Source organism: Mustela erminea, chromosome 9, assembly GCF_009829155.1.
Source record: "Mustela erminea isolate mMusErm1 chromosome 9, mMusErm1.Pri, whole genome shotgun sequence".
Taxonomy (NCBI): Eukaryota; Metazoa; Chordata; class Mammalia; order Carnivora; family Mustelidae; genus Mustela; species Mustela erminea.
This window is the reverse complement of record NC_045622.1, coordinates 70,089,454-70,233,632: the sequence shown is the minus strand read 5'-3', so window position 1 is coordinate 70,233,632 and position 144,179 is coordinate 70,089,454. Positions and strand designations below refer to the sequence as shown.

The 144,179-nt window shown below is 44.7% G+C and overlaps 1 long non-coding RNA gene across 2 annotated transcripts; it reads left to right on the top strand.

Annotated features, from left to right (window-relative positions):
- The first annotated feature begins 68,463 nt into the window (after positions 1 to 68,463).
- LOC116600165 lies at positions 68,464 to 132,138 on the top strand. 2 transcript variants are annotated; one of them, XR_004289527.1, is made up of 4 exons: positions 68,464 to 68,731; positions 77,274 to 77,362; positions 118,796 to 118,913; positions 131,849 to 132,138. It is a non-coding gene; the product is annotated as an uncharacterized LOC116600165 (long non-coding RNA). The 2 variants fall into 2 exon arrangements; XR_004289528.1 differs by lacking the exon at positions 68,464 to 68,731 and adding an exon at positions 73,377 to 73,450.
- The last annotated feature ends 12,041 nt before the right edge of the window (positions 132,139 to 144,179 follow it).

Here is a 144,179-nt window from a genome sequence, read left to right as displayed (position 1 = left end):
GGGAAACCCGGAAAAGTTGATAAATCTGTGTTTCGAAGGTATGTGCTTTAAATATTGTTTAAATGTTATACTCATTGAGCAGGAGCAGGGATGGGGGTAGTTTAGTAGAGGACACTGAGATTTCCCTTAGCCAGGAGTCTGTGGGCCTTGGTGGGTGCTCTGCAGGGCCTGGCCTCAAGATATTACTTGAGGAGGTTTGAGAGTTGGCGGCACCTGTATGATAGAAGAATAAGTTTACACTTCTCTCTGAGTGGGGACCTCAACTGACTTTACTTGTCTAATGTATTCTAATAATTTTTAGTGCCCCTTTAAGATCGTACTAAAGATGGGCCTGGATGAGCTTCACTGAGAGGATGAGATAAGAAGATGCATGGGAAAAGCAGAGCAGTGCTGGGCACATAGTAGATGATTCATTAAAAAAAAAAAACGGGACAGGGGGCGGGTGGTTGAGGCTAGAGTGTAATTTCCCAGCCCAGAGCAGAGGAGTTCAGTGCTTGCCCCAGGCTCTGTATTCACAAGCCTTTCTGGGCCAGACTGGCCTTGCCTCCCACTGCGGGGAGACCGCTCTGATATTCCAAACGAGAGACTCTCTGAGCCCCCAGGGCCAACAGAGATCCTGCTTCCCGCCCGAAGGTGGATGGTTTGGCTGCTGAGTTCCCCGAAAATTGGTTCTGCATGTTGCCGACATCAGGCCGAACGTTTGCTCAGCATACAGCCGAGAGGGCCCTCCGGGGAGGCTGAAACCCCACACCAGCCCCACCATCCGCCCCCAGCCGTAGGCTGCCAAGCCGCTGCCCGCAGCCAACTCCCAGGGCCAAGTGGTGGGAGAGCAGGGCACCACGACTGGCAGGGACATCCTGGAGCCCTTCCCTGCTCCCTCTCCCCACCCTCGCCCACCAGGTGGCTGTCCTGACGCCACCTGGTGGCTCTAAGGGGAACTGCACCAGCATGGCAGCCCCTCTCATTCACTGGCCTGGGGACTCCGACCTACCCTGTTGCTGGAAGGCTAAACCCACAAAAGATGGTCTTTCTCCCATTCCAGGAACTCCCTAGGGCTGGAAATGTGGTTCCCAAGGCCAGGCTATTTTTAAACGTCAGCATTCACCATGCAGATGCTCTGTTTATGGCTGATGTTTCAAGCCTGTGAGAGGAGCTGTGCATTTAACCAAAGGCAGATGCCAGGATGGGAGTAATTAGGGTGGGCTGGGCCTGTCTATTCCCAGGCCTGGGCAGCTGGGCAGGGAGAAGGCCAACGGGCCACCCTGAGGCTGAGGTTTCTAGTCAGCTAGGAGACTCTGGGCCCTAGCTAGTGTCTAAGAGGCTATGGCCCTCAGGCTCCTCTTGATGATTTGGGGACGTTGAGGGGCGAGGGAAGAGGCCACTTACTACTCCCTTTTTAATTATTGTCATCATGACTGTCAACCTCTGCCTAGCAGTAGTACCTTATAAAAGGTAAGCATGATCTTCCCCATTTTGCTGGTGATGAAGCTGATAGAACCATTAAGATATTCACCCAAGGTTACCTAGGCACTGAGGTCTTTGGTATTTTGAGATTTTTCCAACGGGGGGATCTGACTAGATATCCTGCCTTCTATGACTTCTGGTCACTTTCAGGACCAAAGCCCCTCAGGAGCTGTTCAATTTGTCCTTTGAGACCGTGAGCCTGCCTTACAGCCTGACCTTCCTCCCCCCCGCCCCTGCCTTGTTTCTTAGACATCCCAGACTTGTGCCAGCCCCATGTCACTGCCTTTAAAAACATTCCCATGAGTTCTTTCTTGAGTCCTCCTCACTCTTGCCACCACCTCAATGGGTCCTGATCTCAAAATACTCATACTCTGATTCTGGGTCTGATGACCCATTGACTAAGGTCATCTTGGTCCCTCTTAGCATATGCCTGGATCATAAAAGGCTCTGCTGTTGTTCGGGGAGTATGTGAACACTTCCCAGCTGCTCAGCTCTTGCTGAAAAGGAGAAGGTGTTGTGTGAATTCTTGAAGACTCTAAGGTCTCCTTTGAGAAAAGACTATGCAAAATAAGGCAGGGCAGTGTGAGTGACCTGCTAACTCGGCCTGCTGATGAAGATGTGGGGCTGCCTGAAGGAGGAGGAAGGGCAGAAAGGTGGTGATAGGGAGAACAGATTGAGTCTTAAAAGATGAGTGCCATTGGGGGGCGGGGGGTCAGGAGGAGCTACTGCAACTGGGGGCAGGGAACACAGTAGGAATCTCCAGCACGGAGACTCCAGTCTGTTCCCACAGGCCCCTACATGGGCTCTGGCAGGCTACACTTCAGAGACCTCAGACCCCAATGCATTCTGGGAGGAGGGAGTCCTGAATAGGACTAATGGGAAGTTTTCCACCACCCTCCACCCCCCACCCCCCATTTTGGCAACTCATAAGTGCCTTGGTTTCCCTGATTAGCCCTTTGGTTCCCTCAGGAGCCAGGCCAGCAGCTGGCTTATTCCCAAGACTGAGCCAAACTCCCATCTCTACTGCTTCTCCAGTTGTGCCTGAACCTGGCTTTGAATGCCTGACAAACTGCCCATCACCCTTATGCCAAGAGCTCCCCATACCCGGATCTTCAACCGAGCTCGGCTGGGGCCCTGGCCCAGGTCAGCCTCCATTTCCTTGCCTGCCCTGGATCTAGCTTCTGTCCTCTTCCTTTAGTTCTCTGGATCTGGCGCCCGGCACGTTTTGTGCCAGTAAGCAGGGGCCAGACTTTGAGAGGTCTTGAACACCAAGCCAAAGAATGTGGACATGGTGTGGTGGCCAGATACACAGCCCTTGAGGGCTCCTACGGCTGCAATGTGCCTGTGCCCTCTGCAGACTGGGAGGCAGCCGGAGGCCAGGACAGCAACCTTGGGCCTCACAAGGAAGCCTGAGTGGAGTGAGGCTCACCCCGGTCAGCTGCAAGAGACCGGGAGTCCTGAGGGATCATCAGATCTACCAGCACGAATGATGACACTGGATCAGAGAGGGGAGGACAATAGCCCGGTGTTACACAGCACATGCATTGCCAAATCAGCAAGAGTGTTTGGGCTTCCTAAGGAGCTCTTTTGAGGTCCACTTCCCCCAGGAAGCATCAGGAAGCAAAAGCATGAGCTTGGATTGAGGCTGTTCCGAGTTTCTGTCCTGGCATACCCATGACCCTGGTCAGTCATTTAACCTCTCCGAACTCAAGTGTTTTTGCCTTCCAGGTGGAGACAATGCTACCTTCTCACAGGGCTGCTAGCAGGATTTAATGAGCTCGTTGCCATGAAGGCGCCCAGCACAGCGGCCAGAACCAGCAGAGCTTCGGCAATCTCTCTCTTAGAGATACTTAGCTTTTGGGGAATCCAGGGATCACTAGAAAGAGGTAACAGCTAGGATGCGCCAGAGGGGAGAGGCCCAGAAAGGGGACCGGAGGCAGCCAGATGCTGGCACTGGCCCTGGCCCTGGAGGCATCTCCCTAGTCCTGAGGCTGGAAGAACCCAGGCAGCGAGAGCAGCGGACCAGGCTCGGCCTAGAAGTCACTCTCCAGCGTCTCCGACGGCCTCCAGAAGCCCCCATGGCTCTGCCAGGAAAAGCTACAAGGCCTTTGAACTGCACGGGCCCCGGGCTCCTTGCTGGGCTAGGGCTGGGGAGGCAAATATTTGGGCAGCTCCTGGACGGTGTGTGCAGCTTTCTGTCCGCACTGGATCGGCCTGTGCCAGGGGTGCCCAGCTGCGAGGTGAGGGCCTGCGACCGTGGGCGGTGGGTGGACACGCCCTCTGCGGCTCCCAGGCGCCTCCAGCGGAAGCCCCTGGTGGAGGACGGAAAATGCCACTGGGCCGCACAATCCATCCTGTTGTGATCCCTGGGGCTGGCGTCACTGGGGCCTGTCCCAAAAGTGTGTCGTGCAGGGTCTGAACTCATACTTGTGTGTCTGCCACGGGAGCAGGGGGAGCGGGGCGCGGGGGCCGCCGGGGCCCATAAAAACAACTCCGAACATTTCATTTGCTTTTTTACTTTTTGGTTACAGACCACTTGGCCGGCCGTGCCAGCTGGGAGCCGGGGCCCAGCAAGAGCGCAGAGTTATGGGGCAGCGCTAAGTGCTCTGTTTGTACGAAACTGCCAAAATGTTAGTACAAAGTGGTAGGTGTTTGTGCTGCAGATAATAACTGATGGGCTCCCGGGCGGGGAGGCGGACGCCTTGTTATTATGGCCGCGGCTCTTCTGAGGAACGCACAGCCGCCTGAGAGCAGCAGCAATATTTTTCTGAGCACACAGGGCCGGCCTGCCAGTTAATGGGCACGCCTGGGCCTCATGAATCAGCCCCGAGAGGGGTGGAGGCTTGGCCGCTGGTGTTTATCTGATTCTTGGGGTTTGCCCTCACTGGCCAAAATAGCCCATTCCTCCGAACGTTCCAGAACCCACTGTACTGTGGAAGGAGTAGTGAGACCTATTCAGAATGCCAAGAGCCTGGGTGTCCTGTTCTGGGGAACCCGAGGAAGCTGTCATCTAGAGGGGGTTCACCCCCTGGCAGCCCGGGAGCAGGGGTGTTGGGCCCGGGAAGCATGGCTGAGACGTTGCTGGAAGACAATGCTTTCCTGAGTGTGAGGCTCTTCTGGAAGGGAGTGAGAAGGTGAACCGGAATTTTGGGATCTGGCAGGGTCCCGCTTTCGCTTGAGCTACGTCCCTCTGACCATGTCACTTCTCAGATTCTCAAGGGGGTTATAAGCCCACAAGGGTCTGAAAGTTTGAGGATGCTAAGCAGTCTCACCCTCACAGGGGATGTGTTTGTGTGCACATAGACACAGGCTTTGTTCAGCTTATCCCTAGAGGTGGAGAGAAAATGAAGGCATTTGTACAATCGGCTAGACATTGATGCATTCATAAGTTACACTTACTGGGTGCCCACTCTTTGCCAAGGTTCTTCTCTGAGCATTGAGGACAAAGCAATGAATAAAACCAGGAAAAAAAAAAATCCCTGTCTTCACTGAGCCTACATTCTAGTGCACTGTGACAAAGTACAAATGCATGCACGGATATGTAATACATCAGCCGATGAGAAGGGCTAAGATGGACCAGAAAGCTGGGTGAACAGCAGACAATGGAGTAGGCAGAGCTGGGGAGGCAGGAGACACCAGGATTAGAGCAGTGATCAAAACAGCCGAGGTTCCTGTGGTATGTGGAGCTCCACAGTCCAGATGGCAGAGAAGTAAAGGGACGTCCCCTATGTCCAGTGCATGTTATTCCTGGAAAGCTAGTGAAGACTCTGGGCACCTTACGTGGTACCTCAAGATCACCATAGGATCGCCAAGCAAACGTGGTCGTTATCAGGCCCTTGAGACAAATCAAGGCTCAGAGAGGCTGCTGGAGGGAGTGCAGTGCTGAGATTTTCACCGAGGCCTGTCGACTCTAAAGCCTGTGGCCTCCCACCAGTCTGAGTTTGCTTCTGGCTGTGGTGGTGGCGAAGCTCACTAGCTTTGGAGTCAGACAGAGCCGGCTTTGAGTCCTGCCCCCCACCTCATGCTGGCTGTGTGGTTTGCGGTACGTTATTAGCTCCTGTTTCCTCATTCCTCATACGGTTTTTGTGAACAATAAAGAAAATATTTCTCCCTACAAAATATATGCATAAATCCCTTAACGTGATGCCTGGCAGAAGAGACCCCCCTATCAATGGCTAAACTAATATTAGCCTTCTAATTTTCTCCGATGCATGAGAGCCCTGCACGGAGGAGAGTTTGCCCAGCTCCCCTGGTGCCAGAGGCTGCACTTGGCCCTTGGCATTGAGCAGTCTTCCACAGTGCTCTGTAGCTTCTCAAGGGACTCCTGAGCCCCTGGCTGCATCCACCTGGACACACAGTCTGCCAGCTCTGGTGTCCCAGAGGCCCCGTATCTGCCAATGACTCTGATGGCACAGCCTCTCAGAAGGCGAGAAACTCCTTGAGCGCAGCTCGGAGCTTTGTGCCCCATTCCCAGCCAGCTCTCAGTCATTCCCTTTTTCAGAAAGAAGAGCATCTGGTGGCAAAGACTAGTGAGGTGTCCTGAGACAAGACTCATTTCTGCTTCCACTTGGTGAAAGGTCGGGGGGGGCTGGGGGGCAGGACATCCTGGGGCTGGGGAGTCCTGCTGGATGGATCCGCCTCCATCCAGGAGAAAGCTGCCTGCCACTGATGCTCTGTGGTGAGCCCTGCCTCTGTCCTTTAGCAGCTTTCTCATCTGAGAGCAGGGAGGAGGCTGTTCCCAATTTTACTCTGGAGCTGATCTGTGGGAGACTGTGTTTATTTGCTGAATTCTCTTACTGCCTCTAGATAGAGCCTCTAAAGGTCAATACAAATTCAAAATGTGTGCCAATCTAGAACTTTGCTAGAGAGCCCATTTTTAGTCCGAGAAGTTGTTAAATCCCTCTAAGTGTGGAGAAGAGGATAGTGTGGAACAGACTGAAAATCGTCTCCCAATGTCTGTCCCTCTTTTTCAATATTAGTATACTTTTTATCAGGATATGTGGCTGCTCACCCAATGCCAGCATGCCCCAGTCTGCACTGAAATGAGGTGTGGTCATCTGACCACATTTTGTTCAGTGGGGTTGAGTGGAAGTGCTGTGAACAATTTCTGAATTATGTTGTTAAGGGAAAGGGGAAGATCTTGATACTTCAGCCTGCTTCCTGGAACAGGGCAGGACGACACCCAGGGGACGGCAGAACAACAAATCAAGGGTTCTGGGGCCACTGGCATTATGAACCCATGACATCAAGCCTGGATTGTTTATTGCATGAGAGAGAAATAGACTTCTAGCTTATTTAAGCTTCTTACCTTGACATAAACATGTCCCTCTACATCTAGCACTTTCTAGTAGCCCAGGGGCATGCATCATGGGTAAGACTCACAAGGTTGGGGTGATTTGCCCAAGATCACAGGCAAGTGGGTGACAGCCAAAATCAGAACTCAGGGTGTCTGATTCCTAATCCAGTCCTTTCTCCCCTACAGCAGAGCTTCCTGTCCATCTATAAATCTATAAACAATGTGTGAAGTGTGCATGGTGTAGGGAAGGGAAGAAAGGAGGGCTATAAACCTGTTCCATTCTTTATGTGAGAACACTAAAGTAGCACACTAGGGGCACCTTCCAGGGACAGCTGGAGGAGTTGCACTTGCTGATCCCAGCCTGCTGCCCTTCACCCTCTAGCCTGCAGCCTGTGCCCTTTGCAGATTCTAGAACAAAACTGTTCACTGGTCCCAGTGACATCTTCAGAAGCATGAAGTTCTCCAAAGGGGAACTAGGGGTATGATTCTACGGGGAACATATGTAGGGATGCAACAGTGGCCGTGATCTCTAGCGATGAGTAGATGGCCAAAGAAATCCAAGGGGCCCATTCGGGCCTCATCTGCGCATGACAATCTTGCCACCTACCTCACTGGGCCTCTGTGAGAATTACAGGAATAATGCATGTCAGGGTGCTACGTAAAGTAAGAGCTGTTCTGATTGAGCACTCATGAAGTTAGTAAGACTAGAAAATCAAGGGTTTGTCTGGTTTTTACTCAACTCAGAGAAATGGAAATAATTGATGTGTAACTGTAAAGGGCGTGGCCCCTCCAAGCGTCCCAGGCACTTTACGTGTCTGGGCAGTGTCCAAGGTGGTAGGGTGGAGGTGGGAACGTGGAGCCTTCGGCTTGCTATGTGACCTTGAATGAGTCATTTAGCTTCTGTCTTCGTTTTCTCATCTGCAAGAATCCATTGGCTGTAGCTCCACTCTGAGTCGATCATTAAAGAAAATCTGCCAGAATCTTTAATCCAGTTAATATATTTTCTAAATCACTGGAGTAAGATTTTTTCCTATTTCTGTTTCAGATTTTTATCTTCCTTTTCATGAGTGAGACTGGCCACCAATTTTCTTTTCTTTTTCTTTTTCCTACTTTTCTTTTGTGGTTTGGGTAACAATATGATATTTCACAGAATGAGTCCAGGCGTGCGGCAAACTGCTGGTTTGTCCTTCAGCTTTCATCAATAAATTTTCCTGGACACAATTGCAGAGTCAGAGACTACATTTTTCAGCCTCCATTGAGCCGAGTGTGGCCCATCCTTGTGATTAAATTAGCACCAAAGCAATATGAGTTTAAAATAAAATTGCTTGCCCCGGACTCTTTCATTCTCTTTCTGCAAGCTGGCAGGCAAATGTGTCCATGACTAAGCTTCAACCACGCAGATGAAGACAATATCCTAAGGAATGATTGGGAATCAAAATGAAAGATAGCAGTCCCTAAACAAGTTGGTAAAGCAGATCTGCCTAGCCAGCCTAGTGATGGTGGTAGTTTTGGTTGGTTGGTTGTCTTTTTGTTATTGACTTAACACCTTAACCCAATAGGAATATGTTGGAAATGGGCTGAAAACTACTTTATGGTTTAGTATGTGGTTGATTTGTATAAATGGCTTTTATGCACTTGAAAAGATGTGCTCCAACTAATTGCTGGGTATAGAGTTTTAACCAAGCTAGTTGATTAGGTTGTTCAAATCTCTGCATCTTTCCTAAATTTTTGTCTGCTCCATCTGTCAATAATTAGAAAGATGTGTTAGAGTTTTCCACTATGAAGGTAATTTTTCATTTTCTCTCTATATTTCTAGCAAGTTTATTTTGTTAGAGAATCATAAGTTAATAATAGCCTTTATAACTTTCTGGAGATTGAACATGTTCTAATGGGATGACTCCAGTGCTTTTTGTCTTCAGCTAAATTTTTATGTCAGTATCGCTACCCCAGATTTATTTAAACTTGTTCTAATGTATTTTTCCATCCTTTCACTTTCAACCTTTTTGTGTTCTTGTTTTAGATCTATCTCTTTTAAATAGCATATAGTCATATTTTTTGTTCAATCTTGTAAGTTCTATATGCTAAGTGATGACTTTAGCCCTTTTATATTTGTGGTGGCTATTGATATATTTGTATGCATTTCTTAGTTTACACTGTACATGCTCTTTGCCTCTTTTTTCTGTATTTCTGTTTTTTTAAATTGATTTTTATGGTTATTGCTGCTTCAACTTTTTAAGTGTTTTTTTTAACTTCTGTTTTTTCCAAGTTACATATTTAATTTCTATTCTAAGTTACTGCATTTGCCTTTTACCTTACATACTTAATATTGGTAAGCAATATCTAAATGTTTCTCCTCAACAGGGTAAGACACAACACAAATGTTCAAATACTTTAATATAGTCACCCTTCTCCTGACTTACACGGCATTGTCATTGAGTATTTTAAGTCTGTTTTTTAAATCTCATATATTACATATTCTTATCCTCTTATTGTTTTTATTATCCTGTTATCTTATCTTTAACAAGAATTCTGTTATTGTTGTGATTATTATTATATTTTCCATAGAGGCAATGTCTGGTTTTATTTACTACATGTTTACCAATTTCTTTGTACTTTGTCATACTTCTTTGGAGGTTATCTTCCTTTTCCCTGGAGTTCATTATTTAGAAGTTCTTTTAGTGATGGTCAGTTGATTGTAAACTCAGTTTTTGTTTATCTGAAATGACTTTTTTTGGCCTTCATCCTTGAAAGTAGGGTTTTTTGTTGTTGTTTTGTCTCGTTTTGGGGTTGGGTGTTTTTTGTACTTTGTTTTGTTTTTTTTCCTCCCCTCCAGCTACTTATTTTTTCCCAGCTCTTTGATGATCTTCGTCTGCTATTTTCTGGCTTCCATTACTGTTGAGAATTTTGCTGTCAATCTAACTGTCATCTTGGAGGGATGACCTGCCTTTGTTCTTTTGCTACTTCTAAGATCTCTTTTTCGGTAGTTTTCTGCATTCTCACTACAATATTAAAGGTGTGGATTTATTTATTTAGTCTTATTTAATATATTTATGTTTCTGCATCTAGACTTAGAACTTTTCATCCGTTTTGGAAAATTTCTCAGCCATTACCTCTTTGAATATTGGCTCTTTTTAATTCCTTATTACTCCTTCTTGTTTTGTCATTTATATTACTTACATTCTCATATCTCCCTTCTCCCCAACTGAACTACATTTTCATAAATTTCTTCAGCTTTATCTTCCAGATCACTAATTCTCTATTCAGTTGTGTCTGATTTTCTGTTTAACCTAGCCACTGAATTTTTAATTTCAACAATTTTATTCATCACTTTGGCAAGTTTTAAGTTACTCATTTTCATAGCTGCCTTGCTGTCTTTGATAGTTGCTTGGCCCTTGCACATTTTAGCTCCCTATTTTAGTTCTTTTTTAAATTTAATATAGGCTATTTTACTGTCTGTGTATTACAATTCCAATATATAAAGGTTTTGAAGGTATAAATCTGTTTGTTACTTTGCTGATTCTCATCCTTTCATATCTGTCTGGTAATTTCTATTGTGAGCTCATTTTGAGTTGAACTTATCTGAGAATCTTGTCAGATCTAAGTCGGTAGGATATTATTTCAGGGAAAATTGATATATACTTCTGTTGAGACCAAAAGAGCTCTAGAGATCTGGATCCACTTTAGTACCTGTCAAAGGCCCCCTGATTAAAGATGGAAGTCTTGAGCTCAGATCTCTGACCCTGCCTTCTACACAGGGTTTAGTCTCCTTATCAATGTTGACATTTGCCTTTAAGGAAACCCTGCTTTAACATGCGAGTTTCAGTTTGCTTATCTTGTTCTCTCTTTTTTTGGCCATGTCTGGCTATGGAAATTTCCTTTTTTTTTTTTTCTTCCTGGGAAGCCTGGCAATGTATTAAGAATTCTGTTTGTTATAATTAGTGCAGGATCCAATGGGAGGGCTTTTCAGAGTTTATTAGGGCCTTGCTGTCAGGCAGAAGAGCAGCACACATATTCTATACTCTAACCAAGTCCCTTTGGTGGGGAAAAGACAGACGGGTAGGCCGGGCATTAGGAGCCACATGGGTCAGAGACAGGGCAGGGTTCTGGATGCTGGGTGGCCCAGGCATAGGTCATACTGACATGGACAGGGGTACTTCCTGGGTAATGTTGGCAGTGAGGAAAGGATCAGATGGCAGGCCTGTAGGGAGAAGGAGGGGTTAAAAGCAGAACATGCCACAGGGGTTGGTATCCCTGCAACTGGGCCAAGACAGAAAAGCTCTGAGGTTGTAGCAATTGTCCCTCTTGGGCATCAGCTTTGATGCATAGTGCGGGGCTGGAATACTTGGTTTAAAGGGGCAGGGGTCAGCCACACAAATCTCCCTTTGTAGATACAGAGGACGCCAAGCACAGTACCTGTCCACTGGGCATTTGATTAGCCTGTGGGCATTCCCAGCCTGTGCAATAGGATTTCAGAAAAGAATGAGGTCAGGGTGGGCTGGAAAAGGTACACTAAGCTTTTGTCCTTGCATACCTTTGCATCTGTTCCCTCTGTCTATGATGATTTCTCTTTCATTTCTATGCTGATGAACCCCTACATGCCCTTTAAGGTCCAGCTCAATAGCAACTCTTCAGTGAAGACTTCTCTGACTGTCCCAGGGAGTTGGTAGCTCTTATGTGTGTGACCCACAGCACTTGCTACATCTCCCTTCCCTGCTTATCTCAATGGTTGCAAACTGCCTCCTGCCCTGCCAGCGCATCCCTGGGCTCTGGGGCAGAAACCAGGCTTACTGACTTCTGTGTCCCAGACCAACAGTGTGGCCTGGAGGTATGAGTGTGCACTCTGCAGTCAGAGGCTAACTCTTCTACTTAATGCTGGGCCACCTTGGCACAATGGCTTAACATCCCTGCATTTATTTCAAGCTCCTCATCTGAAAACTGGACATAGAATAGTGCTTCCTCAAGGCATTGCTACAGAAGATTAAAGAATTAACACTTAGAGCTGGCTTGGCACATAGGAATTGCTCAGTACCTGTTGCCAGTCATCATCCTGCCTCAGCGCTGAGCACGCAGAGGTAGGCATGGGCTCAATGATGAACAACCGCAGTTAGTCCTTTTAGACAGAGTCATGTTTAGCCAGGAGGGCAAGCACATTCCTGGAAGGGATTTCCAAGCTGCATGAAACTGAAGCCCACACAATCTAGTTCAATACAAGGACAGTTTCTCCAGAGGGACGGTGGGGCTTGCAGGATGGAAAGGGTGCAGGATCCCACAGCCCCTCCCCAGTCACTTTCTCTCATTTCAGTTGCATGCTTGGGTCTCATTCTCCTCTCTGCAGGTCCACTCATTTCTACTTTCCATCATCTGGGGTTTGGAGCTGGCTCTGGTGTGAGTTCTATTGCCAATGGATGTTAAGGTCCTATAGCCTGGCCCCACAGCCTATAGACTCGGTGTCCCAAATCAAATCCTCAAGGGACACATTCTGACTGTCCTAGCTCACCTCAGGAGCTGCAGCTCTGAGTGGGCTGAGGCCAGGGAGAAGAGGAGGTGTTAACCTGGTACTCAAATGGCACAGGGAGGTGCGGGGTACTCAAATGGTCGGGGAGGACCCCTAACTGACAGCAGGAAAGCAGGAACCCAGGCTTGGAGCCAGGACCGCACCCTCAAACAGCCAGTGGAGCACAAAGCACCATGTAAGCTCTACCCCTCGGCCTCCCGGAGTAGCCCAAGGGAGCTGAGTGCCGAGAGGCAGACCTGATGGACCTGGGTCAGGGAAGAAGGCCTCAATGTCCTTCATGCTGGGGCAGGGTTCCTCCAGGGCCTTTCTGGAGCCCACCTGCCTCCACCTTCCAGCTTCAGGGCTGAGAAACCTCTACTTCCCTCAGAGAGACAACCACACAGTGTTTGAGCAGCTGTGGAGGCAACTCCGTGACTTGTCACGGAAGCGTCACCCCTGACACGACCACAGCCAGCAACTGCCCCAATGCCAGATGCGTCATTGGTGTCCCACTGAGCCTCTGGCCTCCGAGCTGCTGAAGATGCTAACGCAGCCAGCCCGGCTCCGGGACCCCACTCCTTCAGCATTCCAGCCTCTTCAGCTCCAACTCCTGTTTACTGGAGACTGCACAGGGCAGGCCATGCACTCCCTGAGGTTCAGATATTAGCCTGTGGTGTTTATGACAGTGATGATTATTTCTATCATTCAGAGAAGCAAACTGAGAAGCAGAAAGTGAAGAGGTTGCCTGAGGTCACAGAGCTCACAAGTGGCAGAACTGCAACTTGGACACAGTCTCATAAACATGAATTCTGTCCCTCATTCCCACACCGCCTCTCATGGGTAAGAGCCGGAGGCCACCTGCCCTTAGTAATTGCCTTTTCAGTTCATTCACGAAACAGAACATGTTTGCTGAGCACATACTATGTGTTAGACATGAGCATTGTGCGAAGGTAAATCAAATGTGAATCTTGCCGTTAAGTAGCTCACAATTTATTTGCCAAAACTGCAGAGGAAAGACAAGCGCCTATAAGAAAAGTTCGACTGAGCACTCACCCGCACAGAACAGACTGGTTCCTTCTCCGGTGGCTTCGTGTTGCCCATAGGATCGAGTCTAGGTTTCTTGTAAAGCTCTCAAGCCTTGTCAAGGTCTGGTTTCACGGTTCTCTCCAGCCTCATTTCCCCTCACTCTCCCTTCCATGCCCCAGCCACGCCGAACTGCTGTTAGTTCTCTGAAGGTGATGGCTCATTCTCTTGGCTTTGCCTCATCACCTGCTGCTTCCCGGAATGTCCTTTCTCTGCTTGGTTCCCTTACAAACTCCTGTTATCCTCTTGGAAAGCTCAGCCATGCCCTCTTCTGTGAGGACACTACTGCCATCACCTTCTAAAGACAGAAAACCACTCCCTTCTCTGAGGTCTCTCTTACCCTGCAGAGTAACTCTTTTGAGTGGAATGGCAAGCCCCAAAAGATATGTCCAACTGAAACCCGTGAATTGGCCTTATTTAGAAAAAGAGTCTTTGCAGATGAAATCGAGTTAAGGATCTTGAGGTGATAACATCCTGGGTTAGGGTGGACTCTAAATCCAATGACAGCTGTCCTTATAAGAGAAAAGGCAGAGGGATATTTGACAAGGAAACAGAGGGAATTGACCATGTGAAGATGGAGATAGACTGGATGTGTCTGCAAGCCAAGGAGTGTCAAGGATTGCCAGAAGCCACCAGACTCTAGGAGAGAGACATGGAATGGATTCTTCCTCAGAGCTTCCAGAAGGAATCAACCCTGCCAACATCTGGATTTCAGACATCTGGCCTCCACAACTGTGAGAGAATACATTTATGTTGTTTGAAGCCCCCCAGTTTGTGCTAATTGGCTATGGCAGTCCTAGGAAACCAATACAGTATTTTCTGCAGGACACTGAAGACATTCGCTCACATCCACCCACTGGGCTATGAGCAGGATCTGGGTCACCTCCCATCTCTGCATTCCCAGCCCAGCCGCCTGTGACACATAGTTGGTGCTTAATAAATGCTTGTTGACTTGAATTGCCAGAGGAAATTCCTCTCTTAGAAGTTAACTGAAAAGGGATCAGCTTCATGGAGTCAGACTTTGAGGAGTAATGAATGAAATGGCCTGTTAGCACTGGCCCATAGAGACGAGCTAGATTTGGTGGGTCAATGAATAAATCATCAAATGCCTCTGGCCCTGAGTTCACATCCAGATCTATGTGTGATGCCTGTTTGCTCCTCATTAAAGGATTTCAAGAAGAACGAAATCCATTTGGGAAAGGAATAAGTGGGTCCTACAGAAGCCATTTTTCCACAGGAGGCGTATTTGCCAGTTGTGGGGCGCCTACGTGTCGGGTGTTTACACAGAGAAGTGTTTCCCACGGTGGCCAAGGCTGAGGGAGTGGAGGTTCCCGGAGGGCATTGAGAACATGGGGGACGCTGCGGTTGTACTACGGATATCCTCGTACCTTTCTTCTGTGAAACGATCCTCACAATTTCCTCTGAGGAATCTCATTTCCTCCACTCAGCTTCTTCAGGGGACACACCAACACCTGTAGCACTCTTGAGGTCACGGTGATTGGTTCAGGCGTGGGCACGTGACCGCCCAGAACCAATGGGAGAAAAGACACTTTCGCGGAGAATTCTGGGATAAAGATCTCGGTTTTAATCTCTCCGTGTGTGAAACCCGGCGCTTGTGGGCCAGAGCGGTGGGCGGATTGCAACTACGGGAAGTCGGAGAAGAAGAGGGCCGAACGACTGAGCAAAACGGGACCTGCTGATAAGAGTTTGAGCTCCCGTTAAGCTGCAGCTGAAAGGGCGTTCAGACTTCTCAGTTTCGCGAGCCAGTTTCCCCTTTCTTACTTTGCGTCGGGAGTCTTCCATTTATAACCAATAGTTAGAGTCCTGACTATTATACGGATGGTGTCGTAGGTCCAGTTACTCCCAAATCCAGGTAGCCGAAGTAGCTTCATATAGTAAAATAATGTAAACTTTGCGGCCGGGGAGACTTGGATTCGAAGTATGGTCGTGTCAATGAACAGGGTGACTTGGGGGGAAAAATTGAATTTTTCTGAGCCTCAGTTTTCTCATCTGTGACATGGAGATGACACGTGCCTTTGGGGTTCGTGAGGACTAGAGATCGAATATGCAAGATATTTTACATGGTGACTGACCAAAGACGCCTTGCACGCATGTCACCTTAAAAGGGGCATCTTTCCCTTTCTCTCTCTTCTGGCAATCCCAGTTATTTTCTGGACTTTTGAATTGTCCTCAGGGACATTTTTACATTTTTTTATTTGGGCCGTACCGGATTATTTTTCTATTAGATTGTTGATTTTTTGTTATTAAGAGTAATAAACGCTCATTGAAGGAAACAACATATAGAAAAGGGAGGAAATAAAAATTGCCCAATCTCCCCTGAGTAAGACTTAATTATTACAGCCATATTCAAAACTTAGGTTGTTTATAACACACATTTTTGGCTTGACGAAGGTTATACCTTGTACATTACTTTGGTCTTCAAAGGTTATGAAGGTAATTGTGGAGCAATATGCATAAAGACCATGGCACCTATTGGGAGAGGAGGAGAAGATAGAGAATCTGACCATATTCCATTTGAGGGCTGCTGGAGATGGTGCCAGTTGAGATTAGTGGGCAGGCAGTGGACCCTGTATTGGGTTCTGCTACAAGTGACAGGGATCCAAACAAATGGTAGTTTAAAAATAGGAGGAGGAAGAGGAAGAGAAATTGTTATTTCTCTCTCATGTACAAACTTTAGAGGTAAGTAGGGCATTGACTGATACATTTTTCTGCTCCTTTCTGCTCCATCCCTAGAATGTGGTTTTCATTTAAATGATCCAAGATGACAGCTAGAGCTCTGGACAGAATATCTGCATTTCAGGAAGAGGACAGAGGAAGTGGTGAATAAAGAAGGGAAAGGGTAACATCCCAGCTACCGTTTTAAAAAGGCTTAAGGAACTTGTTACCCTTCAGGTTACATCCTACTGGCCAGAGCTTAGTTTTAGAGCATAATGCCTTTTTTCAGGACTATCTGCATCTTAGGAAGAAGGATGAAGAGAGAGAAGGAAAGGAGGAAATTTCATAATGGAACTTAATATTATACATTTAAAAAAGAGAGAGCGATTCAAAGTAACCTAATGACAGTCTTATACCCTGGGTTCACCAAAAGCATTTCATTTTTATTTTGAGGGGAACAAGATAACATACAAGTAACTTAGAGAATTAGCATTGAATGTTTTCCCACATCTATAACTATGTGCTTGTTCTACTGCTATGGTTCAAGAAGAAATGGGAAAAGCTGCAGCCCTCATGTGATCTGCCTGTTGAAGGGCAGGGGGTGCACATCCAATTAGTCTCTGTTTCTAGAAAACAAACTCACTGGGGAAATTCTTGTGCTGGGTGTGGGGTAACCTTGTCATCTATTGGCCTTGGCTTTGGACCTGTGAACTGGTTTGGTGTGTGGAGGATCCCAGAATGTCTGCCTTGGAGCAATGTGTAGTTGGCCAAATATCCAGGGAACAGAGCTTTCATTCTATTGCTTAATAATCTCTCTTCCTAGCCCTATGATGCACTTTGGTCATCAGGTCTCATCTGATTGACCTTATGGCCACAATTCATTGTCTGTTCTGCCTGGAGACAAGCACAAGCAGTGCAGAGTTCAACTGGACAGGACCCCAGAAGTTCTTGCAAAGCTATGTTGGACTTATTAGAGCTCACTTGTGGGTGAGAGTTGGCGCTCAAAATGTCTCACTTTGAGGGAACTCCAGGCCCATGACCACTTGCAAGTATTTGAACCTATGCTGACCCTTTGGCTTTTCCCCAGTCCCCACTCACCCTCCACATTCACTTATTAATCAACTGCAGGGTGCCAGGCAGTGTGTGAGACTGAATGGGAATAGTTTGGCTCTGACCATCATTTGATAATTGATCAAGCATCACTAAATCCTTACCTGGAGCTGGGTGCTGGGGGAATAAAGGGGAAAACAGAACCTCTACCTTCAAAATCTAGTGAACTGCTGGAGAAGCCAGACATAAGAGGAGAAAAGAACACTCAAGTATTATTGGGCCTCTGATGAGAGGGAAGACCAGGAGGACTCAAAGGAAGGGGTGCTTTTTGAGTCTTGGGACTGGAGAAGGAGAGGAACTAAAAAGGCTCCACTAAGAAAATGATACTCAAGTTGAGACATGAAAGAGGTGTTGGCATTTGGTGGGTGGCTGGGGAGGATGAAGAGGAGGGAAGTGAATGGCATTGTTGCAGAAGGAACAGCCTGGGTGACATCTGTGGCATTTGGGTGTGGCTAGAGCACGGGAGGGATGCAGGCAGGGGACAATGAGAGGCAGGACAGGAAGGGGAAGCTGGGAGGACTGAGGGGGACCTTGTGGACCTGGGCAGGAGTTAGGAGAGCAGGGAGCTCTGACAAAAAGAAGGATTGGGATGGGTGGGGCTTCTCGGGGCCAGCGGTGCCAGGTTGGGGCAAACAGGAGGCCCGGTCCCTGGGCCTGGGCGTGAGGGCTGCAGGAGGGCAGTGTTGCAGGGCCCAGGTGGAGGGCCAGTTCTTGTGGTCTGGGGGTGTGGTGGGGTGTCTCAGAGCTGCAGTTGGGTCTGTGGATGGAGGTCTGTGAAGACCTTGCACTTTAGGAAGCCAAAATGAGCCCATGAAAGGAGTGGCTCCCCGATCAGCCTCACCCCCACCTGGCCAGTCCCTCTGGCCAGAAGGGATCCCTGTAGATCCCTGACTGGGCTCCTTTACTATCAGATTCCTGCAGTAGGGACAGCATTACATGGGCAGGCACTTAGGACCTGGGGCTGAATTAGAATTCTACAGCCTAACTTCACTGAGCCTCGGTCTCCTCCATCTATAAAATAGGAATAGAACAAAATCACCTTCAAGGTACTGTGCTGGTTAAATGATTATTTGGTAGGAGTCGGCAAGGAGACTCTACCTGGCAGACTGTGAGGTGCTAACAGAATCCAGGTCTTAGAAAGGCAGCCAGGAGAGTGAGGACCATGCCGACTTCCTGAGGGTCAGCAACAGCCACAGCGCTCTGCCTGCCCCATCCACTCAGGAAGGCCAGCCCATGAGGAGCTGGCAGTGCCAGGGCCCTGCGTGCGGGCTGAAGGCTGTGCTGATTGAGCTGCCTCCTTCACTAATCAGGCTGCTGCTGTGGAGCAGAGTAGCTGGGCCTGGGACGCACTCAGCTAATCAGCGTGCATTCTTAGCGTTGCAGTTGAATATTTTAACTAAAAGCTTTCCTCCCTTGGGCTGTTGGAGGCACATCCATGCATCAGCATGGTACAGGGGTTGCCAGGGCAGAGGGCCAGGAAGCACAAGAGACAGGCTTGTTTTTGAGGACTTTAGGCAGCCAAGTGAGTTCCAGATGGGCAATACATTCATCTGTTTCCTTTATAACCGACATCTAAGTGGCCAGTCACTCTGTTTGGGCTTACCTACCTTTAGGTGGAAGGAGTTATCTGTCCATCTATCCACCCATCCACCACCTCATCCATCTCTTCTCCTATCCATGCATCGCCCCGATCCACCCATCTACCTATGCACATATCCATCCACCTGCCCAAACACTTATCCATCCCCCCACCCATCTACCTCGCATCCATCTGCCCACCCACCCATGCATCCATCTATCTTCTCATCCACTCGCCCAGCACCGCCCCCCCCCCCCCCCATTCACTCATCCATCCATCCATTAATAATCTGTTCTTCTCAGGGCTCCTTCAGTCATTCTTTCCTTTACTATTCTAGTAAGATACCTTGGCCTTCACCCTGACTGCTCAGAGAAAATCTCTGCCCCACATGAATTTCCCTGAGGCTTTCTGGGGAGTGTTTACTTGTGGTGTCTTGCTTGTCGCCTCGTTGTGTGAGCTGCAGCTGTAAGCTTCTTCCCTCATGCTCCCTAGCTGTCCTTGCTTCTCTGGATCCCTCTCCTCCTCCCACAGCAGTTTGCCCCAGGCACGGACACAGTGGCCTTCTTTCCTCCCCAAGGCCCCACTGACATCAAATTGTCATGAGGGAACAGATTACATTGAGGATATTCTAAGGAAATTGTGGCATCCAGAGAAAACTTAAAATTAGTCCTCCCATTTCAAAATCACCATGGGCTGCTCCTTGGCACATTATAAGAAGCCCCTTCCCTGCCTCTTTCTCCCTCCTGCTGGTGGCCGTCTGTCCATCCATGGGTAGGCTGAGGAGGGGTGCTGCTGCTGCTTACCTCAGGGGCTTCTCTCAGTCCTTTCTCTGGGCCTGAGGCCATGAAACCTCTATCTCCCACTCATCAGGAATAATGAAACAACCAAGGCAAAAACTGTCACTTTTAACATTAAAGAAAAAAGTACAGATGTATGTCCTTATCCCTGGGGCGGAATCTTAATAATTATTTTGTAAAGAATTTTTTGGTAAAAATGTTGAATTTCCTTAACCTACACCATTAGGTGTACCCTGGGGCCTTGTCTTTGTAAAACCAAATGCCAAAGTTTTGGGGCTTTTCTCCTCCAAGAAAAGAGTAGTCTTCTCCCAAGAATTAGCCTGGTCTCACTAGATTACAGAACTGACTGCATCCTTCTTTCTTTCTTTCTTTCTTTTTTTTTTTTTTTAAAGATTTTATTTATTTATTTGACAGAGATCACAAGTAGGAAGAGAGGCAAACAGAGGGAGGAAGGGAAGCAGGAATAGGAAAGGAAGCTCCCTGCGGAGCAGAGAGCCCAATGTGAGGCTCGGGCCCAGGACCCTGGGATCATGACCTGAGCCGATGGCAGACGCCTTAAACCACTGAGCCACTCAGGTGCCCCTGACAGCATCCTTCTTGCTTTTATCCTGCTACCCACTCACACATCCATTTGTCCTCCCAGCCAGTATTTGCCCATTTTTTTCATTCCTACAACAGATGTTTACTGTGCACCTTCTAAGGTCCAGGCTTTGGGTACTGAGGACATAGCTTCGAATAAAACTGACACAGCTGAGTCTTGGTGGAGCTTACAGGAGAGTGGAAGAGGAGATAAAAAATGAATACATACTGCGTATTTGAATAGAAAGAAGTGCTGGAAGGGGAAAGTGCATCCAAGCAGGCTTCCATCAAACTGGCTATTTATTTCTTCACTTGTCTCTTTTTGCTCATTCATTCCTCCAGTCATCAGCAAATACTGACTCACCACGTCTCATTTGTTTAGCACCAGGCCAGGTGTTGGAGACCAAAATACAAAAAGACCTTGGCCATTCCTTCAAAGCAGGTGCAGAGCGATGGATGGGAGGAAGTAGATATCTAACAGTGATGCAGAGGGCCTGGAAGTGGAGCAGGGCTGCTCAGGTTCACTGGATGCCAGAGAAGGAAACAGCCACTATGTGAGGGAGCCAGGGTTGCAGGCTTCCTGGAGCAGGTGTCGTCTAACCAGGACCTAGAGGATGGGAAGGAGGTTGCCAGGCAGAAAAGAAGGTGAGAGCTTTGAAGGCAGAGAGGAGAGCAGGCTGTGTGGTCTGAGGCTTTTCTGGCATTGGGTGGAGTTGCTAGTGGCCAGATGGTGTGTGTAGGGAGAAGTGGTAGATGAGGCTGGGGTAGTGTCCTGGCTCTCAGGAAGCCCTCCTAGAGAAGAGCCTGACAACTGTGCCTGCAAAGGGGCACAAAAATGGGGCTAGGGATGCAGCAGACAGAGGCAAGAGATGGTACTGCAGATTGGAAGAAGGAATCTATCCAGAGGCTGCTGGAGGTTTGACCTCTGTACTTGATACCTGCTGGGGTGTATTTGGCTTCTGTGTGAGAAGCCTGTTGCTGAGGGTAAATTTTCCCTGGTTGCCTGCACTTACCTCTCAGCAGGCTAATGACTGTAGAGCCTCAGGAGATGCCAGAGCCTGTTATTCAGCATTTGTTGAGAGGAGCAAGGCTAGGTGGAGGCCCTGCCAGTTAGAGGCAAGGATGCCAGAGCCAGGGACCTGGCTCTGCAAGACCAGCCACAGGCCTCGGGAAGGAGGAACTCGGGGCAGAACCAGAGCCAGGAGTTCTGTGTAAGAGGAAGGTGAACATACTGGACTGGAGACCAGGGAAGACTGTTCTGAATATGACAAGTCAGTTCCCAGAATTCTTGGAAACACCCAGTAGTGTAGCTCATGTGGCAGGGTGGTAATGTGAAGTATTTACTTCTGCATTTTGACCCCGGGACCTTCCCTCTTCTGGGATGCTAGACATGAAAGAATGCTTGTTGGATACCGTGTTGTTTTTCTTTTTCTTTTTCTCTTTCTTTCTTTCTTGCTTCCTTTCTTTCTTTTTTTTTAACACCTGAGAAGAGATTAAGGCAAAGCAAAACAAAAACAAACCCAAATTTCCTTATGCTGGAAAGGGAAATGCTGGAGCATATGTTAAGGTAAAGTCTAGGTTGGGGGAACAAGGAGGGTTAAAAATGCAGTCATAAAAAAGATGGAGGTGATTTCATTCTCACATAAGTCCTCAGACGAGAGTATGCGGACAGTTCTGTTCCATGAGGACTCTCAGGGACCCAGGTCCCCTGTCCTGCTGCTCCACCAGCCACAGAACAGTCACCTCCCTGCACATTCAGGTGTGGGCACAGACACACCACACCCTAGCTTGTGGGAAGGGCAGGAGCACCCTGGGAGATTGGATTGTTCAGCAAAATTTCCCTTCTTTTTGATCCACCTCCATAGAAGGGAGTAGATGTCCTCTCCCTAGTTCCAAGTTTAAACCTGAAGAAGCATCCTGATTGATTTTCTGTGACCTGTGATCTCAGGCACAAGCAGAACCTGTCCCCAGTAGCTGGTTTCTCTGGAACTTGGGTGCTGGAATGAAACATGTGAAACAGACCTGGACTTGTCCCCCAGCTGGGAACACAGCAGCTGTGCAAAGCCTATGAGCAAGATATAAATAATATTCATGTTTGTTAGCCTCTGAGTTTTGGGGTGGTTTTATGCAGTATTATTGTAGCAAAAGCAGATTGATATAATGAATGGAGGGAAGGCAAGCAATTTACTTTCAAACAAGCATGAATAAAGTTCAAAAAATCAATTTCTCTCACATTTCATTTATCATGTGACCACACCTAGCTGCAAGGGAGGCAGGAAGATAGAAGTTAATCAATCCTGTGCCCAGTTTAAAAGGATACACAGATGGCAATAAGTACATAAAATAGCTTACTAATCAGTAGAGAAATGCAGATTAAAACTATAATGACATGCAACTAAAGTCCCAGTAGAATGGCTAAAATAAAAAGGGCTGATCAGACTGTGTGTTGATGGAGAATTCTCATATACCACTTGTGGGAACATAAAACATTCAGCCACTTCAAAAAATAGCTTGGCAGTTTATTAGACGGTTAAACATACATCTGCCATATGATCCAAGTAATCCACTTCTACACGTTAAGAATGAAAACGTATATCTACACAAAACCTGGTATGTGAATGTAGCAACTTCATTTGTAATATTTGTAATGGCTCCAGACTGGAAACAGTTAAAGTGACCCATCAAACAGTGAATAGATAAACACTCTGCTACATCCATACAGTGGAGTACTACTTAGCAAGAAAAAGGATGAACTGTTCCCTCATGCAGCAACAGCAATGGATCTCCAAGCAGTTATACTGAGTGAAAGAAGCCAATAAAAAGACTGTATTCTGTAGGACTCTATTTAAATAAACTTTCAGGAAACAAAATCTAATCTGTGGTGACAGAAAGATCTTTTGTTGCCTCGGGATGAGGGACACGGGAAGGGAGGAGCAAGGAAGGGTCTACGAAAGGGCATAAAATAGCTTTTGGAGTGATATGATCACTATCTTGACTGTAGACATGGTTCCATGCAATATGCATGTGTCAAACTCATCAAATTGTGCACCTTAAATATATAGTTTGTTGTATATCAAGAAATCTCAATAAAGATGCAAAGCAAAAATAAAAGCTCTCACTAGGTGAGGAGCAGAGAGTGGATCTTGGCAAACAACTGGCAGTCTCCCCCACGGAGGGGAGAAGAGGTATTTAGATCTACTGGGAGGCTCTGAAAAATAGTCTTGAGTCCTCTCTGGGACTAACTGCCCTTTTGGATAGGTTTGGAGGTTGAGAGTAGGAAGGTCCTATGTTCCATCCCACATAGAGCCCCGTTGGGAGTTCCAGGTTTCAGGGAAGGAAGTGTGGGAAAAATGTGGCCACAGAGGGAAGAGGGTAGTGGTCAGAGCCATACACGACTTGAGAGAGCCGCTCTCAATCTTCCCTCACCACAGTGGGACTAGAAGGGCAGGAAGAGTTTTACAAACCCTGAAAAGGGTATCTTGATTCAGACCCTCTAAGAAATAGGTGTCAAGATAAGAGATGGGAGCAAACGGCACCCTCAGCCCTCACTTCCCAGGGCTCTAAGGCTCACATTTGGCTTTGGAGTTTGGGGATTGTGCTCCTGTTAGGGGAATTGGAGGAGGAGGAGGATCGTTTTTGTTTTGCACTTGCATCAAGCCTCTCAACGTTTAACTGGACACCTCTTCCTCTGAAGTAGACGGAGAAGGCTCACCTCTCCCAATTCTTCACTCCTCCCATGTGGGCCAGCCTTTCTGCCAAATACTTGACTCACTGGAGCCTGGCCTCAGAACTGTCTAGCCAACCCACAGATGCCTAGGAAATACCAAAAGGGTGTTGTTCGAGGCTACTACATTTGGAGGTATTGTGTTGCACGCAACAGCTAAGGAATAACGGTGATCAAAGCTCTGCCCTGCACCCCTATCTTGACCACTCAGCTGGGACACTTATTTCAACCAGCACTGTCCCCCTGTCTTGGCCCTTTCCTAAGTTCTGGGGACCTTCCAGATGGTAGAGGCCAGAGAGGGCCTGGCCTCACACGCACCCCTCTCACTCCCCTCGGGGAAAGTCGGGGGCCAGCTGGCTCAACATAAGCCTCTGCAGAGGAAGCAGAGTCACGAAGGATGGGGAAGCAGCAAGGACGTGAATTCCACTCAGGGAAACGCACGACTTGATTACCACTCAACATTTGCGGTACCCAGTCATTCCAATTAAGAGAAAAGGTCAATAGGTTAAATAAGTAACTTAATCAGAAAATTATGCAAAGTGCCACAAGTCAAACATATTACACAGCCCTTGAGATCGATACAGTATGCAAATCGATCGCCCTCGATCAGGGCAATTCAACAGCTAGAAGGTGAGAGTCAGTAGAGGCGGCTCAGGAAATCCAGCCTGAGCCCGGGGAAATGTGGGTACCTCGCACTTAGACTGGAGGTGGGGCCGCACCCGGTAAGAAAGTGTGACCAGTGAGGGAAGCTCAGTCTCTGTGGACAATGGTAAGGGGCACAGGGCACAGAGTATGGGTTTGGAGACCCACAGACTTGGGCCAGAGTCCTAGCTGTGCTGTGTGGCTTTGAGCAAACCACTGGCCCCCTACACCCACCCCCGAGGTTCATACTAATAGGGGCCTCTCAAGTTCTGGGAAGGATAGATTATCAGCTCTGACCCGTTGTGTATGAGTAAGTGAGAGCCAGAGCGAGAGTGAGAGTGAGTGAAGGGGTTTGTGGTCCTGTGTCCAGTGAGATTTCCTTCTTGTCTGCCACCTGCCTTCCTCTTGCCAAAGCCCTTCAGCCAGGACACTGGGTCAGAGACCAGCCAAACACCTTTAAATGCTTTGGGGACAGGTTTCTCAGCAGGGGATGAGAGTTGGCCTGTCTGGAGACATTTTTGGTAGTTATATGGAGCAGGGGTGTGGGTGTGCTACTGACATCTAGTGGGTGGAAGCCAGGGATGTTTCCTAAACGTTCTCTGATACACAGGACAGTCAGTCCCCAACAACCGAGAAGTATCGTGCTGAGGTTGAAAACCCTGATTTAGGAGGATTGAATAGCGTGTGAGAGAAAGCATGGGATGGCTGAATGAGCCAGGGTGTAAAACGTGGCAAGAGTCCTCTGTGGTGATCCGAGAACCTACTGACAATAGCCTGTCAGGGCTTTGGAACCTCTGAGGGACCTCAGTTGGTCGTGGCCACTTGGCAGGGACCCCCTCAGAGCCTCTGTCCTAGGCCCATGAGAGAAAAAACAGACTCAGGACAGATTTTGCACAGAGCAGTCCTGCCAGCTCTGCCGCAGAGGGGTCGGCCACTAGACAGCTTTTCCAGGCCTGGGTTGGCCCTGGGGGTAGTGGGAGGGGGAGGGCAGCTGTGGGGAGGCTGCCCTGGTCTGGCATTCCCTTGCAGCCTGAGGAATGTTGTAGAAATGGACCCTTATTTGGGCTTGTTTTTAATCCCCCAGGAGCTTTGGAGATGCTTGGTTTTTCCCAGGCTTTCCTGCTGCTCCAGGGAGAGAAGTAGGACCTTGGGGACCGTCCCAGGCCTGGTGTGGAGAGAAGGGCACCCATCCCCCACCTGGGGTACAAAGCCAGAGGTCCAGGCATTCCTGTTGCTTTGTAGGAGGCCTATGCTGCTGCTGGAGTCTCTGGGAGAAGAAGGGAGTGGATGTTTGCCCCTGAAGCTTCCTTGTGGTACCTGGGCTCCCTGAGGGGTACTCACTCTCCTTGGGGTGGCTGAGTTGGTGGTTCCAGCTGGGTCCTTGAGGGGACAGGGGTTGGAGGAGATCAGTTAAGGTCTAGAGACAATTGCACAGAGGGTAGTGCACGGCAGTGAAGCATCTTCTCTTCGCCTCCTTCCCCTTCTGACATCCAGTCACCTCAGGCTGCCTACTTCCCATTCCTGGTTCTTGACTCACAGGCAGTTAGAGCTGCCATGGAGTCCACTCCAGTGGTACAGTTACAGCTGGGGAAACTAAGGCCCACAAATGGTTAGGGTCTAACCATTTGTCCAAGACCATGGAGTGAGTCAATAGCTGGGCCAAAAATGGGGCCTAGGACTCTTGACATGAGTCCAATGTAAGAGTGTGATAGTTTCACAGCTGCCTGTGCTTACCCTCCTCATGACGAGAAGCCTTCCAGAAGGGACTTTGTGTTAGCTATCTACAGCACTCTAAAAAATTATTCCAAAAACTCAGCAGCTTAAAACAATGAACATTTCTTAATCATGCAATTTTTTGGGTCAGAAAACCAGGTAGGCAGAGCTTAGCTGGGTCCTCATAGGAAACAGGGTCTCTCACAATGGCACTCTTGGTGTGTCAGCTGAGGTTGCAGTCATTTCAAAGCTCAATGGGGGGAAAATAGCTCTTCCATCCTCACTGAGGTGAGGATGAGGTGACAGACCTCAGGTCTCACTGGTTATTGACCAGAGACCTCCTTGCCAAAATGACTCTACACAGGAAAGTTCACAACATGGCACCTCAGAGGGAGGGTAGAGAGAGATCAAGTAAGAGAGGAGGAGCAAAGCAAAAGCAGGATCTTTTAAAAATCTATTTATTTATTTATTTATTTATTTATTTATTTATTTATTTATATAGTATGCCATACTTTTCATCCCCATGACTTATTTTATAACTGGGACTCTGTACCTCTTAATCCCCTTCACCTATTTGCCTATCTCCCTGCCTCCTCCCCTCTGGTAACCATCAGTTTGTTTTCTGTATTTATGAGACTGTTTCTGGTTTTTTGTTATTGTTGTTTTGTTTGTTCTTTATTTTGGTTTTTAGATTCCACATGTAAGTGAAATCATGTGCCATTTGTCTTTTTCTCTATGACATATTTCACTTAGCTTAATACCTTCGAGGTCCATCCATGTTGTCATCGATGGCAAGATTTCATTCCCTTTTATGGCTAAGTAATACTCCATTGTGTATACTTACCACCTCTTTATGCATCTAACAGTGACATTTAGGTTGCTTCCATATCTTGGCTACTGTAAATAGTATTGCAGTAAACATAAGGGCGCATATATCTTTTTGAATTAGTGTTTTTGTTTTTTTCTGGTAAATACCCAGAAATAGAATTAGTGGGTCATGTGATAGTTCTATTTTTAATTTTTTTGAGGAACCCCCATACTGTTTTCTATAGTTGCTTAGAATCTCCTTTTTTATAACCTAAACTTGGAGTGATGTCTCATCACTTTTGGTGTATTCTGTTTGTTAGAAGTGAGTCATGAGGTCCAACCCACATTAAGGGTGCAGTTACACAAGATTGTGATACCAGGAAGCGGGGCTCACCGGAAGCCGTTTGAGAACCTGCCTCACTCCAAGTGGGGAGAGAATGCCCATTGGCCTGATGTGGGCCCTTTACTTCTCCCCTAGTTAAATTGTTCATGTACTTTCAAACTCTTTGGAGAAACTGCAATAAATACGATGATTTAAGTGGAGCTGAAGCTGGAGCTGGGTGGGATCCTCTTCTCTCCTCCATGCCTACAACTCCGGGGCCAGAGTCTCAGCTGAGATGGAGTCCAAGTTTCTTTCCAGTTGTACCACCTAGATTTTAAACTCATCAAAGAAAGGCGAGAGCATTTGGATGTGGGTCAGAAATGTCAGGTCCCTAATCTTAGTTCCCAAATGTTATTACCTATAAAAGAAGGAGCCACGTTGGGGGATTTCTCATGGAACATTCTTTTATGCTGAAACTCTCTCTCATTCTGGGGACAGAAATTCCCACATTCCTGCCTTCCCTTAACCCTTCCTGGAATGCCACACCTGGAAGATGACTGTGAATCAGGGAAGGGTCGTTGCATTTCTGGATGAGTCTCAAGGGAGAGAAGGGACTGGGGCGGTGTGGAGAAAATGCCGAAAGCTAGTTCTGGATCTCTAAAACCATGACACCCACCCAGCTGCCTGAACCTAGCAGTTTTGCCTGGGCTCCCTGGAGGTCAGAGATGGACTCAGGCAGAGAAAAGTGGGCAGCTGTATGCTCAGGAGGCCCTCAATAGGGCAGAGCCTGTCCACAATGACCTTCTTCCCCAAGAGCCACATCCCAGATTTGCTTCTTTGTCTCGCCTAGCTTCCCTTGCCATTGCCTAGTCTTGGCATTTCCTGCCCCAGCTCATACCCACACCTTGTGCTCAGCCCTCCCTCAGCCCCATGGCTCCCATAGCAGCCCCTGGGGCCAGAGCCAGTGCATCTGCTGTGGAGGATGATGGTGAAGCAGGGAACGTGTTGGCCTGGGCTCCCACATCCAGGCTGGAAGCCTCTGCTTGCTGGCCTGGGGGCAGGGAGGAGGTGGTGAAGGCCGCTGCAAGCGTCTCAAATTCATTTCTAATTCACTTTCCTTCAGAAGTGGTTTTGAGAAAGCACGATATCTGAAAAGGCAGCTAATGTAGGCCCTGTAAATAGTACATCCAAGGGCTGTAATGGAGGGAGAGAGAGAGAGCAAAAGATGGATTAAGTGCCCACCTTGGGCTTGGAAAAAAAATCCTTTTGATCTGGCAGCACTGCACAATGCCCTATTACCTTGTTGGCTTGCATCAGCCAGAGAGAGGATGTTTCTTATTGTGATTGCTGCAAATTGGCACCTGTTTCCCAGAGAGTAGCTTTCTCCTGAATTAAGTAGAGCATCCAGCTCCATCCCAGGTGATAAGGACCTCCTATTAGTGGATAATGTCAGCCGAGCCGCCTCCAATCCGCCTCGCCTGCCTTGGGGAACCCTGGCTAGCCACACTCTCTTAGTGCTGCCTCACCGGCCAGGGGCAGCTGAGGGCACCTCTGCAAGGGCCTCATCTTTCCTAGCCCAGCCATGTGTTCCTCGCTCCTGCCAGATCTTTCTGCTGGCTGCAGTGGGCCACAGAGCCACTTGGAAGCAGAGTTGACCTTTGGATTCATCATTGTTCTCTTGGCCGTCCTCAATTTTCCTTTATATTTAATTAATGAATTAATTAAACAAATATTTACTGAGCACCTACTATGTTCCAGGCACTCTGATGTGTGCTTCAGAAACAGCCGTGAATGAGACAGCCTCACAAGGCCTGCACAGTAAGGATCATTGTGATTACACTGCTTACATCCAGCTAATCCAGGATAATCTCCTTTTAAGGTTAGCTGACGAGTAACTTTAATTCCATCTGTAACCTTATGTCTCCTTTGCCGTATAACTTAACAAGCTCACAGATACAGAGATGGGGATGTGGACATCTTGGGGGTCGGGGGTGTTAACTTATCTATCCTACCTCTGAACTGGTCTCCCTGCCTTTACTCTTGTCTCCTGTAATCCAGATTCCAAAGTAGGCAAAAGGATCTTTTATTATGAATTTTTAATCTTTTTTTTAATTTGAGGGTAGTTGACACATGCTATTATATTACAGGTGTACCACATGTGATTCAGCATGTCTATACATTATGCCATGCTCACCATGTGTGTAGCTACCCTCTGGCCCCATGCACTGCAATTACAGTATCACTGACCATATTCCTTGGTCCGTGACTTTTATCCCCGTGACATAGTCATTCCATAACTGGAAGCCTCTATCTCCCACTCCCCTTTACCCCTTTGCCTATCCCCCCAACCTCCTGCCCTTTAGCAACCATCAGCTTGTTCTCTGCATTTAGAGATCTAATTCTGCTCTTAGTTTGTGTGTTTATTAGTTTCCTTTGTTTTTTAGATTCCACATATGAGTAAAATGATATGTTGTTTGTCCTCCTCAGTCTGACTTATTTTGCTCAGTGTAATACCCACTGTGTCCATCCATGTCATTGCAAATAGCAGGATCTTGTCTTTTTTTAATGCTATGTAATATTCCAGCATGTGTGTGTATATGTGTATACATATACCCTACCTCTTCTTTATCCTGTCGTCTATTGATGGACACTTAGGTTGCTTCCATACCTTGGTCATTATAAATAATGCATGAAAGGAGGTGAGAATATACAATGGGGGAAAGACAGTCTTTCAATAAATAGTGTTGGGAATGGGGTGCCTGGGTGGCTCAGTCATTAAGCTATTGTCTTTGGCTCAGGTCATGATCCCAGGGTCCTGGGATCGAGCCCTGAACTGGGTTCCCTGCTCAGCAGGAACCCTGCTTCTCTCTCTCCCACTCCCCCCGCCTGTGTTCCCTCTCTTGCTGTCTCTCTCTCTCTGTTGAATAAATAAATAAAATCTTTTTTAAAAGTGGTGCTGGAAAAACTGGACAGCCACATGCACAAGAGCGACACTGGACCACTTTCCAACACCATATACAAAAATAAACTCAAAATGGATGAAAGACCTAAATATGAGACCTCAAACCATAAAAATCCTAGAAGACAGCACAGGCAGTAATTTCTTTGACATGGAGCATAGCAACATTTTTCTAGATATATCTCCTAAGACAAGGGAAACAAAAGCAAAAATAAACTATTGGGACTGTATCAAAGTACAAAGCTTTTGTACAGCAAAAGAAAACCATCAGCAAAGCAAAAAGGCAACCTACTGAATGGAGAGAAGATACTTGCAAATGATATATCTGATAAAGGGCTAATATCCAAACTATGTAAAGAATTTATAAAACTCAACACCAAAAACAAGCTGATTAAAAAGTAGGCAGAGGATCCCCCCCAAGAGACATTTTTTTCAAAGAAGACATACAGGTGGCCAACAGACGCATGAAAAGATGCTTGACCTCACTCATCCACAGGGAAATGCAAATCAAAACTACAGTGAGCTATCACCTCCCACCTGTCAGAATGGCTAAAATGAAAAAGATAAGAAATAACAAGTGTTGGCGAGAAGGTACAGAGGGTGCTTTTAAAAACACGGGTCAGGTAATACGTTCTCCTGCCTAAAACCCTCTTGTTCTTAGAACAAGATCAGAATTCATTCCCTCCACCTGCAGGGCCTTGCAGGCTCCAGCCCTCTGCTCTTTCCTACCCCTCACCTGCCTCCAGGCACCCTGTAGGGCCTGAGCTCTTTGGGGGTGACTTGGTACTGGGCTCTTTCCTCTGGCTCCTCTGTGGCTCGTTTTAAGTCTCAGCTTAAACGTTTTGAGAGAAAGTGCCCCTTACCTGTGACTGAAGCACACCCATTCTTGTTTCATGCAGTGCCCATCACAACCCTGATCAGTCTGTAATCACTCCATGTTGGCCTGTGGATGCTCGGTGGCCAGGAGCCTGACGTCCCTGTGCTCTGCTAGGCTCTGCTCAGCTTCCTGTCCCTGGGGCCTGGCATGCAGTAGGATCCCAATGAATATTTATTGATGGGTGAAGAATGATATTTGCCAGGTATACTGGCATGAAAAAAAGCATGATGCCAAAGAACATGTGTAGCTCTTAAGTAAGGGAAGAAAAATGCAAAAATTTGAATAGCCAGATATGTTTGTGTAACTAGAAGTGTTCAGGAAGAACCAAATTTTTTGTAGGGATGACCTCTAGGAAGGGAAGCTGATGGGGATATAGAGAGATGCGATTTCCCCTTTTTTACTTCATATACTTTTGTTTAAAAATGTTTTTGTTATAAGTGCATCTAACCATTTTTAAAGGAAAAAAAGTAAACAAAAAATCTTCTAATGAATATGATCAAATGCCAGAGAAACTGGACAAAAAATATATTTTTAAACATTATATCTCCGGAATGCCTCCCAGAGGTGTCCTTCTGTCTCTCAGCATTGCTTCTGTGGCCCCCATGACTGGCCTTGACCCATCCTGACCAGGCTCCAGGGCGTCTGTGAGCGGTTTGAGGGTGGGTCTGCAGTCAGATCTGAGCATTCCCTCTCCCTCCTGTATCACAGCCCCGGTGATTCCCTGCCTACAGAATGTAGGCTGAGACCCTGGGCCTAGTGGGGTATGTGTGTGGGTGGGGGTGGAATTGTGGTTTGGTAGTGCTGCCAGAGTCTGGCCTGACTTTCCAGCCCTGTTCCTCATGTCTCTTCTCATACCCCACATGGAAGAACCCTTAGCCAAATCCTTCTGCCATTTTGCCTTTCTAGGCCTTTGTACATGTTGTGCTTTCCACTGGGAATGCTCTTCATATTTACTTGGGAAATGTCTGTGTGTCTTTACTACCCGGATCCTCTGTGGAAGTTACCATTCTGCACCTTCCAGTGCATCCCTCTCCTGTAGCAGAGCTGGTCTCTCTGCTCCTGGGAAGCTCTTAGAGAGATTAGAAAAATGGTTCAGGGAAAAGCCTCTGGTTCCACTCTGCCTGCTGCCTGATTCCAAATCCCAGATTTAGTACGTGCTAGCTGTGACTTTGGGCAAGTGACTTAACCCTTCTGAGCCTCAGTGTTTCCATCTGTGACGTGAGTCATGACACTTACAATGTAGTAGTCCCTTGAAATGCGGGGACCTTTCTGAAGCTCTCTTCTCAGAGCCCAGTATCTGCAAGGGGCTCAGCAAACAGCAGTCCTAAGGAGCATGTGGCACAATGAATGTGTCAGGACAGGCAGCAGGATGTCTTGGAGGGCCAGGGAAGCTTTCCAGAGGAAGCAGTGTCCGACCAGACTTCTAAAGGACAAGGAGATGGCTCCAGTTGGTGGGTGGTACCAGGAGTGTCAACCACACACAACGGGAGTCCAGAAAAGTGGAGTCATGGAGGAGAGAATGCGCCCAGTGGCCCAGAGGACGAAAGCCCCAGGCATCAGGCCAGTTCCCTGCTGGAGGGATGTGGGGACTCGCAGGCTTTGTGCTGCTTCGGTCCAAGCTGTTTGGGGTTTGGCGTGAACACACAATAGTGCCTGAAGAGGTGGCTGCAATTTTCCCCTTGAGCTCTCAGATGTCTTGAAATTGGTCTGAATAATTTTTTCCCCTCAAATTGTTCAAAACGTTCTGTTTCTGGCCGGAGTGCTTGGGTTTCCTGTTGCCTCATGGAAAGGGCCCTGGGGCACATTTGGAGGTCTTGGGGAACTTAGTGAGTCAGGGCACCCTCATCCACGCGCCCTGCTTCCCTGCCAAGCCCGCACCCCAGGGGCTGGAGGGGCTGGTGGCCGGTGGGTGCTAGCAGGCTGAGCTCTGAGGCCCCACACTCTGGCTGCGGCCAGCGCTTGTGGGCAGGCTGGGCTGTGGGCCAGTGAGGGCCAGCAGGAGCTGCCGGGAGCCTAGCCAGCTGAAGCCTGATACCTGGCTCCTGGCTCCGTGGTAGCTGCCCAGGAGGGTGGGACGGAGGCGTGGGCCTTCTCGGCGGCTGGGCCTGGGGGCGGCTCCGTGGCTCTGTTTGTGTTGGCTTCGGTGGAGCAAGAGTGAGGAGCTGCCGATAGCATCCCAGAGCCCAGCCAACCTCCAGAGAGATAGGGCTTGTGCTTCCCCCAGCATGGGTGGGCGCGTGTGTGCACTCGCCCGCACACACACACGTCCCATTCACCAGTTAGCCCCTTTCCCACACTGGCCTTGAAACAAACTCACATGTAGACATTCTAATGAAGGAGAAGGCGGTAAGGGAAGGGGCGTGTGAGGCGGAGGCATCCAGGCGGGGGGAGTCTCTAGGACAGTGACCTCTGGGGTGGGCCACAGAGATGTGGGCGCTAGCAGGTTGGAAGCTTTGGAGGGCAGGAGCGCTCTGAGGATAGAAAAGTCCTTCCACGCTCCCAACCAGTTTGTACCTTCCAGCGCTCTGTGAGTCTTTGCTCAGAAATCTATTGCCCCTTGACAGCCAGGCTGCTGGCCTGCATTGCACAGCCCCTGAGCTCCATGGATTGTGTCACCAGCAGCAAAGGTGCTATTTTCATAGAGTGAGCTTTAAACACGTCCCTTGGGCTATGCAGCGAGGTGGCACGGAGAGCCCCAGGGACACATGAAAGGCTGCTGTGGTGAAGGGGACACTAGCTTTCTCCCTGGCCTCAGAACTTTGGGCTTCTGTGCTATCCTGCAGATGAAGTTCAGGAGGTCAGGAATTTGTCTATTGTTTATTGTGCCAGAGAAAGGGGTGGAGTGGGAAGAGGGGTCTTGTTTGTTGATGCTGATAATCAGTGGATGGTATTCAGTCCTCCACAGGTGATACGTCCACGGCAGCTTGTTGCCTCCTGAGAAACTTCTACCTTCCTGTCCCTCCTGAGCCCAAACACACATAGGTCTCTGATTCAGGCCTGGCTTCTGCCTTACAACACAGAAACCAGCTCTGACTAATTTGGTTAAAATAGTGATTTATGAAAGGCTGTTGGAAATTTGCAGAATCCTGGGAGGGCCAGGGCCCCTGGCCTAGAGGCCTCCCACCCAGAAACAACACCCAAATCACTTTGTAGAGCTGATGGGTCTGGGAGAGCCCCATGGGTGTCGCTGCAGGATCCCGATGCTGCTGTGGACACTGCATCACTGCCAGCACCTACGTGCCCCAGAACTGTAGCTCTGGTTCTTCTAGAACCTGCTGCGGGAGCTGCTGTATGCTCGCTGGAACGGACTCCAGGCAGCATCTTTGTTACATCATTTCCTTTCCATTCCAAGTTTGCTGTGGGTGAGTCTGGTCACCAGAGTGAGGTCACAGGCTTGAGCTTTGGCTGCAAGGAAGCTGGGAAGGCAGGGGCCTCGCTTCCCTACAGAGAGGTGGTCTCTGCCTCAAACCAAAACTCAGGGGATTTCCCCAAAGACACAAGGGGCGGGTGGGTCAAAGGTGAGAAATGACCACTGCAGAGGTGTGCAGAGCCCATCTCAAGAGAGCAGCATGAGGAAGGTCTTTTTCTTTCTTTTCCTTTCTTTTTCTCTCCTAAGGGCAGGGAGAGGAAGCCCAGGATACACGGATGCCTCAGCTTCCACTTGTTTCCACACAGTTCCTCTGTCAAGACATGCAGTCAGGCATCCCAGCCTTTACCCCTGGAAGTCACATCTGTCCTGGGGAATAAGGTTTGGCCCCAACCCTATCCACTCTGGTCCTCTTTCTTTCTTCTTCTTCTTTTTTTTTTTTTTTGGTATTTGTGAACTTCGGCACCTTCTAGCTTTGAGGAGATGGAAGGAAGGCTTGCTTTCCTCTCTTCCATCCTGTAGCTCAGGAGTGGCCTTGGGGTGGCAGAGGATGAGGTATGCCCTCAGAGTCTGCTCATCTGCAGTTACCTCCCTCCTGGCTGATACTGACAATAGCACACCTGGCCCAGGTGAGCATTCATTTTTCCTGAAGGTAGCATGATCTGGTGTCATGTGCAGGATGGCTGTTAGTTAGCTCTGTTAGCTTGGCTTTGACCCAGCCTCCCCATGTGGTCCTCCAGGGTGGACCCTTCCCTCAACTGGATCATATCAGGATAGTTTCTGGCTGGGAATGAGTTACCCTGTGTTGGGGGATGTGGCCTCAGGGGCACATCAAGTGTGGAATTGAACACCCACCCCTTCCCCAACACTCACTGCTATCATTCTTTCTTCAGTTTGTGCCACTGCTCCACCTTATAAAGGGGGTCTCTTTCTTTTCTTTTTTTTTTTTTTTAAGATTTTATTTATTTATTTGACAGACAGAGATCACAAGCAGGCAGAGAGGCAGGCAGAGAGAGAGGAAGAAGCAGGCTTCCTGCTGAGCAGAGAGCCCGATGCGGGGCTCACCATGACCTGAGCTGAAGGCAGAGGCTTTAACCCACTGAGCCACCCAGGCGCCCCGGGGGGTTTCTTTTTTTAAACAATCTTTATATTTAACTTCAGAATAGAAATGTCCATGTTGTTCTTTTTAGAAGAGTAATGCATATCCTGTACAAATTCAAGCAGTGTGTAAATACATAAATTGAGAGGTGAAAGTCTTCTTATATGGAATCCCACTTAGATAACCGTCACTGAATTTTTTTTAAGTCTATGTATGAAACTGTTCTCATGAATAGATCTAAGGATGAAATGAGTATGTATATGGAAAGATAGTCCAATATAGTGTGGGTTTAAAAAGCTGGTTTTCATCAGAGTCTGATTGTAGGTGAGGTAGGAAGGGCTATCTTACAAATGTCTGGCTCTCAGATGGAGCTCCGGTCACCAGAGCTGTGTTAGTCAAGGCTGACCAAATCAGCGGTTCTTGTCTTGTTAGCCCAATTGCTCCTGGGGTCCAGTAGCTGGCAGGGCCAGCGATGGCCAGCCACGGTCACCCCTATGGAAGGAGGTGAAGAGCGCAGAAGGTACACCTGCTTTGAGGGGCCTGGCCCTGGGCACCCCCTCTTCCCTCATCAGACCAACCTAGGGAAAGAGCTGCTCCTCCTTGGGATCCTGTGGAAATGGCAGGGCCGTTGGCCTCCCAGAGGTATGGTCCTCTGGGGCATTTACAGTTCCATGGGCCAACCTGGGGAGTTTTTATCAGGGTCCTGGGGCAGGACAGAAGGTAGGGAGTCAGCAACTACTTACCATTAGGACCTCACTGGCTTCTTCCTCAGGAAACACTGAATGAATATCTGCTGAATGAATGAATGAATGAATGAATGACAACATGTCTCCTTGTTGGTACAGTCTTCCTTGGCTCTAGCCGTATTTCTGAGTCTCAGGGAGCTTCGTCACCCTGTCCACTTTAGGAAGTGGCCTATTGCTAGGAAATCAGAGTCCTTGGCTCATGAACTCCTCGAGCTCACCTGTCCTGTCCCCTCCTGTGCAGGCCTCTGACCTGTGATGGCAGCTCTATGAGCAGGGACTATTTCAGACTCTGCTTCCTGCAAGGGACAGAGCAATCTACCCTGTAGAGAGAGTGAGCCTGCTCTTCGTGGAGGTGTATGAACAGGCCATCAGCCTAGAGGTTGCAGGGCCCATGCTGCCCTGACTGGGACCCCCTCTTCATAGTTCAGGGGAGGGCGCATCTCTCACAGTCTTGGGGTCTGAGGTTCATTGCCAAGGTTTCCTCTGTGTTGTGGGAAGGTCTGCTGGGCCCTTGCTCTCACCCTGAGGAGTCTCCCTTCCTTGGTCTTGCTCAAGAGGCCTCCCTCCCTTTCTTTGCCTCCTCCCCTCCCATCTGTCTCCCCTCTCCACAGTTCCCAGAAGTAGGACCCAGGCCACCAGCTGCAGCCTGTCCAGGTTCCCTATCGGATTATGAAGCTTAACATTTTTGTGAAGGAAGAAGAAAGCCTTCCCTCTGGGAAGCGATAAGAACATTCCATCCTCCTCTGGCTCCAGGGAGCCTGGGAAACAATCACCAAAGGGAGAGAGACTCCCCAGGGACAGACTCCCCGGGCACAAGGCTGGGCCGCCCTCTGCCTGTTCCCCCTTCTCTTCCTCTCCTTCCCTACCCCCACACGGGACTGGTCTTGCTTGTGGTCAGCCAGGAAGACCCTGAGGCAGTGAGCCTGGAGGATAGGGCAGGCCTCAGGCCTTAGAGACCAGAGTCCCTCTGTGTGGCTGGCCTCTTCCCAGCCTGGGGCTGCCACTGGGAACCTTGGGAACCAGCTCTCTTGAGGGAGTGTTGTACAGTCTGGGAGGTAGGGAGCTTCCACCCAGAGGAATACCGGAAGAGAGGGCTATGGTGGGAGCTGATTCACAATTCGGGGGGGTGGGCCCCTGCCTGGGAATGACCATGACTGAGAGTCCCTGACACATGAGGTAAGAAGCTAAGCTAATCACCAGATGGGCACTGGACCTGAGAGGCTCTGCTGGTTGACAACTAACCAGTGTTCCCTCTGTCTGTCCTCCTCTTCCTTCTCTCCCTTTCAATTACAACATTCTCTAAAGCCTCCCTGGTGCCAGGTGCTGAGAGAGAGAAAAGGCTAGGCTGTGCCTCTTCTGCATCCCTTGACCAAGGAGGACCCTGCCTCAGGGCCTTTGTACTTCTCTTCCCTCTGCTTCTCTTCCTTCAGAATCCATGCCTTCGTTTTCACTTAGAAAAGATGAAGATTTTTTTTTGTTGTTTTGTTTTACCCTCTTAATGATGTCCCCTTTGCCTCCTTACTTAAAATGGCAACACACCCTCACCTACAACAGTTCCCCTCTCCCGGCTCTTAGCTTATATTGCCAACTAAAATGTATTTTTCTTATTAATCACAGTTCTTGTCAGTGTCTTTCCACTAAAACATAAGTTCCCTGAGGGCAGGAATTTCCTCCCTTGCTCAGTGACTAGAAGACTGCCTAAAATAGCAGGCCTTGTGCCTTGAGGACTTGGCAGAAACCAGGTGATGCACTGCACCAAACGCAGGGAGGTAAAATGGAGAGTGGGTTCTGAAGGAATTTAATGAAGAGACTGTATATAAGCCACAGACATGGTTTGGAAATATCAACAAGTGGCTAGCAATAGAGGGCTGTTCAGAAGCCCCAGGTGGGAGACACAGTTACTAGAATGCTTTGGTCTGTTCTTGCCTCTTGGTTTCATGAAGACAAAGGACAGGGGCACCATGGACCATAATGTGGTCCGTGGAAGTCAGCCCCTGGGGACCTGGAGTGGGGTAAAGCCCAGATCTGGAGGAGAATCTTGAGAAGACTCACACACAATACGTCTGTCAAATAATGAATGAATGACCTTAAGAAACTCAAATGTTAATGGAGAACACATTTTTTTCTTTTAGGTTTAATTTATTTACTTGAGAGAGAAAATGAGGGAGAGAGAGAGAGAGCATGCTACGGGAGAGGGTCAGAGGGAGAAGCAGACTCCCTGCTGATCAGGGAGCCTGACACAGGACTTGATCCTGGGACTCCAGGATAATGACCTGAGCCAAAGGCAGCTGCTTAACCAACTGAGCCACCCAGGTGCCCAAGACATGCTCTTTCTTTCGTTTCCTTCATGCATGTATTCATTCATTCATTTAAGGCCTACCTGCTGAGCATTGGGTGGGTATTAGGACCCCTGAGAGACCAGGGTGGAAATGTTCCTAGCACCCCCTGAACCCACCCCTGGGATCAGGGTGGTGGGAAGAGCTGGGAAGACGAACACAGAGCAGGTTTCAGGACTTGGAAGGGCTGCTGCTGCCTCACATAGCAGGCTTACCTGCTGGCAGCATGCTGCGGGATTAGCCAGAGCGCACACCTGGGTGGGGGTGCGCGGGGCCCAGTACAGGATGGGACAGGCAGGAAAGCCTTGGTTCATCAGGGGACTTGTTAAGTCAGGCCAGATGGTGTGAGGCACTGGATGTGGGGAGAAATTTTTTGTCATTTTTTTTTTCTAAACCCTAGGGATGTGAAGCTTGGTGAAGAGGTCACAGAGAAGGGCAGCCTATGGGCCCTTTAATCCTCTAATCATACCAGGGAGCACTCTGTGCCAGGGCTCTAGCACTTGTCCTCACTTAATCTGTCCAAGTTGCATTATTATGCCCATGTGACTATTGAGGGACCTGAAGCACAGAGAGGTGAAGTAACTTGCCTTAGGTTCCACAGCTACCATCCTTTATGCAGAGACCTTTGATAGAAGGTCCATAATGGTAGAGGGTGGCAGTCCTGTACAGATCTAGGAAGAGTCTTGGTGATTCCCTGCCCAGCTGGGGAAGGGACCCTCTGAAGGAAGAGTCCTAGAGGGAGACAACTTGGTCAGAGACAAGTGTAGACTCCAGGTTGGGTACTGATGAGTCAGACCTGAGTGGGAGTCCCAGGCTCTAGAAGCCAGCCCTCACCTTCATCCTTACTGCCACCATCTTTCTCTCATACTTGTTCTGAAGTGGCTCCCCACTGGCTACCTGGCTTCTTGTCTTACCCTTGCCCCATTTATTCTCCATGCTGTATGTTTTCAGAACCCAAACATTGTCATCTTGACACAAGGATAAAAAGTCTTCCTTCCCATGGCCTAGAATGCCCTGTATGATCTTCCCTGTATACCTCACTGGCCTTGTTTCTGGTTATTTCTCCCCTGGCTTCTCCACTCCAGCCCACTGGCCTTCTTCCTGGTTCTAGAGCATACTGTGTCATCCCCATCCTTGGGACAATTCTCTCTGCTTTGCCCTGTGCAGGGATTACTGTTCTCCCAGAACCTCAAATGGCTTATTCCTTCATTTCACTCAGATTTCAGATCAAGAGTCAGCCCCACCTCATCCCTTTCTCTGGGGGTTTACTTACTTACTTTCTCAACTTTATCTCTATCGGAAATTATCCTTTTGAGTTGTATTTGTTTTACTTAGTATATGTCTTCCTCCATTAGAATATGAGCTTCAGGAAAGGAGCGTCTGATATACGGTCTCTGCTAAATACATAACTCTTTTTTTTTTTTTTAAAGATTTTATTTATTTATTTATTTGACAGAGAGAAATCACAAGTAGACAGAGAGGCAGGCAGAGAGAGAGAGAGAGAGAGAGAGAGAGAGGGAAGCAGGCTCCCTGCTGAGCAGAGAGCCCGATGCGGGACTCGATCCCAGGACCCTGAGATCATGACCTGAGCCAAAGGCAGCGGCTTAACCCACTGAGCCACCCAGGCGCCCTACATAACTCTTGAAGAACCTGCTCTGTCATTTCTTATTGCTGGGCCTTTAGACATGCTGAGCCTTCTGCCACCTTCTTCTCTCACCTAATTCAACTCACCCCTTAGTTCTGAGCTCAAAGGTGCTTCTTCAGAGAGCCTTCTCCCCTGCCTACACTGGCCCATGTCGCCCTTACCTCCCTGCAGTTCTGCCCTCCCAGAGCACTGGACTTCCACTGTTACAGCTTCCTCCTGACCTCGCAAGGTCAATTTCTATCTCTCTACTGAAAAGTAAACTCTGTGAGGGCAGGAACTGACTGTTTTGTTTAATTCTGTGTCCCTGGTGCTTAGTACAAAGCCTGACACACAATAGGATGCGGCATGCTCCAAAATTATGTGTTGAATCGTAGAAGGGACAGCTGGGGCCCTCAGGTGGCCAGCAGAGTAAGGGCACAGGTCACTCTCATCTGCTTCTACCTTGACAGGTCTGAAAAGCTCTGCCACGCATTTCACATACATGATTTCAATCTTTCTAACATTCTTGTGAGGTAGGTAGGCATTGTGATCTTTATAGACAAAGAGACAGAGGTTTGGAGAGGTTGAGGAACCTTCCCAAGATTATATTTTCGAGAGTAGCAGAGCTGGGACTCAAACCCAGGCCTCCTGACTTGAGTCTTTTTCCTGATATCGCTTGCAGAGAGTGAGCTACAGGTTGGATCCCAGGCAAGGTGGGAGGCAGCCCTACCCTAGCCCCAGCTCCTCCCTTTCCCTCACAGCCTGTATTAGTTACGCTGTGTAACAAACTACCCCAAAGTTTAGTGGCATGGAAAAACAACATTAATTATCTCACTGTTTCTGTAAGGTGGGAATCTGGGTGCAGTTTAAGTGGGTCCTCAGTTTCAGGCTCTTTTACAGATCCAGTTCAGAGTCTAGGTGCTGGCTGAGACTGCAGTCCTCTGCAGGCTCAACTGAGGAAGGACCCACTCCAAGCTCACCTGACCATTGGCAGGATACAGTTCCTTGCCAGCTCTTGGCCAGAAGCTATCCCCAGTTCTTTGCCACAGGGGTCTCTTCATCAAAACAAGCAAGCTGAGAAGGCAAGAGAGAGCCAGAGAGATGGAAGTCACAGTCTGTATCACCTAATCATGGAAGTGACGTCCCATCACAGTTTGTCGTATTCTGTCATGAGGAGCATGTACCTAGCCCCCCAGGGGCGAGAACTGCACAAGGCTGTGAACACCAGGAGGTGGGGGCTGCTGGGAGCCGTTCCAGAAGTTGCCACTACACAGCCCTGTTCTTTTGGCCGCTCTCATCATGAATCCCTGCAGGGCAGCTAACTTTGTCCTGTTCACAAACATCCTTGAGGATGCGGCATGCGTTCATTCACTCACTGACTCCTTTATTGTACAGACATTTACAATACCTACTTTGTGCTAATTCTTTTTTTCTTTTTAAAAATAATTATCTTTAGCTAATCGTATATGTGCTTAGTTTATTTTATTATTGGAGTATAATTAACATACACTGTTATATCAGTTTAAAGTGTAAAACATAATGTTCAGCAATTCCATATATTACTCGGTGCTCAAGTATAGTCACCATACATTACTACAATCTTACTATATTCCCTATGCTGTGCTTTCCATCTCCATGAGTTATTTATTTTGTAACTGAAGGTTTGTATCTCTTAATCCCCTCTATTTCATCCATCCCTCCACTTGCCTTTCCTCTGGCAATCACACAGTTTGTTCTCTGTATTTAAGAGTCTATCTGTTCATTTGCTTCTTTTTTTCCTGTTTGTTTGTTTGTTTTGTTTCTTGAATTCCATGTATGAGTGAAACTGTATGGCGTCTGCCTTTCTGACTCATTTCACTTAGGATTATACCCTCTAGGTCTATGCATCTTGTTATAAATGGCCAGATCTCATTCTTTTTTATGGCCGAGTAATATTCCATTGTATATATTTACACCACTTCTTCTTTATCCATTTATCTACTGATGGACACTTTGGTTGCTTCCATATCTTTTATAAATAATGCTACAATAAACAGGGATGCATATATCTTTTCAGATTAGTGTTTTGTATTCTTTGGGTATATACCTAGTAGTTGAATTACTGGATAGTACAATAATTCTATTTTTAATTTTTTGAGGAATCTTTATGCAGTTTTTCACAATGGCTTCACCAACTTGCATTCCCACCAACAGTAAACTGGGTGCTAAATCTTGATTACCAGAGTTGCCAAACTGAATAAGCTCATTTCCTGCCTTGAAAGAGATGGGTCTGTAAAGAAATAAATGAGATTTAGTGAATGCTCGGGGGGACTTTGGGAAATAACAGTACTAATGTTTATTTAATACTGACTGTGTAATAGGCATCAGTCTAAATACTTTCTATATATTATCTCTCTTAACCCTCATAGCAATCTATAAGGTAGGTACCATTTTATAGAAGAAACTGAGGCACAAATAGGTGAACTGTTTGCTCCATGTCACCCAGCTGGAAAGGCAGGGCTGGGATTCAAGCCCAGGTGGTCTGACCTCTGAGTCCTTACGCTTAGTCCCTGTGCCATTTTTCTCTTTGAAAGACGGGCTCCTGGGGATGGGCTGTCCGAATGACAGGTGTCAGCGAGCCGCCTCAGGGGCAGCTCCTTCTCGTTCTTAGGAGTAATCTGTAGATGGATATTTTTTTGTGGGTCTTGGCGAAGCGACCTGCTGGATTATCTGGGGCAGGAAGAATGGCTGGGAAGCCCACTGGCAATCTAGGGAAGAGAGTTGTTTTGGTTTAAAAGATTGACATTTTAATAAACTGCTCTTAATTAACAGCACTTTGAAATTCTGAGTGGTGTGCTCTCCATCTTAAAATACACGGGCGGGTGGCTTCTTAGAGACTGTGATGCTTGTGGGTGATCTCCCTTTTTGAAACAAACCCAGACCCTCCAGTCACAATGTATTTTTCATTCCAAAAATGATCTTTACTGCAAATGTTGCTTTGGTTCGAGCGAATTAGAAAGCCTTATTACACAGGCAGGCACTTCAAACGGTGCCCGGCTCGCCGTGCCGGCTGTGGCATCAAAGGCTCGGCTGGAATCCTTGATTACCACCCAGGCTGTGGGCCACTCGGGAGCAGGCGGCATCTGAGGTGGGGCCCTGGCTCTGGGACTGGCGGGCTCAGGGCGCCCAGAAGCCGGGCAGCAGCCTCCATGCCAGGCTTAGTGCTTCCTCTTTGAGGGGGGAGAATGGAGAGGGTACTGTAGGCTGTGGGGGACAATGGCTTAGTTGTCCTTTACCAAGCACCTACTGTGTCCCAGACACATGCTGAGAACTTTTTTTTTTTTGAAGATTTTATTTATTTGACAGAGAGAGAGAGAGCGAGAGCACAAGTAAGAGGAGAAGCAGGCAGAGAGAGAGGAAGAAGCAGGCTCCCTGCTGAGCAGAGAGCCTGATGCGGGGCTTGATCCCAGGACCCTGAGATCATGACCTGAGGCAAAAGCAGACGCTTAACCCACTGAGCCACCCAGGCTCCCAACTGAGAACTTTTACATGCATTATCTTATTCAAATTTTCTAAAAGCTACCTACAGTAGTTGTTACCCTGGGAGATGATACCCATCTTTTTCTTCCTTATTCTGACCTAATTAAGAAATAACGAAAGACCAAGGCAAATACAAGATCATGCTTATTACTGACACTATAGCTGATATTAGAGAAGGTGGCTTGTATCGGCGGGCAGGCTGGATTCTCATTCTGAACCTCACAGTTACCTACTTCCTTCCCCCGACACATGCACACTTACTGGGTCAGGCTGCCTCAGTCAAGAGCATGGGTCTCTAAATTGTTAGCAGAGAGCAAAATGCATGTCATTTGAGGCAGGCCAGCTCCCCAGAGAAAGGTAGAAGGGCTGAAGAGGCCATGGCCACGTTTGTCCTACCAAACTGACCAGTCAGATAAATCTTTCTCACTTTTTGAGGCTAAGTGAGTGAGTTTTCCTCCACAAGTCAGGAAACATGGAACCTCCAGCCCCTTCACTGGCCACTGGTATTATTTCTTTGTTCTTTGGACAGGGAAGGAAGGCTGAATTTCACTGCTGCCTAGTTAGTTGGCGATAAAGCTAAGATTCTGTCTGACTCTACTTCCCGTCTAAAGCTTGAGATCTTCAAGTTCAGAGGTAAATTCCACTCTTTCAGTGTCCTTAGGAACTGGCAAAGGGTCTAGCTCAGGGCAGGCATCAGGCCATGTCTTTGAAGTGAACAGAGCAGATTCATCCTTTAATTTACCTTATTGTCTCTATGTTAGGGGCTGTCCTTGTTGTTGATGGCATTAAACTGGTGAAGTAGGTAAATAGTGACCCATCCCCCAAAAGATATGTCCTCATACTAATCTCTGAAATCTGTGATTGTGACCTTATTTGGAAAAAGGATTTTTGCAGATGTCGTTAAGAATCTTAAGATGAGATCATCCTGGATTACCTGGGAGGGCCCTAAATCCAATGACAACTGTCCTTATCAGAGACTGAAGAGGAGGCAGAAGAGGACAAGGCCATGTAAAGACCAAGGCAGGAATGATGTGGCCTCAAGTTGGAAAAGGCAAGGAATAATTCTTCCTTTAGAGGGAGCATGGCCTGGCCAGCACCTTGATTTTGGATGACTAGCCTCTGGAACCAGGAGAGAATGAGTTTCTGTTGTTTTCAGCTCAGCAGTTGGTGGTAACAAATTACCTCATAGGCAGGGTTAGGAAACTACTATGCTATCTTTGAAGGATAGAAAGACACCTTGGGCCCCTTCCCCTCATTCCTGCAACCCATGGGGGACGTGGGAAGAGGTGGTCAGTCATTTCATCAGGACCTTAGTCTGAGCCACTTTTCTTCCCCCCAGTGCTTGACTCTCCAGCTTAGGCACAAAGGCAGGAGGCCTCTCTGCAACTTGTGGTACAACAACATCCTGGTACATAACGTGTTACTGAGTCGAGTAAACAGAAATGAAAAAGGACAGCCGATCATGCACACGGACCCCTCTGTACCAGGCCATGGAAATATGGAGCTGGAGGTTTGGTTGAAGCTCTGATGGGTTTTCTTTGTAGCCCCGGCTGTTGAGATCTCTTGGCGTCCAGAAAGGAAAGATAAAGAATTGCCAACTGTTTTCGGTGGGAACTTCGGGAGCCACCAGCTCTCCTTGCTATCCTTCCTCTAAGGGAGACATCCAGCTGCTGTCCCAGTGCCTCAGAGCTGGCAGCATTAGGCCACCCTTCCTGGAGTGCCTTCCCTGCATGGAACCCACATCTGTCTTTCCACAATGACTACGCTCACTCTCATTTCACAAAGGAAAAACAGTCTTGGCAGCTTTCGAGGGTCACACATACAGTTAGGTGCTGAAGTGAATACTCCAAGAGATTGGAGAACCTCAGCTATCTCCTGGTAGTGAAAAGAACATAGCGCAGTACACAAGTCGGGGCACGTGCTTGTCACCATTATGATGCATTGTTGGTTATTATAACAAGCACTGTCAGAGCGGATCCAGGGCTTAGCTGTGGTCCGTGAAGGACCGGGTTGGTTACCTAAATCAGTGGCTTTCTCTCTGTACCTTCACAGACAGATGTATTTTGGGTGCGATTTTTTTCAGAATATTTCCTGACTTTTGTCCCTCTGGGTCCATCTAGAAGCACAGATTCTGCCTAATGTGGGACATCCATCTGATGACCCATCCATTGGCTCTTTCAGGGTAACCTTGGGCATACTACAAACCAAGGAATGCTTAAGTACAAATGCAGTTAGTGAGGGGTAGTGGGGAAATAAGGATTGTATTTGAGCCCGCATTCTGGTCGACTACTCACCCCTCCTCCCACCTGGGCTGTTTGCAGAGGGCTGGGAAGGCATGGCTGGAACGATGGGCCCTCTTTCCTGCCGCTAAAGTCAGATCTGAACTTTAGCACCAACCACATATGCCATCCAAAGTGAGGGGTGTCCTGTGGCATGGTAATGCACAACAGAGGCTTCTGTGGACTGTTACCCTTCTGCAACGAGATAAGCGTTGCAAGCAGAATGTAAATCAACAACCTGTTGCCTTCATCGAGAAAATCTTGCTGGGAAAATGCCAGCTGAACTGAACGGTGATGTCGTGACGTAGGATAATTTAGGTCTTGTGCCTTATCTCGTTGCCGACCAGTAAAAACCAGCACATAGACTGACAGTGGTTCGGGGACCACACTGAATCAGCAGTGCAGGGTCTCCCCTAAGGAGAGGCAAGTGCCAGTCCCCTACCGACCCTGACCAGAAGTCATGGGGAGCGGGAGAGAGGCCCCACGGGGGTCAGGTCTCTCTGAGCAGTAGGCCTGCTGATTTGGAGACTTGGCCCATCTAGCCATGAGGATATTTTCCTCTTGGCAGCTTCCTCTTAGCAACAGAGCGTGAGGACAAGGCTGGTCAGAGAGATGAAGGGAGGGACAGAAGCTTTCTTTTCCCTGCAGAAAGTCTTCCAGTGGTGATATAGAGCTCTAGTAACAAGAGGGAAATAAATTCCTGGCAATCGTACTGCAGCCCTTACATGTTCTTGAATTTTACTATTCTTGATAAATGTAACAGCAGAAGGCCTGCAGGCATCTTCTAGCTTTCCTGGAAAATGTGAGGTTTTGTTTCCAGGGCACTGGGATGCAGGTTTTAGACTGACAAACTCCCAGGAAAGGCTGAGATGAGCACACCTGATCTAGTTCTTCTGCTGGTCAGAGGGCCAGGGCGGGGAGGTGGGGGGCAGAAGACTGCAGGGAGGCCTTGAAGGGCTTTTCCTGACATAAGCCAGAATAGCCAGCATTTGAAGAGCTGGGATGCCTGGATTTGTGTTCTGAGAACACATCAGGGACATTCTTGGGTTTGGGGGTCCTGCTCTGGGAGGGGGCATTCTGTGACAGGGCAGGCCATCCTATGGGGACGAGAAGACAGAGGGGTCCTGGAGTTGCCGTGAGATCCCCCCTGATCCGCACTTGAGCCGGTGGTGAGAGGGTGTGCCAGAAAGGACCCAAGTTGCAAACCTGCTGAGGAGTGAGGGTGAGTTCCCAGGGAAGCCTTACAGGGATCCGGCCCAGTCTGGGCTCTGCCTGGGCAGTGCTTAGCTGCCCAAGGAGCTCAATTAACCGCTTCTAATACAACCTTACCTCTTGACGCCTCTTTTGTGGTGGGCCCCGTGGGGGGACACAGAGCTGAGTCAAGCTCAAGGCGCCTAAAGCGATACTAATGAGAGCTAATACTGAGTGTTTACCACACGCAGCGCTTATGCTCCGAGCTTCGTGCACATCATCTAACATAAGTCCCCCAGCGGTCCTCAGAGGAGATGCTGTGTGATCGCCTTTGACAGTCTCAGGTGCTGAGACTTTGTGACTTTAGCCTGCCTGAAGTCACCCAGGTAGTGACAGCAGAGCTGGGACATGAACTCCACAGTCAGGCTCTGGATCAGTGGTTTTCACCTTGGCTGCCCATCTGCGTCACCTGGGGAGATTTTACAACATATCTATGTCTACATCTCTCCCTAAACCAATAAAGCTGGACTCTGAGGGGGAGGCTAGGCACTGATATTTAATAACTTCACCTCGACGCTGCATGTGTTCAGCCAGGTTGAGAACCTTGTCTCTAGAACCTGTGAGCACCAGCACTGTCCAGCACTGCCCCCACCCTGTCCGCTGCGGCCCCTAACACCATACATCATCATGGCCCCTGAGCACTTGCTGGCCTTAGAGTGGGACTTTCGTGGAGGTCTCTGACACAGGAGGACCATTACCGTGTCATAAGAGAGGTGCCCTCTCACCAAGGAAGAATCAAGGAGAGCTTCGCGGAGAGAAGACAGGAGGATCTGGGGAAGAGTGAGAGATCAGAGAGGCTGCTAGGAGATTAGCAGGAGCCCCTAGTCTTTGTTCATTCATATGATCTTGATTACCTGGGTACTAGGGAGCTATGGAGGGTATCTGAGCATGGCAGTACCCCCCAACAGAAAGCCATTCCCTTGCTGAAGCCCGTGTAGCTCCTCCTGTACCCTCTTGCCCCAGGGGGAGGCTAGGAAATGGAATTCACTGAAAGATCAGAGTGTAAACACATTATTGAGAAAAACCCATCTCCTTGTTTCTCCCTACCTCCCTGTCCCCACTAGCAACACCAGGGTCCCTCAGCCCACACACTTAGTGCTTCATTCCTCTTGGCTTTTGTCCCCACAGTTTCCTTTGCCTGGAAAGCCCTCTCTCTTCATCAGCCATGTGAATGCATTTTGCATTTTTACTTCAAAACCTGTTCCAGAAGCTGTTCTGGGCCCTTTCCCAAGATGGACTTTACCCCTTCCTCTTCAACCTTCTTATAGCATGTATAGAGTTCTAGGATTGCACGGGTCACCCTGTCATTGTAGTTGTCTTTGTGCCTGGTTCTCTGCAAGACCGACAGCTCCTTGAGCAGACTGTCTGTATGTAATAGGTGCCTGAATCATGATCAGATTAAATTTCTCTCTAAGGTCAAGAGTTTTGGGATAGCACAATTTTAGAAATTACCCCTAACCTCCTCTTACGATCCCTTTCTCTGTGCCTGCCATGCTAAGCAAGCTTCTCCATTGTCTTCACTGCCTTGGACCAAACAGTTGTCCAGGAAGGGCACCTTTGAAAGGCAAAAGGATTACCTGTGATTTTGGTATTGATAACTTCTGGTAGCCATTCACAACCGAGCCCAGCCCAGCTTGTCAGATTAGCTATGCCAGATCCTAGCAAAAAGGAGAGACAGATGTACCTTTTGAAGCAGATAAGAGAGCAGAAGAGGGCTAGGCCTGAGGGTGCAGGGTTTTTGTGAGAGGTGAAACGTGTGTGAGTGTGTTATCAAGGTCAGGGGTAGCATTTTGGGGGTTACCCAGTGGCCTGAAGGAGGCCATTGGCTGAGGGGCCGTCTCATGAAGAAGGGGGAGAGGGAGCCATCCAGGACTCACCGAAGGTTGCCATCGTTTGGATGGGCCAGGGATCTGCCGGGGTTAGTGGGTGGACTGTGTGCACATGCGCTCTTGTGCAAGTGTAAGCTATCAAGTATCCCCCACAACTGCGGGCAGACCCAGGTTCCCAGAGCCAGCCAAAGAGGGGATTACTTTCTGGTTTAGTAGATTAAATGCTGAGGTTTCTGTGAATTAAATCCCAAAGCAGCTTTGGAATGTTTTCACTATCTCCACTGAGAAAATGAGATCTTTTTCATCTGGTAACACAGGGATAATAATACCCAGATCCCTGGGCTGCAGTGAGGATTAAATGAGATCCTGAACGTCCAAACCCTGGCCTGTGCCTGGGACACAGCCACAGCCCAATCAACGGTCGTTCTCAGGTGAACCAAGGCTCAAGGGGGCTGGTTAGGGGAAGCCTGAAATAAAAGAGCTTTATTCCGTGAAGATAGCAGCCTGTGCCCTTGTCCTTGGTGTCTTTTTGTCTGTGAGTCTTCAGTTCTAGGGCAGCTCAGGCTTGGGGTCAAATGTAGGCTCATTTCCAGGCTACCCATGTCCCAGAACAAGACCTAAAGCAAGTTCTTGAATCTCTCTGAGGTTACTTGCCTCATAATATTAGGACTTCAGGGGTTGCCCAAGGATTTGATCATTTCACATGTCCCCCCACCCCCTGCCGCCTCAGCTCCCAGCTTCTGCCCATGACCTGCTCCAAACTTTTCTCCAAAAGTGGCCAGTCTGTCACCTCTCATCTCATTAGATGCCCCTTACACATTGGGCTGGCAACCAGCTTCCTTGACATTCCTAAACATACTAGGCTCCTGCCTCAGAGCCTTTGTACTTGCTCTTCCCTCCACCTAAATGCCTTTCCCCCAAATAATGGCATAACCTGTCTCTGGACTTAGTCTCTGCTCAAGCCTCTGCCACTTCAAGCTGGACACCCTCCCGATTTCCCTGTTTATACAACCCTCTCGGTCCTTCTCTGTTCCTTTATCTGGGTACAGTTTTCTTCACGGTACTGAGCTATCGATGCCATTGTCTATTGTTGGCTCCCAGGCTAGAATACAAATTTCCAGGGAGTAAGGGCTTGGTTTGGCTCCCTGCTGTAGGCCCAGCAACTGGGTAACTCTTTGCTCAGTAGCCCTTGAGTGAAGGAATAAATGAATGAGTGAGTGCCTACAAAGCATTGTTCCCAGCACCCAGTGAGCCCTCAGAATTATTAGCAATGGAATGAAATGAGCTGGAGCCTGTGGCCCTAGTATTCAGGTCTTGCCTTGTTGCCAACTTACTGTGCATCCTTAAGCAGTGAACTTGCCCTCTCTGGACCCCTGGGAAAGCACTGGGCAGAAAGGGATTCCAGCTCCTGCCTTAGCTGATGGAGATCAGGGGTCATAGAAGGGTCAAGTTGATAAGGAGACAGTTTGCTAGCAAAAAAAGCCCCAAGAATATAAAGTAGAGGCTCTATCTGAAGAAAGATAGTCTCTAATTTCTCAATATGCTGCCAGCTGGGCTGTGTCAGGTGGTTGTGTGTAAGAGAAAAAAAAAAAAAATCCTTTTGACTAAAATGGTGATATTTTACGGAGGCCACTTGGTTTTGCTTTCAAATAATTTCTTCAGGGCTCCCAAGTGCCTCCTCTTCCTTACTCATTAGTGGTCTACAGAACTTAAAGGGAGACTCTAATTAGGAAGAACTTTCTTATCATTTGCTAGAGAAAGAATGAGGAGGGGCTACCTTATAGGCCAGAGAGAGCATTTTGAATCTGCATGGAGACCCTTTGGCTCCAGGCTTTTGACTTGTACGGGAGCAAAACCTAAAGCCACAGGTCAGGAGGATGAATCTGCTATTTAGAATAGGTAATCATCATTATTTTTTTAATATAAATTCTGGAAGAGCACACAGGTCTGGGGTGTCTGGGGTGCCTAGGGATGGGTCTGACTCTTGCTTGTCAAAGAAGTGCAATTATTGACTCTGCTATTAATGAGGAATGTGGAGTTTACAGGCTCAGGGCAAAGGAAGAGCAGTGGGGACAGCCTCGACTGGCAGAAAATATTCTGGAGATTGCTCTGCCATACCCTAACTCAGACCCCATAGGGAAGGGGACAGATCCACTATCTAAGTCCCTCTGGAAATCTATGAAAGTGAAAAAGATTTAGGTTCTTGTGCTAGTGTTAGCTCAGTGTGTGTCAGCAGTGGAGGAAGATTGCTTAGAGTGCTGATGTTTTTGGTCGTATCAGTATAGGTAGAGTGGGCTGAATGAGGGAGGTGATAGTCCTGCCAACCACCGTACTGATCAGCTCCACTGAAGTTGGGGCGTTTGACTGTGGTTCCCATAATTGAGCAAGGATATAGACAAAGTATAATGGAAGGGAGAAGGTGGTAGAGTGATATGATATTTTTAAAAAACCACTTAATTAATTAATGATTAAGCAGCAGAACTAAGAAGGGGAGGGAGGATCTTTCTGAAAATGACCATGTTTTGGGCAGTGCACAGCGCAGTGTCAGGGTTGTGAGTCATGGTCTTTATGCAGGACTTCTCAGGTTGCTCTGCTGCCTCTACTTGCCCTTCTGACTCTGCCAAGATGACACTTGCATGTGACATTTGTCTTGTAGGTAGGAAGCAAGGGCTGTTCTTAGATGTGGTCCTTGAAAGCCTTCTTGGGACCTTTTTTGCTCTGTTGGGCCAGGAGGTGGGAAGCAGTGACTTGGAGGATGTTTGGGAATGACATGGACAGTGCCAACTGAAAACACGATTGCCTGGGGACTGCTGACTCTAACCCAAGACACAAAGGACTCTGGGTCCTGTGTCTCCTTTGGTCTGATCTGTACCATCAGCCCAGCTGAGACAACTCCAATAGGAGCCATCGGGCCCCCAGAAGAGTTATGCCTCTGAGCCCTTCCTATAGCCAATAGCATGAGCCTGGCCACAGAAGGGGACTCAGCTGTGATTTGAACACATGCAGTAGTGGGAATGAGATGGTTTAGGTCTCGGGTATCTGAGGCCCCTGAGTGACAGTCCATATCCCCGTGGCATTCCTTATGGGATTAGAGTCAGTAGCCCCCAGGTTACCTTGTTCTGGGCTGGCATCAGCCACATCATTCCAAAATGCCCAGGTCTCTGGTCCACTGGTCACTGATGGAAGGTGGTCAAAGAAGGGAACAATATGTTAGACATCAGACACATTAGCTCATCAGTTTGGGAGATAAATATTCTCATCTCCATTTGACTGGTGAAGATGCAGCTCAGAGAGGCTCAGCAACCTGCCCAAGGTCACACAGGTAAGGAGTAATGAAACTGATTTTTGCATCTGAGTCTTTGTGACTTCAAAGCCTATGCTATTTCCATCAAGACATGTTCTGTCCCTGATGAAAGGAGTGTGGCCTGGTGAGCATCTGCCCGGATGTTTTAGTTTGAGACAGGATAGTCCCCTTACAAATGGGCACTGAGCTTAGTGAGTGAGGTGACAGACTGTTCCTGCCCCCCACCCAGTAAAGGTTGATGTGGAAGTCAGAGGCTGGCTTCCTTTGGAAGAGCTCTGTGCAGGGGACTCAACTGTGGAAGAGCCTGGGGGAGCAACACAGTGGCTGCCTCATATCATCAGACTGATTTTGGAGTGGCAAGAAAAGCCACAGCCCCAACTTGGCTGTCACAGCACAGATGGCGAGACATTGTCACTGGCTCTCTCCTGGCTTTCTCAGTGGCCTTGGGCATGCCACTCATATCGCCTCTGGGGGTGTGTCTAGCTCTTCTGTTCTGTCCCAGGACCTCCCTGACTTGACAGTGCCTGGGAGTCATCAAGGGGCTTGTTAAAAATGAGATTCTGTTTCAGGAAGACCGCAGCATCAGGTCTGAGCCTCTGTCTCTCCGACCAGCTCCCAGACAAGGCTGGGGTTCTGTCCAGGGATCATATTTTGAGTAACCTCATTCTCATGCTCTGGACTCTGAGCTACCCTGTGTAGCCAGCACCAGGGTCTGGGTATTTTCCTTCCCCTGTATAGAGCCTGGACGTTAGTAGACCGGCCTTGTGCCGCAGGAGCTTCCCTCAGACAGTCCTCTCTGACCTGCCCCCCTCCCCCGCCCCCCGCCCAGCTCTTTTGGGTTCAAAGTGGTGACGAATGTGGACCCTGGAGCTAGATGTTCTAAGTTTAAAAGTGAACTCTGCCTGTGTGACCTTCGGCAAGTGATTTGACTTCTCTGTGACTTGGTTTCATCATCTGTAAATTAGGGCTGATGATAATACCTCTCTCACAGGATTGGGGATTGAAGGAGTTGTTATTTAGCAAGCTTTCAGGGTGAGCCCATTATAAATGTTAGTTCTCTCCTTTTCATTATTTCTGTCATCATCACCTTCTCTTTGCTCTCAGCCTCCCTCCAGCTCTGTCTGGTTCCTCTCTGACCCCAGCGCCCAGCACAGAGAAATTGCTCAGAAGTCAAGTGGGGAACGCTTTTGGGCTGGCCAGGCAGGGTCACTTCTCACAGGATACAGATTTATGGCCCAGAGGCCAACATTAGGGCCAAAGGAAGGATTCAGTGGGGATTACCGGCTCCTCCCACCAGGGCCGACCTTTTCTCATCTTATCTGGGAGCTGACAGAAAACAGAGGGTGTCCCAGTTCCAGCCGCACCCTGCTCCAGGCCTTTGTGTTCTGGACCTTTGCCTGTCTTCTGAGTTTTGCTCTGAGGGCAGACGTCTCCCATAAACCAAACCTAGTGAGGGAGGGATCTATAGGCACGGGCTGGGGGTGAGCTTCAAAGCTGCCAAGACAAGGCCCCTGAAGAGGTCTGTTTCATCACGGGCTCTCCTGTCTTCTTGCCAAATGCTGGGATGCTGTGCCCCGCTGGGGGCTCGAGGGGTCGGTGCCACTCTTTGACAGAATGCAGTCCTCTCTTTAGATCCCTGGCTAAAAAGAAAAATGCACACACACAAAACAAAAGCCTTGCTGCCTAACATAAAATACTGCTTCCTAATCCCAAGTGTGGCCAAGTGCGCTGTTAAGATATTTAGAAGGCCTTTAAATTATTTCCACTTTAGAAATGGTTTTAATGTCTCCCATTTTGTTCACTTGGTTGGCTAAGGTGTAATTGCTCTGCTGGCCCAGACTTGGCTTCCTCACCAGTGGGGACCCCGGTTTTGCTTCTTGATATTAAGAACAGATATTGAGAGCTGAATGGGGCATTGTTTCCTGGCCAGATCAGTAGCTGCTGCCTGCTTTTAGCAAGCAAGTGGTCCAAGATTGGCAGCCTGATCTAGCCCATGTTGTGGCTTGCTTTGATTACTTGGTTCCATCCAGCTCCAATCAGGAGCTGATCACACACGTCCAAATTCTCATTTGCTCTCCCTCCCCCTACCCATTTTCTACGGTTGCAGGTTTGGAAGGTTTGGAGATTGGCAGCCTGTGCTGATTTTTAAAGAGACTGTGTTCGGGGAGCTGGGCTGGAGGGGCCTGGGGGGGGGTGCACCTGGATGTCCCTGGGTGCCCCTCATCGCCCATTAGATCTTTGGGCCAAAGCAGAGACCTAGAATCTAAGTATCTTCTGCTCTGTTCCCCTACCTGAGACCAGTAAAGGTTCTACAAACTTCTCTCAAACTCTGTACAATGAGGAACACCCCATTCTTTCCCCAGAACACAGAAATTACTTGATATTTTGCTCTTTTCACATTTTAATCAGATAGGTTGAAATATAGAAAACCACAGCATCTCATTTTAAAAGGATTTAGGAAAACATTCTACTGGTTATTTAAAAACTTTGTAAGTCTTTATTATCCTGCCCCAGTGCCCCACAGCTTTCCCCTCCTCGCTCATCATGATGTTCGGTCATAAACGCCAAGAGCCCAAATAGAACCCCTTGAGCAGTGGGACCCGGCTGAAGAACAATGACAGGATGTTGGCTCACAGAGCGTCAGCATTTGCCAAATAAGTTTATCCTTTATTTATTATTTTCATTGTGGCTTAAAGCACGCAGCCCCCAAAGCCAAGTCTCTAAACTGAAACGTATGGCAGGCCTGCCTCGGCCCAGAGTGCACAGTAAACGCAGAGACTTTTCCCCACCCTCCTCACCAGTGATCGGGACAGAAGATAGTATGTTTTGAATTTACTGAGAGATCTACTGCTTTGGGCTCAGTTTTAGTACTTTTAAAAAGCAATCAATAATGGCCAGTTTGTAATAAGAAAAATTTATGAACTGACAGGCAAAATGTAATTACGGAGGGGATTCTTTGCAAGAAAAAAGAGGTGATGTTAACAGACATCCCGACAATCTGTTTGCACTCATTTCATTCATATAAATGATGAAGTGCTTCTGGGTTAAAGCAGCATTCTCCAAAGGCTTCCCGGGAGCCTGGAAAAGTCACTGCCAAAGTTTTTGCTAACAGAGGGCAATGAGTCTTTGCATTAACTTCTCATTGTTACCCGCAAAATGGGTTTTTCATGGTGTTACTTTTATGACTGTGACTGTTCCTCAGCAACAGCTTACACACCTCATCTTCTGGGTCCCCGAGGAGATGCAGGGCACTTGCGAGTTTTCTGGAAACTAGGCAGTGTTGCAGGCACCTGGGGAGACTTTGGTTCCTCCCAATCCTCACCCTCTCGAGGCTTTCTCCTTTCAGCCACCACTGCTGAGGACATACATGGAGCTTCCTGGATGTAAAAGGTGCCTGGAGAAAGGGAAGGCAGAGGTTCTTGGGAAAACAGCAGAAGTTGTTCCCTCACTACCTGGTCCTGATCCTGTAGATCATCATGCCAATGATTGGTCTCAACAAATGCTTGAAAGCTGATAAGAGTGACATCTGACACCTACCCATCAAGTACCACCAATAAGAATGTCCACTTCAACCGTCACAGCAATCTGAAGGGATCTTTGTTGTTATACCCATTCTACAGATGAGGAAGTTCAGGCTCAGTGAAATTACTTCACTTGCCCACAGTCATACAGCTTATTAGTATCTGAACCAGGATTTGGAGCCACATTTCTGTCTCCTAAGCCTGTGTTCTTTTGAACATGCCAAGAAGAGTGACACCAATTCTTTTAGAAAGAATGAACAGGACATTCTTGTCAAAGAAATACAGTCCAGTGTAATTTTAGGTAAATATATTGACTTCTAAAGTGAGACCAAGGTTGCCAGAAGTGAGAACTCTTCTACTGTTTTATATTTGCAGAGAGATGATTTCCCAGGTGCTTCCACATCATGACTTTATGTCATGGGCTGCTCACATGGCTCCATAGAGGACGTAGGGAAACCACTCACCAGGCCCACACTACGAAGGGGAAGCTCGGAGAGGCCGGCTTATAGAAACCAACAGTAGATTCCTTAATTCCTTGCTTGTTTTCCTCCATGTTTCCTCTCCCTGAAATTTGAATGATCACAAATCAGGTTGCAATCTAGGAGTCTTACAGGGCAAGAGGCATCCAAAAACGGGGCAGTAACTAGAATCACTCAGGAGACTAGCCCCAGGGCCACACAACCCCCATCCTGGCATTCAGTCCCAGTCCTCATGCTGTGGCCTTGGCAATGCTGAGTCACGGAAGCGCAGGGTCACATTTCACAGGGATCTTTAGGAACACAAGTGGAGATGGAAGGGGTCTGAGCCTTCAGTTACCTGTGTGTTACCAAACACACAGCATCTCCGTCTTCTCTGGGTATGGTTGCTATTGCAGTTTTTAGTGTGCTGGGCTCTGTACTGCCTTTTCCGAGACAGCAATGGGTGATAAGGGTGTCCAGAGACAGGTGTGGCTGTGGGGAAGGAATAAAGTTACAGACCTTGTAACTTCATGGTTTAAAACAACACTTCTTCTTCCTCCTGTGTCTGTGGGTCTTCTGGATATTGGCTGATCTCACTGGGGCTGGCCCCAAGGTTAGAGGTTGGGTTCAGATCTGCCCCCTGTATCTCTCCTTCCTCCAGGGCCAGGCAACAACCCATGGCAGGAGCCCCCAGCCAAACTGCTCGACCCGTGAAGGCCTCTTCTTAGGTCACTTTTGCAAATATTCCACTGGCCAAAGCCAGTCGTGTCTTCAAGCCCAAGGTCAGCAGACCAGGGAAATCCATTCCACCCTCTCCAATGAGCTGAGAGGGGAGTGAATATTTTCTGAATTATCCAAACTATTCACACCATCTGCCTAACTCCAGCATCCTATTTGTTAATTGACTCTAGCTCAGAGGGAGGAGAGATGTGACTAATAGTTATTGAAATTCCCCTGAAGCCCTTGCATGGGAGAGATGGGCCATGGGAGCCCATAGTGGAGATGCTTAGAGAAGGGGTCCTGGCAGGTGTGGCTGGCTTCCCTGAGGAGCAGGGGTGTGGAGCTGGGGACCGGCACATCCTGGGGAGTGGCTTGAGGAGTTGCAGGGCAGGAGAACAGGACAGGGATGAAGAGGAGAAACACCAGAGTCTGACTGAACCGGGCTCCAATTTCCGCTTCCCTGTTTTCTGAGCATGCTGCTCCCTCTCTAGGCCTTGGGTTCCCCATATGTCATAGGAGGATAATGCCATCCACCTCAAGGCAGGTGAGTGCAGGGCCAAGAGGCAGAAAACAAGGACCCCTTGGTGAAAGAGTTTGACTCTGATGGGAAGGAGGGAAAAGCAATAGTATTTGAGAAGATTCGGGTTTCTCTGTAGGGAGGGAACTCTAGGATAAGTCTGTAAGTAAAACAGAAGTAGATAGTAAGAGAGGTTGAATGGAGTGGGCATCTGTTTCAGCTAGTTAGAATGTCTTCTCAGTTTCTTCATTGCTGCAGGAATTGTTTGCTGAGCTGCTAACAGGCACCAACCTAGGTTCAGTGACTACGTCAGTGGATAAAACAGATAGAGACCTCCACCCCTCATGGTGGAGTAGGGGTGCATTTAGTCAACACTTACTATCTTTCAGGCACTGTGCTGGGTGCGACATCCACCATTGCAAGATGGCTGCAACCCTCTCTGATTTGAGAACAAGGACAAGAGACTTAGGAGCAAAGACTGTCCTTCCTGGTGGCCACCTGCAGCAAATAGGGGACAGAGCTGGAACTGTTTGACCCCAGAATCTTCCTACTCCATTGCACTCGTGGCCCCAGGATGGCAGTTTGCAAGCAAGCCAAGACTCTGGGAAGACGGGGAGACCAGAAGTGAGGGGACAAGCAACCGCATATAAAGGTGGTTTCCAAAGATTATGGATGGTGACTGTTTGCTGATGTGAGCAGGGACACTGGGCTAGTTTCGCTGGTGGGTGTGTGAGCATGAGGGGGCATTCTGGCTGCAGGGCAGTTGCTCTCCTGGCCTGGCCAGAGAGGCCAGAGGGGCCCAGTGGCGCTTTTGTAAAATTAGGGAGCAAGGGTGGCTCAAGGGGTCTCTGTGAGCTCCTTCCCCATTGAAGGCCAGCCAGCTCCTATCACTGGTGTCAAATGCGCAAAGATAATGGGAGCAAGGCCTGCCTGAAATAAAAAAGAAATCTTGAAGAGATGTTAGTTAGGAATTTTTATTTCATTTTATTTTATTTTCTATTTTGAGCAGTAGCATAAGCCCAAAAATTACTGGCGGAACTCTGGCCCGTATCACAATCAATCAGCTACCTGGCCTGAGACTGAAAAGAATCCCCAGCTTCCTTCTACTTCCTTTCCTGCTCAAGTTAGACATGCCTCAAAGGCCTGGACGTGTCCTGCCTGTGGGGTGGATGGGCCTCCAGGCCTCTGATTTAATCTAGCTCTTAAGGCTTTCTGCTCTGCCCCTCCTGACCCATTGTCTTTTTCTCTTCTTGACCTTTTCTCTCTAATCCCTGCTCCTGTGAATCACGTGAGTTTGGCAGGTGCACACATACACATACACACACCAGACACACACAGCTTCCAATCTTGGCAACTGCCAAGTGTTCATAATGAGGGTCATTCCCAACCATACAGGGCCAGCCGGAGGCTTAGATGTCCTATTCACCAAGGCGCTCAAAGAATCTTTCTGTGAACTTCGTTCTCAGGCACTCCAACTGAATGGGCTTTTGGCTGGGGTCCTGCTATGGAAATGCCAAGAGTGTGGGGTTCAAGGACACCATTAGTTGAGCACCTGCCATGTGCCAGACACTGTGCAAGCATGTTCCAACTTTTTTCGGGATCTCTCTATCCCACAGCTTGGATGAGGTTCTCTGTGGTGGTCTTATGTTTCACTAGCTCCTGCTCCATCCTGAAGAATTCCCTGGTCCTGTTTGGAGGGGCCTTAGGATGGTTACCCAACAACTCCTGAACCAGCTGGTTGGCTGTTACTACCATGTCTTCCTCTCCTGCCTTCCTGCCTATGGCAGTCATTAGAGCTTTGACATCAGTGACTAGGGCCAGAACTCCAACTGCTCCTCAGTCTCCCGCTCTTTAGAGCCTGGAATGTGACCTTGCTTGACAAAAAAAGACCCTCGACACAGTCAGTCTATGTTGCTTGGGTTCCAGAATGTGTTGGTTATAGACCATGTTTCATTGAGTGCCTCTGGAAACTCTCTTCCCTCTTTTGCCTGCAGCTGTTCTCTCCATGGGGTTTACACTAAAACCCTCCTAGCTAGATTGGGTGACAAACATCTCCAACACATATCATGTTTTCATCCCCTTCCATGTTTTTGCTGCTACCTCCTTCCAGTTTATATTCCCCTTCTCTTCATGTCAAGGGCAGTCTGTGTTCCTTGCCCCCATCCTGGACAGGCCAGGATGTGTCTGACTCTGAGGCCCAATGGTATGCACCACTTAATCTCAGGATAGGCTATACTGACTTTACAACAACCCTGCAAGGAGGTTGACCATATAACCTCCAAATCAGAGGCTCTAGTCGGGAGACTGGAAGTCATTGGGTAAAGATTACTAAACTATTTTCTAGGAGTTCCAGGTTCTAGGGCTGATCTTGCCACGAATCCTAACATGGCATTGGGCAGATGGGTTCTCCTCTGCGGTTTTCTAAGCTCCAGCTCATAACGGCAAGAGGATGACTCTTCAAATTCCCTTCCTGCTCTAACGGGAGAGATGCCTTGTTCAAGAACAGGCTGATTTTCTTGCCCACCAGCAACTAGAAGTGCACTCCTTGAACATCTTCAGCAAGGACATTCAGTACTCAGAAGCTGGGTCAAGTCAGTACCTGTCTGCCAAGATGGCCTTGTTGACCTCATCTCTTAAGTTCCCCCTTGCTCTCTCCACTTCAGCCATACTGGACTCTTTGTTGATCCTTGACACATAGACATGCTCTAGGCCCAGGGCTGCTACCTCTCCCTGAGATACTCTTACTCTGGATGCCTGTGCAGATCAATCCCTCCTCCTTCTGGTTTTTGCTCAGGTGATACTTTATTAACAACACTTTTTCTTCAGCCTTTTTCTAAGTACTCCCTATGCTACCACTCCTCTCCGCTTTCCTAGATTTATTTCATGCATCCCCTATTACCACCTGACATACTTACATTTTACTTATATTTTTGAAATTTATTTTCTGTCTTTGCACACTGGGGATAAGCCCCAAAAGGCAGGGGATTTGGTCATTTTTGTTTAGTTTTGCACCCCTCGCATCTAGAACTGGGGCTAAGACATTGCACAGTTCCAGGAGTCACCTTTCATGTAGAATTTAATGTAGAATATGAGGTAGTGGCTCTACCTGAAACAGTAACTGACACACAGTTGGCCCTTCATAGATTTCTGTGGCATGAATAAGCCATCTGTCCTTGGCACAATTAAATCACTTGGAAGTAGAATGTAATATCCATACTTGAGTTCCCATTCAAAGAAATTAGAGGCATGAATTGGAAGACACAGCCTCAGAAGTTTAATAGAATTTTTCCCCCTCAGAGATTTAAGCCAATTTCTTGCTCCTTCTCCATCCTTACCTCTGAACCAAGAGATGTAATGATCAGGGCATTGGAGGAATGGGCTGGAGGCCCATGAGAATGACTGTTACTGCAGAGAGACTCAAGTTTATTCTTTAAGTCATCATCGGAAAACAGTTCTCTTGGGTCTCTTGCATTTCTGCATGTCTGGTGAGTAGAGGCACAGGCTGCTCTTATTCTGGATTCTCTTTCCCAGGATGTTTGTAGAAATAGAAGCCTTGCTGGAAAGAGATGGATGGACCAAGGTGAGGCAGGCTGGGTTTCCCTCATAAAAGACTCAGGTTCCCTATGCTGAGGGTTGCTCTCCTGTGGCTCACTCCAGTGTTATGTGGCTATCATCTAGCCCACTTTATGTCACTTGTGAGATCCCATGCTCAGGAAATTGCACAAAAGCGAATCCTCTGTCTACTCTGTTGGAGTCTCTTCTTTTCCAGCAGCATCCATGGAACAGTGGCAGCCCAACTCTTAGCTTGTTAGCTTACAAGTAAGATAACATCTCAGACTCTTTCAGTCATTGGTACTCATTCATTCTTTTATCTGTTTAGCATTTTTTCATTTTATTTTATTTCATTTCTTTTCAGTGTTCCAGCATTCATTGTTTATGCACCACACCCAGTACTCCATGGTAATACCCAGTGTTCCTCCGTAATACCCACCACCAGGGTCACCCAACCCCCCCGTCCCCTCCAAAACCCTCAGTTTGTTTCTCAGAGTCCACAGTCTCTCATGGTTCATCTCCCCCTCCAATTTCCCCCAACTCACTTCTCCTCTCCATCTCCCAATGTCCTCTGTGTTATTCCTTATTATCCACAAGTAAGTGAAACTATATGATAATTGACTCTCTCTGTTTGACTTATTCACTTAGCATGATCTCCTCCGGTCCCATCCATGTTGATACAAAAGTTGGGTATTCATCCTTTCTGATGGAGGCATAATACTCCATTGCATATATGGGCCATATCTTTTTTATCCATTTGTCCGTTGAAGGGCATCTTGGTTCTTTCCACAGTTTGGCGACTGTGGCCATTGCTGCTATGAACTTTAGGGTACAGATGGCCCTTCTTTTCACTACATCAGTATCCTTGGGGTAAACACTGAGTAGTGCAATTGCAGGGTCATAGGGTAGCTCTATTTTCAATTTCTCCACACTGTTTTCCAAAGCGGCTGCACCAACTTGCATTCCCACCAACAGTGTAAGAGGGTTCCCCTTTCTCCACATCCCCTCCAGCACTTCTTGTTTACTGTCTTGTTAATTTTGGCCATACTAACTAGTGTAAGGTGGTATCTCAATGTGGTTTTGATTGGAATCTCCCTGATGGCTAATGATGCAAACATTTTTTCATGTGTCTGTTAGCCATTTGTATGTCTTCTTTGGAGAAGTGTCTGTTCTTGTCCTCTGCCCATTTTTTGACGTGATTATCTGTTTTGTGTGTGTTGAGTTTGAGGAGTTCTTTATAGATCTTGGATATCAGCCCTTTGTCTGTAGTGTCATTTGCAAATATCTTCTCTTATTCCGGAGGTTGCCTTTTTGTTTTGTTGACTGTTTTCTTTGCTGTGCAAAAGCTTTTGATCTTGATGAAGTCCCAAAAGCTCATTTTCACTTTTGTTTCCTTTGCCTTTGGAGACATATCTTGAAAGAAGTTGCTGTGGCTGATGTCAAAGAGGTTACTGCCTATGTTCTTCTCTAGGATTTTCGTAGATTCCTGCCTCACATTTTGTGTGAGGCATTTTATCCATTTTGAATTTTTCTTTGTGTATGGTGTAAGAGAATGGTCAAGTTTCATTCTTCTACACATAGCTGTCCAATTTTCCCAGCATCATTTATTGAAGAGACTGTCTTTTTTCCACTATATTTTTTTTCCTGCTTTGTCGAAGATTATTTGACCATAGAGTTGCGGGTCCATATCTGGGCTCTCTACTCTGTTCCACTGGTCTATGTGTCTGTTTTGTGCTAGTACAATGTTGTCTTGGTGATCACAGCTTTGTAGTAAAGTTTGAAATCAGGCAACATGATGCCCCCTGTTTTGTTTTTCTTTTTCAACATTTCCTTAGCAATCGGGGTCTCTTCTGTTTAACATTTTAAACATCTTTTAAAGAGCTGATTACAAAATTAATACCTGTTTGCTGTGAAAATTTTAAGTTATCCAGAAATTTAAATAATTTTTTAAAATTTATTTTTTATTTTCAGCATAACAGTATTCATTATTTTTGCACCACACCCAGTGCTCCATGCAATCCATGCCCTCTATAATACCCACCACCTGGTACCCCGACCTCCCACCCCGGACCCCTTCAAAACCCTCAGATTGTTTTTCAAAGTCCATAGTCTCTCATGGTTCACTTCCCCTTCCAATTTCCCTCAACTCCCTTCTCCTCTCCATCTCCCCTTGTCCTCCATGTTACTTGTTATGCTCCACAAATAAGTGAAACCATATGATAATTGACTCTGTCTGCTTGACTTATTTCACTCAGCATAATCTCTTCCAGTCCTGTCCATGTTGCTACAAAAGTTGGGTATTCATCCTTTCTGATGGAGGCATAATACTCCATAGTGTATATGGACCACATCTTCCTTATCCATTCGTCCGTTGAAAGGCATCTTGGTTCTTTCCACAGTTTGGCGACCGTGGCCATTGCTGCTATAAACACTGTGGTACAGATGGCCCTTCTTTTCACTACATCTGTATCTTTGGGGTAAATACCCAGGAGTGCAATGGCAGGGTCATAGGGAAGCTCTATTTTTAATTTCTTGAGGAATCTCCACACTGTTCTCCAAAGAGGCTGCACCAACTTGCATTCCCACCAACAGTGTAAGAGGGTTCCCCTTTCTCCACATCCTCTTAAATAATTTTTAAAAACAAATTAGAAAACAAAAAAAACAAAAAACAAAAAACTCCCTTTCCCATTTGTTAGTAGTTGATACCTGTTTTTCCAAGCTCTTGTGCATACATACTTAATCTTTTTCTCAGACGCATGCCTTCTCTCTTCCTCTCTGACTCATGCTCACACTCACTGACTGAATTTGGATTTTTGAATTAAGAAAATGGGCACCAGATCTACCCACTTCCTTTGAGCAGTGGCATATTCCTCCAGTTTGTGGATCTGCACAGGGTAGTGGTTTCCCTGGACTGAGTTCTTGAACAGAGCACTGAAGGGGTGCCTGGTGGGCTCAGTCAGTAAATAAATAAACAAATAAACAAAGAAACAACTAAATAAAATCTTTAAAAAAAACAAACAAAGCACTGGAGATACACGAAGTGAAGAATGTTTAAATCTTCCATTTTGATCCAGGTATTTTGAATATAAATGTTTAAATCAGAATTCTGTAGTGATGATGAATTTTTATTGTAAAAATATTTTCCAGCACCAAAAGGGCTTAGGCCAATTCAATTCCTTGATTTTTTTTTTTTTGTAGTTAAACTATTAATTAAATCATATCTTTTGGGGCTCTTGGGTGGCTCAGTGGGTTAAAGCCTCTGCCTTTGGCTTGGGTCATGGTCCCAGGGTTCTAGGATCGAGTCACTTATTGGGCTCTCTGCTCAGCAGGGAGCCTGCTTCCCTCTCTCTCTCTGCCTGCCTCTTTGCCTACTTGTGATCTGTCTCTCTGTCAAATAAATAAATAAAATTTTTAAAAATATATATCTTTTTTCAGTCACAACAGTAGATTACTAGAATAATGCTTATTTTTGTTCATGCCTTTTTCATGAAAATTTTACAATAGAGATCTAGTTTATGGATAAGTTTTGATCCATATCAAGTTATCTTGATTATTCGGCTTGGTGTGTTTTCTTTTTTAGATCTTATTTCTATCATTTTCAGTTGATCCATATCAAGTTATCTTGATTATTCGGCTTGGTGTGTTTTCTTTTTTAGATCTTATTTCTATCATTTTCAGTTTTCCTGGGTCCAATTGTGTGTATCTACATGTTACCATTTTTATTTTTATCCACTGTCCATTTTATTTTCTGTTAATTATTTTTACAGATAATATTCATTAAGATTTAGGTAAAGTCTCCATAATAATTATTTAAAGCAAATCCTGGAGAAAATTGGGGACAATTCCCCTTGGGCTTCCACAATGGCTTTCTGACCCCTGGCCTGGTCTCTTGTATAGCTAGTCCAAATCACTTCTGTGTTTCCCATTGCTTTGCTTTATGGCATGTTCTTGCTGTGCCCTTATCTAGGCCAGTAGCAAATGGAGGCCGTGACATGTTGCCAAACTTGGGGATCCAAAATATCTTACTTTTGGTTCATGTATGTAAGACATGGTTCCTGCTCTCTAGGTGTAGAAGAGTAAGGAGGGATATGAAGAGCAATAAATCACCCGAGCTCAGGGCTAACACAATCGAATCCAGTGCTCGGAACATAGAGGAAGATGCAGCTACTCCTTCAGGAAGTTAAGATGGGAATAACAACCGTGTTCACCAGCTCCCCCCTAATATGGAAATGAATGATTTCATGAATTGTTTCAGGAAAAAAAAAAAGCTAAAATGTAGATTGGGTGGGGAAAAGCTTTTTTTGGTTAACTTTCTGTAAGCTAGAACTTTCCAGGTACCTATAATCCACCCCTCCATCCCCTTGCCCTTTCCTGAATACTCCAGTTAATCAAGGTTGAACTGTGCCTTCCAGGGGGTCTCAGAGAAGTGCCCTTGAGCTTACTGAACATTTGGTTTCAGGGACAGGAAGACATACAGTGCTGTGTATTTCAGACACAACAGGCTAAGTCATCTTTCTTTGTCTCTTTTTCTAAACCAAGTATCTATTAGTACAAACCTTGCCCAATGCTGGGGCATAGAGGGCTGGGCAGGAGAGGCTGCACGTGCTGCTGAGAAAGCTTTCGAGGCCATTATCTCCTGGGGCACAGCAGGAGCCAAAGTGGGTGTCATTAGAGGCCTCTAAAGGGCTGGTCTGCATCCCCCCCAGAGACATAAAAAAGGGTTAATTACGAAGAGGAACTGACTGGACAAAGGACCAAAGACAAGAAATTGTAAACGGTAGAAAAAAAGACACAGTGAAGACAAGATAACGTGGGAGTAGATCGCGGTTCCCCCAACAATCGATGCAGTGGGATGTTTCTGGGCCCTTCTGTAATTGTGGAAGCCAGGAGAGAAAAGGAGCTTTTAGAACTCCATTAAGACAGGAATCCTCAAACCACAAATGGTCCTAAATCCTGCAGAGTCAAACCTGGAAAGAAAAGGGGCACCCCCAGACTTTAAGCAGGGTTCTTTCTGTATGTCCCACAGGCTCCCTTATCTCTTTCAATATTTAAGGACAATACTGTACGTGTTTCATCTTTTGAAATCAGTCGGCTCAATAGGAGTAACTAGCTGTATTGCCTCTCCTGGCTTGCATGTATGCGGCATTTTTAATAGGATCCCCCTCTTAGCAACCACTTCACGGATGTGCCTGGGACAGACTGACTGGAGCAGCCACAGCCTGACCCTGTGGACTGAGTTGGGTACCAGGACACGGGCCCAGCCTGAGATCATTACTGCTCCCTGTGCTATAAGCAAATCTAAGACACAACAAATCCTGCAGTCAAAGAAGACTTGGATTTAAAGTTCAGTTTTGCTTCTTACCTCTGAGAACGTGGCCGTTCACTTCACCTCTCAAAGCCTTTGTCTTCTTAGGTAAAGTGGGCACAATGGGAGCTGCCACAAGGGCTGGTGGGAGGTTACAGGGAAATGGCTCCAAGTCTAAGACTATTCTCATGGCGTCATAGCCGCCCTCCCCCACTCTCAGTGTCCCGGTCCCACTTTCTGCAGTAAGCGTGCCCTTTAAACATGGCGATGGTGCTGTCTTCTTAGCAATGGTGATGACCAGGAGAGGGGCACAAACTCAAGCTTTGATTTAGCTCCCAGAGCAGGATCGTATATGAGTAGGGCAATCAGGGTAGTTGGAGACAGACACTTCTCAGATACCGTGGGTTTGTTAAACCAGGAAGTTTTAGTGTGATCTCTCACTCGCTCAGCTGGGGAATGTGGCTATTCACGTTCATGCTCATTGTGTATATAGGTGCACACCTCTCTCTGTGGGATTTCTCAGGGATTGACTGAATAATTAATTTCATGGCATATGTCATTTACCTGTGCTCCTGAGAAATCTGAAATACAGATAAACACTTTTATCAGAAGTTATATTAGGTTTAATATTTAATTAAGCAGTAAATAAATATCTAACGATACATGGCAAGTCTAGAGATAAACCTTGAGGATTTCTGGGTAACTTTGAGTCTGTCAAATTTCTTTATAACCCATGGTGTTTTCTTTCTTTTCCTGGGGGCATTTAAGCACATAAGACACCTTTACTCTTTCTCCCAAACGTGGGCATCTGCTACAAGCTCTGAGTTTCCCATGAGACAGGGAGCTTGAGGCAGCTCTGCCTGAGGTCAGCCTCTCTCTTCCCAGCCAGCACCTCCCACCACACCCTTGATGTCTCAAGTCAGCCCAGTTGCCTGATGTAAGGGGTTGAATGGTGGCTCCCAGAAGCTATGCCCACCCAGAACCCGCGGATTGAGCTTGTTTGGACAAAAGCTCCTTACAGATAAAATTACACTAAAAATCTTGAGATAAGTTGATCCTGGATTCCCTCAGTGGACCCTAAATCCAAAGACAAGTGTCCTTACAAGAGACAGAAGAAGAGAAGACATGGCAGAAAAGATAGGGTAGGCGTGGGAGAGGGAGACAGAGTTTGGAGACAAAGTTTGGAGCAGTGTAGCCACAAGGAGTGGGGACAGCCACCAGCTACAGAAGAGACAAGGAAGGGTTCTCTGCTAGAGCCTCCAGAGGGTTGCTGCCCTGCCAACACCTTGATTTTGGACTTTAGGCTCAGAATATGAGAGCGTACATTTCTGTTGTTCCAAGCCACCAGTCGGCAGTAATTCGTCGTGGCAGTCCTAGGACACTAGTTCACCAGACTCACCTGCTTTCCACCCAGCACTGGTCTCCTAATCCTCTCCCCATGGTGCCCCAGAGAAGCTGATTTACGTGCACTCAGTGGCACTCAGTGGCATCTCGTCTCCTTTCTACTCGCTTTCAGTTTCCCTGTTTACCTCAGAAAATTGTTCTCGCAATGTTCCATTTGCTCACCTGATTCTCCCAGTCCGTTCTTTCCTCTGTGACATCCCTACATTCAGCTTTATTTACTTTGCTTTTAATATTCAGGGTTTCAGGCACAAGACCCCCCACCCCCCGCCCAGCCCGAAGATAACCTGTGGTTTGAGGCTGTAGTTAACAGGTGACTCCCCATCCTCGTGCTCAGCGGTAGAGGTCTCCTAGAGCATCCTCTCTCCCTTTTCTCATTTCTCCTCTGGAGCATCCTGTCAGGGGCACTTTCCAGCACCTGTTTACCGACTTGCGTTTATTTATAGGTAAGGAGCTCACCAACCCCAGGGCAGCTTGTCTGGTTAGATTCTGTCTGCCCGTTAAGACCTTGAATTGGCAAGATACTGAGCCAGACTTGCTTGTTTGCCTGTAACTTTTCTCTCTCTGCTGTTTCCCCCTCTAGAGTGACACAGGATAAGTAGGCCTCCAAGATTTGCAAAGAGCTGTCATCATCCCCAAGCCCTCTTGGTGCCACAGTGAGCAGCCCTTCTTCCTCCAGCTTGTTTGTGGTAGATGGGCTTTCCCGCACCGTCGGAACAGTGCCCTCTCCTCTGCAGCGTCTTCTCGAGCCTGGGTGCCTGCATCGTGACTCTTGATGATGGTGAGTGTTCTCTGGTCCCTCACACCACAACTCTGGCTGGAGGGCTGGCTAACCACTGCCCTTTTGCCTGTTCGCCTCTCTTCCTTCTGGGAAGAGTCTACATCCCACTCCTTGTGATTCGGACGAGACTGATCAAGAGTCTCAACCTTCTCACCACAGGGCAAGCACAGGTCCCGGCAGAGTACCCCACATCCCTGGGTGCCCTCTTGCCAGGATTCACTTGTGATCATGAGTTGTTGTTATCATGTAAGCCTGTGCCCATCTTTCCTGCCCCTGGGAGAGGCCCGAGCAGAGCACGCTGCCAGCACAATGGAAGATGAGAAAGGTGGGGAAATTGATTCTCTGGTGATATAGTCAGAGCGTCTGGATTCAGCTGTGTTGGGTGCTAATCCACCCCTGATTTTTCAGTTGTGTGAACCCCAGAACTCCATCTTTTCTTGAGCTAGTTTGACTTACAGTGCTGCTTTTGCAAGCAGGCATATTTGACCCATATATCCAGGGCTGCCAGTGTTCCCCTGCGGGCCGCTTCGGAAGGACTGGCTTTGTTTGGTCACGGCCGGTGCCAAATCTCCTTGCTTCTTTCTGACCACATTCAGCCGTGGTCACACAGCTTCCTTCCTTCATGACATCCCAGCCATTGTTTCACATTGGTCCCCAGAAGCCCAGCCTTCAGTCTGGGAGTCCTGTCTTCCCTGCCTCCTATGCTCCATCCCTGGGCTCTGCTCCCTTAGATAGATCTCTCGGGCAGAGGCATGTCCTCATGTCATCATGAGTGTGAGTGCTCCTCACACTCAGAAGGAGTCACTTTGGCCTACTTGATATTTCTGCATTCCTCACATGGGACCCACACAATGGAGACTCCAAGAAAGATTGTGCACACAACACAAGAAGGCTCTCCTTAACTCCAATTTAACCAGAAGAATAATAGCATTGAAAAACAATCTTCAACAGTAGATGCTGCAATGAATTATGCAGCAAATCATAAGCATCACCCCCAAATATTATGTCTACGGGAAATAGCCTCATGCAGCTAATTGTTAACTGGGAAACTCTTTCATTAATTCAAACAGGTCACCATTTTAAATGATACTGTCACATAAATGCGGTGTGAAGGTTTACGTGCAGATCACTAGAAGGTATCCCTCCTTTTTTTTTTTTTTTTTTTTTTGGTGAAGCCGACTAATGCTGCATTATGTTTTATTGTGCAATAAAATTATGTGCTAAAATTATGCTCATAAATGTACGCAAATGTAAACCAAGCTATTAGTTATGTTTTCACAGATAAAAGTCATTAGCATAGCTATCAAACTCTTCTCCCATTTGAATAACAGAATTATGTCTGGAGTCTCTGGCTGGCTTGCTGGGGTTCAGTCCTGGGGAGAACAAGTGTAAATCTTGCTGCCTGTCGGGTCTGTGGGAGCAAGTATCCCAACCCGACTTCCACCCACTGAGGCTGACTCTGTGCCAAAACTACTGGGGTCACCGGCTGAGGAGGGACCCTTTCAGCATCTCTCAGCATCTTACATCCCCGGGAAGTCATTCTTAACACCTCCCCACCTACTTCCTGCTAATTAGACTTATCGAAAAACAATTGCAGATCTTTTGAGATTTCAGGAGGCTGACAGCATCTTTTAGCAACAGTCACAGGGAAACAAAGTTTCATGTATAATTCATGAGGTGCGTGGTCATCCTGGTGGGAAATTATCTCCTGACAGGCTCTGTGGTGGTGGTGTCCTGTCAGAATGGCCTACAGTGTATAATTAAAACCTGAACAGAACAAATTAATGCTGATTACTTTATAAACAGTTTGAAAGCTTGAATTCTGTTCCCTGTCTTGCAAGAAGAAAACAGATATTTCAGAAATGTGTAGCTCTCCCCCCACCTCACTAATGGTTCTGCTAATAAAGGGCCCTTGAATAGATACTACAGTCCACACTCTTTGTCCTCCAGTTTGCTTTCCTGAAGCTCCACTGCACGAAGGCAGAGGCACCAAAAATTTGGCAGGTGCTAAATTTCCATGCTGACAGTATCTGCCCCTCTTCTGTAAATGCTGACAGTCTGGGTTGACAGTCTATCTGTCTGGGCTGACAGAAGCTCTAGCATTTACAGAATCGGAGCCCTGTAAGGGCCCTACCTGGTCAGCTAGTCACACCCTTTGCTTTAAAGATTGGAGAACTGAGACCATTGAAGGGGAGCAACTGGCCCAGGGGTCAACCAGAGCCATGATGAGATACCAAGGTTGCCAATCCAGAGCTCCTTCCAGAGCCCTGTATTTGGAGCAACAGCAACTGCAATATTAAACTTACATTTTTATTTTACTTATTTATTTGACAGACAGATCACAAGTAGGCAGAGAGGCAGGCAGAGAGAGAGGAGGAAGAAGGCTCCTTGCTGAGCAGGGAGCCGATGCAGGGCTCGATCCCAGGACCCTGGGATCACGACCTGAGCTGAAGGCAGAGGCCCAAACCACTGAGCCAGTCAGGCACCTCTAAACTAACATTTTTAAATACTAATCAAGCATAAGAGGGACAGTGTGACTGGGTGAAATAGTCCAGGACTGAGTTAAATATGGGTTCAGATTCTAGCCCAGCCTCTTAGCAGTTGGCTGAACTTGGACATGTTACTTTCCCTGAGTCTTAGTTTATTCATAGGTAAAAGGGGCTTTCTGGTTTAATGTATTCCCTCTTGTTTACTTTTGCTTTTGTTTTTGGTTTCAGATTAACAAAATCATCACCAGGACCTATGTCAGAGAGCTTACTACTTATGTTTTCTTCTAAGAATTTTATGGTTTCAGGTCTTAGGTTGAAAACTTCAATCAATTTTGAGTTAATTTTTTATACAGTGTAAGAAAGTGGGTCTAGTTTCATTCTTTTGCATGTGGCTGTCCAGTTTTCCTAGCAGCATTCATTGAAGAGGCTGTCCTATTAAAAAGAAGAAGTAGAAGAAGAAGAAGGAGGAGGAGGAGACTGTCCTTTCCCCATTGTGTATACTTGTCTTCTTTGTCGTAGGTTAGTGGATTTAATTCTGGGCTCTCCATTCCGTTTCGTTGATTTATAATGTCTGTTTTTAGGCTGGCACCATACTGTTTTGATGACTAGAGCTCTGTAACATAGTTTGAAACCATGACATTTCTTTTTCATTGTTTTATTCTCTTGACCTTCAGTATGCACACTTCAGGAAGTGCAGACACGTGGAAGAGGACCTACTTGCAGTCCTCTTCATTTTGCAGAGATCAGTGGTAGTGTGGCCTTGCCTGACATGGTCAAGGATGCCTATGGCCAACTCCAGGCTCGGGGAATTCCACTTTCCACTCATGCTTTGTCAAGGGGCTGGGATCTGGCATAGGCAAGCCTTGGTTTTCTTAAAGTGTTTTCTGATGGGTGATCTCTGAATCTCATAGAAAATAAGAGGTAGCAACCAGGTAAGCATAGAAGAACTTGAAGTCCAAGAAGTACCATGAATGATGTCTTAGAGTTAGACTATCTTTGGCTCCATTGGTTCTAGGAACAACAACTGCACAGCTAGATAGAGGAGAAGAAGGGTGGCTCACAGGCTGACTACACAGTTGTTCTGGGTATGCCTTATACAACTCGAGGGTGTGCCATTTATATCCTATTCATTGTAGACTTGTGCATTTATTTACTTTTCTGGCAGATGGCAGGTAGGATATCTCATTAAAAGAGTGCCTTTTTCGAACTTGTATGAAGCTTCCCATAGGCTGGTTAGGGTGCTGAGCAGATACTGATTCCTTTACCCATCTCCTAACTATAACATCTATTCCTCACCCCTCCTGCTGGTCTGATACGGGGTTGTCCTTCCCCTCAAAGCAGTACCTGTCCTGCTGTACCAGACCTAGTGGGCTGGGTTCAGACGCTGCTTATGTAGCGCCAACCCCTGCCTGAGGGGAGCATGGACTCAGGGTCCAAACAGTCCGAGTGAAGTTCCCAACTACACGGTTTCAAAAAACCTCTTCCCCCCAGGACAGCCTGGGGATTAAAAACTAGGTCTCTGCCACTTCATCCCCCAACTTCCCCAAGAGTAAGAGTGTCTCACTGTGTGTTCTAGAATGTGGGCTGTGATGCTCACCCCTCCCCTGGGAGCCCAGGCTCCTTCTTGAAGCCCCATCCTCCAGCTTGGTGGAAAGAGCCACGACCAGGGAAGCTGGCACCTGACTTCATGTGAATGTCTCGGGTAGCCGTTGCAGACGGTGTTTGCCACACGGACAACCTCTCCCCACATTGTGTCTTCTACAATTTTAATTCATGCTGGCATTTTTACATTTCCTGGCATTGAATTATTACCAGCATTTTAAGTGAAATCTTCTGATATTTTTATTCCTTTTTTTTTTTTTTCTTTTAGGGTGGAGATCTTTGGCACACCAGGATTATTTAGTGCCAAGATTGTGTAGTTTTTGAGGAGTGTATGAGCTCGTGTGATTGTTGGAGATGATGGGAGAAAGCCTCAGATGGGGCGGGAAGGGTGTCTGTTCTCTGTCTTAGCAAAGACCAAGCAGAGATAGGCACACAACTTCAGCCCAGGAATGGAGATTAAACACCAGGGAGAATTTACTAAGAGAAAGGAATGCAGACCTGCACAGGCTGTCTGCCTGGAATGCCTTCAGGCATTCCTGAATGCCAGCTCCCTGCAAGCCACTGTATTCAGGGACCATGGATCCAGAGATGAGCAAGACGCAGAGCCCCTGTCCTCACAGAACTTACGGTGAGCTCGGGAGAAAGAGGTAAACAAATAATTATATGTTTCCAACTCCGAGGGAGCAAAGGTCTTTTTAAACAAGAAATTTAAAAGCCATAGAAGGAAAGACTGAGGTACTTGAAGACATTAAAAGTTTAAAATTCTGTATAGTAAAAGACACAAATCAAAAGATTGGTAGAAAATAATTATGACATACACCACACACAAAGACTTTTCAACTGTAAGGTATAGAATACTTACCAATTAAAAAAATAGAAAATGGGCAAAGGATATGTATTAGTGATCTCTTGCTACTAAACAAATTACCTCCCAAATTTATTGCCTTAAGCATTGATTGTCTCACCCCTTGTGTAGGTCAGGAATGCAGGCATGGCTTCATGGGGGCTTCTCGCTCAAGGTCTCTCCCAGACTGCTGTGAAGGTGTTGGCTGGGGCTGAGTCATCTTTAGCTTGACTAGGGAAGGACCCATTTCCTAACTCATTCACGTGATGGCTAATGAGGCTGTTGGCTGGAAGCCATGTGGGCCTCTCCAGAAGATAGCTAAATACATGGCAGCTTGTTTTACCAGACTGAGTAAGAGCCAGAAAAGGAGAGAAAGAGTGCTAACAAGATGGAAGTCACAGTCTCTGTAACCTAAGTGAAAAACTGTCATGTTTGCCAATTCTGTTCATTAGTAGCAAGTCACTAAGTCATTAAGGGAAGCAGATTATATAAGGGCATGAACCCTAAGGGATGTGGACCATTGGGGGCCAGTTAGAAGCCTGCCTGCCACTGGATACACATGGGCAGTCCATTGACAGAAATGACCTACAAACTTAAAAGATGCTCAGCTTCACCAATAATGAGGGAAAATGCAAATTCAAATGGTAAAGAGAAGTCATGCTTTATCCTTCATATTAAGGATGATTAAATACTGATGACATCTGGTTTGGGTAAGGGTTTGGGAAAACAGGTATTATTATGCAATATTGGTGGAAGAGAAGATTATTATTGGTTATGAAGATGCACATAGCCCTTTAGCCAACAAGGGAACTTCGAAGACTCTAATGCAGAAAAATACAGGTGCACAAAGCCTTTGTTCAAGAATGCTCATGGAAATAGTGTCTGTAGTAATGAAAAATGAAACCACAGGAATGCCTACCTGTAAGGATGATTAAGTAAATTATGAGACAGCTTATCTGTGGGATTCAAGGAGATAACAAGAATGAGGTAGATGAAAAGATCCTCAAAACATATTTTTAAGTAAACAAAAAAAATTGCAGAATAGTTAGTGACATGCCAGGTAAAAACAAAACAAAAGCATGCAACAGAGCAAAACCATCATTTTTCTATATGCACATGTATGTGTGAAGTTACTGAGAGTGTAGAAGGACACAGACCAGAGTGATGCTTGTGGTTAGCTTGGGGACAAAGGGAGAGTTAGAAGTCAGGACTGGTGACTAAAGGGGATTTTCCTTTTATCTTTTTAGTCTTTTACAATAGCTTTTACAATAAGAATGTGTACATGTATTCTTTAATAAAATGTAACTGAAGAGAATGGATATTTTTGAAACACACAATTACCATAAGTGGAAATAATATAATCAGAGTTATTCTGGGATTGAAAGTCCATTCTCCAAGGAAAAGAGAGCATGCTGCGGCCATAATTCTCAACCTGAGCCCTGAATGTCATTGAGGGATATAAACCAGATCGGGTTACACAGACTTGCAGCCAGATCAGCCTCATATGAAACAGAAGAAAGTTCAACAGGCAAACAAAGTTGAAGGGAAATCTGCTCCCCCCATCTTCTCTGACATTATCTCCTCAAGGAGAAATATAAAACAGTTGGAAATGCCATGAATCCTAAAGGTCTATAGGTGCTATAGCTTGGGATCGCCTAGAGCCTCAGTAAATAAAGGTTAAATCCCTTTCTGGTCTATTAACATCCACAAGGCTGTCATTTCTGGCGAACTGAGTTTAAAGTATTGGAGTATTTCCATACTGGTTAGTAAATAGCCACTGTCACGTGGACCAGACACCTCCCCATCCACCCTTACCTGAAATTGTTGCCTCCCCCTGGACCTGCACCTCCACACGAATCGGCATGAAAAGAGAAGAAGTCTGCATACCAGAGGCACCAGGACCGCTTGACAGGCCAGCATCAGTCTAATTGGCCAGTGCTGGGCTGTTGCATTTGGTGAATATATATGTTTATATATATTTTAGGTAATTCAGGATGTTTAATGCAGGGCATCAGGTGAAAAGGGTGCCAACCTATGGAGAACATGAAAAGCAGATACAGGGTTAGTGTAAATGATAAAACCTCTTTCCCTTTCCCTTAGGCCATGATGGTAACGGGAGGAATAGAACTGGAAAGAGATTGGAGAAGTTCTTATAATATCGGGGCCTATGAAATTTTGAAAACGTGCCCCCTCTGGCTCAACTTGGCTTAGGCTTGTCAGGTTATAGATCCTGTGCTATTAACAACACATCTTAAGATTTCTTTGCTTGGGTCAATATAGATAGAATGGCAGTGCAACATAGGAGTGTTGCAGTGAAAGCCTGCATGTGCATTGAGTGCCAAGGGAGACCAGATGACAGGATGGATCAGGGAAGGCTTCCCAGAGGAGGTGATGCCTTTACCTACGTGGCCTTTGGAAGATAAATAAGAATTAACCAGCTGAAGAGAAGGAAGAGTATTGCAGGCAATGAGAAGAAAAGTGACGGGGGTCGGGGAAGAAGAAGAAGCCTTGAAAGAGAAGTTTAACAAGGTTGGAGAAAAGAGGTGGATTGTGGGCTGGGAGCAGGTTGGGCATAGAGGCCAGGGCAGATGTAGGTGGGAGACCTTGGTGACAAAACTAATTAAGGGACAAATGCACCTTGCTGGGCCTAAGGAAAAGTGCCACATTTCCCATCTTTTCTATGCTGCATGAAAATACCTCTTTATGCTTCTTAATTCTTGATTCTTCTCCAAAATCAAACTCTGTGCCCCATCACCTCCCACCCCACGGAACAGATTGACTTTTGCACAAAAGCACTAGCACACTGGAAATCTTAAGCAGCAGCTGCATTGGATCTTCTCTGGCAAAGATGTAACCCATGGCTTGAAGGTGACCGACCTGGGATCACAGGGTCTTGGTCCTTGACCCCAGGGGGCAGACTGGAGTCACCTGAGACAGATGAATAATCATGGAATATGAACTCCAGGTCCAGAAGGGCTGGTCTCAGGAGACTGGGATGGATACCCGGCCCCCACCTCAGAGTCTTGGAGGCACCCCATCCTTCACCCTCTCTTACTGATGAAGGCACTGGGACGGGCAGGACTCACCCAGTTCTCAGGAGGCCTGGGGGTGTGGTTCATGTCTTCTAAGCAGAGTCTGGTGGCAAGAATTCTGATTTTGTGTCTGTTAGCTGCTTGAACGGTTATTGGTGTGGATACTGGGGACATGGTGTTTATGTACTGTGAGCCGCAGATTCCTCACATACAATATGAGGAAAACAACACACAAGCCCCTCTCTGGGTACCCTGGGACCATGTGTAGCAAGAACATGCTCCTTTTGTAATACTTACTCATCGTCTTTCTTTCAGCTCCCGGGGAGAGTCATTTTTGCAGAAAACCTATGCACTTGGTCTTGGACAAATCTTTTGATGGACTTTTGGGTCATATGAAGGGACACCCAGCTTCTGTTTCCAAACGGCAAGGTTGAGAAGACGAGTAGATAAACTGTTTTGTGCTGGGAATGCTTCTCTGTGCATGGTTGGCTGGCCTGGCGCCAACTTGGGATTCAGCTGGTGTGGGGGGAAGTGGTTTGTTTTATTTGACTGTTTGTGTGTTTCTTTTCTTGCAGGTCCAGGGAGGAAGCTGAGGTGCCCAGGTAAAGCTGCATCCCAAAGGGTGACTTGAATACGGATGGTAGTGCCAGTGAGGAAGCTGGAGGTGAGGAATTTTTCTCCCTTCTTTATCAAGTCTAAAAAATTTTTGAGAGCTGCATTTCAGGATAGAAACGCAGAGCCAAAGATGCTCCCTGGTAAGGGGATCCCTGCAATATGGTGGCAGGCAGGGAAGGGGGGCTAAAGACGGGGTACTGCAGGGGTTCCCCATGGAGGGCATGCCTGGTAGTCTTCAGGAGCTGGTGTTCAACTGAAGGGTTTTTTCTCTTTTTCCTTCATGTTTTTTTTTTTTTTGTTCTGATTATACTCAAATCTTTACCAACATTCTGCTAAATGTTTAGTTTTTCCTAGTCTTACAGTGTGTAGGAAAATGAAGTCAGAGCCAAAGTCCACATGGGGCAACGAGTCCTGCTGATAATGCAGCTGTGGTGGGCTGAGGTTCATGGGGGGGGAATGGCTGGCAACTCCCCGGGCCCAGGCAGTGGCCTGGAGGCCCAGTAGGAACACGGGAACCTGCTGGAAGGACAGGCTTCCTCCATTCGCCCAGGGACAGGCCTTGGAACTCTGGAGCTGGGAGTTGTTTGTGTTTTGCAGAGTTAATTCTTCACCTCCTCCCCTTTCTGGATTCTGAGAAATAGACACAGGGTCAAGGTGTGGTGTCAGCAGCTTGGCTGACGGGCACCGGATGCCAGAATGAGAATCCTAATCCACGTTTTAGTCTAGGTGTCAGCTGCCTGAGGGGAGAATTGGGTTCCTCAGATAGACCTTCACTGAGCAGTGTGAATGGAGAGTCATAGCGCCCTCGCCTGACATAGGAGGGATTGAACAGCCCTAACCCATGAAGGCACCGGTCACTTTCCTGTTACAAAGGGATGGACCAATGGAAGTCACATTCCCACCCAAACCACCAGTCCCTAGGCAGTGAGCTTAGCAGAGGGTGAAGTAAAGGGCAAAAGGATTCTTCTATACTTAAAATGAATGGTAATTTTAAGACACAGATGTGGGACTATTAAAAGTGCACACAGGAGAATCATCCTGGTTCCACCGTTACTAGCTGTGTGACCTTGGACATGTCACTTAACGTCTCTGGGACTCAATGTTCTCATCTGTAAAATAAGGGGTGATGACAATATCAACTTAGTTTTTGTTAAATTGAATCTGCGCTGTTATAAGGATTAAATTAGTCAGCGCCCGGAAAGCTACCAGATCACTGTTGACACAGTTGTTTTAACTCTTCTGATGCTTACGTGCTCGACACGGCTGCTGGCACACAGCTGGAGGTTGGTAAACAGTGGTTGAATCTTTTGTTTTATCTTTGGGGTAAAAATCGTCACTGACAGTGAGTGGGAGTGGTCAGTGGGTGGAACAGTGGTTCTGGGCACAGTCTCCTTTTCAGAGAAAATATAATAGATTGTTGCAATAATAGCGTTTGGAGAGAAATTCCTGTCCCAAGTGCAGCCGGTGATTTACTCTCTGGTTATGAGTATATAATGTTACTAATGCAGTGCGTGTGACCCTGGCTCTTCTAAACTTTCAGTGTCTGTGGGTTTTAGCAATCCCTGGCCTCTCCTAAACGTCAGCGGTGGTGGGGGAGGGTAGTGGGAGAGGGTGGGAGTCTCCCCCCCCCACCCCCTCACCCCCCCACCCGCACCATAGTCCTTCCCTGCAGCCCCTCCCTGCAACGCACTAATGAAATGGCAGCCCTTGGGTGGAAATTCTGAGCTTTCAAGGGAGGCTGGCTTGGCTTGCCCACTTCTTTACTGAGTGCAGGACAAGGCAAGAAGCCAAGACGATTTCCTCTCTTTTACTGCATCATAAAAAAGCATCTCATTCCGCATGTGACACCTCTCAAGTGCTCATGCCCAGGCCATGATTAGCAGATAATCTCATAAAGGCCTGTGGTCCAGCTGCCAAGACCCACCTGGGGAGAAAGTGAAGGCCTACAACATAGACCCCTTCCTACAGCCTCGAAGACTTGTTTCCTCCAAGTCACTCTTTTCCCATCTGGGGATAATCTAGGCCCTCCTGCTTCTTGCTGGCTTGGCTCCCTGGCCACCATTTTCCTTTCTCTAAGAGAAGCTTGCTCTGAACCACTCAGACCCTTCTAAAGAGAGGATCTCATTCTCTGAATAAATTACAGAAGTATTGAACTGGAGATTTGGGGAATTGTCCAGTAGTAAAACCCTTTCATTACAGTGGTGGGACAGATGAGGCTCAGAGACATCAAGTGACTCCCCCAGCATCTTACCACAAAGGAATGGTAGAAGTGGGCTTGGAATCCAGGTCTCCTGATGCTTGTTTGAAGGAGCTGGTGTCTACATTTCTGCTGACCATAAGTCAGACCTCTGTCCTGAGTGTTTATTGTGTCAGAGCAGCCCAAGAACTACCTGCTGAGATGGGGCCTGAGCTCCCAGGCTGGCCCTGGAGCCATCTCAGGAACTCATCACTGTTGCCTTTTGCCTGTTCAGCTCAGCAGGGACACCCAGCAAGGGACAAGGGGATTCATGGACTGGCTGACAGCAGAGCCCACTGGAGGAGCCTGACTCTCCACTAGATCCGGGTGACCAGCACAGGCCACTCCTCTTCCAGCCTAAAAGGAGCACAGTGCAGGGGAAATGACATGGGTGTGAGTGTGGGACAGACCTGTATTCCAGTTCTGACATGGCCTCTTTCTAGCTGTGTCACATTTGGCCATACAATTCTCTCTGAACTACATGTCAAAAAAAGAGTAAAAATTGCTGGCATCTTGGGCTGTTTTGAGGGTTAAAACAGCTTCTTCCTGGATGCACCCAGCATGGAGTCTGACTCACGGTGTGAGCTCCATGCACATATATTGCCATTATTATCCCTCCGACTATACAAATCTGAAGTTTTTCATTATTTTCTCTAAAATAGTGAGATTATTACTACCCCACAAGTTTAACCAAAAGTTTATGGGAAAACACCTAGTAGGTTCTCCAGTCAGCTTTAATTTCCTTCCTTCCATCTGGCAAGTCCACGAGGGAGTTCTGGTAGACAGAAAGAAGGAGTTCTGGTAGACAGAAAGAAGGGCAAGTTGACTAAAGGTTAAGGCTCAAGTTTTGTTATTTCTGCCATGAGTGCTAAACATCTGTACTTGAGTCTGTATCTGATACGACTCTGTGTCTGTCTCTATGTCTCTATGTCTGTCTGTCACCAGGACATATATCTACTAGTTTTTCCTCTTTCTCTTTTTTATTTTTAAGATTTATTTATTTATTTCAGATAGAGAAAGAGAGCACTTGCACAGGGCAGGGAGGGGCAGAGGGCGAGAGAAACAAGCCGACTCCCCACTGAGCAGAGTCTGATGCGGGGCCCTATCCCATGACCCTGAGACCACAACCCCAAGACCATAGCCCACGCTGAAACCAAGAGTCTGAGGCTCAACTGACTGAGCCACCCAGGATCGCCTCTCTTTCTTTCTTAAAGGCAAACCATTCAATTGTATTTGAAAAGAAATGTCCATGCTCCTTATAAATAATTCATATAATAAAGTTTAGACATGCAAGTAATAAAATAATCCAAATAATACTACTCAGAGATAACCTATATTGAGAATAAATAAACATCATCACTGTTGTCTTTGTATTTGCATACTGAGATAGAAAAATAAATATCTAAAAAACACTTTAATAAAAATGGAATCATAACTCAAAATACTATTGTAAACTGTGAAGTATTTCCTTTAACTTTCCTGGAATTTAAAAGAAGAAAATGTGCCAAAGTAAAACTACAGATTATTGAATACATGCTTCTTTGCTGTTTTTGTTTGTTTATTTTTTGAAATACAATATTTCATGAAATACCCTTTTAAGTTTGATGGAAGTGATTATAGAAAGGTTCAAGAGACGGCAGTCATCATGCCTTTTGAGACCTCCGTGTTTCATTGTTACAAGCAATTGTGTTGGGGCCATGAAAGGTAAGACATTAACACCCTCACACATCCTCAGGTCTCCTCCCCTAAAAATTTGGATTTCGTTACATGATTATTTGTACATTGTTCAGACTTATAGCTCTGCTCCATAACTACAGTAGTTCCTGTATTTCTTGGAACTGTTCAACCCCAGCTTCCCTGACTTACTACCTTCTATGGTAAGCGGGGCAGGGGCAGGTAAGAAACCACAAAAGAGTAAAAATATATGATGTATTAGAAAATGATACATGCTCGAGAATGAAAGCAAAAAGTAAAGCAGAGAAAGGGAGGTCCAGCATGTGGGAGTGGGGCGGGCAGGCTCTGTTTCCCTAGTAAATAAGGCAGTTAGGGTGGGCTTCCCTGCAGACATTGCTGTCACCAGTAGAGATGGTAACTAGACCTACTGCCCACCACTAGCACTCTTCCATGGTGTTTCTGGTCCTAAGTTTTTTTTTTTTTTTTTCATTTTTATTTCTTAATTGCCAGCATGTCATTGTCACATAGTTTTGTTCAAGAAGGCCTCATAGGTGCTGTTCTACTGGTTTGTCAGCTTTGAGAAAGTCTGTTGCTTTTTATATTTCACAACATTCTTGTGTGGCTCTAACAGTTGGGGTGCGTTTTCTCCCTCTTACTGTGAACACTGCCTTTTGGCCTTAAATGTTCCTGTGGAGAAAGCTGAGGCCAAATTGATTTTAACCCTTCATGATGATTTGCTTTTCCTGACTGAATGCTTGAAGCGTCATTTTTTAAACTCATATAGATTTATCTTGAGCTGTCTGTATTAAATTTTCCTGCAACATGGTATATCTACATATTCAATTTTTTATTTTTATTTATTATATTTTATTAATGATATTTATAACATTTTATAATATATTATTATAAAATCATATATAAATATTATATATTTATATGCTATATATAAATATATAATATATAAATGTTATAAAATATTTATTGATATTTTATTTACTTATTTATTATTTATTTATGATTTTAAAATTTTTACCATTGGGTTTGGGAACTTATTTTTTTATTTATTGGGCTTTAAAAAGGTCTGTTGGTTTCCCTGTACCTGTTTCTAATACAGTTGTTTTAATCTGCATTTAATGTGATTATCTCCAACTCTCATCCATCTAATTTATTTTTAGTAGAATATACCTGTTCTTTGTTCTAATTTTTGCATTCGTTCTATAATGATGCAGTATGTGTCCTCAATTTGTTTCCTTAGATCCTCCATCTCCTTTGTTTGTTTTCAACCTCATTATCTTGTCTTTCAGCCCTTCTGTTCCTGAATTTATATTCTTATTAAGATGTTCTATAGCCCGAAAGGACTGAAAAGATTTCCTTTTGTTCCTTTGAAATGTTTTCTCCTAGGTTGGTTTTCTGTCCCTCTTCCCCCTCCTTCCTTCCTCCCCTTTCCTCCCTCCCTTCCTTCCCCCCTTCCTTGCCTCCCCTGTACTTCCCTTCCTCCCCCCCTTTTTTCTTCCCCACTCTGTCCCCCCACCTCACTTTCTTCTTTCGTAATATGTTTGCATAGTTCTTCCATAAATAAGAGAGAAAATCTTACGATTCTGTTTCAGTTCGCCAACGTAACATTTGTAGAAGCTCATTATAAAGTGTCTGATTCCACTTCCCTGCCTTAGAAAGTACCACCTGGGGAATACATTTGAATTATGTTTGTTGCCTAAGACCCTGGAAGAGACTTGGGGTCTCCATTTATAACCATTTTGCCTGCATCCGATATGGTGGACTGAGGCAGTGGATTTAGAACAGGGGACCTCTTGGGGTATCGGTATCCTGGCTGACTGGTGGGCTGAGATATAGACCAATGGGGCAATGCTAGGACTAGAAGCTGTGGGAACCAGAAGAAACTGACTTGAGGGAGCCAGCAGTCAACTTTTAGTATCCAAATTAAAAACTTGAAATCAGTATCAATGAAGACTGAGAGAACTTGTGTTCTGGAGAGAAACGGGTGTTCAGTCCAGGCTCTGTAACTTACTGGTTTTGTAACATCGCTCCTCTGCCTTTCCATCTATACTAGGGTGATGAAGATGGTGTCTTTCTCACAGAATTGTGGGGATTAGATGAGTTAAGGGAGCAACTCCTTGGTGCAGGCAACTTTTGTAAATGCTAGCATTTTCTATCATTATAATTAACGAGACACTAAGTCCTGAAAGGCATTGATATCACAGAGTATCTGATCAGAAGGCAGTGAGCAGCAGAAATATGTATCAAAAGTGACAGGGGGCACCTGGGTGGCTCAGTCGATTAATCATCTGACTCGTTTTTGGCTCAGGTCATGATCTCAGGGCCATGGGATCGAGTCCCGTTGTGGGTCTCTGTACTGGGCATGGAGTCTGCTTAAGATTTTCTCTCTCTCCCTCTGCTCCTACCCCCACCGGCATACTCTTTCAATCTCTCAATCTCTCTCTAAATAAGGAAGGGAAGGAGGGAGGATGGAAGGATGGAAAAAAAGGTGACACAATGTTCATTTGGTGCCAGGAACAATATTTAAGGCTGTTGGTTAATCACTCACAGTAGGACCCTAGGCTGTGGCTGGGAGACCATGGGGCTCAAACTCCTTCCTCTATGGTGCTGGTGAGAGAAAGGGAAAGGGGGAACCTATGAGAGCCAGACAGGGTGGCTGGCCACAGTGCAATGGTTTTCAAAATGTAGTCCCCAGAACTATGGCATCAGCATCACCTGGGAATTTGTCACAAATACAAGTTCTTGACCCCCACTTCACTCCTACTGAATCAGAAATAGAAATTGAGAGCTGGACATCTGTGCTTGAACTAGCCCTCCTGGTGATTCAGAGGTACTCTTAGATTTGAGAACCATTCTGACTTCTCCTTTCCGGCTAGTGTTTGGGGAACTGAATGGCCAGGATGGGAAGGCAGTAACCCTAGAGTGCCATGGTTAACGTCTCAGAAAATTGAGGCAGGCTTGAAGTAGGCTGGGAGCAGAATTAAACAGAGTTGTACTTGCTAGTAATGAGCATTTTAATAGGCATGTAATCAACCTGTAAATTTATTCCTCTAAATGTGTGTCTTCTCTGTATGCTGTATATAGGTGTGGATACTGCTATGCTTAACCTGTTTTTTTATGAACTATAATTTTTTTTTTAAGATTTTATTTATTTATTTGACAGACAGATCACAAGTAGGCAGAGAGGCAGGCAGGGAGAGAGGAGGAAGCAGGCTCCCCGCTGAGCAGAGAGCCCGATGCGGGGCTCGATCCCAGGACCCTGGGATCATGACTTGAGCCGAAGGCAGAGGCTTTAACCCACTGAGCCACCCAGGTGCCCATGAACTATAATTTTGATTACAAAAGGATAAAATACAGAGAAACACTTGACTCTCATAATTACTGTAAAAATCTGGAGCTTACCCTTAAACAGAGTATCATCCACCATCTGGTGGCAGCGTACCCCACTGACAGATTCCACCAGTAATAACTATAAACTGAAGATGTCAGAGAGATAGAAATGAAGGGGGGCATCTTGGGTCTGAAGAAATTAGGGGAAGATTCACATTCATGTCAGGTTATTATAGTTCTCTCTCAGAGAAGTGAGGTGGAGTGATAAAGAATGTGGGCATCTAGGGGAGAGCCACTTTTGGAAAAAGATACTTAACATCTTTGAGCCTCAATTTCCTCATTTTCAAATGGAGATGAGAGTAAAATCATGCTTCAATTTCCAGATTAATGTGGGGGTCAAATGAGGGAATTGGTTGCAAACAGCTGGATCTGTTTGGAAAACTGTTAAGGGCTGCCCAGATGTGAGTTGTTTATTATTTATGTTTGAAACTTGGTCTTTAATTGTGGAATGTAATGTTCTCTGTTGGAGGAATTCTAGATATTACCAAGCAGGTGGAGAAGGTATTTGGTGTTTGGGTTTGTCTTAAAAAAATTTTTTTTTAAGAACTTAAGGGTGAGAGAGTCTGCCCTGAGATTACCCCAACTGTGATTTAGGAAGGAAAGAAGAATGACCAACTCTGTGCCCCACCGAGGTGGTGGGGCAAGAAAACCGACAGTCCCTGACCATAAACCATTATGGTGTCGTTTGGACTTGGGAGAAGGGAGGATAGAGAGAAAAAGAGAAGGCTGGATGGAAGTTTGCAGAGACAACAGTGGGAATGAGGGAAAGGGGGAAAAAGGAATAAAGAAGACAAGACAGAGGACAGGAAGGGAGTCAGCAACCAAGAGAAGAAAGAGTTCTTGGAGGAAACTAGGTTGAAAGAAACCTCACACAGAGGGAAGGAGGAAGCCCAAGTGCCCCGGTGCTAGTGTGTTCCAGGCCTTTCCAACTGGCAGCACTTTTTGTGAGTCTACTCTTGCCACTGAAACACTTTTTTCTTCGGGGACCTTGTGCTTTTGTACATGTGAAGTATTTGGATCCGATGTGCTTAGTGAAAGAGAAGAGTCATACATTGCTGGAAAAAGAGACCAGATGTCTTTGAAATCATCTAAATTGTCTCTATTTAAAAAAAAAAAAAAAAGAAGAAGTTACTCTTTCCATTGCTGCCAGATCTGAAAGTCCAATTTGCCAGGATAATATATCCGGTGTGGATAGAGATTTCCAAACTTGAAGTGTTTGTTGCTTAGCAACCTGGAGGCGTGAAGGGCCCACTTGGGCTCCACCATTGAACCCTTCTGGAGACCAGGCCTCAGTCAGCAGCAGGGACTGGCTGAGTAGGAATGAGGGCTCTCTCAGGCCTTGAGCCCACTGTTCCTTCCCATGCAGGTTTCTTCCCAGGTACTTGAGGCCAATAAAAATGTAAACAAAGGAGGAAGGGGAAGCAGAAAGAGGCGAAGAGTAAGGGAGCCGCCTACAGAGAAGGGTCCCAGAAAATGACAGGGTCAAAAGGAAAACACCAGTTGTATGTCTGACTTGATACTGTGCTTTCAGCACACGTTCTTCAGTGGTGTGGAGCAAGAATATGCTTGTAGTTTCAAAAGGCAATTTTTAAATATTAACTTTAAAGAAAAACTCCATGTATTATTATTATTATTATTTCCATTTCTGTGTCTCAAGTTTCAGTGGAGCCTTGCCCACCTGCTCATCTGTCCTCCTCTGGAGACCAGGAACATGAGGCGTAGCCTTGCAGTGGTTCCCCCAATATATTTTGCTGCTTCCTTTGGTAATTCCTCTAATGTTTGGTCCAGTTCCATCCTCCTGCCTCTGCACAGTTCTAGCAACAGCAAAGAGGTGACTATATACCAAGGGCCTATGGGCCAGACCAAGGCCCTTGTGCACAATCCCATCTTCCAGCCTAAGCTATGACAAGAGAAGTTTGCTGAGGGTTCTTAGAGGAGCTCTATCTGAGGTACCTGGAAAAATTTCAGGCAGTGGCCCTGTGTTTTTTTTTTTTTCTCTCCAGATACTTGCAGCCATTTTGGGGACCATGAGAGGTCTTAGAACTCTCCAGAGATCTAAGTATCTCTCCAGATACTTGCAGCCATTTTTGGGACCATGAGACAGCCTTAAAATGAATCTGATTCTGGGAAGGGCAGGGTGAAGAGAGAGGAAATAATGAACAAACGAACAAATTCTTTGTGGCATAGTCAAGCTACTGAATCAAACTGTTCCTGAAGCCCAGCTTGTTCTTCAGTGTCCAGTTATACAAGCCAATAATTGTCCTTTATTGTTTAAGCCAGTTTGAATTGGGTTTTCTATTACTTAGAATCCAACATTTTTTATTGATGCAGTAACATTTATTGAGCACCTACTCTGTGCCTGACACTCTATAAAATGCTCTTATGTGTATTATTCTCACCTAGTCCCCATGGTAACCTGGCAGGGAAGGCCTAACATCCCCATTTTTTCTGCGGAGGAAAACTCCAGTTCTAATACTATAGGGATTTGTAGCTGAGCTGGTGTTTGAATCCAAGGCAGTCTGACTCTATAGCTCAGCGTCATCCCCATGCTCAGATTCTGAGCTGGCAGGGGAGGAGATCTCCTCTGAGCAGGAGTAGGAGGGAGAGCAGAAGGAGAAGTCAAGTGTGAGCTCTGAGCTGCAAGGATCAACAGAGGTCAAGACGAGGGCCTTAAGTAGAATCTGCAGTGGGGTCAGACCACCTGGCTGGTTCAGAGTCCTTTTGTGGTAGCCATCTTTTGACACCACATGACACCCCCACCCCTGCCATGGCCAGGCCACAGCTTACTTTACTAGTACCCTGGACACCATGAGGAATAACAACTTAATGACAATTACTCATCCCTATAAACATTAGCAAAGCCCTGTGAAATTTTATTTTATTTAACTCGTGTTTCCTAATTTCATATCTTCCTTTCAATGTCCCTCTTCCAAGTTCAGACATATTAGCAGGCCCCTGGAAGGACAAGACCATGGATGGGGACCTGAAAGTACTAGTTAGTGTTCATGGAAGACTTCTTCTGGGCCAGCAGCTGTCTTCTAAGAGCCTTTCGTATGCAGCTTGTATGTTATGGGTTAGGGTATTGTCACTCCTCTACGAATGTGGACGTGGAGGCTCAGAGAGGCTAAATACCTTCCCAAGGTCACACAGTTACATCCTGTGCTCTCAGCCACTGCCCTCTATTGCCTTTTCATATAGAAAGAATGAACAGAACCTCCCACCAAGGTTCTTGGCCAAGAGGACATAATAGGTCTAGTGATAGATTGGGCATGCTTGACTCTAAGCACCGGAAGTACCCAATTCAGTATGGAAATGAACCAAGTGTGGCTATAAAGTTGTGAGACTGATTGTCTTAAAAACACATGCACTTTGTTATGCATATTACTGCCACACTTTTTAAAAAAGTTCTCCTCTATCCCATGCCCTCACTTTTGGAAGAAAGAAAACCGGGAAAAAAAAAAATCATATAAATAGCTTTGAAAAAAAATGGTAAGAGACTAGCATTGCCAGACATCTGATATACTACGGAGCAGTATTAATTAAAACAGCATGGTCCTGTGGGAGAAAATAAACAACTAGATCAGTGGAAAAGAATAGAAAACTCCTCCATACTATTATTTGGCATACAATAGAAGTAGTATTTCATATGTGGAGAAAGGGGAAAAGGTGGTATCTAGAAACATGTTGATTTGGATTCTTTCCTCCTACCATATACTATAATAAATTCTGGATAGATTTAAAAATAAGATATAAAAGGTGAGGCCACAAAATATCTCAGGGAAAATTTAGGGTCATGATTAAGAAAGGGTCTCTTAAATATTGCACCAACAGCCAAAACTATGAATCCATTTATAGGTTTCACTGTATAAAAATTGAGTATTTGTGTATAACAAATACACCACAAAATATATAAAAGTCAAAAGGTTCATAACCTTGATATATAAAGACCTCTTACAAAATCAGTAAGATAAAATGGAGAACATAGCAATGTAAAAACAAATGCCAGGCCACTTTCACAAATTGTGAATGTAAATAAATTCACACATGATGAAACACAGTGGGGCCACATACATCAAAGACTTTCAAAATCTGACCCAGCAACTCCCCTTCCAAAAATTTATCTTAAGAGAATGACTGGACAGGGGTGTCTGGGTGGCTCAGTTAAGTGTCTGTCTTTGGCTCAGGTCATGATCCCAGGGTCCTGGGATGGAATCCCACTTCAGGCTCCCTGCTCATCTGGGAGTCTCCTTCTCCCTTCCCTCTGCCCCTACCTCCTGCTTGTGTTCATTCTCTCTCAAATAAATAAAATCTTTTTTTTTTAAGTGAAAATGATTGGACAAATACACAGAGACACTGTGCAATGGATAATCATCACAACATTATTAATGATAATTTTAGAAATTGAAATTAAGCTAGCCATCTGCAGAGAGAATAGGTTAAGTAAGTGATGGTATCTATCCATTTAAAGAACACTTAACAGTGATTAATAAAGGTGGTATACATGAATATGATGACATGTTCTTGATCTCTTGGGAAGTGGAAAAAACTTGTAAGTATGTTCTTGATCTGTTGTGAAGGGGAAAGGGAACTTGTATGTATCAAAATATGATCATATTTGTGTATAGATATAACCCTTTTCCTCTACATATAAAAATGCCTGGCATGCTATTTACCTAAAAAATGTATTTTATATATGTGCAATATGTATGTATACAGACACACACACATATATATATATATCTGTGCTTTCCAACATTTTCTAAAATATATATGCATTTCTATGTAATAACCTTAAATACGTTTGCAGATTATTTTGTATATATAAAATATTACACAATAAAAAACAAAAATTGGAGATGTGCCTATAAACAACAAAACCATATTTTCCCCCTTTTCTGGATTGAGTGACTTTTGAATTAGCCCATTAGGTTGCAAGGAAAAGCACAACTTTGGGAAACCTGCTAACGCAGTTTGAAAATTCAGTTATGGCAAACCAGTTGTAAGATTATAGGTACACTTCCTAACCTCCTTGAGACTCAGTATTCTCATCTGCAAAATGAGAATAATATTTACCTTGCATAATGATTACGTGGAATACATTTAAGATGATAAAGCTCCTACCTAGTTCAGTGACTGGTACCTAGAAGAGTCTTAGTAAATTGCAACAAATATTATTCTCCTTTTGTCAGTATTCAAGTTGAATGCCTCTCTGCATACCTTCCCCACTACCTCAGCCAGTTGGTTCTTTACTGACAGCTTTGTCATAGCTCTTTATGGAAACCTGCTCTTGCTCAGTCAGCATTTACCCACTAGCTGTGAGCTCCTGGAAGCCAGGGATCACATGGGTCCATCTCTGGGTCCTAAGTGTTGGATACATAATAGGGGCATACAAATATTTGTTGAATGGATAAAGGAGTAGATGGGTAACAGTTAAGATCAATGACAGCAGTGTTGAAATAAGGAAACATTTCCCTAAGAGAACAACTTTGAGGCCTGCACTCACTGGTATGTATATAATGGTGCATTAAAAAAAAAAAAAAAACTATCTGAATGTTATTTCAGAATAGAATCCCATCTCATAGGAAATGGGATTTTAAGATAAAAGATTTATCAGATACATTATAACAATAGCAATTGCAAATATTTATTGAGTTCTTAACAGTGTGCCTGACACTATGCTAGGCGCCATTTATTTATTCCTCTCAAAAGATAACCGATGAAGAAGCTAATGATTAGATAGTATAAGTCACTTGCCTCCAGTATCCAGAAGTAGTAGCACTAGGATTTGAACCCACGTCTTTCTGGCTAATTTGGCGTCCTGTGCTCTTAACCATGACTCTCCCAGCATGGCATTTTAAAGACTTTATTGAGAGGAACATTGAAAATCCTGGAGCCACTGGACCGATGGGTCTCAATTGAGGGCACTCTCAAGATGCCTTACAGGGGTGGAAGGTGAGGAGGAGGAAGGGTGTGATAGGAGGGGATACAAGGTACGAATGAAGGAAGGGAGGATAGGGAGAAACAAGATGGAAGCGCCAGACAGAGTGGGGGAAAAACTCTCCATTGACCACCATGACCCGCCATTTTGGGAGGCAACATTTTTACTCTTTGGGCAAAATTTTGAAGCGGGCAATTCTAATGGCTTAACCAAGACAGGAAAGGTGGGTCTGCAAGTGAAATTTCGTTTCGTTTTACAGTTTTCAAAGATCAACCATTATTGAATTAAGGATATTGATTTGTTGTGTTGAATTAAAGCACATCGACTGTCTAGGAAAATGTTGGTGGTAGGAAGAGGTCTTTTACCTCACTTCCCCACCAGCCCTAACCTTCCCCCCAACCCCCAGCCTTTTCGGTGTTCTATTTCTGCTAATCCTTGCTAAGAAGTAACTGGTGAGCAAGAGGTTAGCTGGTGGGGTCTCAAGGTGCGACCTTTCCCAGGGGCATTTGCATGTTAATAGAGGATACTGGGAGTTCAGGAACAGCCTCCAGGTCCCAAATGAAAGCAGTCCCGAAGGTGGAGGAAAGGCGTGGGCACAGCCCCCAGGGCCCCCCCGCTGCGTAGGCCCCATCGATTGGGCCTGTTCGGCCTGTATGGATGGCCGCTGCTCTGGGCTTCCCTCCAGCTGCTTTTACAAAGAAGTGGTTTGGAGAAGAACAAAGCGATTGTGTTTATCCCCAGGCAAATGTTCCCTTGCCAGGGCTCTGTGCATAGTGCCCAGCTCCGAGGCTGGACCCAGACTCTGCTTTGCTTAATGGTTATTCGTTGGATGAATGAAGAAAGCCCTTTCCTCCTCTGGCCTCCCTCCCCCTCACACCTTAAGCCCTGCTGCCCATGAGCCCCTGAAGCCCAAAAGTGCAGACCTAAGACCTGGGCCACTTCTTTCTAGTGATAAGAACATTGCCAAGAAGAAATTCCTACCATTTGCATTTTATTATTTTTCCTCCTTATAACTAGAAAACCTCAAAACTTGTGCTGAATTGCATGACCTCACTGACCACGTTTCATGTTCCTCGTTGAACTGTGGTTACAGCAATCTCCTTCTTAACTACGGCCAAACTGCAGAAAAGAAAATTCCTATGTGGACATGTTCTCATGCGCAGGCACATTTCAGGGTCCTGGGGAAGGAAGAGGGGCGGGGGACAGGGAGGGAGCAATGAAGACAAGACTACTTTTCTGTTTGGCTGAATTCATCAAAAATGTCCAAACCCCATACTGAACATTCATCGCTAATTAAATCCTAGCACCATAATTCAGAGAAAACAATTACAGCATTTAGAATTTTTAAAGGAACTATTATTGCTGCCTTGGCCCTTTTAAAAATTATGCTCCCCAAAGGACAAAATGTGATCCATTAATATGTATGTATTATTACTTTTTTTGTAAGGGAAGAGTGCTGATGCCTGTGAATATGGAAGCATTTATCGGTTGCCGACAGCCGCTTAGTTGACTTGCAGTTTTAACTGCAGTATTTTCTAGAATCTAAAAGGCTGTAACATTAATTACCTTTTTGCCTTTAGCTGGTGGCCTGCTAGTCTCTGTCCCGAGTTCTCGTCTCTCACCTTGTCACACTGGCAACTTGCTTATGGAGTGAAGGGGTGGGTCAGAGCCAGGAGTCAAACCCATTACTGGGAAAGATCCCACAATAATCCGTTCAATTTAGGGCAGCTCCTCCCATTTACCCTTGGTGCCTGGATGAGTCCTTGTTTCACATTTTTCAGGTGAGGCCCCGTGTATGTTGGGTCCTTTGCTTGCCACTGAGTGAAAGGCATTCTGAATTTCTAAGTCAAGTGCATGATTCTTCTATGTCAAATGTGCCCAGCTAAAGTGGGACCTGACTTTTTTTCTCCTTCATTCTATTCTTCTTTGTCTTGATACTTTTAACAGAGTTATTGAGAGGTAAGTTAGCAGAGTCTGGCACCAAGGATCACAGTTGGCCTCGGTTAAGGTATACTGTTTGCTTGACTTATGTGTGTGTGTGTGTGTGTATGTGGGCACAGGGTACACATAGGTATGTATGTATATACATATAAAAGCACGACTCAGAAATTTCCATTCGGCTCCCTGATCAGTCTATTGTCACATGCATTTGGCATTCATTATCCATGAGCCTCCGGCGCCTCTGGTCCTGTGCCCTGGCTAACAGTGATTTGGTTTATAGAGATCATATGGCAAGGAAACAGACCTTGAAAGACAGAGCTCTGTGAAGCACACTTGATGAATTTCCTATGATTTGAGTCTGGGTTTATTCTTCCCTGTGGCGGGGCAGACACCCCAGAGCACACACAGCCGGCCTGGGAGCCCAGGGAGGAGTGGAGGCTATGACAATAAGCACACTGTTTTTTTCTTCACACGTCTCGGGTTGCATTTCCTATCTGGGAAAAAAAGAAAAGAGAGCCTTGTAAGGGATCCAGAATCTGGGCAGGAAACCACACAGAGTGAAGGTTGCCATTGTCATTAGCAATTAATGTAACCACCAGGGCTGGAAGGAGAAAGTCCTGCCAACGCAGAGGGAGAGGGGCGGGGGGTAGTTAGGCTGCTAGAAGGGGGTGGGGTGGGGGGCTGCTAACCCCATTCACTAGAGGAATGAGCAGGACATCTCCCTAGGCATTCTCGAGAGATAACACAGTACTAGAAATTTTTATTTTAAAGCAAGGTGCCCAAGACTTGATAAGTGAGTTATAAAATGTCTCTGCCACCCACTTGCAGCTTCTGTGGTTCCAGTTCCTTAGTCCTCTTGATAAGTGATTTTTTTTCCTTCTCTTTCAGTCTGTTGAGGCTCATTTCTTTGGCGGTATGTACTGAGTGACTTCCCTGTGCCAAGTTCTTGGGGTGCTGGGCATGAAGCTGATGCTAATCGGCAACATGTGTTGAGTATATGTGCACCAGGCGCGGTGCTGGGTATTTTTTACTCATTATTTCATTTGGGCGTCACTACAACTCTGAGCTGGGTTTTCTTCTCACCCCAGTCTACAGATGGCACAGCTGAGGCCCCGGGAAATCCATTTACTCTCTCCAGGTCCTAAAACCGATTCATGGACTAACTGGGATTGGAGTCCAGACGAATTTGTTTCTTCAAACCTGTGCCCCTAATCCTTGTGTTATGCCCTTGAAGAGCCCACAGTCGGGGAGAGTTTCCAGCAGGTTACACAGTGATTAAATGACAGGGTGATGGGGACTATAATGAGGATAAGTCTTCAGGCATCCAGGGTATAGGCACCTAATCTAGCCTGGGGAGGAACTCAGGGAAGGCTGCCTGGATGAGGTGAGTTTGACATTCCTCCTCTCCTCTCTTGTGTCCCAGGAGTGTGTTGGGAAAACTAGTCAGTCTGGAAGTAACTAATACATTAACTAATCCATTAAAGTATTAGTATCTCTCTCTAGCTCCCATATAGGCATTGGAATGTTCTGCAGATCTGTCTTGTCACCAGAGATGTCTGCTTCTTGTGTCCTACACAATGAAATCCCAACTGGGTTGGTAAGAGCTGGGACTGCCAGTATTTCTTCCACACTTGAAATGGACCCCAGCCTCTCTCCTAATCCTCCTTCCCCCTCCCTGCTTTGTCTCTCTTCCTCTTCTTCCCTCCCCTTTCCGCCCCTACCCTCTTTCTCTTTCTTTCTGGTAGTTTAAAAAATGCCACTTTTCATTAATGTGACCAAAATGTCATCAAGTAGTTTAATGCTCTTTAATGTCCTTGTATCGTTTACGTTTTGCGAACAGTGTGGAAATGAATCCCATCTGTGGGTTCAAGAACATCAAAAAAGTTGGACAGGCTATTTAGACGTGCTACTTCACATTGCATTAGCGTGTACAATGTCAGGGGGCCGAGCCAAGCATGGCCTGTCCCAGCCTCAGCCCGCCCCTTCCCCAGCCTGGGAGGGACAGATCACTTACCTCTGAAACCCAGCTGCAATCCTGGGGATGGGTTCTGGAAGGCTGCCCAGAGGCCCCAGGAAAAGTGTGAAGTCTAAATAAAAAATGAGAAGTGAGTCAGGAAAATCTCTCTCTTCCTTTCTGGTGCCAAGATGCCCCAACAATAGCTTTTTCATCACTTGGGTGAGATGCTGGTTATAATGCTGTTTGATTTCTTCAAAAGTGATTGTCTAGTCCCTCTGTCTTTCAGTCTCTGTCTCTTTATCTTTTTCTCTCCCTGCCCACCCCTACTCCAACTACCCAGGGAAGGAAGCTCTAGGGCCCAAATTAGGCTGACAGTTTGTAAGAAGTTTGTAAGTTTTGCTATAAAGCAAAACTGACCAGAGAGTATCAAGTTCAAGGCCAGCAGAGCTCATTAAAGAGGTGCTTTCTGGATGGCCTTGAGAGGGTCTCAGAACTTCAGTCAACAGGGTGATAATTCCAGGATGACCCTGTTGCTGTTGCCTCCCAGGGAAGGGTGCTGATGCTGGAGTCACTCTTGAATTCTGGCCCCCTGGCTTTCTAGAAATATGACTGTGGGCAAGGGAAGCCCTGGGTCTGTTCCTTTCCTGCAGAACAAGGATACCAATTGTATCAGCCTACTTAGATGAGCTAATGATGTGAAGTGCATGGGCTAGTGTCTGGCCATCATAATGGGTCCTCCTTAATGGGTAACCATCAGTTGTCAACAATATGACTTTGTTATCCTGCTCTTGCCACCTCACCCCACCTACACTGTATCCCTTCTGGTGTGTTTCCAGGTAGAGTCAGCCCCTTCTGCCCTGCCACCCGAACACTCAGCCAGAGCACTTACCTTATCCTCCCTTGCAAGGATGGCGGTAAGGGGGAGGGGCAGTCAACCTTTACTCCAAAATATCCTGGCTCTTTTCCAGCTCTGTGGAAACTCCTCATTCTAATGCATTCCCTAGAAGGAAATGTGGCTTTTGATTTTAGAAAAACAAAAAAGCAAAAAAACCCCAAATCTTCTCTTCTGCCCCAGATATGGGGAACAGCAGAGAGTGGATTTTGAACTGTTAATCATAATAGCTGACTGAATAATGATCTGCTCTGTAAAGTTAATCTTAATCCCTAGCCAGTATTGTAAACCAACCCCCTTATCTTGCATTTGCACTTATGAATGAATACCCCTTAATTTTAAATATAAACATAAGCAAATAACTTGATTGTTATTTCCCAGTTTTCAAGACAGGGTCGTACTGTTTTAACTTCTAAGCTAAACAAACAAACAAACACATTCCTTCAATGCAATTGCCAGAAAAACAATTTGTTTCTAAGTTCTTTATAGGATGTGCTTTATAAGATGCGTGCCCATCAACCTGTTGGTTATTTATGCTAGGGCGATTGGGAGAATGCCAAGCGGTGTTCTGTCTGTACTTCCCTGGAGGCTTGTGAACACAGCTTAGCACAGCCGCTGCTCCAGCCTTTGTGCAGAGACGGGTGGTAGAAAGGACCCTGGAGTCTTAAGAATCCACAGACCTGGCTCTAAGATCTGAATCATCCCATCTAGCTGTGTGAACTTGAACAAGTCAGGCAGTCTCACCCAGCCTAGATTTTTCCATCAATGTAGAAGGGTGTCTGTCTTATAGTGCTCTCACTGTCCTGTTATTGTGATGTTAAACTGTGCTCATCCTTCAGGCTTCCATTAAGAAGGTCTTTCCTGATCTCCTGACTGGATCAAATGTGAGAGTCTTCCTTAACCCATCTACGGTCCATCTGAACTATCGTGACACTCTCGTTGGCTGGTGGTATAGCCCTATAGCTAACAGCAGGGGTTTGGAAGCCAAGCTGCGTGTGTGGGTTTGATTTCTGGCTCTGTGGTTTGCCAGCTGGTGACCCTGGATAAGTCACACAGCTTCCAATACTAAGAATAGTATCTATCTGTCCTAACAGGGGCTGTTGTAAGGATTAATTGACTTAGTATGTGTCAGGCACTGGGCTATGTGCCTGACACTTAGTGAATGTTCTGTATAAGTACATCAGTTTTTATTCTCCCTTCAGTTATTTACAGTCTCTCTTAGTCTTTCACGAAGAGTTCTCCGAAGACAAGGACCATGTCTGCTTCCACTGCCACAGCTCACCCACCACTGAGTACAGTGCTGGGCACCTGGAAGACTCCCGTGACTATTTCTTGATTTGTGTTGAGGTGAAATCATGTAAAAATGCCCCGTAAACCAGCATGCAAGGAATTTCTTCCTTACGAGCTCTGGAAGGAGTTTATTCAATGCAGTATCTCCTAGGGCATGCTCTGAATTGCTGCCGCCGTTGAATGCAACAGCATGTGGTCAGTTGACTGGTCGGTTTATGAATCACACTTGTCACCAGTCTTCCCTGCATTTAGTTCCTGTCTTTCTGGTTTGTGCTGAGTGGGTCTGCCAGAAAAAACCTTGGGGTTTGCGAATACATACGACTCAACTGATGTTTACCGAGTGTCCCACACAGGGTGGCCCCAGGCTGGGAGAGGCTGCAGACAGGAAGCAGAGTGGGACTCATTTCCAAGCTCATAGTCTAGGAAGGGAGGCAGATGTACGAATCCAGGCTTAGCTATGTGTACTATAGTCAATGAACACTCAATTCAACCCGGCCCAAAGCCCTTCCTCAGGATTTTATATATGGTGCCTAAGAGAAGCAAGCTCTCTTCCTTTGGAGTCAGAGGCTGGTTAAATGTAAGCCTGGACACATCTGGAGACCATACTTCCTCTTTCCACGTTGCCTGGGGAGACCCCATCTGACATAGCAAAGGATGAAGATGACCCACAAAGTGAAATGGGGTGGAGAGTGAGGAAGAGTTTTGGGGATTCTCTGTCATTGCTGCAAAGCCAGCCTACTCAACTAATATAAATGCCATCTCACCTAAAGGTCTTTCTGATGCCACATACCATGGCCTGAAATTCCCATCCCTTGCAAAGCTTGGGAAATGAGTTAAGGGATTCCAAAGCCATGGGATGTGCAGGAATCTTAAGCAGGGTTCTATTTGTATCTGTCTTGTTGTTGACATCCTAGGCCCTAATGAGGTCATTTGAACATCTGTAGCATATCTGCCAAGAGCCAGTTAACTGGAAATGACATTAGTCACTGTTAGCACAGTGTCTCTTCCCCTTTCTCCCTTGGATCTGTGCCTTGGGGACACTCTGACACAGCTCAGAGGTTCTTAGGGGCCAGACATCAAAGGGAGGGATATAGTCACTAGCAGACCCCTGTCAAAACATTCAACATTTTGCTTGCTGACTCCCAACCTTTCTGATACTGAAGACCTCTTTTACTAATCCTTCTGTCTGGGAGTTGAAAGATCAAGTCTTCAAACATAAAGCACTGATTAAATCATAATATACTTATCTGTCCATTTCCTATTACTCTGCCTTCATATATAGTACTGATCAGATCACACTAACAACACAGAATTGATTTAATTTCAGACCAAAGAAATTTTAGCTAGGCTGGGTGGGCTTAACTATGGTAAGAGGAGTGTTTCTGGAGTGTTAATGAGCAATTATTGTTATACCATTTAAATGAATGAAATAGCTCAGGAATCCCTATTTTTGAGCACATTAAAAATATGAGATCTAAAACTGCCTGATAGTATGCCATTAATGCTCACTTTAGTTAATTGGTACCTGTGGGGCATGGGGCCTGAGGTGCAACCCAGTTTGCACACTCACTGCCTACAAGGTCTGGGCTGGGAGCTTTAAAGTCTTAAATAATGTCTCTTGTAGTAGAACCACAAGAGTGTCCCAGCAGGGCCAAACTCTGGGATTCTTAGGGTAGCCCTTAGCTCTTGGGGATGAAGTGCCAAAAGAGGTCAAGAGCCCCAAACACTACCAATTGGCTTCAAGAGCCTTGTGACCCCTGTGACCAGACTCAGTCCTCAGAAGGAACATGGGCACAGCTGCTCTGCAAGGAGCAACTTGGTTCCCCTCCTAGGCTGTGTGTATGTGTGTGTTTGCACTGAAGAGTTCGTTTCCTCATAAATTGCTTTCCTAGAGGTTTTCACTATTTCCATCAACACAAGTAACCAGGCAACTCTGCTGTGACTTAATGGAAGTGTTGGAAGGGACCATAAATCTTCATCTCAGAGATGAGGAAACCGTAACAGAGAGGAGCCCTGAAGTGCTGGAGGTCCTATGCCAAGAAGGGGAAAATCAACATTTCTCTCAGAGCTTCTGGTTCCAAAGCTTGTGTTGGGTCCACAGAGACTAGCTCAGTTTCCTCAGTATATGCAGATGGGGAAACCAAGGCTTAGAAAGTGTATGATCTGGCCCAGGGTTATGATCAGTTCATTAAAGAACCAGGGCTAGAACCTAGGCCTCCCAGTTCCATTGTACCTAAAGAATTTGCATGTCTATTACAGATGAATGGAAACTTAGAAATCCATTGATTTAATCACCCATTCATTCATTTGTTCATTCATTCCACCAACCAGCCAGCCTTTGTTACTCATTAGAAGTGATGACACCTTTCCCAGAGGCCTCCTTCAGCCATATTTCTTTGGCTACAATCACATCACATGCTGAAGCCTAACCATGATTTTATCCTTAGTGTCTAGAACTATGTCCAACACAAAACAGGCATTCAGTAATGTTTTTTGAATGAATAAATGAGTAATTAAGGAGTAAATGATTGGCTTAGAACTTGTGAGGATCTACCCATTGTGGGTGGGGTTGGACCAGTTTGTTCTAGAGGAGGGTGCATACGTGAACAAAATTGGGTTCTACTAGCTTGGGAGGAAGAGTAAATGGATAAACAAAATTGGGTTCTACTAGCTTGGGAGGAGAGTAAATGGATATTGCATAGATGGCCAGTAGTGTCTATTACATCAGGCTTATCCAGTTTCTATTATTACGGAGTCACTGAATGCTTTTGGATGGGCTCAGCATGACCCACTCTGTTTTGTTTAAGCAAAACAGCCAGCAGGAGGGTGTGTACTGGCTCACCAGGGTTGGGACTTGGCCAGAGTGGGAGCACAGGGCATCCATTCTCTAGGCCCACAGCAAAGCCAAGAAATGAATTGTGACTTCCTGGGCCAGTGGGAACTCAGGGCTGGGCTCCATTTATTATCTCCCCTGGTGACAGGCTGGTCCCCAGTGATGTCATCTGAGCATCTGCAGGCACCTCTGCCAGGAGCCCGCTAACTGGAAATGACATCAGCTACCAGCAAAGTGACTCGGGCGCCCGGCAGACACGTCCCGCTGATCCCCTGTCTGGAGCTCATCTCCTGCCTACCTGGAAGTCTTCTGGCTGGCACTTTGGCAAACAAAGAGGCATTTGAGAGGGAATTAAGTTGACTTTAAAAGATAGCCTCAAAGTGTTTCCCAACACATTGATGCTTACATTGAATTATAGGTGCTAATAAAGCTGTCAGAGCCTTGGCGCAAGAACCAAACTCAAGCTGAAGGATCCCTGGGAAATGAGAATTCAGTAGGGTCTGGAAAGTCGGTATCTGGTCCAGCTGGAGGCTCACACACACCGCAGACCTAAGAAAGGGCTGGAATTACCCATTCCAGCTACCTTATGGATTGGCCCAAAGGGCTTGCCATAGACTTAAAACAGAAGGCAGCTTTGGGGAAGCCTCCATGTCCTGTTGCATGCTGGGACTGCCCTGATCCCTTCCTTTCTAGGACAATCAGTGTGGCCATCAAGCCTGAGTGACTGTCAGACTTTGTAGTCAAGAGGAGCCATCTATAGAGTGCTGGGGGGAAGGGTGCACCGCAGAGCACTTGTTCTGGGTCTTGTCTAAGATCAAGGACTTTAGTGTCTGTGATATTTTTCAAAAGACAGATAAGTCCTAGCTCTATCTCACATACAACTCTACTTATTAAGAATTTATAGGGTGATTCCCATGCTAAGTGCTATACATTCATGATGCCTTGAAAGCATCCAGTAGTCCTATGAGCAACTTAACTATGTATGTGTGCATTCATTTCAACAAATGTTTATTGAGAATCTACAACATGCTAACCCCAGAGCTGAGATGCAGTAGGGAACAAGACAGACATATTCCTGTACCCTGTCACTTGGGCTTGGTTGTGTGAGCAAGAACCATTAACAATTGTAAATGCAGTGAGTATTAAGGGGAAATCTGGGGCACCAGGTGAGGATATACTGGGTGAACCTAAGGCTGAGATGAAAAGGGAGCCTGCCTTGAGCCAGCCTTCCACCTGAAAAATAGGTGGAACTTATGGAAGACAAGGGGTGCACCAGAAGAGCTGGGCTGTGCTAAGGCCACTATGTGAGTTTCCTCTGGCTATGGTAACAAATCACCACAAAAGGGGTGGCCTAAAACAGCACAGATGCATTCTCTTACAAACTCCGGAGGTCAGAAGTCCAGTCCTGATTTCACTGGGCTCATACCAAGGTGTTGGCAGGGCTGCTTCCTTCCAGAGGCCCCAAGGAAGAGTCTTTCCTGGCTTCTTTCAGCTTCTGGTGGCAGCTAGCATTCCTTGGCTTGTGGCTGTATCGCTCTGGCTTCCCTTTCCTGAAGACTCTTGTGATGACAGGGCCCACCCAGATCATCTGGAACCATCTCCTCATTTAAGGAATGTGATCATTTCAGCATAGTCCCCTTTTCCATATAAGGTAACGTTCACCAGTTCTGGAGATTAGGACATGAATATAGTTGGGGACCATTATTCAGTCTATCAGTCCCCACATAGAGAAAAGCCTGGGAATGCATTTAGAGAAGTAACATAGTATAGTGACTAACAGGTGGTCTCTGGATGCTGACAGGTTTGTAATCTGGCCATAGTGATTCTTTGCTGTCTGATAGTGGACAACTTAGTTAACCTCTCTGCTTCTCAATTTTTTCCATCTGTAAAGTGGGGCTAACAGTAATACCTACTCTACAGGATTGGAATAAGGAGTAAATGTGTTATTTCAAGTAAAACATTTAAAGTAGTGTGAGTAGTGCCTGGCCTGTTATATGTGCTTAATAAATGTTAGTTTTATTATTAGGTATTATTATTTATTATTTACTATTTTTATTGATAAATAATTGACATATAACATTGTGTTAGATAAATTATGTATAATTATATTACATTGTGTTGTATATAATTGACATATGTATATACTCATGTGTGGCAGAATAATTATCATCATAGGTTAGCTAACACCTTTATCATATCACATAATTACCATTTCTTTTTTGTGGTGAGAACATTTAAGATCTATACTCTTAGAAAATTTCAAGTACATAATACAGTATGAGTAACCATAATCATCATGCTGTATATTAGATCCCCAGAATTTACTCGTACTCTGACCAACATCTCCCCATTTCCCCCATGCCCCAGGCCCTGGTGGTCACCATTCTTGTCTCTGTTTCTATGAGTTTGAATTTTTTACATTCCACATAAAGTGATAATCTACACTGTCTGGCTTATTTGCTTAACATAATGCCCTCAAGTTCTATCCATGTTGTTGTAAATCAATAGACCATGTATGTGTGGATTTATTTCTGGATTCTCTGTTTTGTTCCATTGACCTGCGTATCTGTTTTTATGCCAATATCACACAGTTTTGATTATTGTAGCTTTGTAATATAGTTTTAAATCAGAAAGTGTAAATGCCTCCAGCTTTGTTCTTTCTCAGAATTACTTTGGCTATACAGGGTCCTTTGTGGTCCCATACCAGTTCTAGGATTTTTTTTCTATTTCTATGGAAAATACCATTGGAATTTTGATAGGGATTGCATTGAATCTGTAGATTGCTTTGGGTAGTATGGACATTTTAAGAATATTCATTCTTCTAATCCATGAATACAGAGTCTCTTACCACTTCTCCAGTCTTCTTCAATTTCTTTTATCAATGTCTTATATTTTTCAGTGTACAGATCTTTAACCTGCTTAGCTTAATTTTTCCCAATTGTTTTATTCTTTTTAATGCTATTGTAAATAAGATTATTTTCTTAACTTCTCTTTTGGGTAGTTTGTTTTTGGCGCACAATAATGGAACTGATTTTAGTATATTGATTTTATATCCTGCAGCTTTACTGAATTTGTTTATTAGTTCTAACAGTATTTTCTTGGAGTCTTTAGGATTTTCTATACACAATATCATGCCACCTGCAAATAGAGACAATTTTACTTCCTCCTTTGGATTTGAATGCTTTTTTGTTTCTCTTTCTTGCCCAACTGCTCTGACTAGGACTTCTAGTAGTACATTGAATAAAGTGGCAAGAGTGGGCATTCTTGTCTTGTTCCTGATCTTAGAGAAAAAGCTTTCAGCTTTTCGCCATTGAGTATGATGTTAGCTGTGGGGCTTGCCATATATGGCCTTTATTATTTTGAGGCCTATACCCAGTTTGTTGAGCTTTTTTAATCATGGAGAGATGTTTAGTTTTGTCAAATGCTTTTTCTAAATCTATTGAGATGGTCATATGCTCTTTATCCTCATGTTGTTAATGTGCTATACTACATTTATTATTAACTAGTATAATTTTATCACATTTTTTTTCAACAAACTTAGAAAATCAAGGAGGAGAGTATATAAGAGGTCAGAAAGGTAAGAAGGATTTGATTGTGGATGATACAGAGACTTATTTGAAGTCCATTGTATGGTCTACGGCCATACCACCTTGAACGCACCCAATCTCGTCTGAAGTCCATTGTATGAATTTGGATCACCATCCTAATGATGATAGGAGTCATGGAAATGTTTTGAGGGGAGTGGGTGAAACAATCTGATTTGTCCTTAAAAAGATCATTTTGGGGGGCGCCTGGGTGGCTCAGTGGGTTAAAGCCTCTGCCTTCGGCTCAGGTCATGATCCCAGGGTCCTGGGATCGAGCCCCACATCGGGCTCTCTGCTCCTCAGAGAGCCTGCTTCCTCCTTTCTCTCTCTGCCTGCCTCTCTGCCTACTTGTGTGATCTCTCTCCGTCAGATAAATAAATAAAATCTTTAAAAAAAAAAAAAGATCATTTTGGCTGCATGGTTGAAAATGAGTTGAGACCAATTAGGTCTCTCAATTGAGAGATGATGGTGGCTATCACTATCCACATTTACTAAGGAGAGACTGAGACTCAGAAAGATGAAGTTACTCATTAACATGCCGTTATGCTAGTTTGAGCCTTTACTTGTTAAGGTCACTGAGTTAACAAAAAGTGGCGATTAATAACTGGTGGTAGGATTTGAGACAACCAAGTGTCTGATTATGAAGTCTGTGCTCTTTACTCCAGGACATGAACACCATAGCCATGGCCATCTGAAAGACTTGCTTCCTCCAGACCTACCAAGAACAGCTGCTTGAGGACCTGATGGGAGACCCCTATAGGGGGGAGGCCTTTGCTTTCCTTGTCTCTTCCAGCTCAGCTCCTCTCACAGTGGCAGAGAAATGTTTTTTCAACTATAATAAACTGGCATCTCCATCTAATAAATCTTCCACTCTACTCCCAGGCTCACTGTTTGCCTTATCCTTCCCAATTAGATTCTTTTGGTCCTTGACAGCTTGGGCCTTGTTCTGAAAGCCTACCCTTCAGTGGTTTCAGAAGCAGTCCTGTTAGCCATAGCTAACATCTTCAACTTATTTGGACCAGAGCCCTTATATTATACCACATTCTTTGAGATGTTAGTGATAGAAATTCAAATCAAACTGGCTTAAGAATAAAAGGGAAGTTTTTTTAAACTCATAAAACTAAAAATATCGGAAGATGTTGCTTTCAGGTATGGTTCGATCTAGGTGCTCACATGATAATGAGAATTAATCTTATTTTATTTCTCAGCACTACAATTGTATTAACTTCCTTCTGAGGGTAATTAATTTCATGGAAATACATCCACTGACTTGAACAGCTCCTAGCTAATATTCCATCCCAGTCTAAGTTTTCTTTTGTAGTAGATCCAATGGAAGTTTCAGTATGAATCTCATTGGATGTACTTGAGTCACATGCCCATTAAAGCAATCACTGTGGCAAGGAGATTAACATACCCTCACTGGCTGAGTTAAGACCCTATTTTTCCTCTGGAGCTAGACAGGGTAGGATCAGTCTTACACAAACCAGATGGACTGAGAGTTGGGGAGTAGTTACTTCCCAAAGGTAAATTTAGGTGTTGTTAGCCGAAGAAGGGAAATTGGTGATGGGCCCATGAAAACTCAATAAATATCCACTGTTCTTTACAAACCCCAAATGCTTTTCAGTCTTTCCACATCAACCTACCTGATCTCTTTCACCTGAAACATCCTCTCTTGACATTCTACCAGTAGAAATTTTCTTCTTAGGGTGAGACTCCGTTTTTTCTTCTCCCAAGAGATTTTCCTTCATCCCAAGGACAGGCTCCTTCTCTTACTCTTCACCTAGACCTCTCTATGGACATTTTTCTTAAGGCTAAAGGAGATTTGCATTACAGTTATCTGATCTCTTTCCACACCCCTCCTGACTGGGCATGGCTTGAGAATGGCCTGAACAGGGACTAGAACATCTGCATGAAAGTTTTGCCCCTAGCCCAGGCACAGAAGAGATACTCACATGACATCTGCAAAATCAGTGATTGATCTGATACAGTCATGATAAAAAATATTCCAAAGATACAATTAATAATAATACTTTAGGAATTAGTCAAAGTAATATATTTTATTATTCCTCATCCCTTCCTCTTGCCTTACCTGCTCCCCTACCTCCTCTCTCGTATCCCTACTTCATAGAATTAGAGACTCTTCATGAGGAGAGAAGCCTCAGGGAACACTCAATTCAGATCTGAGTCTTCTGACAACTGGTTTGCTGATCTTCCCATTCTGACTTATTTTTTTCTCTTTTCTTTTTTTTTTTTTTTTTGGAGTGTACATTCGTCCTCACAACAATCTTGTAAATAAGGTATTCTTTGTTGTGTTCATGATGTGCCTAGTGAGACTCAGAAAGAGTAAATGACTTGCCTTCCTCCAGGTTTCATTTTATAATCCTACCTTTTATATTTGCCTCATTCCTCTGATCTTCTTAATATGTGTGCATCCTTTATTTTAATTTTATTTCCTTCTAGTATGTAAAAAGTGTTTAGGTGAGCCACTTGGAAACAGTTTTATAAGGAGGTAGTGTATAAGCAAATGCTGATGTAAAGAAAAATGTGCCCAAGGAACCACGGGCCAGAGTTGACTCCTTGCTGCCAGACTGTCCCCACACACGAGGACTGAGAGTTGGAGGTCCCCTGGAAGAGCGTAGGAGGGTAGGGTTACACTTGGAGCCGAGAAACAATATGATTCACTTCCCATCACCCTCAGATGCCTTTTACTTTCCCCACTAGACATGAGCTCATGGAATTCTGTTTCACGTTCCTTTCAATAGATTTTCCTTTTCCTGGAGTAAGGTTAAATGGAACCATCATAGGGACACATTCATCAAGAACAGCCATTGGACAGTAATAGGATAATTGTGCCGGCCCTGCTACCACAGAGATGATAACTAGTATTGCTTTAAGAATGTGCAGAGGCCACATTTACGTTTGGGGCAGCCCCTTTGAAAACTTTGGCAGAGGTCCCCAGCGCTGTTTTCCTTCCCGCAGTGTGATGTGAGAACACTGTTACAGTGCGCGCCTTGTTTAAGCACAAGCCAGGCACTGTGAGGCCTGGAGGTGGATTATGTCCCAGATGATGGCGGAAAGCCTTGGCAGGGGTGGATCCAGTTCCTCCAGGCTCAGTGGAGCTATATTATGATAATGTGTGTTGCCCACAAATGGTGGTTATCATACCAATGCAAGGAGCAGCTGAATGTGGAAGACTAAGAAAATGTTTTGATTATTCATAGTCTTGATCTTGACACTCAGGGCCCTCTATATTTTGGTCCAGTCTTCTTTTCCACTACTACCTTATATATCCCTTAAATCCAGAGGCCAGAGAGGTTTCATTCTCTGTACCACCTGCGATTACTTGGGAGTGTCTGCCTGGGACAGTGTTAAGAAGAATTCTGAAGCCATCCTGACTCAGCAGGATGAAGCTCTGTGATTGATTAGTGAGGTCTGCCGAAGGTGAGGGTGGTGAGTTAGCAGCACACATGTGTGCCACCCCCTATCTCTGTCTAGCACATTCACTTCATTAGATAAGCTAGTTATATACCTCCTGCCTTTCCCCATCTTCCCATTCGTTAGGAATTGTTTCCTTGTGGATATCTATTGACATTCTTCACAGACTATTGCAAACTTTAGCTTTTTGTATAAACTTATTACAGGTCCTCCTGAACAGGCTTATTCTTCTTTCTTCATCATCCCATCAGCCTTTGGTAATACTCTTACTTAAGTACCATTTCTGGCTTGAATTAAAGAGCTACATATGTATGTACCTTATTTCTCTTATAAACTCTTTGATGGTAGGAATCAGATCTCTTTTATCTTTATAACCCCATGGTCAGTTGCTCAAAGAAAGGCTGGAATCTAAGAATGGATCTTAGCTACTTTGGTCTCGTGTGCACATTTTACAGATGGGAAGACTGAGACTTTGGAGCAGTTAGGACAGTTTCCAAAGGTCACACTGAAAGTTAGCAACACTGGATCTGATGCTGAAATTCAGACTCCTGGAATGTTAGATCTGGAAGGATTCTCTGGGGTGTTTGCTTTAGCTTTGACAGCCAGGAAGCTGAGTGAAGCACTTCACACTGCTGCTGGCTACTTCTTTATTCTGGGCTTTGATGGTCTAGGTTGATTGTGATCACTCTGTGGTAAACATGAGTTTGTTGTGAGCCACAACAAATCACTTTTGGAAACAAGCTGGGAGCAAACAGTGAACAAATAAAAATAAATTGGTCTCTTCTATTCATTCATTTCTCCATGGAAAATTATTGAAATTATTCTGTGTCCTAGGGATATAGTAGTACACAAAACAGACAAAAAGCTATGCATTTTTGAAGTTTAAATTCTAGGAGTGTGTGTGTGTGTGTGTGTGTGTGTCTACTTGTATTAACTCATTAACTACAAACTATATGTGATAATTAATATTATCATCATCCCCATGTTGCAGATAAGGAAATAAAGGCCCAGAGAGGTTAAGTAATTTGTCCAGTGTTGCAGATAGAAAGTGATGAAGGTAGGATTTGAACTCAAGCAGTCTGGCTATTTACAGACAGAAAACTGAGAGTCAGAGAGGGTAGGCCACTAAGTCAAGGCTACACAGCTGGTTTGGGGGAACAGTCGGGCTATCTGATTCTCAGATCTGGTTGTTCTCAGGCCACCAGTCTGCTTTTTTTTCCAAGCTGTGGGAAGGAACAGCATAGACAGCATCAATGGGTACAATGATCTGGTAAGATGTGAGAACACACATTTCTCTTGCAGGATAGACACGGGCTGTTTGTTTCTTATACTGGTGAGATGGTGGGAGGGTGGGGAACAGACTTCCAACACACCAAATATTACCCTAATTGGCTCAAAGGCCATGATTGTATCAAGTTCCAGAAATTATGAGTTAACCAGACAGGCCACCGCAGCTGGTCGGCAAATTATTGGCTCAAGTGTTGTAATTATTAAATGTAGCAGAGAGAGAGAGAGAGAGAGAGAGAGAGCGCACGCAAGACACTCAGACACTTAGTCCGGGATAATTGATCCAAAAATTATGGGTTCCAAGAAGGCCAACACTTGCTTAAATTTAGATTTGGACTCAACTCCTGTCACACGCACACAAATGACTACTGTTTCCTGGACACCCACTCAGCACACACAATCGGCCCCTCAGCTCTGCCAGCCCGCAGGAACAAAAGGGATTTTGATTCTGATTATTTTTAAACTTTAATGACAAATCCTTTCCTTCTCCACATTAAAAAATAAAGGCTGTGCGTAGTACCATTAAGGGACTGCTTGCTGCCGCTTGATTCTCGGAGGCACTTACGTTGTTTAAATTTTAATTTCCGGGTTGAAATTTTTATTGAAAACATCACTATCTTTCTAAACAACAAAAAAAGTTTCTTCTCTTGCCACAGGACTAGTTTGTTCTTTTACCTGCTCACACTTCTCCTCCACGGGAGGTTTCCCTACCTCTCCAAGGCTCTGTGCCTCCCAGAAGCCTCCTGGAAGGCTAGTGATCCAAACCAACTATTCCTGCCCTGGACATTTACACATTCTTGTGTAAATGAGTTTTTGTTCTAGGAGGTGGCCAAGGACTTAAGTCTGCAGATCCTTGACCACTGGGGTTGTGTGTCTCTAACTGTTGTGATGACTACGTAGATGGTGGTGAAATCATGGTAATGGTATAAGGAAACACATTAACTGGGCACTTCCCATGAGCCAGGAGCTGTGCTAGGCCCTCTTCATATATTATCTCCTATATGCTCAGGACACTGCAGGGAAGCTCTTTTTACCCTATCTTACAGAGACAGAGTCTGAGAAATCGCTGCATCAGGGAAGGTGGTATGTAATCCATCAGCATTCTAGAATAAGGCAGTGACAGATAACCACTAGAACGTCAGATGGGAAGGACTGAGTGAGATCTGAAGAAGGTCATCTTTTAGTAGGGGCTGGGACTAAACCAGAGAGTCTTCATGGGAAAGAGGGCATTTGAGCCAAACATGGGAAGCAGGGTGGGCTTTTGACATGCAGAGAAAAGGCCAGAAAATGTCCTTATAATGACAAAAATGTGGAGGTGTGTTTGGGAATAACTGCTTTGACCAATTGGTAAAATACTGAGTGGAGTTAAGGGTAAAAGATTTGAGGATGCAGTGGTCAGTTCTTGGAGGGCCTTGAATATCATCCTGATGGTTACAGTCTTTTCCCCATGGTCAGAGGAATCATCCAAGGGTGTCCATCAAGGAAGTGACTACCTCGCAGCCGCAGTTTTAAAAGATCTTGGCAGCAAAGGGTGATTAGGAAATTGGAAGAGGTTAAGACAGGAGGTAAGGAGGCCAGAAGAATGGCTTTTGACTGTTCCCAGCTCTGTTTCTGATCTTGCCATGTTTTTCCTGGTGGCTGGCTTTGGGTCCCAGCCCTGCACCTTGAACCCCCAGGTTGCCCTCTGGTCCCAGCCTGCCCTCAGATAGCTCTCTGCTGCCCCCACCTGGTCCAGGCAGCCCCTGGCACAGTTCACTTGTGGGCCTGGCCTGAGGATCCAACTCCAGGGCCAGTATCACCATGAATAATACAACCGCAGCTCTGCTAGCCAAGACTCAGAACATATGCGATGTGCTAGGCACTATTCATGTCTTTTACAGGTACTAAGTGCTTACCCCCCCACAGGAACTCTACAAAGTGGCTACTATTATTACTTTTGTTTCTCAGGGAAGGAGACTGAGGCGTAGATCTGTCCTATCTTAGAATTTTCACAGGATGCTGCCTCAAAGTCTGAAATCCCCACATCTAAGTTACTTCTGTCTAGATCCTGTTGGAGGACCTGGTCAGAACCCCAGTGAAGGGAGCTGCCTATGAAATGAGGGTGTGGTCATTTTAGGGGCCTGATCTGGCTGGAGAGGGCGTGAGGAATTGAGAGAGGGGACAGAGTAATGATGTCCAGGCTCCTAGTGCTGAGAACTGGGACCGAAGAGAAAGACAGAGTTTGAGCTTTCAGGGGCCATGGAAACAGGAAACCTGGAAGACAGAAGCAAAGAAAGCCAGAAAGAAACAGGAGGAAGGCCGGAGCAAGGCTTCTGGCCCTCGGTTGTGACTGGCATGTGGGTGTCGGACTGGCCTTGTGTGTTTATTAAACAGACATGGTTCTCATTGTCCAAAGTCATCTTTCTGACTTGACAATAATTTGGGGTTCAGGCTCTGACCCTTATGAGATTCCTGTTAAGGAAGACCCGCTGACATCTTTCAAGCTGAGAGGGGGCCCCTGAGGAGGCCAGAGACAGACAGGGCAGTTTTTAATGGGAAGAAGCAGGGCATGGGCGCAGCTGGCAGTCAGCAGGAGGGAGCAGCCCAGAGAGGTATGTGGAGAGCCAAATGCTAACTTCTCCCACTTCCCCATTTTGCCTGGGGCCAGCCCTGGGCCAAATGATAGCATTGCTATAAAACAATTCTCAGGAAGGCTGGCTTGAGAGAGCGGAGCATACCTTTGCACAGTTAAGTACATCCTGCCGAGTTAAAGACCTCTCTGGGATGCACTGAGGTTGCGATCGTGTTTCGAGTACACACAAAGTATCAGACCATGGGTGGGAGTAAGAGCTGGGCAGGTGTGGATGTGCACACATTCTCAATGTCACATCTTCCTTGTGTCCAGTAGGACCTCTCACTTCCCCTAAACACGCCTTGGCTTCCGACTGCTGGCAAAAACGCAGCAGCAGCTGAGCCCTTCCAACCAAGACAGGCTAGTGAAAGGATGTGAATAAGAGTGGGAAGGAGACCATTCCAGGAGCACTACTCAGGTTATTGTCCGTTCCAGGAGCGCTACTCAGGTTATTGTCCATTCCAGGAGCGCTACTCAGGTTATTGTCCGTTCCAGGAGCGCTACTCGGGTTATTGTCCGTTCCAGGAGCGCTACTCGGGTTATTGTCCATTCCAGGAGCGCTACTCAGGTTATTGTTGGCAAGAAAGAGACCATCTTCAGACAAGAGAGGTTCATTGTTAGGATGTGTGTAGACCAGAGCTGGAACCTGCTTATGCTTTAGACCAAGACAGCCTATAAACCCACTTCTCTTCCTGATCTCACATGGGCTACGAGGTCCTGTGTTCATTGCTTCATAGGTCCTGCTTCTGTTTGCTCTAATCAGATCCCAAGGTCAAGTGACAGATAATTGTGTCTGTATGCTGTAGCCCAAGTTGTGGAGGGAGACCATGTGATTGACTTAGCTAATTACTGTTGGTTCCACTGGAGAATGTCCTTTATGACAGCCTGAGGGGTATACTGTCCAGCCAATGGACAAGCCACCTTGGATGAAATGTCCACCTCTGAGCCAGTTGCTGGTCATATAACACAGAACAGCTTATGGTTGCTTCTCATAGCAGTGATGCAGACAGGTTGGTTTTAGATAAGAGACAGTGTAGAAGCTGGGGATCAAGCACCACAAAAACATGCTGAGGACAGGGATCCATCTGATTTTGGTCTCTATGTAGGTCATCTTAGGAGTAGGAGAAGGAATAGAAGAAAGAAAACAGAAGGACATGCGCGGAAACAAAAACATATTTTCTGGAACCACAAAAGTCAAAGCTGATCATGGCTTAAAGAAAACCTGGTCAAACATCCCTGTGTTACAAACAGGGATACTGAGTGTCAGAGCAGGAAACTGACATCGAGATCATCAATCAGTTCTTCCTTTATTTCTTGTTGTCTTCTCTCCTTCGAGCCACCCATCTAGGAGAAGCGATTTCTTGAAGCAGATGATTTAATGAATCAGCCAACCTCTTTTTATGTGAAGGACAGGTCTGTGTTGTTATTGGGATTCACTGAGAAATGTTTAAGTAAAGACCCTGTCAAGGAGGGACACTTGAAGTACAGAGGATGAGGTGTTAAGTGTAAAAAGATCAAACCAAAGAAATGAAAGAAAAATTAAAATTTTGATTAAATTTCTGAATTAGAAATGGCTTTATAATCTTAAAACCATTGCGTATACCACAAGGAAAGATTTATAGATTCAACTACATAAAAATATAATGCTGCTGTATGTGAAAATTAACATAAATCAAAGTGGAAAAACTCAGAAAATTGGCACAAATGTCCAAGGATTAATATCTTTAGTATGGAGATTTCATAGTTTGTAAGAAAGAAAAACATTACATTCTTAATGGATAATGGGAGAGGAGATGAACATGCATAAGAAAGAGGAAACATGTGATCGATAAACGTTTGAACAAAGTATCTGCTGTACTATTGAGAGCAATGAAAATTAAAACAGCAACAAGAGGCCCCTCCCCTTCTTCCTACCCAGATTAGTAGCTCCTATAACAGTACCTGGTGCTGGTATAAACACAACGACATAGCCATCCTCCTCCACTGTGGAGAGGAACTGACAATAATATACACATTTTGGACATTAATTTGGGAATAGGTATCCGGGAATTTGTCCTATGGAAATAATCTAGAATTCAAAAATGTTCATTAAAGTACTATTTCTCATAATGAATAATTAGGAAAGCCTGTTGTACAACCACAGAGGAACATTTAAGTAACACATGGTTCCTCTGTATGCAAGAATACACAGCTGTGAGAATATCTCCAGCAACCTGTGGCAATGCTAGCGTGGCGGTGTTACATCAAGCCTGTGTGCGTGCAGTGTGAGTACAGTCCTGGACAAAACAAGGCACAGCGGAAAGGCACACATGCCTGGATGTTTGTTTCCTCTACTTAGTGGACATTCTGGATCAGTCTATTTTTATTTTATTTATTTATTTATTTATTTTTACTTTGCTCAGCAATCAAAATAAGCATGTATTATTCTTATAACATAAATGAAATAAATCAGAAAATACTGGGTGTGGGAATTCATTTGAACTTGAATGCAGCGAATAAAAGTAATTCAGAGAGTAAGGAAAGAAACACGCAGGGCACTGTATTGAGTGCCCCGTGATGTGGCAGCCTTGCAGTTGAGGAGGGAATGATCCTACTCCCAGCTCTGTGGGTGGGCTCTGATTGCTATGTATCAATCAGTATAACCCCCCTCCCCACCTTGCTATAATTTGGTTTTGGTAACTCAGGCTTAAGCCAAAGACACTATCGTCATTGTTCTGGGGTCCCAGGAGAGTGAAGTGAAGCAACTTGAACTGAAGTTTGTGGGATCCCCTCTCTCTGAGGAAGCACAGACAGATTATACTGGAAATAGAAAGGAATTCAGGAAACGGTGGAGGCATGTGTCTGACTTCACTATTGGGAGAAAGGAGCCTGAGAAAGGGAGCTGGAAACCAAGCTAAGTCCTGCAGAATTTTGATGTAAGGAAGAATTAGAAGTGACTCCAGGGGAAGCCCTTTAAAAAGAGGGTCAGCACGACCCAAACACAGCCTTATCATTTCTCATCTCACTCCACCTTATTGTCTTGATGGTCCTGCCAAATCACCCAGATTGGAGGAGGAAAGAATGATGTCTCCCGAGAGAGATGTTTTTGTTCTGTTTTGACACACTAGCCAGATCCTAGATGGTGTCTGGAAGTCGGGGTGTGCTCGGCTGTTTATCTGGGTGAACCCTGATGCCGCGAAACACACAGTATCTTCCCTCAAGTGCTGGTGTCCACGTTCTGCTGGTGACTGATCTGCCACAGAGTGCCCATTAGGGATGAAGGCAGGGCAAGCTTTGCAAGATCTGTGTAGTCCCTGACTTTGGATTTCAAACAGAAAATTCTCAGCTCTGGATTTGAGGAAGAAAATCCTCAGCTCATCTAAGCAATTCTCACTTTGAAATTAAATACAAGTTGCTGCCCAGATTTTGCTGAAGAGTTGAACACACGCATGCACGCGCACAAAAAAAAAAAGAAAAACAGTGATTTTCCCATTTGATACAAAGGTTTCCAGGAGATCTCTGTATCTGGTAGATCTTCTCATTCTACTCAGCCACCCAAATGAACTCAACCATTCGTTTACCAAAGGTTTGTTGGGGATCTACTGTAAGCCACACATGGTGCTAGGGCTGTGGAAAATAAGAGCAAATAAAATAAACAGAATGTATTTATTCAGCCCCTATTCTGTGCCAACATCATAGCAAGCACTTGCTTGTATTATTTGTTGTATTTCATCCACTGAAATAAGCCTGTAGCCCAGCACAGTTATTTATTTCAGTTTCACAGATAAGGAAACTAAAATTCAATAAGTAACCTTCCCCAAGACCATACAGTGTCCAAAGGATGGAACCAGTATTCAAACCAAGAGCTTAAACACACTTAACCTTAATGCCAAAGGGAAGACAGAAAGCCCCTAAAAACTAGTTAAATTCCCATGGGAGCATATGTATATGGTGCTGGGGAAGCTGGGTAGGGAGTTCTTAATTCTGTTAGAGAAGGCTAGAAGAAAAAATTTCTTGAGCTGGATCTTGCCAAATATGGAGAAAAATAGTAAGTACTGGAGAGGTAGTATATTCCAACAGAGAGCCAAGGTGAGCAAATGTGGAAATGAATGATCATGGTTCGAGGGTGCCTGGGAACTCTCCAGGTTCAGTGTGACTGGAGAAACTAGTTCAGTGGGGCAGCAGCAGGAAAAAGGATGATGAAAAAGGCTTTATTTGCCAAGCTATGAAGTTTGAACTTGACTTTGCAGGTAAGGGGAGCCAACAGAGGTTTAACTCCAGCCTGGGGGTAACATGATCAGATATGTGTTTTAGAAGATTCTTGTAGGTATCCCGTGAGCTGGGAGGGGGATTAAATAAGAGGAGACCAGATGTACAGCAACTTGCTGGAGAGGCCTTTGAAAACTTGCAAAAGAAAACCTAAGCCAACTCAGGCCCCACTTCACAATCATTAGAAGCTAGTCCTAATATGGAGTTCTGTTTTTCTAGAGTTACAGCTACAAATGGAAAGGCAGTATCATATAATAAATAGAGTTTGGGGTCAGACATTCCTGCCTTCAAATCCAGACTCTATCTCTTACCTAGTAGTAGTGTGTGACTCTCAAACCTTATGTTTTCTCATGTATTTCCTTTTTTCATGTGTTTCCTGGTAATAAGACCTAACTTATAAGATATTGAGAGGATAGGGTACAGTAATTTATGCAAAATGCCTCGTGTAAAGAAATTCAACAAATTGTAGCTCTGTCCTCTACCCTGTCATACTAGAAAATGACAGCATGGGTACCCAGATTAGTTATAAGACCGCCACATGCTGATAATTTCCAAGATATTAGCTTTATCTTCTGATCTTTTTTTCCCCCTACATTGATTAAATTGATTAATTTTAGTCCTTTGTCTACCACTCTAGTTAGGATAGACTAGGGTATACCGCAGTAACAAATTATGCCTGGAATCTCAGTAGCTTAATAACACAAGTTCACTTTAGATGATCAACACCGATCCCTAGGGGGCTTTATTCCATGTAGTTAACTTAGGGACCCACGCTGACAAAGGCCCCACAGTCTTTTAACTGTGCAATCTGGACTGCAGAGTCTCCAAGGATCCTGCAGAGATGGAAGAGAGAGGTGGAGGACGTGCACATATTTTTAACTGCCTTGAATCAGAAGTGACACATGTCACTTCCACTCCTGGTCCTTTGTTCTGAACTAGCTGCAAACTTAACTGCAGGAGAAGCTGGAACATGGAAAGAGGATGTGAATTTTCAGTGAACTCTAATTGCTCTGTTACATTAGTGATATCCCTACAAAATCTATTAAGAAAAAAAAAAAAGATGCATTTTCTTCCAATTGAAGTCCAACTTCTCCTTGATGAATGAAGTCATTCTTCCTTTGTGTCAGTTCTCATGGCAGTCATTGGCTTCAGAGTAACTCTTCACAGAAAGGTCTCCCACACTCTGAGTCTTCAAATAATGGAGCTGAAAGAATCTCAGAAAGAACTTCCAGGTCAACCTTTACATGGAAATCAGTGCTCTGAATTGATGAGTGACCCATTAAAAATATACATTTGTTTTTTCTTTTGATTCTTGCTGCTTTAACAAGACAGTGACAAGAAAGCTTCTATCAGTGCTTGGCACGGAGTGGGCTAAAGGCGTAGACCATTTCCTGGTTCATGGAAGATATTTCCCCCTTCCCACATAAACTATGAAAGTAAACTGGCTTTTTTGTGTGTGTTTCTAAATCACTGTCTCTCCAATTTGGGAACCTAAAACATGTTGTACCAGAATCATCTGTGGTATCCAAGTCCTACCCTAAATGTACTGAATCTGTGAAAAAAGACTAAACAATGTTTAGTCTTTGTCATTAAGCCCAAGAAAACTTTATTCTTTTGTGTATTATGGTCCATTCATGAGCACAGCATCTCAGGGGCTGGGCAGGGATGAAGGTGGGTTGGCTGTATGTCATTGCAAAGATTGGCCTTGAAGAGCCACTCTCTGTAGGATTCACTGAATAGCAGCTCCTTGGGTCAAGGTGGCCTTGCAGGAGTGGAATCACCTAGGGTCCTCCCTTCCTTGAAGAATCACATTGGCCTGTGCCAGAGATGAGTCAAGCCAGACATTTTTTTTTTTTGCATGTACCAGCAATGCCAGGGACCAGGAAGGAGGCCAATGCTTTATGGTGGTGCCGTGTGTCAGGGAGAAGCTTTGCCAGCAAGCCTGATAGCTGAAGAGCAGACATGAGAGTACTTGCTTGAAAGTGGGTATCTTTTAGACCCCTTTTAGACTGTGTGAGCCCTCAATGTTCTTAGAAAATTGAAAGGTGGAGTGCTCAAGAGTATGATGCTGAATATCTCCTTATCTGGTGGCTAGAAGCCTGTTTGAAATTGAGTTTGGAGAAATGAAAGATATATGAAGGAACCTGGCCCAGGGAGTCACGGAGAAATTCATACCGATTATAACCAGATGGGAAAGTTGAGATCCAGACAGACTTACCAGAGCAAAAACAATAAAGAGTGGCAGAGCAAACTTCATATCCAAATCTCCTTACTCCTAGTTCATTGCTTTTGCTATAGAACCAAGCTCTTCACAGCAAAATTTTAAAGGTCCAGAAAGTCTCAAGGTTCAATTATAGCATCTTCATTTCTTCTCTATTACCTACTTCTTGTTTGTTTTCCTACCTTTCTCATCTTTCTTTACTTCCACCTGATTCAAACAAACTACTCTGGACCTGGGCAGGGATAGCCATGGGCAAGACAAGGGTGAAGAATATACCTTGGGGATTTAGGGACATCTGTAGGACAAAACTGGAGCGATGACATCCAAGATGCCAAATTATGACAGATGAAGTCATTTGGTATATCTGATGCCATTGCTCAAATCTGGCCCCATAGGCTTCCTTAAATCACCAAGGTCAAGTCTTAGTTTAATAGCAACTTTTGTTTACACAGTTCATATTCCTTCTTATCAGACATGGAAAAATCATGTACATGAAGTTATTATATATATGAGAATGATGTGTGAAAATCATTTAACCTCTCTGAGCCTAATTCCACTGTCTGTAAAATGATCATACTCATAACTAACCCATGGGATGAAGTAAGACAATATAATACTGTGCCTCTTAGAGAGCCTGACATATGATAGATACTTAAGCAAGCTTTGATTTCCTTCTTTTTCAGACTCACTCCCATTCATGGGGAATGCTGACACAGGAAGAATCTAGGAAGCAGAAACCCCAGGACTCTTGTTGTACTCTTGCCAGCCCACCTGGGTACTTGGCAAATGTCTTAACACTTGACACGGCTAATTCTCAAAGTCAGATATTATGATAAAACAGTGTAGGAGGAAAAACTGTTGACCTATTTCCTGGAGAATAGAGAAAATTCTGCCAAAACAAAGATGTTTCCAGAGAGTGGGTTGGTTTTGATAAATAATTAACTTGGTTTGGTTTCATTGTATCTGGAGGAGTAATTACAAGAGCATGTTCACGACCCCGGAGTTTTGTTGTCACATTTTCCACAATAAAATCTCCTTTGAAAAAAATGTGTTCAGAAACTTGGCTATAAAATCTTGCTCTTGTCTGAAGAATGCCATGAAACCTTTCACAGCTTATGGGCAACATTTTTAATTGGATCAAAAGATGCTCTATTGTTTCCAACTGGGCTCAAATAAACCAAGGAAACTGAAATTGTATTCCCTTGGGAGGCACTTCATGGCCACAAAAGTAGAATATCCCTTCTGTTGACCTACTGAGTATATTTCTCCACTCAACAGTTATTGAATATCCTGTCATCTTGACATATATCTTTGTGCCAGGTGCTGGGGCTGGTTGGGAGGTGGCTATAGCAGCAGCTTTCATTTGATGTTGAACTCACAATCTAACTGAAGAGATGATGCTCCTGGTGTAAAAGATTGCTGAGATCAAGATACTAATTCAGATTTAAGCTCTTTCACTAACAAAATCTAAGGGTTTCAACTCCACTTTCTGTGAAATGAGATAATTGGATTATATGGCCAACAGATTTGCATTCTTAGGCCAACTCTGGTGGTAGTGACTGCTGTGTTGAGTAGCGTTCTGAGGTCATGTCCATGCTTGGTGGGAAAGAACATTACAAAGGAACAAAAGAATACTTAAACTGTTCTTTATGAGATAATGAGAGGTACGGAGGGAAGGACGAAGGAAAGAGAGAAGTATGACAGAGGAACTAAAAAGATGATACGGCAGAAACTATGCGGCGTGTCCCTTCTGGGTCCACTTACATCTACATTTCCCAGCTTCCACTATGGTTGTGTGGGGCCATGTGACTAAGTTCTGGCCAATGAAATGTGAGCAGAAATCATGTGCGCCATTTCTCTGCTTGGCCTCTGAAACGTTCTGTGTGGTTCTGCATACTCGATTCTCCACACTTGTTTCCTTGTCTCTTAGTTGGATACATAAGATCCAGAGGAGAACTCTGAGATGGAACCACTAGAGAAAAGGGGATGCCATTCTTGAGTCACTGCATTAGACTTCCATCCGCATTCCCAGCTGGACTATGATTTGGGTAAGAAACTTTTTTTTTTTTTTAAGCCACTGAGGTACTGAGGTTGTTTGTTAGAGCACTTAGCCTGCCCTAATACAGACTATGGGAAAGCACATGGGAGTTGTCGGGGGATACCCCTAAGGTGGAATGGTAAAGGTGATCTTTGGAATAGGCATTCCTAATATCTAATTTGAAGTCATTAACCCATTCATGATGGAAACCCTCCTTCATCTCAGCCCCACCCCTAAATCACAAGTGCTTGGGTAGATTCTGCTTTTAGTGAAATTTCATAAAGAAGATGAATGCCATGTCTGAGCTGATAGAGAAAGAAGACCACATCCACAAAAGTAGAAACCCCAAGGCAAATATTGACCAAAGTACGTAAATCTCCTGGAGATTTGCAGAGACTCACACAAGATATGAAATGAGATTTTGACTCATTTTTGTCTAGACTGTAAGGAGGCAGGGAGGGGACTCTAGTTGACCTCAGGGTTACCAGGACGTCAGCTTCAAAACAAACCAGCCATCCAGCCAGCACCCAGGCACAGTTTTCCCTCCGGCCCTGTGGACTTCCAGCCTGGCTCTCATTTTGCCACCTTCTCTTCTTCTGCCTTTCTCTGCTTTTTTATGACTGCTCACACCACAAGAATGCCATGGTCTAAGGAATCTTGTCTGTCAAGAAATCCAAAGGCCCTGCATCCTCCTGTGACAGGGTTAGAGTCTGGCTCCACACTTTGGATAAGTGAAATAAGATGAGATCTTTGTGGAGCAAAACGCCTATTTCTCATCCTTGGGGATGAAGCTGCTTATAAAACAGGATTGGGTTCTATAAAATTCTTGGGATAGATATTTGCCTATTTTCTTAAACTATATTTAGATAAGGTTGGATTGGCTGTGATTAACTCCCAATGAATCTGTGCCAGTGGACAGTGGAATGATTTTCATTGGATCAAGTTTCTCCACAACTCTCAAATAATACATATTTTTAGATGTGAATTTCAGATTCAGAGTCTTCTCCTTTTGCTACAATTTCAGGAGTCTTGCCAGGTGGATGTGTTAACTTTCCAGGCCAGTGGCTGAAATCTGAAACATTGTTTTCATTTGGGATTTTTTTTGTCAGACTGCTGAAATCTCAAGATGTATCCCCTGTGCTGTTCACAGTTTGTGTGTTCTCAGATCCAGAATGATTTAGTCATAGATTAGAACCCAACACCTTCCTGAGCTTCCAGTCCCTCCCTAGGCAGTCCAGAAATCAAGGATGATGATAATTCTCAGAAATCCAGGTTTAGTGTTTACTATTTCACGGGCTCCGGGCACTGTGAGAGCACCCGATGCGAACTACTGACGTAGCCACTGGGAAATTAATGCCCAGAGAAGGGAAGTGATATGAAGACTCTTATATAGTGAGTCTTGAGTCACATAGAGAAAGCGATGGTATGTTTTTGAGTACAATCTGATCTTATTTAAGTGTGATGTAAAACAGTACAGGTTGAACCGAAGAAGAAAAAGAGAAAGGTTTTGGCATTATAGTGTAAAAGACATCGGTGAAAGTCCTCCCTGAAACCTCCTCCCTGAATGAACAAGAAGGAAAACAAATTGAAGCAAATCTAGCAAAGATTAAACTATTAGCCCAAACCAGAGAAGTACTCCCAATATTGTATTCTGAGTGTTATGAAAAGTGGTTTTCAAATGTAGAACAATCTGGACAGAATTGAAAGACAGTGCCTGGCAGGAAGGAGGAGTGGCCATTTCAGATTTGGAGAGATTAGGATTGAAATGCAGGTTGTTCCAGGGGAAAACCTGGGGACTCCCCCCCTGGGAAGAAGCTTTTTCCCATTGTTGATTTTTTAAAAAAGCACTACAAAGCCTGGGCTGGAATTGCTGCCAGCTTCTCCTTTGACCTCTGGCAGGGCAAATGGTATGAGAGTCATGGAAGACTCATTTCTTAGGATTCCTTGTTTGGGCTGTTCCAACGACAGCAAACATACGCTCATTAGAGTGTAGAAATCAATGCAGGGCAAACCCAAATCAAAAGCATGTGAGAAACAAGGACAGAAACAAGGACAACACTTTCTTATAGCCAGTCACCCTGAGAGAAGAACCCGAACCCGGCCAATTCCGAAGCTCACCTCCCCCTATTCCTCCACAAGACAGAGGAACTGAGTCACCAATATGGTGGTGCTATCCTCAGTTATTTCCAAAAATTACAGAAAAAAGCAGAGACAAAATTCTCTAATTGTGGTTACACAAAGCTCCAGCTCCTTGTCCACACCCTTTGGGCACTTGTGTGGCTAGAGGAAAACAAAAAACAAAAAACATCCAGTGTTCCAGTTCATATTCCAAAGAAAAGATTCATACAGTGCTCAGGGCAACAGGAAGTCCACACTAACTTGGGAAAGGAGCAACTTCAGATACAATGACTCTGTTCAAAGATGAGTCAAAAGAAACCCCTGCAAATGGAAACCACAATAAGAATTAGCAAAAATAAATCCATGGATAAATGGAACAGAACATGAAAACACAAATGGAGTACATTTTGAAGACATATTCAAGGAAATAGAAGAACATTTTAATTGCAACCACTTCACACTCTCAAGTAAAACATAGACTTTATGGAATGAGAGATGTATTGATAATTATACAGCTCATCAAAACAGAAAGGAAGCTGATACAGATAAAGAAAGGAATTGAAGTGAAAGACAATATACCATAAACTTTAAGATAAAGCATTCACTTCCAAGGAACAAAACTAGTATCTAAAAATATTAAGTCGATGGTGCGGAGATACCACTGAGAAAATACTAGGGTGAAGTACAAGTTAGAAAAGATGAGCGTAGGGGCACCTGGGTGGCTCAGTTAGTTAAGCATCTGCCTTTGGCTCAGGTCACGATTCTAGGGTCCTGGGATCAAGCCCCACATCAGGCTCCCTGCTCAATAGAGAGCCTGCTTCTCCCTCTCCCACTCCCCCTGCTTGTACACCCTCTCTCTCTTTGTCAAATAAATCTTTAAAAAAAAAAAAAAGATGGGCGTATTCACCAATACAATAATATGATGCAGACTGCAGTACTTGTAGAGCAAAACGTGGTATTTGAAGAAAAGCAGCACTGTAAATGGAATAGAATTGTGATTCTAAGACCTAAGAGAAGAAAACTTGAGATTTGAAGGAATAACTGACTTTCTAATTTTTCTTTTTTTTCCTTTCTGATTTTCATGCTGTTGGAGGCAATTTAGTGGAGAATAGAGATCCCTCAAATAGAGTCTAGTGAACCTATTAGGTTTCAAAGAAAACTAGAAATATCTTTTCTAAACACTAAGATAAGTTACCAAAAGGGAAAAATAAATTAGGTTGAGTTCAGGATGGCAGAACGTAATTGTGTAAGAAATAAAAATCCCGTAACTAGTTAGGTTGCCACCACTGTATAAAACCAACAGAAAAGTATTCTCAAGCATAAGAAGTTAGGGAAAATATTTTAGCCATGTACTCTTCCTGAAAAGTCTACTTCAAGATATAACTTAGATATCTAGGAGATTTTTAAGAATAGTAAAAGAGCTCAAGAATGGGGAAATCTGAGTATAAAAAGGTTGAATTGAGCATTAAGTATGATAAACATATAATTATGCCTGAAGAATTGTGGTAATTATAGTTGGAAATGGTTTGCAAATCTTATAATTCTTAAAGAAAAATAATGTTGAAATTAAAAACAAAATGATAATAACAGCATATTAAAAATAACATTATAATAGATTGGGTAGAATATCCCAGAGTAATTATATTTTGTTTCTTATTTTATCATGGGTGTGGAAGGGGTAGAATTGATGACTGTTAATGTATTTGGTTATGAAAAATATAGTTTGATCTTATTTTTAAATATATAAAAACCCCAAACAGATTAAACATTACCAGTTCAATTATATTAATTGATTAAAGACTTATTGAGCTATCATGTTTATGGTCTAGGACTAGAACAGTGAACATTCAGACAAAATTCCTCCCATTGATCTTACATTCTATACCAGGGTAAAGAATGATTTGTCTCTTGTATAATGTATAATATTATATTATGTAATTTTAGATTTTCCACAGTGAAGGTACACTTGCTATCTTTGTAAACAAAAAAGAACAAAAAACTCCATCAAATTTAAAACAGAGTTGGTAGGCATTTAAAAAAGAAAAAACTTCAGATGCCTCATTGCAAAGCAATGATTCTGTTAAAATCATTTTGTGAACAAAACATTTCATTTACTTGGAACTATCTTAACAGGAAAAATGTTTAATTTGTTCCTCACAGAGTTTCTGTTATGCAAAGATTTTAAAGTAGAAACAATTGCTTCAAGTTATGAGTTGTACAAAGAATTGTGCTTAGTGCTAGAAAGACTATTATATGATTTAGAGTCATCTTTTCTCCTCGCCCCTCTGAATATTTCCACTGGTATCACCGTGGGGAGGCCACTTTCTGGTGGTCCAAATGTAATCACAACATGGACTACTAGATTTAGTGATACAAGGAGTTGAAATATTACTGAGGTGAAGCAAACCATATTACATTAACTTCATTTTATAGTTAAGGACAATCATGCTCAGAAGTGACGTGACTTGAGCAGTCGGACAGCAAGTCAGTGACAGCCCTGAGGCTTATTTTGAAGCCATGATTTGCAAGTGGCTCTCTGATGTGTTTCTCCTAGAGTGTCTGTGGAGTTGCCTAAGGGGCCACATGGGTAGGGAGGGCTCCAAGTAGATGGGATTCAACCAGAGAAGCTGGGCCTTAGCCTACTTTATATATATCGGGCTTCCAGCCAAGTCTGGAAACCAATCTGCTAGGTCACGCTATTCCCTCTCAACAGTTTGCCCTTTGAATATAAACCAACCCACCAGTCATCCAGCCTAAGGCCCTTTCACACTGAGACTTATTGTTATCATATGTCCACAGCCTGATTTCCTCAGAATCCAGCCTAATGTCTTGGGCTGGTTGGCCAAGACCTTCCGATTGAATATCCCTTTTTTCTTAGTCTTTTCAAATTACTGGGGCGGGTGAGGGGAGGGGGAGATTCTGCTTCTGGATATGCAATAGCTCATAGATCTTTAAGGAACATGTCTTGTGTGGGAACATGTGTGTGTGTACGTGGGTTTCATACATAGGTGAATGCTTCTACCCAAGGTAGCTGAGAGCAGAATGAGTGTGGGCAGCTGACCCTGTCCAGGGTTACTGTTCCAGCCGACTTTTCAGTTGAAGTCACTGACTTCATAAATAATCATATTCTTCCTACCTGCCCCTACCCCAGCCAATCAACATTTTTGTAAGGGATTGTGAGAGGTAGATAAAGTCCCTACTATGTGCCAGGCAAGGTGTCATCACAGTGTTAACTGGAATGCATGTCTCATAATTCTCCATTCATTTGTAGAACAGAAAATATCTTTTGGAAGAAGCTTAAAAAGAAGCAAAGTAGGGAATACACACACTCTTTGTTGGATATGCTAGAGAACCAGAGAGTATTAGAGATAGCAGAGTCCTTACTGCATGGCAGCTCTTAAAAGTTGCTTTTTAAGGTCATTGTTCAATGGTAGAGCATGTCATTTCTGTTTCCATTTAAGGCAGGGGGTCCACAAATGGGGGCCTGTGGGCTAAATCCAGCCCTTGGCCTGTTTTTGTAAATAAATTAATTGGAAGGAAGCCACAGCCATCCATTTGCCTATTATGTCTGCTTTTGTGCTACAATGATGGAGTTTAATAATTGTGACAGGAATGTATGGTCTGTAAACCCTAAAGTATTTACTATCTGTAATATTTACTATCTGTAAGACTTTATAGAAAAAGCTTGCTGACCCTTAGTTTATTGTATTTTTCAGCTCACTTCAGCACTTTTTAATTGAAATTTCCTAAAGCCCAGGAATGAATATTAATTCTATCGCTTTTTTTTTTTTTTTTAACTTTTGGCAAGTTGGTTATTTGTACACGTAAATATTCTGGCACAGTTACCAGCACACGTGAGCCCCTCTGTATATACACCATAGTGATGGAATGATTTCTTGGGTTTCACACCCTTTTTATAAGGTTTGCCTGTGGCTGTGGGGGAGGGCTGGTGTCAGGCTCTCTCTCTGCGAATTCCAGTTCAGGAGAGAAAACAGGAGAGCTGTGTGGTCCAGGGGTCTGCTTCCTTTGCTATTACCACTCGTGGACTCATTAAGGACTAGTTAGGGCTTGAGAGCAGGTGCCCAGACAAGAATGAATCTTTGGCTTTATTGTGTAGAAGCTCTGAGGTCTGAAAATATTAGGTTAAAGCAGAAGTCTTAGGTGTATTTCCAGGTTGAAAAAAGTCCAACGTGAGGCCCCCTTTCATTAGTGAAAACCAAAGAACTGATCTTGTTTCCATTTTTGCCCTGTGTTGCAAGATAGACTTGGTAAAATAAGATGCCTTTTCATGGTATTCATGTTGATCCTAACGATTGGATGTTTACAGTTTTCCTTCTCTTGGTCATGATTTTTCATGTACACTTACGTTTCCCTATTTTTTCATTTCACTTTATTTTTATTTCAGTGTTTGCATTTATGCTATAGAGTCAGTTCAGACACTTAGTGGTGAAGAAGTGGGGCATGGATGTGTACAAACAAATATCCTGATAGATAAATAAGCCTCGTAGAAACTATACACTTGCCCCAAATAAGGCCAGGCAACCTACAAATATGTTCAGTTTCTACATTTTGAGATGGAATTTCTTTGACTGTGTCTCATAATTCTGGATATCTCTTGTGAATCCAATGTTCTGATTATCTCTTGCTGCCATTGTAGGACCTCCAGAGGTCTTTAATGGAAATCATGAAAAGTAGTTTCAGCCATAAAAAGCTTGAGCACAACTATATTAAAACACATCTTTCAGCCCCTGACCATGACCACATTGTGGATGTATTTTCCTTGGCACGGTCCATGAACAGCTACTTTGCAAAAGCATGCAGGCGAGTGATGGAATTCCTTGGAGCGGTGGGCCAAGGCTCATGGAGAATATTAGAAAGCTGAAAAGTGCTATTTAATATTTGAGGAAGAAGAGTGTGGGTCTAAAACTTACACACAGAACTGTCTTTGAGAAACAGGTGTGGTGTTCACAAAGATTGTACCCATGCCCTCTCAGCCCCTAGCCCTTTGCCCACCTTCGCCTTCTGGGTTGTTGCTATCACGCCTCAACCTGAATTGATTCCTTGAACCTTTGCTGTGTCCCTCTTCTGCCCCCTCATGAAAATTCATCTGTCCCTTAGAATTTTGCTCTTTGTTTGGGCAAATCTGATGAACATATCTGTGCAAGTCATAAAGAAATGGGTCCGGTTCATAGTAAGCCAAGTCCTCTTACAGGGATCCACTTAGATGTAACTCTTTGGGACATTTAGTCATTCTGACAACCAAAATAAATTTGGGGTAGAGTGAAAGTGAGAGAGCAAAACCAGCCATCACAAGACCTGGGTCTTGTTCCAGCTCAGTCATTGATTATTTGGGTTAGTCATTGAAACTCTTCAAGTATCAGGTTGCAAATCTGTAATATGGGTTTAGGAGTCCTAAATGGATGGAGTTGCTATTAGCAACAGATGGCTTGCTTATGCACGCCAAAGTGTCTTATAAACCCAGAAAACCTGCGCAAATATAAGATAGTGCTATTGTAATAAATGATTATATCTTCAATTTTTATACATTGTGATGGTCAATACAAAGTCAAAAAAAGTGAAATACAATTAAATATGATGTTTCAAGGGGCGCCTGGGTGGCTCAATCAGTAAGTGTTCCATTCCTGATTTTAACTCTGGTCATGATCTCAGGGTTGTGAGATCAAGCCCCACATCAGGCTCAGCACTAGGCTGAGCCTGCTTAAGATTCTGTCTCTGCTCCTTCCCCCACCCTCTCTCTTCCTCTCTAAAAAGAAAAAAATGATGTTTCATGTGCAACTCTGAAGAGTGTCCTATATTTTGGGAGACTGAGCAGGACTACGATAGGCAGCACTTTTCTGCAAGGATGACTTTCTGCAAGGATTATAGCTAACTATGGGATCGGTTGTTGTATAGTTGCAATGGTTCCCAGCTATTTGAAAGATTTCCCCAAGTAGGAAGTGGAGCTAATATTAAAGTGCACTGTCTATACAAGATTTGTCAAGGGATCATCTCAGAATTATTTCATTCTCCTGACAATCCTGAACAGAAGAAATGAAAAGTCATGACATGAGGAAATTAAGATTTGGATATTCTAATTAATATCTTCTCTCCAGAGCTCTTTCCAGCAAGTTCAGAAACACCTGGGTTAACTTAGAGGCCAGTCCCTCCACGTGGTGAGTCTTCTGACCCACCTTAGTCTTGTCAGTTCATGAATATCACATTGACAAATGATGCAAAGCTCAGAGTAATCAGTGAGGGCCAGATGGTAGGACCAAGAGTCACAATAATATTAGAGGGCCAAATATTAGATCCAAAGTACAAGACCTTGGTAATGTGACAAGATGAATGCCATGTTTTTTATTTAGCTTTGAAAAGTCAGTTGTTCAGTCATAAGACCGAAGAAACTTATTTGTATATGTGTGAGTTGGGGGAAAGCCCAAGAATTTAGATGGACAAAGTCAATAGAAACTGAAGGTGTGTTATGTTTGCTAAAAAAGTTAAAAGGCTGTATTTATAGAAATAGATTGCTAAAATTAAAGGAGGTGAAACTGTGCTGTTATCTGTATTGAGCAAACTCATTCTAGCTGTACTTTATTCAGATCTAAACTAATATGTACTGCTGGTAAGTTAGAGATCATCAGCCTAGAATCAGAAATTATATGAAGTGAAGAGCAGTTTGGATGGTTACATTTAGAAAGAGCAGAAGCAAACGTGCACATGTTACTTTAGGGTGTATGACTGATTCTAACAAGAGGAATGACACTCATTGATTAAATGGTAGAATAAGAGCCCATGAGAGAAAATGTTATAGATGTAGAAATTAGCTCTTTTAGAAACAATTTTCTTTTCTGATTTTTACAATACTGAAGTTTAATTTTACTGAAATTAAGTAATATTTGCTCATTATAGAATTTTTATAACCTATAAAAACAAAACCATAAAAAAGAATTTAAAAATCAGCTATGACCCAGCATCTAGAGACAATTGCCATTAACATTAGGATTGACTTGGTAAGAAGAACCATGTAAAGCAGAGGACTTTTTCTGTGGTATTATGATAGTTTGAATGGATAGAATAGGAAACATCTGATGCCTATTCTAAGTGTTGAGATCCCATTTTTTATGATTCTATATAAAACAAGTTCAGGCTAAGGTATATCACCCAGAAAGCTTATTTCCATCATTTTCACAAGACTTTCTGTTGGTTGACCTAGGGTCAAGACAAGTGTTGAACATTCCAGACCCTAGGTTGTGACCAGTATTGGGTGAAGAGGGGAGGAGAGAGCAATTTTGTGTCTTTCAAATCACACATAGTGATACCTAGCATCTGTCAACCTGATCATATTATACAACACCCAAGTTTAGAGTCCTATAGCATCTCAGCTTAAACAAAAATTGCTCCCCTCCTCAACTTTGAAAGACTGGGAATTCCATGATGTCCTAGCCTGACTGGAATGACAAGTGTGTGTGGGTCCTGAAGTCAGAGCAGGCAAGTATAGTGACCACCTAGGAGGGCCTGGGAGGCAAGAGGAGAAACTATAATTGATGGGCAACTTAATGGCCTGGACAGTGAATACCAGAGTTAGTATTTGAGTATGAGCAAGGGTAGAAAGCTAGCAGGAGCTGAAGCAGTAGCCAAAAACAATTACTTGGGACAAGCCAGTGAGATCCCACTGAATGTCTTTTGCTAACGTGAGACTGGTTTCCCCCTCTCCATCCCAATAATAGAGCTTTCTATCAGGATTCCAAGTTCTAGTACTAATCTGCAAAAAGCAGATATAAAATGGGGAAATGTGATTTAGAGCAAGGATTGAAGAAAGGAGTCCTTGTAAGTGGAATTGGTTTCATATGGCATTCTAATGACACAGGAAAGTATGTGTGCGCCCCGTTGGCTTGTGTACCAAACAAGAGTCTGGCCTTTGATTAACTGAACCCGGGTGCTGGGAGGGGGTGGGCATGGAGCAGTACCCCCTCACCACCACCTCAAGGCACACCAGCATCAATGTCAAAACAGCAACACAATCTTGCTCTTCCCAATGCACAGTTGTCAATCAGTAGTTCAGCTGACCAGGCTCAAAAAGAAAAATAAAAGGAAATAAATTAGGAGCAGGGAAAGATTTAGTCTACATTTGATTTTTTTTCCCCCCAAGTCTTATGTAGAAATGCCAACTCTGAAGCTTCTTAGAGTTTCCATGGCTTATTCATGGCTTTGTTGGTGTTATTGTTGCTGCTTACGTATAAGCATCTTAGAGTCAGAAGACCTAATACATGCTTCTCGTTTTACCTTTCATTTTCTCAGTCACTAGCAGGACCAGGATCAAAACTGGATGCCTACTTAGAAGGGAAGGTGGTATTTACCCTAGTTCTCACACATCGTGATCTGTGGCTCCTTCGGAAAGTTACGAGTGTGCCCAGTAGCCTGTGATGGTGTCGGAGACACAGATGGGCAGAGAGTCAGAAAAGCTTAGAGTCACTGATTCAGAGGAGCATGTCGTTTTAGACTTGTGAAGTCCTGGCACCTCAGATTGGGAAGGGGCGTTGAAGGTCATGCAGTATCCTCCCGGAGCTCCTTGCATGAAAAGGATTATGGTAGAAAAGAGAGGGATGACGAGTCTAGCCAAATAGCAGTAGCTCTACCAAGAGAGATTAAATCCATTTCACTTAAATTTAATTTATGACTACTTTGGATTGGTAACATTGTTGGTAATGAAAGCCTAAAATATGACTTAGTCTTTGATTCCAAATAATATCAGATTTCTTCATCTCGCCGAGCGGTGGGTTTACATTTTGTTGTTGTTGAGCTTTGTTTTAAGGGCTAAATCAAAACATAGCCAATCTTTTTTCCTTTTTTTTTTTTTTTTTTAATGCATATCAGCTGAAGCTTCAGAATACTTCCAATAGGCTGTAATAATGAAGAGAAGCATTTAGTAAGGTAGACTACTTAGCAAGGCACTGGAAGCCACATGCCATTATAAAGAAGCACGTCTGGTTTGGCCGAAATCCTGCCTTTGTCTCCAGAGCTATTTTGCTGTAAATTTAGAACAGAAATACCCTTTCTGGAATAAAAATGTAGCTTTGTTGGCTACAAGTGCATGTTTGCTGCCTCACAATTTTAGAATTAGACGATGGACTTATTTAGTAGACATCGGAGGGCAAAAAGCAAAAGCCCGTAATTTAAAACATTCCACTCCACCACAGTCCAAGAAAAACATGGACCGGTGAACAAAACCAGCAGTATTGTAATAAGAAAACAACTAGGTGCATTTTTTCCAAAACCTAAAAACCAGGAATCTAAATGTATGAGTTACTGGCTAAAAATTCCATTTTCATGTCTCAGTTTTGAGCTGGAAAAACAACCTAGACACCGTTTTTAAAAATGCACAAGTTCTCCTGCAGCCCGAGGTGTGGACAGCAGTCTCGCATCCATCTTTATACACTCAAGGGCACTTTCTGTTGCCTGGAGGAATCCTGTGCTAAAAGGATCTTGCTTTGCAAAGATTCATAGGCTTGCATTCAGGCCTACAGTGACTTCTGAGGCGCCCTCCCCACAAGTTACTTAGCAATGCCGTTAAGGTATTTTATTTTACCCCTAAACACTTTGAATATCTGTTCGAGGTCCATGGAGCTTTCCAGGCAAATGATGTGGTAACCTGTAGTAATGCAGGTGGGCTCACCCAGGCTGAAAGGCAGGAGGAATTGGCGTTCCAGGAAGAGAGCTGAGGTTGACACATGGGCCTCTGGAGACAATTACAAGCATGAGTCAACCAACCTGTGGCATCAATGGTATTAGAATTTAAGCATGCGTGCGCATGCACGCATGTGCGTGTATGTGTATGTGTGGTGTGAGACAGAGAGAGCAGGCGCAAATTTCTGAAATTGGCTCAAAGTGACTCCAAAACTACCAACAACACATATAGAACTTGACTGAGGAAAATCAATCTACCTGAGAGGTGAGACTTGATCATACAGCTGGTCTGGGAGTTGTAGATGAGGCTGCAGTCCATGAAGACAGAGTTCTGGTTCTGTTACAACACAAGACATAGTAACGTATGATGATGAGAGAGGTAAAGGTTTTGTGAAGCAGGAGGAAGAAGCAAAGAACTTCAGGAGAAGAGAAACTCTTCAGAAGGAGAACTTGTCCTCATCAGCCGTTGGTCACCCACCTGTTGGTGCCTCAGGGCATATCACACAGGTAACTGGTTTGATGCCTGAATGAGCGTGTCTGTCACGTGAGCATCTGTGATGTCAGAACAAGTACATGTGATTTCTGAGGGGACAGGCATATGGAGTTTGAGTCTATACATCTAAAAATCAGGATATCATAACAATCATAATTTATAGCACACCCACCAAAGGAAATCTCCTGCCTAACAGTTTTGACAGAAGGAATGTGTGGGGATGATGAAAGTGAAGGGACCCACTGATGAGCTCTATTTAAACATAGGCTATTTCTTCTAATTCTTGCCTCATTGCTCAGGGAATGAATCAGGGTTATTTTTCTTCCTTTTGAATCTTTTTCTTTCATACTTTTGTTGAAGGCAAAAGCGAACAGTGCTAGTCACTTGGTGTTTCCATACGAGGAGGTTTATTACCTTTAACCAGTTGTTATGGCAAGAATGCCTTATGTGTCAGTGTGGCTAAGTTCCCAGGTGCCCAATTGGCTTTTCTGGCCCCCAGAGAATTCCTTTTCTGTCTGTACTTCCTACAAGTCTGGAGACTAGATCTCTGGAGTGCACCTAGAAGAACAGTACAGGCTGATGACCCACCATGGAGAGGCAGGCGCATGCTTCCTGCTTCTGACGACCTTACCACTTTCTTCCTCACTCAGTGATGGCTTCATCAGAATTGAGTGTTGCCTGGAGAATGACTCCTCTTCCTCTGCTACCCACTGGCGGGTTCTGGTGAAGGCTACACTCATTCCTTTGACTCTCTGCATGGCAGAAAAGGGGAGGAAGACCACTACGAGCTAGAACTGAGGTACTAGATACCGTGTTGGGCTCCAACCTGATGCTATAATAAGCATTGGGGAGATTGGGGGTGGGGGTTGCTGGAGTAGTTGATACAACGTGTTTCCTCAAGACCTCACCATTACCTCTTTTGTCTGAAGACAACCGCAGCCATTTCTCTGGGTGAGAGTCAACCTATCGTGGTATATTGTGGGGGATATGCCAGCCTGGGCATTCAGAAAGTTGTATGTCATATATGAGGGTGTATTTGTGTGTGGTAAGAGCTTGAAACAGTCCTACTGGACTATGATATAGAGTGCCTTAATTCTTCTCTGCAGAGCTGTGAAAAGGCTTGACCATTCCACACAGCTTTACTAAAGCTGAAGATGAGAAAAGTGAAATGTATCCAGAGCATAAACTGGCTGGTATGCCATATTTTGCTTGGGGACCATACAACATCCTATCTCCAGACATACCTTTTTGTGACATTTCACCATGTAGCACCTAGCCATTTCACCATGTAGCACCTAGCATGATGATCCACCATTCATCAGATCTAGATTCCCTAAAGAAAGCAGGGAGCCCTCCCCCACCTGCAAAAGGGTTCCTGTTTACTGTATGAAGACCTAGCTCTTTGTAGATGACTGACGACTGATAGGCCATACTCATTACCTGAGTTTTCCAAGCTTCACTGTAATAGTTCTGATCACATTCATATCAAAGATGCACCCAAAGAGCAGTAAAGACAGAACAGATCTTTTCTTGAGCCAAGTCACTTCTTTATGAGTCTGGGTGAATTGGAAAAAGGGCTGTGGGAGCACTTGTATTCTAGGGAGCTCAGAACATATTCTACAAAGATTATCTATCTGGCTGCCTTAATATACTGACGTTTGGCATTTCACTTGTATACCTTCACTATGAAGCATAAAACTGTAGGGCTGTCTCCATAGAAGTACTTTATATACTAATCCCATTTACTCTGTTTCCCTGTGAAGAAAAGCTGTTAATTATTTCCATATAAAAGATTAGGGAATTGAGGCTCAAAACAATAAAATGACTTGTTCCAATTTACATAGCTATTAAGTACCTAAACTTAGGGTCTGATGTTAAAAGGCATGTGTGTTTTACTCTATCATGCCAAAAAAAAAAAAAAAATTTGGTTGGAAAGGTAGCAAGTGTACTGTTCACTATCACTATTAAGCCTTGGTTGTTATTATGTTAGTATAATACATTTTAGACTGTAAGCATCATGAGGGCAAAGGTCCAGCACAGTACCTAATACAAAGTAGGCAGATGAATATTTATTGAATTCATGAGTGAACAAATATTTTGTCCAGTGCACCGAACAATGAATTATATATTTTTGTAGTGCTTTAATAATTATGGCCATGCATATTTCTCTAGTGCTTTAACTTTTCAAAGACCTTTCCTTTTCTTCATAAAGTTTGCCTTAGCACAAAGTGAAAGTTAAGGACCAAGACACTGAGAAAACACATGGGGGTTTCCTAACCCTGAAATGAGATGATTCATTGTGAAGGAGACAAGCCTCACAAAATTGCTTCCTCAGCCTCTTTCTGGGCCATATGTTCCAGGTTCTCTAGAACATTCCTGGTTGCTATATCTATTCCATTGTCCCCATAAGGATATTCTTACTTGTCAACCCTGTGTCCTGATTTTTTGTTTAGGAAATATGGTCATCATATGCATGTTATAAAACTTGAATCCCTAGACTAACTTCACCCTGTGTGCAAGTATTGCCACATCCTGCAAATTTTTGGCATGTGTTTCAAGGAATTGCTGGTTCTAGCTCTTGCATTGATCATGAACAGATACATTAAGTCTATTTAGATTAATAACTTAGTTTTCCGTAGAATGATGATTTTAGTCCTTCATTAAAAAATGCACTTTTTAAAGCACATTTGAATGAGTTCTCTAATGTAATCAACATATACTTTTTATTCAATTTGAACATTTTCTGATTTTCCTAAAAATAAAAGGTGGTAATGATTCCAATAGGGATCCATGAAATAAGATACGCTTTGACATGATGTCAGATTTGTTATTTTATGCATTTCCCCAATAACCTGGACCAAGTCAAATGGATATATTTTGATAAACTTGATTATCTGATTCCATGGATATCCCAGGTAAGTTTTTGAGATAGAGTAGAGCAATCTGTGTGTGTGAAGTCAGAGCAGGCTTTGTTTCTTGCTTAGGCTCTAATACCAACTTATTCTGTTGGTATTAGTTCTGGGCAAACTTTGTCTAATCTTGGGGCTCAGTGTTCTCCCTTGTAAGTTAACTAACTTGGTCTGGGTCGGTGGTTTTCTTCCTCTGCACTGTGAGCCCAAGTCCTTGGAGGTCTGAGGCTCTGCTTGCCCTACCCTTACTCCGTCAGAGCAGCTCGGTACATACGGGTTATTTACACATACTGGTCCACTTTAGAAAATACTGTTTGCGGGAGCCTGGGTGGCTCAGCGGGTTAAAGCCTCTGCCTTCAGCTCAGGTCATGGTCTCAGGGTCCTGGGATCAAGTCCCACATCAGGTTCTCTGATCAGCAGGGAGCCTGCTTCCCCTCTCTCTCTCTGCCTGCCTGCTTGTGATCTCTCTCTGTCAAATAAATAAATAAAATCTTAAAAAAAGAAAATACTGTTTGGAAATCAAAAACTAATGATGTATGGTGACTAACATAACACAACAACAACAACAAAAGGAAACAAACGAACAAAAATCTGTAACTAAAAATGTTGTAAAGTCTTTTGGTGTCTGAATCTATATTTCTACCTCACTTCATTAAAATATCTCTGTGAGGTATATAGGGTCTACTGTCTGGAGAAGAGGCTTAGGCTTATGTGTAAATGTTGAATAGGATAAGAAACCTTTTAGTATAACCTGCTGGGGAAAAGGAGGTTGTGGTTAAGAATATTGTCAGGCTGGGATAGAGTAATGAGGTAATCATGAAGTGAGTTATAGATCTTTGAAGGAAGGATCAGTGTGGTCTAGGTAAAATTTCAACCTAGGGAGCAGTCTCTGGTTATAAGCATTGGTGGCAGAGAAGCTGAGTTATTGGTCACAGCATGGAAATAGACTTGAAAGTGCACCACATACAGAGATATGTGTTGAGAGCTGGTCCTCCAGAACATGAGCCAAATGTTCTCTGATGTGTATATGGATGCAGAGATTAAATGGGTCTAATCGGAAAAGTTCCAGAAAACTGGAGGAAACTGAGAGCACTCCATCACTGAGATGATCAGTCCTTGACTTCTCAAGTTATAGGCACTAGTGTTTTCCATCAGGTCCATCCCCCTGAAGAATTTCTCACCCAAACAAGCAGAGTATTTGTAGGACCAGCTCATCTATATGACAGAGTCCAGAATTAACCTGGTTGCACTTAGCCCATTATTCAGTGGGCCATAGAAGTTGTTCATGGTCCCATATGGCCTCTGAATTGCTTATTTACAGATCCACCCAAACTGGAGTTCTTGTTGTTATACTGAACCACTGAGTGGATTTTGTTTGACAGAAACTGCAGACTAATTCAAGCTTGTGCTCACCACACTCATTTGAACATCTGTAAAGGTCCTTTGGGATTTCCTATAAGGAAAGTTCAGTTCTTTTTTCTTCTCTATCCCTTCAGTCTGTCCTGCTGAGGTTCTAATATGTCTTGACATAAGTCTGTCCAACTTATAACCATTAACATCACATGCTGAGATGCTCAGAAAGCAGCAAGATTTTGGCTGAAATCTTAAAGCCCTGCTTATTCTACAATTCTGTAAGTCTAGAGAAGGTCTCTTTCAAGGGGCAGGAGTAGGCATGTGAAGTGTTACTGAGAATATAGCTTGGTTTCAGCCTTGGCAGGTTGTCCAGGACACCTGTTTTTGTGGTTCCAGAAGCCTGTGCAGCTTTCCTGACCCCTGAGGGCCACTGTGGCTACTAGAGCCTGGAGTGAATTAAACTTTCCCTATTTTATGTCCTTTTTAGTTCTTGGACCCACACATTGTGAGTCATTGGTGCTCTTTGTCTCTCTCTATTACTGTATTTCTACTCTTTATCTCTGTTGTGGCTCTTTTCTAGGAAACTTTGATCTTTCTCTGAGGACTAGAAGCCATTTCCAAGAGCTGAAGCCTTATTCAGAGGATAATTGGCCTCAAAAAGTTCCCTGTGTCCTCTAGAGAAGAGTAGGCCAGAATTCTAGCACCTTAGGGATAATGCCACGTTATCTTGTTCTCTTTCTTCCAAGACTCTGTTCCCTGAAATTAAGCTTCACCAGCAGAGCCCATGACAAGTTAGCTGATTTTCCCAGAATGTGCCATAACAAATCTCTCTCCCTAAGGAGAGGTGGTGTGACAGCCTCATTATGTGTTCTGACCTTCAGAGGTGCACACCACTCCCAGCCCCGTCCCCCACCCTGACCTTCTTTGCTTCTCTTCCATCTCTGTGGTTCCAACAAGAACTGAATGGGGACAACATCTGAGCATACAGTGTCATCTCTACACACAAGTGTGTTTCGTTCTTCGATGGCAGATTCTTCAGAATAGGATTGACATCCCCTTCCCTATTCTAACCACCACAGTCTGGCTGAGCTCAATGCTGAACACATACTTACGGTAGACTGAGTGTGTGAGAGCACAGACCTGTGTGCTTGTGCCTTTAAACAGCATCATTATGTCACTTTGACCTTTCATGATAACCATGGAACTCAGGAATGGCTGACTTTGGCTGGGAAGTTGAGTTTGAGTCTTTCTCTCTGTCTTCATATATTCTAAGGCCTCTCCCTTTTCAAGTGGCTTCTCCATTTGGTTTCCCCAAGTGTGCTTTCTAGCAGGTAGCAAGATACCTTACTTGGCAGCTTAGGGCTCCTAAAAGTATAGATACGGTCCTCACATACTCTTAAGGCTTAGGCTCAGAAGTACTGCATTCCATCCATTAAAGGAGGTCACAACCCAAGCCAGCTTCATTGTGAGAGGAGACTACACCAGGGGATGAATACTGAGAGGTGTAGTTCATTGGGGAGATCATCTTATCTTTGAAGACTAGCTACTATGAACTGTCACCTGTTTCTTGGATTCAAGGATCTTAGTGCTGTTAGTATCATAATTTCTTGGCTAGTAAGAAGAATGGCCAGGTAATTTTAAATCAGCAGCATAAGGCTCTCCCTCCTGAGTAATCCTAGAGTTTAGAAGGAGGAACTAACACTTCTCAAGAGGATGCTCTTAAATCAGAGTGATGCTCTACAGCCCTTTAGATGAAGATGAAGATGACCCTGGGCATGTATCCAGGATAACCTTAATGAATAAGTAAGCCGTGTTATCCCTTGTCATTGACATATTTGAATGCACAGCCAGAGATGAGATAATGGTGAATTAGGATCAGTGTAGGCCTTTCCTTATAGTCCTCCAGTTATCCCCAAAGCAATGACTATTAGAGGTATATGGTATATAGAAAGGGCGGGCCTGGGTTTCATTCCTTTTGTCCTCACTAAAAGATATGGGTGCTATAGTCCTGCTTCAGAGTGGCAATTTAATACACATTAGATTTTCTTTTGATCAGGTACTTTTGTGCATTAACATAAACAACAACAAACACTTAGAGAGACTACACAATGAGTCAGGTAATGTTCTGGTTGCCAGGAATATTTTTACTTGCTGGCTAGAGGATGTAGAGGGTAAAGGAGAGGGAGAAGTAGAGGATTACTCATCTACCTATTTGTGGCTTCAGGAAGCCAGATAGATGGTGAGGTCATTCACTATACTAAGAACTACAGCAGGAGGAGACCGTTTCTCTCCTCTCATGGATTTCCTGGATATTATAATACCATTTCAGAACAGTGGCTCTTTTCCTTTGAAATCTCATTCTAGTCTAGGAGTGGCTATATCAGCCTTCACTGGGTAAGGCTCCCATTACATACAAATAAAAGAAACCTCTGTTTTGGGAAGTCACTGAGATTTTAGGTTGTTACCATGGTCTCACCCAGTGAAAGCTGACTAATGCAGAAACTAGTACCAGAAGTGATGTGTTACCATAACAAAACAAAACGAAACAAAAACAACCGAGTTAGGTGGCACTAGCTCATAGTGGAGCAGTGGTCAGAGAGGACACTATTATGGAAGCTGGCAACAAAGTGACTCATGTCAGCCAGTGCCTCAACATTTGGTCAGACTATTTCCTGGGATAACTTGGAAGACAGATATTTCACCTAATGATGCCATGACTTTAAAGGAAGAACTTGGCAGACAGAAGGAGACTCCTGTGGCTTGCTTTGTCTTAGCTGCGTGTGACAAGATACTGTAGGACAGAAAGGAGTTCAGAACTACTTGTCTGGTTTTCAAGCAGGAATCAAAGGGATAAGAGAGACTAAAGAACTTTCAGGACTTGTAGGCCATAACAGAGTCTCATCTACAACCTATAAAAGTTAAACTGAAAAATGTGCTGAGCAAAAAGGCTAATTGTGTTTTGACTTCAAGGCCAAGTTCAAATCCAGGGTGTAAACTGCACACCTTTTGTGAAAACTTTTAAATGAATGAAGGTGATACTCTGCAAATTATTTAAACTGGACAAAATAGTTAATAGAAAGGAAACTAAGGGTTTCCTCCCTCATGAAAGCATGGTTAAGTTTGAAGCACTTGTAATTATTTCTGGAAAGAGAGGCATGTCTTGAAAAGAATTCTGAGTGTGGCTGTTGACATATAAGTTTGGTTGGTGAAAAAGCCAATAATGTTTTTGAGAGATTTTTATTTCCAAATGGCACAGGCATGAATTAAGAGACTGTAACTCTTAAAGATACACAATAACCTTAGAGCTGCCAAATTTCTGCCACTCAGCTCCCAAAGACAGAATATCCTCTAATGTTCTCTACTGATGTGTCCCAAGAGGATAATGGAAAAGACAGGAATTATCCAAGTATGGAGCCAAGAGCCATGGAGAGCAATACTGACACTCAGGGAGCCTTGGTATCTAATCAAAGAATCCCTTTCCTACTCCCAGGTATGGCTTTACAGTATTTGCCCAGTCATATTTCAAAATTGCTATGGACCAGTGACCACTCAGTTCTATATTTTCCTCTTCTTTAGAAGTGGGAGAGCTCATTGCAGTTATCCTGGTGTTATTTCACTGACGCATGTTCAGTTTGTTTTGTTTTATTGAGTTTGTGTTTGTTTTGGTTTGGTTTTGGTTCATAGATCTATGGATCAAGAAAAGCCAAGCCACATTTTGCTCAACTTTGGTGTAGAGACTATTATGAGAACCTAGGCTGTTGACTTACTGTCATGAGTCTTTGGCCTTCTCCTTTGAGAAGTGGGTGTATTTTGTGTGCAGAAAGAGGAAAGCAAATTTGTAAGCAGAATACTCATTGTGGGATACTGTTTCATTGTTCCCAACTTTTTCTTCCTCCTTTCCAACCACAAAACACATCTCTACCTCTTGCTGTTGATTTGCAGAGCTTCCATATGGGACGAGTATAGTTCCTTGCCCCATTTGCCACTTAGTCATGTAATTTCTGGTTACTGAAATAGGAGTGAAATTGTTATGTGCCATGTATGAACAGAAGCTTTAAGAATGAAAATATGTTTCTACTAGCTCTCTTTTTTTAATTTAAATTCAATTAGCCAACATCATTAGTCTCAGATGTAGCACTCAACAATTTATCCATTGCATATAATACCCAGTGCTCATCACATCATATGCCCTCCTTAATGCCCATCACCCAATATCCCATTCCCCTCCCCACTTCTCTTAAGCAACATTCAGTTTGTGTCCTATAATTAAGAATTTCTTATGGTTTTTCTCCCTCTTTGATGACATCTCGTTCAGTTTTCCCTCCCTTCTGCTATGATCCTCTGTGCTGTTTCCTATATTCCAGATATGACTGAAACCACATGATAATTGTCTTTCTCTGATTGATTTGTTTCACTCAACATAACACCTCCACTAGCTCTCTTGCACGCTTTTTTCTTTATCATGATACTAATATAGAAGATGCTTTCCCAGTCAGACTTCTAGGATAGAGAAGCCTTCCTTCACACCCACCCAGAATGCAGCCAATCTCCAGTCTACATGTAATGTAAGAAATAAATCTCTTTTGAATGAAGCCTCTGAAATTTGGGGATTTTTGTTATTATAGGCTTGCTATCATCACATAGCTGATTGATGCATCTGGACATTGGACTAGTAGACCTTTGGGTCCCAGGGTGGTCCTGTCCTAGGCCTCTGGGTTACAACCTTAGAATTTCACTAGTTCTTATCTGATTGCTTTATTTTCTTAATTAAAGATTTTATTTATTTATTTATTTAACAGAGAAAGAGAGAGAGAGATCACAAGCAGGCAGAGCAGCAGGCAGCGAGAGAGGGGGAAGCAGGCTCCCCGCTGAGCAGAGAGCGCAGTGGGGGCTTGATCCCAGAACCCTGAGATCATGACCTGGGCTGAAGGCAAAGGCTTAACCCACTGAGCCACCCAGATGCCCCTGATTGCTTTATTAATCATAATTTACCTTTTGCCCTTGAGAAACTCAAAGAAGTGAGGAATGCTGTTTTTCTGAAGGATACAGTCATAATATGACTATATCCAACATATTATGGTATGAGAGTACATAAATTACAAGGGAAATAATGTTAATGGAATAACATAAAAACTTTGTTTCACATGTGTGTATATATATATGCATCTATCCATCTGTCTATTACATACTAATTAGAAGTGTAGGAAAGAAGAAAAAAATCCCACTGTGCAAAGCTACTATATTTTAAACTTCTAATTTTTAAATAAGTAAACTTATAAAAAATTGGAACGATATTATAATTAATTCTACATACCCTTCTCTCAGATGCCCTGAATGTTTATATTTTATCACATATATGTCATCATTCTTGCCATATATATGTGCCTATCATTATTTTTGGTCCTGAGCCAATTTAGAATGAGTTGGAGACATGATGCCTTTTTATTCCAAAATATTTAAGGACATATTTCCTTTAAAAAAGGATAATCTTTTCCATAACAAAATTAATTTAGCAAAATTAGGAAATTAACCTTGGTACAATGCTATTCTCTAATGCATGGTCCTTAATCAAATATCTCTAATTGTCTTAATATCTTTTATGGCAAAAAAAGAAAAATCTGCTCCAGGAACTAATCTATGCTCATGCACTGCCTTTAGTCTTCATGCCTCTTTAGTCTCTTTGAAATTGGGACAGTTAGTTCCTCCATGTTTTTATTTTCTTTCATTATCTTGTCCATCTTGAAAAGTATTGGTCAGTTTTGTACACCATTTTTCAGTTTGGGTGTGACATTTCCCAACCCTCCCTCCCCCGTGACTGGGTTGAAATTATGCATTTTTGGCATGAACCTCAGAATGGAAAAACAATGAGTTTCTCATTACATTATATCAGCCTATTACTAAAATGTTAACTTACATCCATTGGCTAAGGTAGTATCTACAGGGTAGGTACAGGTAGTATCTACAGGTGTAAAGTTACTGTTTTTCACTTGGAAATGAACAAGGACTTTGGGAGAAGATACTTTGAGACAAGGTAGATATCTCATTCCTCATCAAAATTTCACCTGTATTAGTTTAAGCAGATATTGATGATTCTTGCTTAAATCACTTATTATTATGGTTGTCAACTAGTGATTTTCTAATTTTATTTCTCTTCATTCATTTGTTGAAATTCTACTGTAAGGAAGAATTTTCTATTCTCTTCAGTTTTTTTTATTAAATTGACTAATTAATATATTCCCCCATACATTAGTTTTACAAACTTGAAATTGTACTATGCTGAAATTAATTCATTAATTTCAGTACGAGTTCATGAATTTTTTTTTTTATTCTATGGGTTGTAACCCATTACTATTCTTTTTTCAGATTCTCAAACTGATGTATATTTGGCCAGTGGGAGTCATTGGAAGCTGGTTTCTGTGCCCTATTGACACCCCCTGTCTTTTTTTTTTTTTTTTTTTTAGCACTTCCGTACCGTTGGGAACAAGATGATGTCTCAAGTACATCTTAGATCTTCCCAGTTTTAGCCCTGGAATCAGCCTTTTCTCTAAGGATCCCTGGTTCCTTCCAGTGGGGAATGGTATTTAGAAACCAAGATATGGATGCTAGGTGTTCTTATTGCTGCCAAGGAAGATGTCATTTCAATGTTTAATATTTAATTTAACTTTTTGGTGTTTCTCTTTGCATTTTTTCCTGTATGTTGTTTTTACAAACTTGAAATTGAACCATGCTGACATTTTTATTCCTTATTTTTCATTTGAACAGTATAACATGAGAATTTTCTGGTTATTCCAAGCAACTTTTTAGATGATTAAATAATTTTTTTGTAAGTGAATAATGCCAAAATTACTTCTGCACTTGGCATCATTGGAAAATTAAGTTATTTTCAATTTACTTTTGTAATTCACAATAAGTAATAATGATTACATTTGTTTTTGAGATGCTTTCACAAGCAGTCTCTATTTTAATTCTCAAAACAATCCTACAAGCTAGGCATTTTGATGCCCTTTTATAGGGGAAGATTCTGGGACTATGTGGCTCAGAGATATTCCATGATCCTAAGCTTATCAGAGTCAGGAGGAACCCAGGTCCTCTGGTTGACTTACATTGTTGGTCACCAGCTTATGTGTATGCATTTGGTCTTTCTAACTTAAATCTAAGCTACTTGACGGCGGAGGCCATGTTTTATTGTCATTGTTTCTCCACAATTCCAGTATACTGCAGATGCTCAATAGAAATTTATCACTTGGTTCAGAAAAGTCTGAAAAGTCTTCAACCCAAGCAAATTCTTGGGAAGCTTTTTCACTGGAAGTTAGTTATAAAAGCACATCTTCCTCCTTTGTGGACATTGGTGACCAGACATCTTAATTATTGCAATTCTTTGCAGAAGATGTCATCAGCAAGGGAGGGAGAGAAGAGCAATCTGTTTGGATAGGGAGGGGTAAACCCAATAAATTTGCCAGCTGCATTTGCTATCTTAGCAGCAAAATGAGCCATCCCTCACTGCCTTTAACTGAAACACAAGATAGAGGACACAATAATAAACTATCCCATGGTATAGATCCTTATCTGCAGCAGATTATGGGCCCAGAGATCACATGAGGGCAAATGTGTAATTAATGATACTGTTCCAATTAGGGCCTGGTTCAGCTGTAAATTAAAAGCACAAAATCAAAATCCCTCCATCCTTAGCCACTTCCTCGCAGACTTCTAGACCTAGAGGCTTTTTGATGTTGACTGTCTCCTTGCAACTTTCAGTTGAGGACAAGCCCAATTGCACCACTTGTGCTAGTTACTCCTCTCCTGAGATTGCATATTCTTAGTTAATAGGGAATTGATGCAAACTCCTTACTGAGTGTCCGAGGTCGTTGCTGTATGCTGGGGACCTGGACCAGGATAGACCTCATCTGCCACTGACATGAATATTTCCTCCTGAGTCCATCTACAAGGACAGTGAAGGGCTTTCAGGAAAGAGTGGGAATAATAGGTGCTCCTGTAGGGAAAGACAAACCATCTCCTCCTCTGGATCCCCCCATCTCAGTCCATGGCTTTGCCATTTTCCTGGTTTCTTCCACCTTACCCTTCCATACATGTCCCCAACATCTAAGCACCCATCAAGACCTGTTGCTTGTGCTTTTTAAATGTTTCTCTTGTCTTACTTCACCAGTCCACACTGCCATTGCTTTACCTCATTCAGTCTACCATCATTCAAGCGACAAGAAGTAGAGCTGGTACTTGAACTCGGAATTGAATTCATACCTTTTGCAATCTGGGGTGTGTTTTATTTAGTTTGCTAGTTTAATTGCAGCAAACCCTAGCAGGATTTAAAATGGAAAATACTGAGCTGAGAAGTTTTTCATGAACCACGTTCTAGTTGGTGAGGCTTAAGGAACAGCTATCCCTCTACTTACAGTTAAGGCCATATTGCTGCCCTTGGTAAATTTTATAGGATCTCATAGCAAAGTGAGAAGAGATTGGGCTGGATCTTTCCACTGGCTCCTCTGGACCTTCTACCAGTCTCTATCCAGCTATGTGCATGGGAGGATAACCTCTCTGGATTGCTTTACTCAGACTCTCTTGCCCCCTGGCTATGGTTGGGTTTGGTCAATGGAAAGCACCAGCAGGAGAATGGAACATGGGCCTGGCTCCATCTTTACCAGAGTGCTGTGGATGGTTATATTCCTTTGTGAAGGCTACAGCTCCTATCAAGGAGCTCCTTGAT